Source organism: Pseudocercospora fijiensis (assembly GCF_000340215.1).
Source record: "Pseudocercospora fijiensis CIRAD86 unplaced genomic scaffold MYCFIscaffold_5, whole genome shotgun sequence".
Classification (NCBI taxonomy): Eukaryota; Fungi; Ascomycota; class Dothideomycetes; order Mycosphaerellales; family Mycosphaerellaceae; genus Pseudocercospora; species Pseudocercospora fijiensis.
The window spans coordinates 4,516,694-4,656,783 of NW_006921536.1; the positions used below are offsets into that span (position 1 = coordinate 4,516,694).

The window sequence follows — 140,090 nt, forward strand, 5'->3', positions numbered from 1 at the left end:
TAGGAGTTTAACTCCGCTCTAGTCTATACTATATATAAGAACCTTATAGGTTCTCGCCTAACCCTTGCTATCGGTTATACTAAGCTCTAGCTCGTACGTACCGTAGTAGGTTATCTACTAATCCTTTAACTATTATAAGTATAGGAGGTCTATATTAGTACGAGGCAACTCCTACTCGACTGCGAGCCGCTACTATAGGAGGGTTACCTAGGCGCTAGTATCGAGAGTAACCGCGATCCGCTAGCGGTCTCCTTACGGAGTTTGTACCTCGCTAACTGTTTCGATTACTTCCTCCGATTATACTAGGATAGGCCCTACCGCTATCGAAGAGGCTGCGATAAAGCCTATACTTTTCCCGAGCGGCTAAGCTATTACTTATTAGGGTTGCCGTTCTTTTCTTTATCTTTCTTAGGACAGTCGGGTCGGATGTGTCCTACCTTATTATAGTAGTAGCATCGGATCTCTTTATCCTTACTATTCGCCGTTAGGGCGCGAGGTTTAGAGTCCCTCGATCGATCTTTATTTTTACCCTTATCCCTATCTTCTCTTCTTAGCCTAGACTTTTCCCTAGGCTTAGATTTTTCTTTTAGCTTAGACCTTCCCCGATCTAGGTTCGCCGGCGACGACGCCGGGCGAGAGCGTTAGGGCTTCTTATCCTTCGTAGCTAGGTTCTTCTTAAGCGTAGTCGCTAGGCGATATAGCTCCTCCCGATCCTTAGGGATTATATTGTAGTTTATAACGGCGATGCGTAGTTCGGGCTATAGGCGGGAGAAGTAATAGAAAAGAAGTTAATTAGGAGTATAAGGCTCGATCTGTTCCTCTAGGGTCTCTATATAGAGGAGAAAGTTCCTAGAATTTTAACCCTCGCGCTACTTAGTCTTAGTATACTTCTTATATACGTCGAGTATACGGGCGATCGGGTTATCTAACTCGTCTAGTAGCTAGTCCGTAAACTGTCGCTAAGTGTAGTATTCCCGTAGGAGCTCTAGTAGCTTCTCGTTATAGAGCTACTATTTCTACTATAGTTCCCTAGAGATTCTCTCTAGGAACTATATAGCGTAGGTAATCTTAGACCGATCGGAGTCGTAGGTATACGATGCCTAGAGGAAAGCAATCTCGTACGCTATATACTATTTACAGTGCTCCTTTAGGCTTTTACTCTTATATATCGGAGGGTCCTTAATAGTTCTCTTAGGTAGTAGCCCGTAATCGGTTAAGGAGGCTATCCGCTTACGGCTATTTATATAGGGCCCGCCGGCGGTATATAGTATCGGCGGGGGGCGCGACGAGGATAGAATAGCTTCGGATTCTAAGGTAGTAGACCTCGAAGGGTTAGCCTAGCGGCCTATTTCCTTAGTAAGCTTTTCGTTGTCTTTCTCGAGGCGAGTAAGCTTCTTTAATAGGAGCCTCCGTTACTCTGCCTTTGCGTCCGCAAACCGGGCTACTAGCTGTTCGTCGTCGTCGTCGCTACTTCCCTCTATGCCTATTAGTACGCGAGCGTCGCTTACGAAGTCGTCTTCTTCGACTTCCTTAATCCTAGGCGTCCCTTCTAGGAGGGCTCCGCTTATAGTATCGGCCTACGATTCCCTATCGCGGAGTAGATCCGCCGGCGATTGTTCTTAACTACTCGGCGCTTCCGAGAGTAGAGACGATTCGCCTAAGTCGCTAGTAGGGCCCGTAGGTAGTGTTCTACTATCGCTTAGCTATCGGGTCGCTATACGAGTTATTCTTTTTAGAGGCATATCGGACCGCTACCCTTAGTAGAAAGGCGAGAGGATTATTATATTAGGATATCGTTAGAAGTAAGGGTATATAAGACGAGTATTAGGTTATATAGTAATATAATAGTCTCTATTCGTAATACTAGAATAATCCTAAAGAATCTAAGGAAGGGGAGGGTTGTAGGCCCTTTTTTATCCCTACTAGTAGGGGTAAGCGACGTAGCCTCTATAGGCTTAAGCGACGTAGCCCGCCGGGGGTCCGCCGTCGGACCCCGGTCCGTCGGCTAAAGTTCGGCTCGTCGCAACCTCTAACGAGGAGGACCGATCCTATTAGCTCGATACCGAAATCTTTACAGTTATTACTAGTTACTCGGACTATAGGTCTATCGGTACGGGGATACGGTCGTATAGTCTTACGAACGGGTCCTTTACTAGGTTAGGGGCTAGCTTAAGCTACGCGATCGATATTACCGGATAGAACTTAGCTAATTTCGGTAGCTCTAGTTTATAAGCTAGCTTGCCTATCCTTCTCTTAATCTTAAAAGGGCGTATAGCCTAATTGCTATATTTGCGATAGCTCTAACTATATACGCGATATCCGTAATATAGCCTAAGTATAGTATAGTCTTCTAGCTCGAAGAATATATACTAATACTTAGTATCGTAGCGGTACTTTATATCTACCGCTACGAAGGCTATCGATTCTTTAGCTATATTACGAAATTGCTATCGTAGCGTTACGTAGTCCTTTAGCTACAATTCTCGAAGCCCGATAAAAGCGTCTATATTTAAATCGAATCCGAAAAGCATCTCGTCGGGCGAGACGCTAGTACTCGCATTTTTAACGCTCCTAAGATAGGATATAAGGGAGGGTAGGACGTCTATCTACTACGCGTCCGGATTAGCTATAACGAAATACCGTATAGCGATTTCTACGGTCTAATTTGTGCGTTTAGACTAGCCGTCGGTCTATAGGTAGTACGCTATAGAGGCGAGGATCGATATATCTAGTAGCTTTATTATCGTAGTAAAAAATTTAGATAGCTATTTAGGGTCCCGGTCGCAAATAAATACCTTAGCAACCCGCTAAGATCGTTCTTAGATAGACGTAAGGTATTAGGCTACCTACGTTTCTATAGTCTACTAGCATTTCCCGGGAAGTAGTAAAACTCGCTTAGATTTCTTATAGGTAACTATAAGGAGCGTATTAAAACCTTCGTTAGTAGGCGGGAGTCCTATAATCTAATCTACCGTTTAGACGTTTATAGGAAGTCGATACTTCGAGTCTATTAGGTTAAGCTAGCCGTAGGGCTTATACTAAGTCGATTAGTTCGCCTTATATATATTGTACTAATCGATATATCGCTCTAAATATCGACGACAGTTCCTAATATAGAAACTAGCGTTAGCCCGATCGAGCGTACGCTAGAACCCCGTATAATGCCTTAGGTCGTACGCTATCTTAAAGATCTCGTAAGTAAGGGCGAAAGGAATATACAATCGAGAGTAATATAAAATTAGGTCGACGTAGTAGATAAGGCCGTCTTCCTAAAAGAATCTAATACTATATAAGGACTTTAAGTCTATAGGAACGTCGTCTAGTTTTTTAAGCGCGTTCTATATACTACGAGCGGCCGTATCCTCCGAAGAGCGGAAAGAAGGCGGTTTTAGGAGGTAGCCGGGCGTTGCCTTAGGATAGACCTATAGTGTTTAGCTATTATCTTTCCGCTAGGCGGCTTCGAGGTACGCGGACCTTCGCTTAAGCTCTCTATCTCGCTCGCGCTTTTACCTCCTCCTCGCCTAGCGGTTTAATATTCGATCCGGCTAAGGCTACTATTCCTATATATACGCTATCTTAATAGACTAGAGGACGGAGAGTAAACGTCTCTACGGGCGGTCTTCCTAATAAGCCTATCTTAGCTAAGTCTTAAAGTCGTCGGATAGCGATATAACCGTTTTAATATAATAGCTAGGCTGCCCCCGGAGACTATAGAAAAATACGGGGATCTTATTATAGGCCTAGTATTTATATCTATCGAGTCGCGAAAGAAAACACTTAGTATAGTCGATCCTAGATAGGGATACTATATTAACTAACGCTATAGTAGGAAGAATAGGAACGCTTAGATAGAAGTTAGGAAGGGCTAAGGATCGCGACCTAGGATCTAAGTAAGGGGGTATAGTACCGGTCCTTAGTATAGGCCGATTCTAGGTATTATTCGTATCTCGTCTAGATCTTTCTATAATATATACCTTTTCTACGCTACTCCCGATATCGTTAATAGACGTAGGGTTTCGTAGCATTTCTAATATCGGCGCTCTTACTAATATCGCGGGAATCTCGTCGAGGCTGCTTATATTAAGGTTATATCGATTAGGAGAGCTCGCGCCTTATAATCGGGAGAGTATATCGGGAGCGATATAATTCCTACCTAGCCTATAAATAATATCGAGGTTTATAAACTAGGAAATATATACCGCGGCTTAGATAATTCGGCTATTAAGGCTAGCCGTAGATACTATCGTTACGATCTATATCTTTTTCGCTATCGCCGTAACTATACTATAGTCGGTAACTACGATAGTCTTTAGCGCGGAATCTACTATATAAGAGGCCCTCTTAATTGCCTATACTACCCCGAACAATTCGAGTTCTATAGGCTAGTAGCGGGCTTCGGCTCCGGTAAGTATATAGCTAGCAAATCCTAAGACCTTAAGTCTATTACGCGGGAATTGCTTAGATCTCCGTAACTAGGTAGTACTATTAACGAAATCCGAAACTATATCGTCTTTACGAGTTACTAGTTCGGGCTCCTCGTATTCTATATCTAAGTCTCCGTAGACTTAGTAGTATATTACCTCGATTCCGAATTCCTTAGATATATTAACGTCGATATAGAGGGTAGACTTAGGGTTAAAATACTAAAGAAACCCTCGGTACTCTTCCGACTATATCGACTATATAATTTCCTAAGCGGTATTTATTTCGTTAGTCTATTAGAGGCGCGCGCCCCGTATTTAAGCGTATCGCTTACCTCCTTTCGTTTAGATAGCCTAATAATCCTTTATAGCCGCGACTTTCGCCTATTATAGCGGTAGGGTAATTCTTCCGTAGTATAGTACCGTAGACCTAAGGTAGCCTACTAGTCCGAGATATTGCTTAAGTTGTTCGGCGTTAGTAGGTTTTTCTAATCCTCGTAGTACTACGAGTCGATCCGCCTATATTACGAAGCCTTTTCCGTCTACTTCTCTATCTAGGATTTTTATAGAGAGGAAACCTAAGAACGCCTTTCCTAGTTCTAAGCTAAACCGTATCTTATCTATTTTTTTAAATACGCGATTAAGCAAATCTCGGTAGGACTCTAGGTCTACCGAGCTAAGAACTATATCGTTAATATACCTATTCGCTATATTGCCGAATTCCTATAGGATACGGTCGAGTAGTCTTTATACGTACTATACGCTATTATAGTAACCTATAGTAGCGACTTTTAGATATTCCTATTCCCGCGTAGTATTAATAGTAAATTTCTAGCGATCCTTTTCCGCGACTACGAACTAGTAGAATATAGATCTTATATCTATAATAGAAATATACTTATAGCCGCGTAATTTCGCGATAATATCGTCCTAGAGTAGTAGCGGGTAGGTGTCCTTCTAGGATATACTATTAAGGCCTCGGATATCGATTACTACGCGCGGCTTCCTATACGTAGTACTATCGTCGCGGAAAAGAGTTCTCTAGACTATAAAGACTAGCTATACTAGCGGCGATAGCTTTTTACTATAGGCTATTTTGCCTTAAGTATAAAGCTTATTAAACTGCTTATTTACCTCTATATTATCCTTATCGGATATATAGTAGACCTTACTACTAAACTTCTCGTTTTCCTAGCCCGATTTAAGTAGGAGCTCTAGCTATCTATCTTTAGGAAGATCGATCGTTATACCCCGATCTATCTATAGTTAGAGGTATTTCTCTACGATAGACCTAATGTCTAAGGCTGCCGCGGCATCTAGATTCGCTATATAGATCGTTACTCTAGCCGAGGTTATAATAGTAGCTATCCCCGTATCTACTAAAATCTTCGTAGTATCGGAAAGGTAGTCTAGGTCTATTAAGTCTATCTCGTCGTTTTCGCTAAGTCCGTAAATAGTAGGTTAAGATTTACGGATCCGCCGGAATTATAGGCCTACTCTAGCCTAATCGCGATTTGCGGAGTCTTTAGCTAGAGGCGGAATTAACTAAAGCTAGCCTATAGTATCGCTTTAAAAAACTACTAGGGACCGTAGGTCTATCGATTCGGATATATAGTAGAGCCTATTTATTAGTCGTAGATCTCGTCTAAGAGGCGCGCCGCTAATCTTACGCTCTATCGACCTAGGGTCGGTATCGAACTCGTCGATCTAGTAGAAGTTATCTAGCTATAGTTCCTATAATTTGCCTATACTTCGATATCGCTAAATAATTAAGTCGTTATTATAGCTAAGGTTACGGACCTATACCGCTAGTATCTCTAGTCCGGCTATATAGGCGTATACTACCGCTATATTAGGGAGGCCTAGTAGATTTAGCGCGAAGAGGAAGTCCCTATTTGCGTCCTTTAGGGCGTCGGCTTTATCGATTTGCACCTTAGCTATAACGGCTATACGTAGTAGTACTCTTAGTCTATCTATAGACTTAATATTAGCGCGTAGGAAACGATTAGATTTTAGCGAATAGGCGATCGGTATAAGCGCGCCGTCGTTTCCTATTATCTCGATATATCCCGCGCTCGTATAGATAATAAATCCTACGGGCGTTATAATATCTATCCCGAGGAGTATATTATAGGATAAGTTTAGCATTACCCTTACTAGCTATTTAATATAGGCTAGAGCGGGTAACTAAGAATACCTAGCGAAGATAGGAAAGTATATCGATAAATTAATCTATTACTCGTACTATATACTTCTAGCTAAACTACGGAATTCTAGAGGTTGCTTAAGATACTAAATATCGTCTTGCCCTAGTTATATAGTTAGCTACCCCCGGTCTATTATAGATGCTTTAGTACTAGTATCGAGGCAAACGCGCTTAAAATCCCCTTTCGAAGAAAGGGCGTAGTTCGCTTCGAAGATATCGTAATATCTAAAGATATAAGCTAGGTCTCCTAGAGGGAGTTTTGCTAAGTAGGGTATAATTTGTAATTCCTATTAAGGGCGTTCTCGTATATAATAGACCTATAGTATAAGGTTATTAATAGTACCGAAGGAGCGCTTCCCTATACGAGCCTTCCTATCGTCGATAGAGGAAGAAATCTTCGAGGTACTCGATAAAATCGTATAGTACTACGCCTCTCCCGCTAAGGGCGTAGCCTTAGCTATTTAGGCGATATAGTAGACTTAGGGCTACTCCGTAACTAATATCGTAGCATTCTAAGCATTTAGCGCGTCTAGATTAATTAGGGACCTCCCGATAGTAGTCGCTACGCCCGCTAGGATATCTAGTAGCAAATCTAATATATAGATAGAGCTAGGCGTAGTCTACTATAGAGCGATCGTAGCGGAAGAATCTTCTATAGGAAAAGCTACGCCCGCTAGCGTAGGCGTATAATCCGCTATAGGGGGGCGCGATACTAATATAGACTAGAATATTTAGGCTTAGACATCTATTAATAGACTAGGGGTTGCGGGCTATAGTACTAGAAGTATAGGTATCGATGTTTAGCTAGGCTATCCTACTATAATCGTTATTGCTAGGTATAAAGATATTTACTTATCCGGTAGTAAGCGACCCGGCGACTTCGGGAGTTCCGCTACCGCTAGGGGTTCTAGAATTTCCGGTAGACTTGCGGTTTCATACTAGCTAGTAGTAACTAGTTTTACTTCTAGCTCGAGGAGTTTCCCGGAGCTAGCTTATATAGAATATTCGTACGCTTCCTAGTAGCGTCCTTAGGGTATATATAATCGAGGTAGCTATTAAAAAACTCGTTAGCTAAGCGGAAAACCTCTCCGTATATATTATAACGCGTCTACCGACCTAAGGGTCGCGTCTTATCGTGTTAAGGCTAGGCATTTACCTTAGGTCTACGAACCTACGGCTAGGCGTAGTATACTAGAGTTAACTATAGATTTATAGGAGGAAGAGCTTAGTCTTCTTCTACCTCGATACTACCGATATCTTCGCTAGCTATATACTAATCCTCGGTCTACTCTCTACCCTCGGCCTAGGTAGTATCGTCGTATTCTAGTTCTTAATAGTTAGTCTCCTACCCTAGGTCTACTAAATCGTAGAAGAACGTAGCTTTACTACGAGCCTAGGAATTTACGGGAATGCCTTAGCCTCTTATATTTCCGAAATTCGTCTACTATCTCTAAGGATTCGGATACTATAGGAGACCGCGGGCGTCTACTATTTTCTCGTTTACGCTTACGTTTACGCCCTATAGTCTCTAGCGGCTATAGACCTATAATCTAGGCTAACGGCGTTACTAGAATATATTAGGTTACTACCGATTATAGGGATTGTTATTTCTAAGAAAAGACGAGCGTCTAGTATTAAAACGAGACCTAGACGCGAACCTAGGGTCTACGAACCTACCCTATACCGAATCGCTACGTCGAAGGTTTAACTTACTATTATAGTAGCCGGTAGTAGTGCTGCCTAGAGGATATAACTCTACCTATATCGTATAATAGGCTTATATTATATCGATAAGCGTCTAATACGTCTATAATAGCGTAGGTATATTAAGATCGCTACGTAGCTCTAGTACGATCTTCTAGAAGGTATAGTTAATTTACCCTATAAGAGACTCTATACCGCTTTGCTACGCTAAATATATAACGTTAATAACGAATTCGCTTACGCTCTTTTAAGCCGCGACTTCCTTAATACGATATTATTCCGATTCTAATTCGCGCGCCGCGACTAAGGGGTCTAATCGGAACTGCTTACGTAAGGCCTCCTTCTATCGCTCGATACCTAGGCCGGTTTAAAGGAGCGTACGTCGATCGTTAGTAAGGCCGTAAAGGTACTAAGCTAAGGCGGAGCCCTAAAGGCATCTATATAGTAATAGACGTAGGGTTGCTACTAGATACTCGCCTGCTTAAATAGCTATATCGAGGCGAGTAATAAAAGCAAAAACGTCTCGATAATAGGCCGTATTACTAATATATACAACTAGGCCTTTACCCTTACTCTCCGGAAGGTCCTTATTAAAATACCTAACTTACTTAGGCTTAAACTTATAGGGCGCGACCTCCTAACTAAAGTCCGTAACTAGAGTATAAGGAGGACTAGCGTATAGTAGAGTATATACGTCGGTAGGCTCGAACCTCGGGTCTATAAAGCCGGCCCTATCTTAGGCAGGCCTAGGATTGCCTTTAGCGCTAAGGCCTCTATAGGCGTAGCGTTTAGAGCTAATCTCTAGTACGATACTAGCTCGAGTATTCCGATTCTAATTAGCTAGCTAGTTAGCTCTAGTCGTACCTTAGCTAGTTCGGCTACGTATCGCGTAAAGATTTCTATATCGCTACTGCCCCGGTAGCCTAGAATAGTTATTATTCGGTCGTAGGGCCGCTAAGGCGACATTATTAGACTATATTACCTCTACTAGTTTTCCTACTAATGCCTCTAGCTTATCGTATCTAGTATTGTCGTTATTAGCGCTAGCGGAGGTATTATTATTCCTATTATTCCTAGTATTAGTATTAGTATTAGTAGTAGCGTTGTTATTAGCGGTAACCTCGTCGTTAAAGTGCCTAGTAGACTTAGCATTCCTCCTTCGCCGTCGCTATTCGTCGGTAAGGAACAATTTAGGGATGCTATTCGTATCGATAGTATAGCGCTATTCTAAGGCTGTCGGAGGTAGTGCTCTGCTAGCTTCTATACCCTTATCTCTGCTTTTGTTCTTAGCTCTTATAGCCTCCTTACGGCCTTCGTTAAACGCTTATTAGATTTAGGCCTATATCTCGATCTCGTAAGCCTCGCGCTACTCGTCTAGTACCCTCTATAGACGTATACGATCCGCAGCTCGATTATTATCTGCCTTAGTACGTTGCTCGGCTAGCTACTAAGCTACCTAGGACTTTATTTGTCTAATTTTATCTCGCTATTTAGCGCCGGCTATACCGTTCGCCGGTACTATAGATCCTAGAGCCTACTTACCCGATATATCTTCTCCTTCTAGCTAGGAATCCGGTAGTAAGCTAAGTATCGAACTACTAGATACCGAGATTAATAAGCTCTCGCGAGGCTTAGGAGGCAGGTCGTCTTTATAAAAGGCACCGAAATTCTTAAAAACGTTACCCGTTAGCGGGTTGATTTTAAAAGACTCCCTACGTCTATTAGGCTTAGCTTAGCCTAAGTTCTCGTCCTTAATTAAGCGATAGACGCCCTACTTCTCTAGTCGTAGAGGGATGTAAACCTTACGGCGACGTAGCTAATTCTTACCTACGGCCGGATTCTCGTTAGTAGACTTAAGGTGTTCTACTAGCTACTAAGCGAAGTATAGGCTATCTAACTAGTACGAAGTTAGACGATATACTTGTCGTATAGCAGAAAGCGATAGGGAGTTGTCGTTAACCTACGAACTAATAATCTTAGCGCGTGTCTAAGGTTTAGAAGTCGCGTCTTTATCCGTATCCGGAATACGGGACTATAACCTTAGGCGACGTAGAGGTTTAGCCTCCTCCGGATCCTCGTACTACTCGGTAATAGCGATAACTCTATACCTAAGATCCTTCTCGAATAGCTTGTTTAGATACTACCTTAGTTTCGAGAAGGCTAATAGTATATACGCTATATAAACTAGGTAGTATCTGTCTTCCTTTAGTTCGGGAAGAGTGCAATCCTCCTAGGCTATAGGCGGCGGATCGTTTAGAGATTCCTAGTCCTTTAATGCTATAAGCTTCTATATTAAGACGTAGATGTTATTCGCTAAGAGACGGAATAGGGCACCGTCTTAATATTAACCGTAGGTATAGACGTAGTAGCTACCGTAAGAGTAATCGGAACCTTCTATATCCTTATACCTAAAAAGGGGAAGTTAGGAGGGTTAGGTACCTAGCTCCTACTAACCCGAAATGTCGTTCCTACCCTTAGTAAGTAAGGGTATTAATAGAGGGAGCGTAAAGCGCGCCGCGGCGCTAGGCTAGGTCTATCGTTAATTTCCGTACCGATTCGCTAGTAGGTCTCGTATGTTTTCGTACTAAATTATAGCCTCTTTCTTATAGTATAGCTGCGGCGTTTAATAGTACGGAAAGTAGTATTAGAGTAGTTCGTTAGGACTCTCCTTCGGCGTAAAGGACTTTCGCCTTAGAGAGGGGAATAGTAAACCGTAGTTCGGATAGTCCGTTTAAAGACGGTTAGTGCGTATTTTACGCTAGTACTCGAAGCGAAGCTACTATTTTGTTATACATCGTATATTATAAAGTAGATAATTATTCTAAGTCTATCTAGGCTTAGAGAAGTATATACTATAGGAGGCTAGGGCCTCCTACCTAGCCTATACCTATGCCTGCCTTCGTAACACCTAGCCTCTAAGCGCTAACGTAAGCAAAGGCAGGAGCACTCTACGCGGTAGGGGAGGGGGTTTAGGAGGAACGACTATCCCCCTCCTCCTAAGCGCTAGCGCTTATAAAGATACGATAAGGTATATAGTTATTTACCGATCGGATACGTATAGCAGTCCGTACATTTATATATAAGAAGCCGTACCTTCACTTTTCTAGGATTCTAATCCTAAATTAGTATAGCGCTTGCTTTAAAGAATTACGTTAGGTATAAACAGATAACTCCTTCCCTTTCTACTCCGTACTCCGCTTTTCTATATACGCGTTAACCTCGCCCTTCCTCTTAATACAAACTATAGCTAAGCTATAACGTATTAGATCGCAACGCTTCTTATTATATCGCTTCTTATTGTATTAAGATAGCGGTATATTTAAAGATACTACTTAAGCCGCCTCTAGACAATCGTACCGGTTACGCGCTCTATATACATTTCAACCGCAACCGTAAGATACTCGCTCGAGGGCGTAACTAGCTCGAATAGACTATCCGCGAGTAGTATAAGCTCTTCTATAGCAAGGACTTTGTTAGACGCAATATCCGCCGTATACTAGACTTTATACTTAATAAGCTAGAGTCGCAATTAGCTAGTAAGTTAACGCAACTCGAGGACTAGATCTAGACAGTTAACCTTAGCGACGAGAAGGTATATAACGGGCTTATCTCTACGCTTACTAATACTTACGCGAGCCTCAATTAGGTATAGACTGTTCGTATAATAATACGCGCTCGCTCTATAGCATCTAGCGCTCCGGGTAGCGGCTCTCCTAGCGGCGGTAGACTACTAAAGAAGAACATTCCTACCGATCGTCCTAATCCTAGCGATAATAGCGACAGCGAGGCGGATAATAAGTATAATAGCCTAAAGGATATATGCTCTAATTGCGGTATTTAGAAGAAGTAGCAATGCTTTATAAAGGGAAACAAGAAGCTAAAGACTTGCGATAAGTACCGAGTATCTATAGCCTCGAGTCGTAGTAAGAAGAGAAAGTTAGAGCCGCCGATAGAGACTCCTTTAAAGCGTAGACGTCTAACCTTAACTCTATCGAGCTCTAATACCCCTATCCTAATTTAGTCTTCGCTAGTACTATCTCCTTCTACTAATCCGAGCATTAGTCCTAGTCTAATATCTATACTAAGTAATATTGTTGTCGCTACTACTCCTCGGCTAGACCTATATACTTCCTTAATGCTACCTCCGCCTCGACCTTCGTAGCTTCCGTCGTAAGCGCTAGAATCTTCGATAGGTATAGCCGGTCGTCGTCTATATAGTTAGTATAGTAGTAACGATCCGTAGACTACTACTACCCGTACTATATAGTACGGTATCTCGCGCTCTTATCGTTAGCGCCGTCGTACTAGAGAAGATATTTCGTAAATACTAAGCATTAACGATATATTAGCTAACAATACCGAGCGTATATAGAAGCTACTATAAGACCCGCAACCTAGTAGCGACAACTTTAGTAGCGACTTCGACTTTCTAGATACCTCTAGTACTAGTGTTAGTAGTAATCTAGACCTAGACGAGCGACCCGACGAGCGACTATAGTTTTAGTACGAGATCTGTAACGTGCTACGTGCTATTGTACGTATTACTATACTATATACAAATACTTACTAGTACTATACCGTAGCTAACTTTAAGCGAGAGATGTGGATAAAGTAGTACTAGGTAGGCATTTATAAGACCGAGCGCGTATTGTTTCTTTACGAGTACGATAAAGAGATAGAGTATAAGTATAGCTGTCGACTATGCCGGCCTTCTTAGCCTAGTATATAGGCACCTCGCCGTCGCCGCGAAGGACAAGGTTCTTGTATTATATAAGCCTAGGTAGAGGAGGATAAGTAGTACGATAAGCACTTCCTTAATAGTTAAGAGCTATAGCTTATACTAGATCGCGACAACCTATATACTCTAGTACTATACGATATAGATATAGGCTTAGTAAATAAGTTCTTTAAGAAACTCGATATAGAAAAGATTAAGTACTATTAGAATAAGAATACCTAGAAGGGTTGCAAGGAGCGTTAGTTTAATATAAACTTAGACACTAACCCGGACTCTCCTACCTTTAAGGTATATAAGCGCTGCCGGTCTACGCGAGACTATAACAAGCCTATAGCCTTACCTAATCTTATATCGCACGCTAATAAGATAGATCCTAGACCGTAGCCTACGAATCTCGAGACTAGCGAACTATTACTAGCACTAACAATAATCGAGGAGTTACTTATCGCTTGTATATATATATTCGTCGAAATGCGGTTAATTAAAGGCGCGTAGTAGCGGTATAAGAACAACGTCGTTAATTTCCTCCGAGATGCTAGAAAGCTATAGAGGGAGCTCCCTCTCGTACTAGAGCACCTTAAGATAGTAGTTTTTCGTCCTACAAATAGCAATAGTACGACTAATCGGATATTCGTTATAGACTTTAAGGTGCGGCGTTAGGCAGTAAAGGCACAGTTAGATTATCTTACATAGAACGACCCCGAGTATACTAGTATTGCTATTAACGAGGAACGCCTATCTTAATTGCCTAATAGCTAGGATAGCGAGTCTATTATATATAGGATTAACGTACTAGAAGAGTATAAGGAAGAGGATCTCCCTCTACCGCCTACTAAGTAACTTAATTAGGATTAGCAAGGTTATTCGAGCGTACGTCTAGATACATAGGCTAGCACTTAACCTAATAGTTAACCGGGCACCTAGCAGGAGTAGGACAGCTTAGCTAACTTCCCTTTCGAAGTAGCGCTACTATAAGCATATATTCCTAAAGGTATACGTACCGTATTAAACGAGATTCTTTAGGATTAGGAACTATAGCGGCAATAGAAAGCTAATAAAGCAAACGATCTTGCTATAGCTTAAATAGATGCCTCTTTAGATGCTCTAGCTTAGCAGCACTAGCTTACTATACCTAACTTTGATCTAATACCTCTTAATAAGTTTAATAGTACCTAGAAGCTCTATATACGCGTATTCCCGACGCTAATACCGTAGGGAGTTACGGACTATATCGATCTACGCCCGTAAGAGGTCTTACACGACGACTAGATTAAGTATATAATTAAGTAGGACGACGGCACTAGACCTGTTCGTTATCGATTCGCGAGCTATTCGCGCTTCCGGTATATCGTACTAAATACGCTTATAAGAAAGCAGACACGTAAGAAGGCGGACTATATTATATAGTAGAATCCCGACTTTAAAGAGATTACTATTAATAATCTTCGTAACGCTATCGATAATAACGATAACGATACGAAGCGCCTACTATCTACTATTATACGCTATAGCAACACCCTTCGCGGTATACGTATATACTAGATTGCAAAGACGGCCGAGTTAGAGAATTGTATTAAGGCTTTAGGCTGTCCGTACCTCTTCCTAACATTTAGTACCGCCGATTTACATTAGTAGCATTAATAGAAGCATATGCCTACTATACTAACCGGTACTAAGTACGAGCGTATAAAGACCGCTCGGTAGAACCTTAGAGACAATCTAGCGATTGTAGTATACTATTTCTATCGCTGTTACTAATTCGTTATAGAGCTAGTTAGTAAGAAGTTTAGAGTCGTTGATTACTAGAATCGTTACGAATTCTAGGCTCGTAGTAGCTCCTACAACTATAGACTAGTCTAGCTAAAGGATCGAGAAGGACTGCCTATTCCTTAATCCTTTACTAAGTAGGATCGTACTACTCTAGCTTAATTCTAGTCGAAGCACGTTATAGCTATAAACCTAGATCCTACCCGTATAGGCCCGGTTACTAGTAAGCCTATAGTGCTTTAAATGAAGACATCTAAAGTTAATAGCAGTTAGTATTAGTTAATACTAAATGTGAATCGTGTCTAGCGACATACTTGCGGTTACGAGTACTATTAGCGCAAGAACAAGGACATAGGCTTAGTATCCTACCGCTTCTATTTCCCTCGCGATCTATATAAGACGGGCATTGTTACGAAGGGTCTTAACCCTCGGCATTAGATATATAACGGGCCTCGCAACGATACTCGAATAAATAGCTATAATCGTACAATCTAAGCTACTTAGTTAGGCAACAACGATATCGCTATCTATACTAATAAAGGCACTACCGTCGACTATCTTAGGAAGTACTATACAAAGTAAGAGAAGCGAAGTAAGTCTTTTATTAAGCTTAGAAGAAAGGTGATTCCTAAGATTAATACTGCTAGTACGCGGCTAATAGTATCCTTCTTTACTAAGATACTTAACAAATTGATTAGTAAGCGCGACATATTAGCTTAAGAAGAGATATATATACTTCTCAATCTCCCGCTTACTAACGGTTCTCGGAAGGTGTAGAACTTTAACTATCGGAAGCCCGAAGACTAATCTCGAGCTAAGCGATACGATAAGGAGGTAGGAGAGTTAGTAACCTAGGGCAAGTTACTATTGCTGAAGTATATAGAGCGCTATAGCATCCCTAAGGCGCGATTTGCTAAGTCTTATCTAGTTAACCGGCCTAATCTAATACTGTTCGAATTCCTAACTAAGTAGGACTTTCGTATCTATAAGAAGCGCCCGCGAGCGAAGCTACGAGTTATTAATTAGTACCTAAAGTACAGTAGTGTACCTAATAGGGAGGATAGAACATACTAGGACTAGTACCGCACTAAGATTGCTTTATATTATCCGTTCGATAGCGCTTACCCTTCGCTTAAGACCGGCTATGTCTTTATAGACGATACTAGGGATGCGGACAATCCCCCTATAGCATATACAACGTAGTCTAGTGCCTATAAATAGTACAAAAACAATTACAATCATCCTAATAATTATATAGGCGTAAGTTTGCTAGATCTAACGGCAGACCTGTTCGAGAAAGAATACTACGATCCTAAGCTTAAAGCTTCCGATAAAGCATTACTTACTACTGCCCTACCTTAGTACCGGCCGGTAGAGCGACTTAAAGATCTAAATGCCTTAGGCAACCGACAAATCGATATTAAGTATTAGTAGACTGCTTATATCGGCAAGTATAGTATTCGGGCGGCTAATATTAAGGACTTTTAGAAGGACTACCGCGGCTCAACTACGATAGCATAGCGTATTAGCGTACTAGCAGATCTATAGTAGCGCATTGCTAGCTTAGCTCCTACCTAGAAGCTTTTCTTCGATAAGCTAGTAAACTACTAGACCGCATTCCTTACTAACCTAGGAGATCGTTAGCCTTTCTTGCTTAACGTCGATAGTAAAGCAGGTATTAGAAAGTCCTTTATTATCGATATACTATTATCCGAGCTCGAGCGGCTTATAGACGAGTTTAATCGTAATAAGCAACAATGCGGCGCTAAAGCTCTTATAATGCCTAACCTAATCGTTCGCTTAGCGCTAACTAGGGCCGCTACTAATAGTGTTAAAGGCCGTATAGTACACTCCTTCTTCCGCTTGCTATTAACTATAAAGGAGTATATTCCTCTCGATAGTTAAGCGCTCGATTAGTTCCGATCTATATTAATCGATATAGAGTATATTATTATTAACGAGAAGTTAATGCTAGATCTTACTCTTCTATTCTAGATCGACTCGCGGCTCCGACAAATTAGCTTTATACGAGAAGATAGTAAAGAGATGCTATTTAGAGGGCGTTATATCGTTATTGCTAGCGATTTCTATTAGTTGTTGCCTGTAGGTAGTAGACCTCTCTTCTCGAGATTAGAGGACCTATATACGCTAGAAGACATTACTAGATATAGTCTATACCGGATGTTCGATTAGACTATTTAACTAAACGTAATTTAGCGATAGTAAGGTATAGATGCTACTTCTTATACCTTCCGTAAAGCCCTTAAGGGTCTGCGGAATGCGCTAGGAGGTATAAGTATCGATTACTAGGAGACGCTCGTTACGCGCCTAAAGCCTAATTTACCTTAGGCTAAGCGAGACTAGTTTAAAGATGCCTTATACCTATATCTATATAAGAAGCAGGTTAATGCCTTTAACTAGGACGCAATGCGAGACAATAATATACTAATTCGTATATTAGTTGCTAAGCACTCCGGCATTATATAGGCCGTATAGGCTTCTTATAAGAACGGTAGCAACTTATATCCTCGCCTACCCCTATACGTTAGGGCTCGTATTATAGTTACGCAAAACCTATAGGTAGAAGGAGGAGTTATTAATAGTAGCTTAGGCACCGTACGCGATATTGTTTAGAAGGACAATAGCGATAATTATACCGAGATTATCTAGCGCATTCCGACTATCCTTCTTATATAGCTCGATAAGTACGAAGGTCCGACCCTTAACGATAAGTACGACCCCGATAATACCTATAATATACTAGAGCGTATCGTGCCTATTATGCCTATACGCCGCGAGTAGCTGTATAACTAGCGTTAAGATACGCGCTGTATTCGCACCTAATTTCTAGTTACTATCGCATATGCCGTTATAGTTTATAAATCTTAAGGCATAACCCTAGACTAGGTCGTTCTTAACATTTCGAAGAAGGACTTTACTCCTAGCCTAGTATATATTGCCTGTTCTCGGGCTAGGGCTCTTAGAGACATAATGTTTAAGGAACTATTTAACTTTTATAAGCGCTTTAAGCAAGGCAAAGTTAAGCAATCTATTATTACTTAGTATACTAACTATATACATCGTCGGCCTTAGCGTATACTACTAGTTAGAGATATCCTTTCTTTAGAAGCTCCTAACCTAGCGGAGTAGCCGCCTTCGCGCGATAATATATCTAACCGCAAAGACGTATAGAAGAAGCGTTAAGAACAACTGCGTCGCTAGCAGCAAGTATAGGAGTAAGAGCGTTAGTAGCGGGAGCGAGCGCAATTGTAGAAGGACCTCTAGACTATTGCCCGTACTAAGTAGATATAGAAGATTCTTAAGTAGGATCTATAAATACTATTTAACCTAAATCGGATTGCTCTTAACTTTACGCACGCTCTGCCTTAAGCTTATAATTATCGCTAGCCGCTACTAGAAGGCAGTATTTATATACTATTAGTCTAGACTTTAGTTAGGAAGTTTAAGGAGAAGTTTCCTTAGTAGGTACCTCCGTATACTATTTAACCTCCTCCTTAGTAAGGTAAGCAAGGTTAGCTAGAGTAGGAAGATTAATTTACCTAATAGTAGCAGCCTAGAGGTACTGTCTACCTAGTATATAGTCTGCCTACGTTATAGCTATATATAACTAATCCTATAAATGCAAACTTCTTCCGGCGAGTCGTAGCGAACCGATAGCAAGTATAGTAGGCACGATAGCTATAGCGATAGCAACCTAGCTAGACAAACCCTATTGCTTCTTAGGATTATATTACTCGCTATACGTATGCTTTGTTTTAGCTAGGCGACATTCTTAATATTGCGTAGCTAGCTCGTTGCTTCGTAGATTAGTATCCGTAGTATCGGCTTAATTACGAATTCGAGTATAGACTTACTTTAGTAGAGGGAGTTAGCTCCTACTTTCGTCGTAGTATTAAGGTCTTTGTCTGCTTTAAAGATTATAACACTTAAGAGGAAATAGTATACAAAGCGATAACCGCTTAGGAGGCAGCTATCTATAACAATTAGTAGTAGTAGTAGTAAGATATAATAGGGATATAGGAAGCAATAGCTTTATAGGATATAGAGATAGTAGAAATATAAGGTACTAAGCAAGAAGTAACTTAGTAAGAGGAATATAGTAATAAGGTTAATATAGATAGAACTTGAAGGACTACGCTTTAAGGGACTATACTTTAAATAATAGAGATACGAATGCTTCTTAATAAGCCCTTTTAGCCTAAGTTGCGTAGTAGGTACCAATTATATGCTTCTTAATAAGCCCTTCTAGCCTAAGTTGCGTAGAGGGTACTAATAGCTTGTGCTATCGCTTATTAAGCAAGAGATCGTTATTTCGCGCTCGCCGTTAGGGCTTAGCTCTTCCGCTTCGCTGGACTTATTAGCACTCGCAGGGCTATAAGTATATCCTTGTCTATCTATCACGTGCACTCGGTCGCAGTTTGATTCTTCATGCCCACAAGCCTGATGGGAGGTAGATGTGACGCCCTGTGCTATCAACGACTTCCCATTCCAGAACTTGATCGGCTGCTAACCCGTGAATGCCCTCCGCCTTGCGTATATCCTCCAGCCAGACCAACGCACTCCCCGCCAACGACCACGAGCTCCCGATCATTGGCGGCCTGGTAGGCCTCAAGGCCCTGCACACCCGCGCCCATCTTCATCGCTTTTCCCTTGTAGAATCTGGAGGTACAGAATAGTCGAATATTTTGATCTCCTTGAGGTGATGAGTCCAGAGGGTCAGGGATCCGGCACCAGAGGACTTGCCATTGTAATCGTGTCCGGTGTTGCGAATTACGATCCGTAAGTTTTTCTCACGTGCGAATGCTAGCGTTTTCTGCACATCTTTGGCACAGCTGACGTTCACAGCATAGTCGACATAGGTGCCGATGATGCAATTTGCGTTTTTAGGAGTGAAGAGGTCACAGCTTCGGTTAGCGAAGAAAGGCGCCATGATTGAGGAGGAAGAAGTGTAGCTGCTGTGGTTTAGCGAAGTTCCATCGAGAGGAGTTCTTGCTCTTACTGTGTTTCTGGCAATGTCCATTCGGTCTGAAGTTTCTCACATGCTGTCGCATTGTAGGCCCCGAATGGAGATTCATGGCAAGGTGCTGCTAAGGGTATAGTAGGCACAAGCTTTCCGGCGACGGATGTGTTGAACGCGCTCCAATCTTGTGCTGAAGGCCAGCACGTATCGCCTGGGAAGCAGCGGCATCGCGGTTCGGATGGTGAGGAAGCAAAGATGAGCTGGAAGAGAGATGCGAACAGCATTACCATGGAAGACAAAGTCTTGCACATGCTGAGCATAGCTATCTAGTGTTCTTTCTAAGAGAAATGAAAGTCCGGACGCAGCGGCGGTTCATATGTGTAACTGTGCAGCTCAGAGCTGTTTTCCACGTCGGAGGAATTGTACGAAGCGTACAGTACAACACCATCGTCGAGCCCGTATGCCGAGACACGACATGACTTCGGCGTCTGTCGTAGGCAATTGTAACGGCGCAGGTTCCACGACCTTCGCATCACAGGCATCGCGTTGGTGTTGATGGATGGAGACACATTATCGATAATTCCTATTGGAAAGTGGACTAGGTGCATAAATGCAGAGATCAGCGGTTGCTTGATCTTCCACAATGCTAAAAAGCCTCGTTCTCCATTGATACAGTAGCCAATTCTGAAGCTCCAAATCTACAGACTTATATTATGAGACTTCTCTTCAAGCCTTACCAGCATGTCACCTCCAGGTGCCAGAGCGCCGGTGCCTGGGAATGCCTTCTTAAAGCCCGGGAACTCGCTTGTAGGCTTTCCATCCTCATCAACATAACCTCGAAATCGAACATCGAACCTCAACAGTACCATTGCCAAGGCTCCAATCGCTTCCTGTTTCGCAAAAATTCTTCCGGGACACAAGGTCTTGCCTCCTCCGAAAGGAAAGAATCTGCCCGCAGTTCCACTCATCGAGAAGGTCTGTTTACCAGTTTTTGGATCCGTGGTCAGAAAGCGCTCGGCATCGAAGCAGTATGCGTCTGACTCGCCTACGGCCCAGCTGGGGCTGTGCTGTGAGAGGTAAGAAGGAGCAAAGACCCTGTCGCCTTTATGAAGCTGAGCCAGAAGCTTTCCATCTTCGTCTATGGGTAAGATGAGCTCTTCGGGAAGATCACGGCTGACCAGCAAGTCGGAGTACAGCCGGAGACTTTCGATCCAGATGCTCTGCAGAAGTGGTTGAGTGATGAGCGTCAGCACATCTAGGCTGCCGTCCGGTCCCGTCGACTCTTTGATTTCGTTCAGAACCCTTGGAAGAAGCGATGCTGGAGCTTTGGGATCCAGGATGTGGAACAACATCCAATTCGTTGCAGGGATAACATTTGATGCCAGCCCGAATGTAATTCCAGCATCCAAGCAAGCGCCAGATCGTGGAGAAAGCTGGCGGTTCTTGTAGTCCATCTGACGTGCTCGGCTCAGGCGACTTCCAAAGTATGGCTCCCAAGCAGGTCCCTGGTCAGGATCAACAGGCTGTCCGCCGCACAAACGATGCATTTCTCTGCTCCATTCCTCCAATCTCCTGTATATCTTCTTCCGCCGCTCATCTGCTTCTCGCATCAAGAACCCCGGTTTACCGAAAAACCACTGCAAGAACTCTGCCTCCCAGCGGAAAAAGTCTTGACCGAATGTTGGATACATCTCCAAGAGCTTCTCTCCATGCAAAGCCGTGACACTTGCCGTAAACATACGATCTCTCAACCATTCGAACAGTCCAACTTGGTCCAACTTGACCATCTCCTCAGCATCTGTCTTCAACACATCCTCAAAGACCCGCAAGAATTGCTCTGTGAGCTCATTGACTCGGTCAAAATTCGTCATATACTTGGCATTCAATTCGACTTCGAAATGCTTCCCCGCCTGAGCATTCCGTATCTCACTCATGGGCATATCGAAAACTTTGCTGAAGAGATCCACTTCGATCAGTTCTCGATGAGGCGTTCGTGCTTTGAAAAGCGCCTGGACGGCTGGAGGTGAGTGCACAATGTGGCATCTTTTGCCTCCTATGATTAAAGTCGTCACGCCTACGGATCTGGGATGCCATTTGAAGAGGTTCGTGTAGAATCGGCCGGGGTATGGAGCTACGAAGGAGAGGGTGTTGCCAAGCCATGGGATCCAATATGGGACTTGAGGCGGCTGGACCACCTTGGGACCTGGAGCTGAGGCTTCAAATTGACGGAGAGCGAGGTGGTAGCGAAGCGTTGTCCATATTCTAGTGGTGGCGAGAATGACCGCGGCCACTATGAACGGTGCAAGAGACCATATCAAGCCGGAATTGAGCACCGCAAAGTTCTCGAATATGTCCATGTCGTCGGGGTGACGCTTATCGTGCCAGATTAAGGTTTTGTAGGCCGCGGTTCGTTCAAGCCACGGTATAGCATCTGAACCTCACCCGAGCTGGTAGGTGTATAGTCATGAGCTTTGAGCAATGGAAATCATGGCCAGGTATCTCTTGCGATGGGCAAGCTGGAAGGGTCGCTGTCGTCGAGCAGGTCCCGCGTGGTGGGTCAAGTAAGCGAAATTGACGGAAGTCTATTGATTGTTGCACAAAATTGCATAAGTATCGGCATAAGTATCGGCATAAGTATCGGCATAAATCTCGTTTTCATGTCGTACGTGGTTCTAAGAGAGATGCTTCACATTGAAGGCGTTCTGGTGGCTAGACAGCAGCCCACAGCGAGCATACAGTGGATGAACACTCTACACACAATCTCACAGCCGACTGATAAGCGTGGCATCGACCTTCCCAAATACAGGACATCGCACTTCAATACTAGCGACTTCGATAGCTGCTGAACATTTTGGTAGCTACGCACTTATTCACGCCCATATACACCTGCTAGCCGGGCTATATAAGGCTCATCAGGGCAAGGTGAGCGAATGTGGCTATTGGTACTCTTCCGTTGCAAGAGTTTTGCTATAGGATACTGTACCTGCTACAGCGCCACGATCAGCTAAGTCTTCACAACAACTCAACCACCCCTAAACTACAAGGCTCCTTCACTCTAGAACATGATTTAATCTTGACAGCTTCTCGGATTTGCCTCTTTCTTAAAGCGTCCCCCAAGCGGGATAAATACAGCGTCTTCAAGAATCGCCGCCACTTGCGACACAGGGACGGAGGCAGCGGACGTTGGAGTAACGACGAAGGTGCTTTCCTCGCGGCTCAAATTGAACTCTGGCGCATGTTTCAGCGGATCCTTCGTCTGAAGGATGGAGACGGCTCTCTTAATCAAAATCCTGCGCCCATTATAGAGTTTGAATAATGATTATTCAGTCAGTAGCGCCTATATTCAATATTCTGAATATAGCAACGGCCTGTATTCAGGTGAATATTCAATATTCAGTCTTCCGCGGAGGTTAATTTGTATATAATTAGCAAAAGGAAGGTAAATAGCAAAAAAATAGCAGTAGAACAGTAAAAGAAAAGGGCAATATAAGGAATTAAACCTCAGTCTTCAACTATAGCTAGTTAACGTGCTGTCTACTATACTATATTACTAAAGATTGTCGCCTTCTACCTTATTACAAGGGTAGTGTCTATTAATCTATTATATATATACTTTTACTATAGATACTAAGATAATAATACTATCGGTATTACTATAAGGCGCCTACTATATAGTACTACGTGTCGGTTAAGTCTTCCGGCTTATCGTCGTCTACTAAACTAGATAGTAGCTCTATAATGCTAGCCTTCTGCTACTACTTAGAAGGCTTAAGTACTCGCACTGTCTTACTAAGTTACTATCGAGTTAGCTTCGGTCCTATATAATCGTACGCCTTACGAAGCTAAAGGTGCGCTTACTCTTAGCGGATATAGCAAACGCGGATAATACGTTAATTGCTAGTCGAGAGAGTAAAGGCTAGGCTTACCGCTATACTAGCAATAGCTACTAGTCTAGTAGACTTAACTGTCTATTGTTCTCGATAGGCAGTAGACTAGCGGCGGTATATATAAAGCTATTAAACTCGTTAGTTATAGTATTAATAACGTTAGCTTCTTATTACTACGACTCGAAGCTAGTAAGCTCTATAACTGCGGTTAGCGCTTATTACTAAGCTAACGAGTAGTTAAACTTGTCCTTATATTCTTACTATAGCGACCTCGCTCGTTCGAGTGCTAGCTATAACTAGTCCGCCTTCTTATTACTAGTCTAGCGCTTCTTAAGCTAGGTAAGTCGCTTTAAAGGGTATAGCAATAGTGCTATAACGTAGGCTCTAGACTCGTTAATAAGTCGATAGTATTTGTTAAATAGGAGCTAAGAGATAAGGATTAACTTTGTAATAGCCGGCCTATATTAATAGTGCTAAAGCGACTTCTCGTAATAGTTAATAAGGTATTCTATAGCTTCTTAGAAGCTGTCTAGTATACAGCGATAGCCCTATAACCGTATAGTAACCTCCTTAAAGGGATAAAGGAAGTTACGCGTATATTTAATAACTGTCTAGTCTAAGTCGGAAAGCGCTATATCTTATAGTAAAGGCTCTCGCTCGAATAGCAATTATAGTGTTAGCTTTGCCGTAATAGCTTCTTCTATAAGTAATAGCTAACTATTCTAGCGAGTCTTACTAGGCGTCTTTAGTACGGCGGTAGTAACGGCGGACCTAGCGAGGAATTTAAATATAGCCTATAGAACGTCGTCTTATAGACGGAGTAAAAGGTTATATAGCTTCTAAAGGGCTTCTTATTTAGCAAACGAGGCAACGTTAATATCTAGCTAAGCGGAGATAGATATCGTATCGGTAGTGCCTTCGGCGGTATTGTAAGCGGCTGTTTGCTGTTTAATAAAGGCACGCTCGTTGTTCTTCGCCTTCTTAAATGCTATCTTAGCGGACTCTATAGACTCTAAGAATATAAAGGCTTATATTGCGAGGTTAATAATATATCTAATATAGCGAAGCCTCCGCGACTTCTTAGTCTAGCCGATAACGCCTTAAGAGTAAAGGAAGCGCTTAATCTTACGCATTAAGGTATCGTTAGAGGTAACGTTATCGCTTATAATCTAGCTAATATTATTAACAATATTGTACTGCTTAAAGACGTTAATAAGCAGTTATACGAGCTTAGTACTAGTATAGCGTATAACGATAACCGGTAGGTCGAGAAGTACTTATTATAATCGGCTATTCTTATCGACAAACTAGCAGTTAATAGCTTAGAAGTACTTATAGCTATACTGCGACTTCTACGTATCTATATAGAAGTAAATCGAGCTAATAGTAGTAGCTATTATCTCTATTACTTAATCGCGTATATTATAGAAGTTGCGGAAGACTCGAGACTATAGAGCGGACTTAGCGTATAGAAGGACGTAAGAAGCCTCGGGGTTAATAGCTAGTATTATCCTATAGAAGGCGGTAGAAACTAAGGCGTTAAAGGCGATATAGTACTTAGAGGAGAAGGCGGCGAGTGCGTTACGATATTGCTATATTCTAGTAGCGTTATATAGGATATTACGAGCCCTCGTCTCTTCTATTAATACCTTCCGTAAAGCCTAAGAAGCTATTACTGCCCGAATATCGCCTTAATAGCGGTTCTTGTCCTTATCCTTATCCTTATACTTACTAATAGGCAGAGTGTATCTACGCTATAGGTAATAGTCGCAATTGCTTATAATACCGTACTATTATCCTAAATCTAGCTCGCCTATAACCTTATAGCATAGCTTAAACTTGCAGTACTAAATTATATGTCTATAGTCGTCTATTTGTAGGTCTTCCTATTCGTACGGCCTTCTTAGGTATTGTACTACCTCCGGATCTAGCTCTTTCTACTTCTTTCTCTTTATACTAAGCGCCGGTAGGGGTATAAGAACTCGTAGTATAGATACTGTTAATTGTTGCATAGATTAAGTCGATTACGAGTTAGTAGATAGTATAGCGATTAGGGTCGGATTTAGTACTTCGCCGAGGTCGCTATCGCTTTTATCGCTAGCGCTATTGCTATACTTCCGCTTTCGAGGCTCGTTGTTTTCCCGTTGCGATGCTTAGCTATTTAGCAAATTTTCCTACGCTTTCTATATTAATTTATAGGTAGTACGGAGGTTAACTATAGCGGAGTTTATCGTCGAGGTATAATTATTAGTATAGATTTAAAGAATTTGAGTTTACTAAAGCTATGCGGCCGGAAAGGCCCGTTAGCGGACCGCTCTCGGTTATACTTTCTAGATACGATAATTAGGCTACGTTAAGCCTTATATAACGCAATAGGACCCTAAACAAGCAGCAATAGTATATACAGTACTACGGAAGCAACGAATACCTTCTATAATCTATCTTCTTCCTTTATAATAATACTACTAATATACTCCTTCTTTACCGCTATTGCTACTAAGGCATTACGAGCGCGCTACGTAGCGAGCTCTTCCTTAAACTTATAATCCTCGCCGCTACGTAGTATATATAGGTTATAACTATACAGATCCGTATACCTAAAGTGCCTCGCCCTCTCTTCTACCCTTCGAATCCGATTACAATATACCTCGTACCGATAGTCTACTAGATATACTAGTATATAGTTACCCTCCTTTCGAATATACTTCTCGAAAGCGCTCGCCTTCTTCGCGTAGATATCGAGCTTAGCGTTCTTTACGATTAGTCGGTGCTTAATAGCCTAGTATTCTTTGCTAAGGTCTCGATAAGCCTTGCTAAGGCCTTTAATAGCCTTCTTAGAAGCCCTTATCTTAGCGGACTAGTCTTCGAGTGTTAGGGCTAAAGAGGCTATACGTAATTGGTATATAACTAGGCTAAGTGAAGCTAGGGTCTTAGTGCCTTAGGCAGGGCTTAGCGCTTAGCAATAGGCCAACTTGCCTGCCTTCCTCCCTCTCCTCTTAGATCTCTATCGAATACTACCTATACCTACTACTACCCTATCTACCTGCTAATATACCCTTGTTATATAGTATTCGATCCACCCTTTAAGGGTAGCAGCTAGATAGTCTCTATTTCAAGCTTTTAGCGGTATAGCTACGAATAAGACTAATCTAACTATATTGCGCCCGAAGAACGGGACCTATACGTACTATTCTATCGAAACAACCGTACTAATTATCAAGTAAGGCCTTCTATACGGCCTATTATACTAAGTTAATCGTACTAGACTAATATCTACTAATTCCGCTATATCCGCATCTTAGGGGCTAATAATACATTATTAGTGTTACCCCCTACTATAATAATAGCCGGTTTATTACGAAATAACAACTATGCTGCCGCTAGTAGCGCTAGTAACGACAATGCTAGTGGCACAGTGCCTACTGAAGTGCCTACTAAAGTGCCTACTAGAGCACCTGCTAAAGTGCTACCTACTAAAGAGCCTGCTGCTAGGCCTGCCGAAGAACCTGTAATTCTAGGTGACGACCTAGAGTTGCCTATTAACGACATTCTTAACAATATTGTTAATCGACGATATAGCTAACTAGCCTTTAGCCCTCAACTATTAGGGAGACTTTAAGAAGCTACTTAAAACAGGCTTACTGCCCTACGTTAAGAACAATAGCTAAAGGATAACCTCCTCGAGCTTCGCCGCCTTTAGGAAGACCCTACTACTGCTAAACTAATAGTAGGGCCTTCTTTACTACCCGTTTCAGTCTAAAAGAAGGATGCTAAACTTAAGGACTGTACTGTATTTAATAGCTCTAGTCGGAAGCAATACAATAATCACATTCGTAACTGCGAGCTTAACTAGCGTAATGTACTAAGAGCGCTGCTAGATAACTACTTATTAGTCGTCTACGCTATGCAATATATTAATAGCGACCTAAAACGCACCTAGGATAACCACTTTAACTCCCTTACTAATTAGACCGCTATTTAGTAGCAAACCTATAAGACTATTATACTAGACACCCTTAGAAACCCTATACTAAGGCAATAACATGCTTAGGACCTATACCTTCGAGCTAAATAAAAGACTAATCAATCGGCTCGTTTATTCGAGGCCTATTTAAAGACCCTCGAGGATAACCTTCCGACTAAGACTAATTCTATATAGATCTCGGAAATACGCCTAAAACTTAGATAGGAACTTATCCTCGAATTGGACCGTCGCCGTATGTTCGAACAAGCTAACCTAATATGTATTTAATTTATAGTCGAAGTAGAAACAGCCGAACGAGCTGTCTAGCTCTAATAACGACTAGAATCGAGGATCCGGCTAGTTAGTACTAACCGCGGCAATCGTAGTAGCCGCGGAGGAAATTAAGGTTCCTACTATAATAACAATGCTAATAATAGGAATAGTAATAATAACCGTAGAAGAGGCCGTAGCCGCCGGCTATATAGAGGAGGCCGCGATAGGGGCCGTAGAAGGGGCTCGTATCCCTACAATGCTAACCGCTCGACTAATAATAGTAGTAATAATAGCTACGGTAACAATCTCCCGACCGGATTGAAGTGCTTCAATTGTAATAGCACTAGCTATCTACTAGGCTAATGCGACAAACCTAAGGACTAGGCCCGAATTGACCGTACTTCCGCTAAGTATAGGAAACACCTTTTAGCCGCTAATGCTACCCTAGTCGGCTCTTTTAATTAGTCGAAAAAAGAGTAAGCGCCGCACTAACTGTTAGCCTTATACGGCGTAAGACTATCGACATTGTACTAGCTATAATACGCTCCTACCTTATATAGGATACGAAGGGCACTACCTATTAAACTAAGGTTATACTAGATCTAGGAAATTCAGTTAGTGCCCTTATTAGCTATCGCCTAGCTAAGCAATTAGACCTTCGACAACTGCCGAAGACTAACCTGCTAACCCTTGCTTAGTTTAATAACGCTCGGTACTTAACCTATAGAGCCTACTATATTCCTATAGCTCTAAGGGACGACCTCGGAAATGAACGCCTACTAGACTTTACTGCCTACGTAGTAGATATAGACAACCTATATAGGGGAGCTACTATTGTTATTAGCAACCCTGTTCTTAAGTACTACGCTGTAGCTATAGACCTAGGCCTCTAGAAGTAGCGATTTGGAATCGCTAGGAAAGAGGACATTAAATACATTAATGTTAGCGAGTGTCCTAATGATATTAGGGTCCTGTTTATTAGCAACCTAACCCCCGCCTTAGCTGATCTAACTACCGACCTGCTCGGTAGTAATAACGATAAACTAGTGCCCCCTAATAGCATAGATCCTAAACAACTCGAGCGTATACTAGAACCTATTCGAGAGACCTATATTAATGTGTTTAAATATCACTTGGCATCGACATTGCCTATATTTAAAGAGACGGATTATAAGATTAATATTATAGAGGGTAAAGAGGTTCCTTTTGGCCCCCTCTACAACCTTAGTAAGCGAGAGCTTACTATGTTGCGTAAGTACCTAGAGGAAAACCTAGCTAATAGCCGCATTCGGTATAGTAACAGCCCTGCTAGTGCACTAATCCTATTTGTTCTAAAGAAGGATAGTGGCCTACGGTTATACGTTAATTACCGTAGACTTAATGCTGTTACTATTAAAGACTGCTGTCCACTTCCGCTTATTAATAAGACCCTCGATCGCCTTTCTAGTGCCTACTACTATACTATATTAGACATTAAGGACGCCTATTACCGTATCTGTATTCGTAAGGGCGATAAATAGAAGACAGCCTTCTATACTCGCTATAGCTATTTCGAATACTTAGTTATGCTATTTGGCCTAGCTAATGCCCCTATAACATTCTAGTCCTATATTAATCGAGCCCTATTAGGCCTATTAGACTATCTCTGTATAGTTTACCTAGATAACATCCTAGTTTATACACATTTACCTAATATTGCAGAACACTAGGCCGTAGTACGCAAGGTCCTCGACCGCCTACGAGCCTATAGACTATATTACAAACCTTCTAAATGTACCTTTGCTACTAAAGAGGTGTTATTCCTTAGCTTCCTCGTGTTAACTAAGGGTATTAAGGCTAATCCTAATCGGATTAAAACCATTACTAAATAGCCTGTTCCTACTTCGATTAAGGAACTATAGTCGTTCCTCGGCTTCGCTAATTTCTATCGTCGCTTTATTAAGGGCTATTTACGGCATGTAATGCCCCTAACTAAGCTTACTAAAACCAAGGCTAACCCGTCTAGAGAGTTCAAATAGACTAATAAGACGCAAGCCGCTTTTAACGGTCTAAAGCAACGCTTTACTAAAGTGCCCCTATTGTACTATTTTGTACTAAGCAAGTAGATCCGTATTAAGACTAACGCTTCACAGTTCGCTATATCGGCTATTATATTACAGCAATCAGATAAGGACTATTACTAGTACCTAATTGCCTTCTTTTTACGAAAGATAATCGATATAGAGCGTCGCTACGAGACCTACGAGTAAGAGCTCCTAGCTATTGTCGAGGCCTTTAAACATTAGAGGCACTATCTCGATAGTGTATAGCACACTATTTAGGTCTATATAGACTATAACAACCTCCGTAGCATTACTAAGGTTACTAGGGTTATAGGTCGATAGGCTAGATAGGCCGTCTACCTCGCCGGGTTTGATTTTAATATATTATATCGGCTAGGCGTAAGCAACCCTGCTAATAGCCTATCGAGGCGACCTAATTACGATAGCGAGACTTAGTATATTAATTTATTGTTTCTAACCCTATAGTATAAGATTGCTATAGCCCGTATTATTAATAAGCAAGCGTAGGATAAGCGGACTTCCGGACCCCGCGGCGGCAACAAATACTATAGCAGAGTTGTCGTTCTTCTAGTGCACGTTAAGAAGGACGTAGATCGCTCGAGCTATAATAACTTGATTAAAGATATTACTATCTATAGCGACAGCACTATAGAAGAGGTTATAGTAGTTCCGGCTGCTAGTGCTATTAGATGTATATAATGCGTACCTCGTTCGATAGCACGGGTGCTATTAAATAACCTTATAAATAGGGATAGTTAATCGTTTATAGATAAGCTATTGCGTACTTAGTAGAGGGACGCCTTTGCTGTCGAGCGCATTAATAAGCTTATAAGTAGGCGAACGACTCGATCTAGTAAGAGTAATTAGTCGATCGACGACAAAGGTTATTTAAAGTTCAAGGGCAGATACTATGTCCCCGCTAAATAATCGATCAGATAAGAGCTTTTAAAGAGGCACTATAATAGTAAGCTCGCTAGTTACTATAGTATAGAGAGGTCGTACGAGCTACTATCGCGTATATACTACTAGCTAAATAGTAAACGGCATATAAAGGAGTATATGCAGACCTATATAGTATACTAGCGAGTTAAAGCACTAAAGCACTTACTATTTAGCGAGTTGTCTTTACTTCCTATTCCTAGGAAGCTATTTGCTAAGCTTATAATAGACTTTATTATAGGCCTTCCTCCTACTAAGCGTAGGGGCAGCAAGGATGTGTATAATGCTATCCTTGTTATAGTAGATCGATTTACTAAAGGCGCTCGATACATCCCGGCGCGCAAGGATTGGACTGCTATTAATATAGCAGAGGCGCTATAGACTAATATCTTCTGTACCTATTAGGGAACCCCTAAGGGGATCGTATCCGATCGTGGATCGACACTAACGTCTTACTATTAGAGCGAGATTTGCTTATAGCTAAGACTAAAGCATCGGCTATTAATAGCCTTCTATCTACAGACTAACGGTCAAATAGAGAGGTAGAATGCTACCCTGTAGCAGTACCTGCGCAGTTATATTAACGAGAACCCTAACGACTAGGTTAACCTCCTATAACTAGCTGAATTCGTGTACAATAATAGTGTCTACTTATCGACTAAGGTATTACTATATATAGCTATAATAGGCTAGAACGCTGCTATACTATAAGACCTACTATCGCTCGAGGCCGAGCGTAAGGAAAGGGAAGCGCGTTAAGTACCGGAAACACTAGCGGCAATAGAACGTGTCTAGAAGATACGAGAAATCTATACTAAGATAGCTAAGAAGCTAATAAGGGCTTAAGAGTACTAAAAGGCCTACTACGATAAGCGCTATATACTAATAACCTTCAAACAAGGCGATATAGTTATGCTAAGTACTAAGAACCTCCGTATCCGCAAGCACCTATTACCTAATAGTAAAACAAGGCCTAAGCTCGCACTAAGATATATTGGCCTATTCCGTATTCGAGAAGTTAAGGGCTCTTCCGTATAGGCCTACTAGTTATAGCTTCTACCCTATTACACTATCTATAACACCTTCTATATATCCCTCCTTAAACTATACTACTAGCGTAAAGGCGATAAAGCGCCTACTAAGTTAGAAGAAGTCTTAGCTAATAGTAAAGAGCTGTAGTCTATAGAACGTATCCTAAAGTACCGGACTAGGTAAGGCAAGAAGGAGTATCTACTAAGATAGCAGGGCTATTTACTAGAATAGGACTTATAGGAAGCTGAAGATTCCTTTGAGGATATAACCGAGTTGTTAGATAAGTATTGGACTAGCGCGAAGAATAAGAAGAAGGCTAAGGGCCTATAATGTCGCCTAGGATTAATGCTATCCCTAGGGTGCTATTAGCTAACTAATTAGAGACAAGCAATTGTTAGTAACAAAGGACAATAAGACTACGCTAGGCGCGCTACGACGCGTTAATTAACTAATTGTATACTCTTTTAAGGACTCTACCTCTTTACTAACGCGCCCTATAGGTCCCCTTCTTATTCCTTTATTCTATCGAGGCCTCGAGGCCTAGGCGATCGGCGAGGGCGGCGTCGCGCTTGTAATAGCGCGGCCGGCGCGGCTATATTAGTAACAGTATTGCCGAGTTATTATTAGTTAAAGAAGGAAATTAGAAGAAGGTAAAGTTGGCGCTAAGACGACTAGCGCTGCTATTATTAATATTACTTACTATTGTCGCTGCGCCTATAGACATAACCTTACCTATACTACGAGCCTAAGGTACCTTTAATTAAAACTTTGATTAAAAGCTTTGAGCCTATTAAAGGTTTAATCAAAACTTTAAGGCTAAGTTAAAACTTTAACTAAGTCAAAAGATCGAGCAACTAATAGACTAACTAAGGGCAAAAACTGTAGAGCTAAGCTAGCCGGGGTCGATCTTATAGATAATAGGTTACTCCTCGATCTTTCTAACCCTTTAAGCGAGGCGAACCTTAACTACTGCACTTATAATAGCCTTTACCTATAGAAACTAGACGAGCTGTGTTTTTTCTAAAAAGTAAATAATAGCCCTTATAATAATAAGAACAAACCCTCGGAAGCGGACAACCCTCGGAAGCGGATATTACTAGGTCTTTTAAGAGTAGACGCAAAGAACTCGATACGACATTACTTAGAACGGAGGCAGTGCTATAATACCTCGTACGTCTACCTATTATAGTAGGGAAGACGCGCTCGTATTGTAATTAGTCGAAGGCCTTTAATTCTTGTAGATATATATTACTTTATAGTTTATTATATATAGAGATAGCGCAGTTGGAGTTGTATATTGTATTGTTTAGAGGTAAGGTTTGACATAGTTATATAATTAGGTAGTTAAGTGTTCAATTTAGCGCGGGCTAAGTAGCTTACTAGACTTGCTAAGTTAGCGGCAATAGAGGTCGTAGAATATAGACAGGCTACGAGGGCGCGGCCTTTAGAAGGGAAGCGTATATTAGGGCTAAAGAGGCTATACGTAATTGGTATATAACTAGGCTAAGTGAAGCTAGGGTCTTAGTGCCTTAGATAGGGCTTAGCGCTTAGTAATAGGCTAACTTGCCTGCCTTCCTCCCTCTCCTCTTAGATCTCTATCGAATACTACCTATACCTACTACTACCCTATCTACCTACTAATATACCCTTGTTACATCGAGCTACTATAGTACCTTTAACGTCTTTCTAGGGTTCTACCGAAGCCTCTTAGTAATAGGCTCTTCTTCTAGTATATAGTTACGCTTGATTTTAGGCTTAGTCTTAATAATAGGCTCGACTACTAGCGGCAGTAGTATTATTAGTAGCAGCGGCAATATTAGCAATAACGAGCCTTTAGACTCGGAGTCTAATAACTGCGTACGACTTAGTACTACTATTCTTATAACAATATCAACCTTCTTCTACCTCGATTACTTCTACGTATTTGCCGCCTATCCTCGAAAGTGTATTATATAAAGAAAGAGCCTAAAACACTATAAATTCGAATATCTATATAGGATCTATATACGCCGATGTATTGCCTAGTAAATACTTAATATTTAGTCGTATTCAGTGGATCTATATTCAAATTCATATTCAGATTGAATACTGAATACACTGAATACTGAATAATCATTATTCAAACTCTATGGCGCCCATTCGTCGACTACGTCCTGCACATAGCGTCTGGAGTCAAGCATAGCATGACTCTTAGGGCTTGCCCAAAAGATGCCCGAGGCCGTCCACGTTCTGCCAACGAACGTCAACTGTTGGCAGCCATTCGGACCATGTCTATGCGCACTTCCGAAGGCGAGATGCTGCGAGCTGCTGAGCTTTGTGTCGAATGCGTTCTGAACGTTGCTGGCAACCCGACTGGTCCCAGAAGTGTGGCAATTGCTCCACGATACCCGTAAGCATACGGTCAGCCAAATGCGCCAAGGTCAGTCAATCAAACGCAGGGAAAATGTAGATCTTGGGCAGGCGCCTGGTATACCGTCTTTCAAAGCTTCGGTGGTATCTTCTAAGCCTCCGAGCCCTACGACTGCTGTTTTGTCTAATAGGAGAAGCAGACTTTAACCACTCGGGCAGCGGACGCTACCATTCGCTTCTTGAAAGAGGGTGTACGGTCGTCCGGAATCTGACCCGAGAAGCACGTACTGGACTGCAGATGCGAGGGATCACTCTGGAGCCTTATGATGTATTTGGCTTGATCTCAATACGCATCGCAGCTCTCTTCCTGCGATGTTCATCCACAGTCGCAATGTATGACATGACAGACGTGATTGATTTGACAATATACAGCCAACTCGAACCATGAAACTCAGCCCCCATCCTTTGTCTTTCTGTACTGTAACTTATGTACCTCACATTCCACATGGTGAACACCGCATTCCAACCATCACACGTGGCGTCGTCGGAACAACGATTACGGTACGTCGGCCTCGACGAGCCGCATGATGAGGTGTTTCCGTCCCCACATCGGAAGTGTGGGGAATCCCTGCCAAAGTGAATGAAACACCGCGAAGAATGTGTCCCGCTAAGCGTACTCGCGCATGTGATGATGCACTCCTCTTTCCCAATGGGGTGTCCTCGTGATGGCGTGCTTCCGTTGCGTGCTGCATGGAAATTGAATCTCTCTCAAGCCATGTGCTTTACAATGATGTTACCTCCCAGCAAGGGCTTTGTTGCTTGAAAGCTTGGCGGTAGCAGTTCTGCTTACACTTGAGCTTGAGCTTTCAGGTCCCGAGACTTCTCCTTTCTTTGGAACTTTATTCTACCTTTACGACCTCATCAGGCCTCGAACTGGCTGGCACCTTGATCAGTGACACAACGCGTCTAAGATGGCGAAGCTGAAAGGCACCAGACTGGGCGCTTTCCGCGCCTACTTCTTCGGCTTCTTCGTGTGCACCGCTGGGTTCTTATTCGGGTATGATACGGGAATTGTTGGTAAGTACTGTAGTCAAGCTGAGGCTCGAGACAAACCCTTGCGCTCGCGCTATTGTATGCCAGCGAGAAAGCTTATTCGTAACGGCCGCTGACGAGTTCACGTCTTGGTAGGTGGTGTTCTGACGATGAAGGCGTACAAGAGGGACTTCGGGTACAGCGACAACACGACCGTGTCAGCCGTCATGGTGTCGTTGCAAAATGTTGGCGCTTTCCTGGCCGCCTTGGCCATCTCGCCCGTCTCGGAGCGATATGGACGAAAAACCACCGTTCAAGTTGCCTGCATGGTCTTCTGCATTGGTGTCATCCTTCAAGTCGTCCCGTCGCATTCGCTTGTATGCTTCTACATTGGAAGATTCATCGCGGGACTCGGTCTGGGTGGAGCTACTGCGGTTGTGCCCGCCTATAATGCGGAGCAAGCACCCAAGGAAATTCGAGGACGACTCGGGTCAGGTATGCAGATGATGTTTGCTGCCGGAGTCCTGATCTCGTACTGGATCGATTATGGGACCGTCGCAGATATGAAAGTCTCTTCAGCACAGTGGCAGATTCCTGTGGGTCTGCAAATGGTTCCAGCCGCTGTGCTTGGTCTGGGTCTTATCACTCAGAAAGAAAGCATCAGATGGCTTGCGAAGAAGGGTCGCTATGACGAGGCTTGGGACGCCTTGACATGGATGCGTGCTGATGATGGGCCCGAAGTCAAGGCTGAATTCAACGAGATCAAAACTGGTATCGCTGAAGAGTATCGTGCGAGCGAAGGGTTCAAGAAGCGCGAGCTACTCGAGCCAGCAAACCGATACCGTCTTCTCCTTGCCTTTGGCGTTTTCTTAGGACAGCAATGCACCGGTATGACAGCACTTGCGTACTTCGGACCACAATTCTTCAAACTATTGGTCGGAGCTGGCAACAAGAATCTGCTCATTACGGGTCTCTTCGGCGCCGAGAAATTCATCGCTGTCTCGACGTACATCTTCTTTTGCTCGGAGTGGTGGGGACGCAAGCCCACGTTCTGGATCTCGGCTCTGCTCATGGCTTGTTGCTTCGTCATTGTCACGGTCGTGAACAAGACCACCCCAGCTCCGGTCAACAATCAGACAACGAGCGCTGGCATTGCGACAGTCGCCATGATCTTCATCACCAACTCCATCTATCAGTTCTCGTGGGGTCCACTCCCATGGCCATACGCTGCAGAAGTAAGTCGTTCGGACGGAAGTGATAACCCGATACTTATCCAACACACCATCTAGATCTTCCCCTCCCGAATCCGCGAAATCGGAACCTCAGTCGGCGTCGCTACGCAATGGCTCTTCAACTTCCTCTTCTCGCTCGTAACGCCTTACATGATCGCTGCATGGGGCTCCTACACCTTCCTCTTCTACGCATGCCTGGACATCATCATGGCCATCTTGGTCTTCATATTTCTGAAGGAGACAAAAGGCCGCACGCTGGAAGAGATGGAAACAATCTTCCACTCCAGAGCTGCGTTCGACAACGAGGCGGTGAGGAGGAAGGCGATTGAGAATTTGGGCGGGAGCGATGATCACTTCACGACGGTTGAAGAAGTTCCGCCGAAAGCCGATAGGAGGGACGTCGATCCTTGAGCTGTGTATACAGGAACGGCTTGGTGCTGCGATTGAGAGCAGGTTTTTTGCGCATATTGCGGAAGGAAAGCTGGGACAGTCCGGCTTTGGAAATTCTGTTCATCGACGTTCTATGCGTGCTGAGCCCTCTGCAACAACATCTAGTACCATCTACTTTTTTTTTCATGAGGTGAGTGATCTACTGATTCTCTTTCGCAGCCCCTCAAACTAGCATCTGGACAATGCATATTCATCAGCACGAGCTCCTTTAAAGTCGATATGTTGCTGGACGATTCGCTCAATGGCAGCAGTATGAAGCTTAAAACCATCCAGAGCACAGGTCTCGAACTTCGGTCCGATTCCATGTCCCGATGGCTTATTCCGCTTCATAATACCGACTTGCAATTCCTCATCGAAGGCCCAGCTCTCGTTTGAGCCACTTCCCAGCACCAGCTCCGGCGCGGGATAGCGCGTCACTGACAAAGCGGTAAGAAGGCTTTCCGTCAGATTTTCTCTGATCTTGGCATCTAGTTCCGAAGTGATGTGGTCGCCGACTGCACTCTTCAGCTTGTGCAGTCCCCAGGCTGATCAGGTCTTGCTCCAGTTCGCTCCTACACATTTGCAGATATCGAATTCTGCTATCACATCATATCGTATGGTATGGTATGGTATAAAAAAAGCGGCCATCATCTACCTATAAAGTACATGTCGCACTCAAATTCCGAGTCATACCGAAAAAAAACATCCCCCACAGCGCCCTGCTGTACGCAACAAATCCTCTCCTCTCCTCATCAAAAACTATCCATCTCCTCGCGTTGCCTCAAATACTCCTTAGCCAAAGAATCCCCACCCTTAGCACTGAGACTCATCCAATGATGCGCAACACACATAGTCACGGGATCGCAACGATTGGGATCCTGGTTCTTCCTCCATTTGCCTTCCAACTCCTCCTTGAAAACATCACGAGGTCGAGAGAAGGGGGATATGACGTGTTCCATGAGTTCGGGGTGTGTGAGGTATAAAGTAGCTAATTCGCGTTGGGCCACGATGTCGCCTTCTTTGGCTGCGATTTGGTAGAGGTAGGCGGCGTCAGCCATGCTGTAGCGGGCGATGTCTTCGGCTGATGGGGTGCGACTTGGTGCTGAGAATGTGGCGGAGTCGCGTTGTTGTTGGGCGGTTGATGACGATCGACCGTGGCCGCGGTTGTTGGAGTGGTAGTTGATGATGCTGTCCGCCGTTTCGACCATGATGCCGCGGACTTCGTTTTTGAGGCTGGTGATGGCTACCGCAGCGTTCGTGAAGGCTTTGCCTTGTGACGTTCCTTGTAATGTTGCTGATGGTAGCAGAGCAGCTATGTATTGCAGGTCTCTGAAGATTGTTGAAGGCCGTAGTGAGCTCTTGGAGAAGACGCTGCGGAAGCCGGTCACGCTGGTCTCATTTGTGGATAGCACACTGGCGTCGTTCTCAAGCTGCGCATCTCCAGAAGCGTGGCGCATAAAAGAGGCTGACGGAGACCCACGTGTACCTTGTTCCATCATGTATGGCAGAAGCAGCTTATCGATGTCGTAAATATGCCCCAGCTTTGCTGCCGGGTTCGAGGTGATTGAGAACTTCTGCAGCAGGATCTCGAAAGCAGTCTCGAAGCCAAAGCGAACAAAGGGCGGCTTCAAATTAGACACTGAGTCTGCTGTAGGTGTCTGTGATCCGATGCTTGAGTGCAAAGGATGCAAAGTATGGAAGTGGCGTTCGGTCAGCTCCTTGCCCAGCCCAGACCAGAATGCGTTGTCAGTCTCGCTACCCTCCTTGAAGAGCACTGATGTCAAATCACTCAAAAGAAGGCTCGTTACTCGCTGTCGTAGTCTCTCAATCGCCTGCTGGTCAGGAGTAAACGGGATCGATGTTTGCAGCTTTGATATGAATGTGTCGTGTGCAGCCTGGGTCTGTGAGGATACCACACTGGTTGCGCTAGAAGGAGAGTCGACCTCTGTCATTGCCGGAGACCAGAAAGGCATCGATGACTTGTTCGTCAAGGTGGGGCTGCGAGAATCCAGAAAGTCTCTTGAACTGACGCTTGAAAGAGTATGAGATGTACTGGACAGAGCGTCATTGCTACGCAGTTGGTTGGAGAACGGCAAGTAATGTGGCTGCGTGGTGTTGCTGTGAAATCCAGAAAGTAAAGTAGGCCGCCTCTGGAGTGTCGGTGTCTGACGGCCAGGTCCGTCCCGAGCAAAGAGCGCAGAAGTCCAGATCGGGGAGTTGTCACTAGTGTTGGTGATCTGATCGACGCATTTGCGGATCTCCATGCAAAGCTTGTGCAGACGCTCTTCTCCTCGGCAAAGGTTGTCAATGTTGTTTCGATCCATCCATTGCTGGGTACCTTTAGCCTGGTCGTCACTCAGCTTATTAGATCCGCCATGTTCAGGCTTGGCGCTCAGAATGTCCAGAATTTGAGCCTCGGTCTTGAGGTGGAGATTGGTGGACGGAATCTTCGATGTGCTCCAGTGTCGCAAGGGAGGCGACATTCGTGGTCTTGTTTGCCGCTTGCTCCTTCCCATAACTCGTAGAGCGTTTGCTATCGAGCGCGCTTCATCGTACGCAGCAGAAGTACGGGCGTCTGCAACATACCACATCTTGTCTCGAAGTCGCTCGCAGCTGTCCAAGACGGGTTTGATGTTGCTATTGCGAAGAGCCTGCTGTGTCTGTGTGGATATTGACCACTCCTCGCAAATCCGCTGTAGCTCTGTGCTTTGATCAATAGACTTCTCGGAATTTAGCTTCGCACGTTCAATCACGGTCCGGAGTGCATCCATTCCTCGCTCTTTGAAAGCGAGCGAATGTAATTCCTGGCGCTGTTGGAACCAGCGATGAGCCCCAACAAAATCCGAACGACTCTGGCTATCCTGGATCGCCTGCTCGAAAAGAGCTTCTAACGCCTTCCATGCTGGGGTTGGCTGTGACGAGAATGGCTGCAGCTCGGTGTGAAACTTGTACAGCAGCACCTCAACTGCCTTAACGCAAGATACGAGTTCAGGCGAGACGATGTTAGTCATGCCTGCGGAGTGATCGTCCTTGCGTTGTCGCAAAGATTGGACTTCGGAATATTTCTCATGCATTGGTGTCAGCTTCGGAGTGTCAGTATGCACCTCAAAGACTTCCCAGAACTCCCTTGATGAGGTCACTCGTCTGGTGGCAAATTCTTCAAGCTCGAGTGAAGCTTCACGAACGATGTGCTCATCAGAGATGGTGTCGTCCAAGGCGTCAGCTTCCGTAATGCTGAGGTTTTGCACATCCTGTGAAACAGAGCTCGTGAGCTGAACAGGTTCAAAAGCTTTCTCATGTCGGAAGAGCGAAAAGCCAGAGATTGACGATGCTGACGACTGCAGTCCAGACTTGTGATAGTCGAGATCAGAAGACACTGAAGCGGGACGGCGTTGCGGATAAAGAGCAAATAAAGCGGTCGTGACATCTCTAATCGAGACCGCCATAAAGCTTGCGGAATTCTTCGGCGAGGTACGAGTAGTGGCAGGCATGTTGACAGCACCTAGAGTCAATCCCTGGAACCGCAGCATGATGGCGTTCACTCGAGTTACAGTTTGTGGTGAAATCGAATTGCCGTGTTTCCTGTATCGGGTCAGCGAATGATATGTATACAGCTTGCAAGAATAGCAACCAGGAATATGCGACATCAAAGACAGCCTTTTGCGCGCGCATAGCCGCTTCTCGCAAGATTCGTTGTCGTGCAATCTCAGAAAAGTAGTGGTCAGTCAGTAGACCATGAGCCTGTTACAGTCAGTGAAGTTCTTTGCCCATGACTGGCATCAAGGATTCAGCTTACCTCAGGAAGAGCCAAGAGATCCATGATGAAGGACGAAAACAACCATCGGGTAACGACAAACGCTGGAAAAGCACGCTGATGACCAGGAGAGTCTCGAAGTTGATCGAAAATTGCATGACATAATCTCAATGCTCCAGGTGGTAGGACACTTGGTATACTCTGGTCGCCGAACAAGTCAAGAAGGTTGTCCGCAGCCTGGACATAAAAGGCCTCAGTGCGGGCTTCGTCCTCGGGAGACACCTCGGATCGGCCTTCAACACGTGCCCGGAATGTCTGTTTGCTGGGCTGCTCAAGTAGGAATGCTCCCTTTTGGAGGGTTTGTAGAACCCAATCTTCCAGCCTGTCCTTGCCCGGCCATGGCAGGAGTGAGGACCAAATATCGAGGACATGCGGAACAATTCTCTCGCTGCCTGGTTTCTGCTCCGATACCAGCCTGGCACACACTGTGGCCCAGACATCTGTGATCAAAGGTTCCTCGACCAAGTCCTTCTGGGAGAAGCCACTGGAAGCAAATATCAGAGTTTCCAAGGCGCTTCCGTAAGCATGCGAAGTCAAAAGGTCCACTTGTGCGTCAACAATGAATCCTAAAGGCCTTGACGTTCGCGATATTGACCTTGATGCTGTGCCAAATATGGAATCCGAGGACCTTGCAGTATTCCGCTGCGGAAGGAGGCCTACAAGCTCCTTGTGTGACAATGATGCTAAACGGTCAGCCATAAACGTGCCATCGTGTCTGACTTTACTTAGAAAATCTATGATGGTAGTCCTGGATGATGCCGATAAATTGTCCAGGAACGTGCTTGTAGGCCTCAATTCCCCGGTCGATCCTGGTGCTGCCTCCTGGACCGTGGATGAAGTCGGCCGGAACGCATCATCACAGGCATCTTGGAATGCATGAAGGAGGTTGGCGAAGCTGTTCTTATCTTCGGACTTGATACATTCCGCCAAGGTGTGTTGGACCGAGTGAGCTGCTCTGGACAGACGTGCAGTCTTCGCCGCCGCTATTTGGAGGTAATGGAGGTTTTCTTGGGCCTGGATAGCTCTGCGCTTGTGGTACTTCTGCAGGCGCAGAAGATGGCTGATCTCAGATAGCGGCGCCATGTATCCTGGTTCCTCGGCCTGTTGGTTGGTCTGCCGCGGTGGCGACGGCATACGAATAGATCGCTGTGGCCGTGGCATAAGAGGAGCGGCCATTCCTGCACTTGTCTGCTCGTGAGATGGTGGGTCATCTTGGCCATCCGAGATGGGTTCGAACAGGCACGCTGCTTTGAAGGCCATATCTGGAGGTGGCGGAGGTGAGAGTGATCCTGGCCTTGGCAGAGTGGGAGTGGAAGATGAGAAGAAGAGATATCGCGGCGTGCCATCCAGAGAGGAGATGCCCGGTGTCGAAGACCTCGAGGCATGGTGCGAGCTTAGAGGTTGTACAGCTGCATGACTTTTAGCGTCCGTCACAGATGCCAGCATTGCCAGCACACAGCTGCATATGCTTCGGTGTCTAAGCGGCAAAGGCTATGGTGAGCAGCAAACTACGGGTCAGAGAAAACACGTACAGCAGGCGCGATCCTTTTCACTATCATCTGGTGGCGAGCCAGTGTCAAGCATCGCTTGAGCACCGGCGGGATGGTTGGACAGCAGAAAGTCGGTGGCTTCATTCACTTCATCGCAATTTGGCCGACGACGAGGTCCGGGGACAGGCGCTGCAGCAAGCCGCACGTCGTTCCGACAACACACCGGCGCAGGCGATGCGAACTCCGCGCGTGAGCGTACAGATTCCTGCAGGGTGGACTTCGTAATGCGACGTGATGCGCTGCGTGTGCGTGTGCGTGCAAGCAGGAATATTCAAATCTCGTCTTGTCCGGTGGGCGCAGCGAGGCAAGGCAAACGTCTGTATGGCGGAAGATGACAGGCGCACGCACGAGAGGCTACCATGTCGTTGATGATGAAGACTGGCGGAGCGCACTCGCCTTGTCGCAGGTGTGGGGGCAGGCGCGGCAAGTCTCGAGCATTGCCTTGTGCCGAGAACAGGCCCCAGAATCTCATCAGTGTCTCGTCAATGAGCCGCGGAAGATGCGGTCCAAACAGCATGCATGAATGCTGTCACTTGCCCGCCGTCGTCATTGGGCAGAGCACTCTTGACAACGCAGAGCATCACATGGCGTGGTTGTTTCGCACGAATCAGAGCTGCAGCGGTCTTGGAAGCTGCATGTGGCCAGTGAGACACGCAGTAGAAAAGGTCGCTATGATGCGGCCGGCCAGCTAGCCATTAGCGGCAGTCACAGTTGTCAAAGAATCCCGAAGCCAATTGAGACGACTCGACATCGATTACACGGGGAGAACCGATGGAATGCTGTGCTGCGACAGCGTTGCTAGATCCAAAAGCTGTCGTGGGACCATTTTGCCTCACTACTTGAGACGCACAAAGCTGCTGTTGCCTGTCGTACCCAGCTCATGGGGTGTCGTTGGATCTGGACCTGGGACCTGACGGATTGGGCATCACGTGTAGATCTTCGTGCCCAGCTCTCAAACTTTTCTCAGCTTCAGATTGTGCAGGTCTCATCGTGGCCATATTCTGTGTTTGGGCCTCTTCCCCTTCAGCATCAGCCCGTTCGTGGTCAGTGCCGAGAAAAGCGTCTGGCATGCGAACAGCGCATGAACTTTGAACAACCAGGCTGCAGGGACGATTGCGAGTCATGTCCAGGATTAGCACACAACCCTCAACCCATGAACCTAGAAATGAAGCTCTGTGCTGGCAAAGGTGTCCAATGCGAGGCGCGCGTTATCGCAGATCAGCTCAATGTTCACCGACTGCACCAGTCCCGATGGCCCAATGCCAACGTGAAAGACACTAGCGTGCTGCGGAAGGCGAGTATATCTTGTGGTATTTCTGGCAGTCGTCGAGTTGGCTTGGCATGGAATAACATGCGGTTCCCCGGTGCGAGGAGAAGACGAAGCGAATGGCGGCGGCGATGTGACTATATAAGCTTTGCTCGTGGCAAGCAGTCTGACGTTACTCCGCGCATCTTGTATTTCACTGTGCTGACCATCGAAGACGGTTCACAGTGTCGAAATCCGTGAAGGATCAAGCCTTGTTGGCTTGTCGAATCGAGTCGTGGAGGGAGGTGATGTAGCATTCGCGATGTTTCGGTGCAAGGTGGGTGCAAGAACTCGGCGGATGATACTTGGAATAGTATTCCAAGTGGTGAAGGACGGAGACTTGTTGGCTTGTAGAGAAGATCCATGGCCAGAGGTGATGTTGTTTAACGTTTATCTGGAAGATAGGAAAGAGCTCGACAGACAGCACAACAGGCAAGAGCGAGAGGACCCACCAGGTCATATCGCACTGATCACATCAAGACATACGAACAGCAGAAAGACTCACGCTAACGCTACGATACGATACGTGAAGGGAGAGGGAGATGGTGGAGAGATGTGCATCGGATGAGTGCTGCTTCCATTCATCCATTCCGGTAGCTGACTGGCACAGCACCGACATGAGACTGCGATCTCCATCAAGCTCTGGATCTCGACCAGTTCTATTCCTCCCAAAGCCGCCCAATGCCTCCCAGAACGCCATCCCATATGCATAATCATAACATCATTAAATCCACATGACTGGCAGCAACCCTCACACAGCGATCCCTTGCTGCTCAGCAGCAGCATTCCCGCCTACAGCCTGCAAGTACTGCAAGATAGAACAATCATTACAACTGATCAGTTTCTGCAGATCATTGACCTGCTGCTGCAGCGCATTCACAGCATCAATCGCACCATTCCTCTCGGCCTCAAGTTCCTTAATATACGTCGCCGCAGTAGCAATGATCATAGCTTTCGAAGGTAATCTTGGCGGTAGAGCAGAGTCTTCGACGTCGGGAGAAAATACGTATGCGTTCTTAAGACTGGGGAGGGAGAGTCGGAGGGATTCAATTTGGGTGTTGAGGTTGTCTCGGTAGCGGCGTTCGATGATTGTATGAGGGATTCTGCGGTGTGGTCGGGTTGGTCTTTGCGGGTTGGTGGTTGTGGTTGATGTGGGGACTGTGATTGGGGGTTTATCGTCTGCTGAGGCTTCTGAGTCGCTGCTTGTTGAAACTGCAACCGAGTTGGTGCCTGGTGTTCTTGGGAAGGTTATGCTGGAGTCCGAAGGTGTTCGTGGGAGTGTTGGGCAGACAATGTTGCCGGTCTTGCATTCGTCCGGGATGTTGCCGCTTAAGCATTGGAGAGATGGGAAGCAGTTGACTATTTCCGTTGTTTTTGAGTCCATGTTGTGGTCAAACGGTGAATTTGTGAATCGTTGAGCGATGGTATGAGTGAGATGGATCAATGCTCTGGTTGACTGTCCGCTTGCACGATTGATCTGTTGATTTGTGGTGTACGTATGGTATGAGCCATCTACCTACAAGAGCGAAGGATCGACATATATGTATCCAGACCGTGATATGAAGCCGTGTCGGCAAGCATGGGCAAGTCTCACGATCAGCATCCGGCGGCACTCGGAGCGGGTGCAACAGCCCAGACACAAAAGCGCTCAGGTCCATACGAGGATCATGTTGAGTGGATACAGTGCATCCATCAATCATTGGCTCCAGGTGTCTTAGTCAGTGTAATAATCGATTAAACAGTTGTTCTTGCAATCTCTGGTGGCGTGACCTCACCCCATTCCTCGCAACAAAGCCTGGCGACCTCCGATTCCGATGTCGTCAGCTCTCGGTCTTCTCACCGTCACGCCATGGCGTGAAGCGCATCATCAGCAGTAATGCAGCCTGACGGAGACGTTCGCTATTTCAGGCCATGTTTCGTATTGCAACTTACCACTTTTGCATTTGCGGGTGGTCACAGGATCTATCAGCTTGCCGATGGAACGATGACTGCCTTGAACCTGACCCAGCCGTATCAAGAGATTACGTCGATGAGATCCTCAATGGAACTGCTCCTGGAGTCTCTGTGTCAAGTGAAGAATGTGCTTCTTGCCTGTTAATCGTTGCTGTGAGAAGCAGATGATCTCGGATGAACCATAGCTGGGCTTTTATGCCTCTTTGGTGAATGTATCATACGTAGTGACGGCATGGAGCATGGCAATCTCGTTCTCGGCATTGTGCTGTAATGCTCGGTGCTGGGCGGTGAGGTCAATGCAGATATTGAATTGCTCGAAGGTGTTATGGATCGAATTGCAGATGAAGCTGGAGCATGCCTCCGTGCGTGGTCGAGCAGATCGAGGTCGAAGTAATGTCCTTTCCCGAATCAATCTTCAACCTGTAAAAATTTATGCTTGGCCTCCCTCTACTTCTGCTTCTTATCTGAAACTATCAGTGTAAGTAATCCTGCCATGAGCCTCCTCTTTCAAATGGTCCCGAAGTCGGGCGTGGTGTCAGAGAGATGCGGGCAGATTTGGGACAGGTACACAGAGGTGTGAGTTGTCTCTGCTGCTGTCAATAGTCAAGCCTAGCATATCTGTATCCTGCGCAGATTTGCGCGCGTGTCTTGTGCGAGTTGCCTTGATAGATTCAATGGTGTGGATGTGGCCTCCTGCTCTTGCGCCTCTAAGCTCCGCCTCAAATTCGCCGATACTGATAATGCAGGCCACCATATAGTTCGTCCTCGAAGGTACCTTAATAGTGAATGATGTTCATTGAGGATGCGAAAGACGGAACCAAGCCTAAGCATCAACATCATGACGTGGTATCTCACCACCTCTGCTGAGGAGTTCAAAGCGCTTTCTCGGCGGAGCAACCGAACTCTCTGGCTTTCGCTGCGCTGTAAAGTAGCATCGCCGTGATCGCTGCGATTTGCCGCATTAGTGTTGTTGGTTGCGTGGTCAGAATTGGCACAGGTCTGCTAGAGGGGTGAAGTCTTGGCATCACAGCCAATGTCTGCTGCATCGCAATGGCGAGGTTAACTTCTCATGCTGTGGGTGAAGCTCCCAAATGCAAATCCTGTTTAGAAGCTTTTCCCAGTCCTGCTCCTGTATCAGTACCCTGGATTACTCGCCAGCTTCAAATCCAGTGCAGCTCGCATCGCGAGGTAGGCAGATGAAGTCTCTCAGACTAAGACTCTCATATCGCCGCTTATCCTACCATAATCTATCATCCTAGCATGCACCAAACTGCTCACACAGATTGGAATGCTATCGCTAACTCCTCCATCAATTGGAGATTCAAGTGCAAGACAATGCAGCAACACCCACTCGCGACTAACCCCCAAAGAAGCGCTCATGCAAGGCTTCATAGCGTACAACACCATATGTTATCGTACTCGCTCTTCCTTGAAGTCCTCAGCAAAGCCTGTGCATTCCATTATAATTTGCCTGAATCCTGGCTCATCGACGTGTCAAGTGCTCACTCGTATCAATCTACTGGGCCTTGGCAGCGTTGACCTTGCTCTTGAGAGTGGCAGACGCATCTTCGGCGAAGAAGCGCGCGAAGAGTGGCTGAAGGAGAGAGCGGAAGACAACTTGAGCGCCACTGTTAGGTATCAGCAAAAGCTCGCGGCGCCCAGATATGGCTGATGAGTGTAAAATTGCAGCGCGAGAACAGCAATTCTGCGATAGGTCGCGCATTGTTGCCAGTGCTGAGATTGGAAGCCATGAGCATGGGCAGAACTTACCCAGTCTGTGGGAGAGCCATCCAGAGGACAAGGATGAACTTGAATGTGTAGTAGAATGGGAACCAGTAGACGGCGTTCACGGCAGACTCGACGACAGTCAAGAAAGCGTAGACAACCCAGTACTACAGATAGTGATCAATATCAGGCTGTTACGCATGCCCAGGCATCTACTTACTGTGAGCCACTGAGTGTCGTCGGCCTTGGTGCTGCTGAACAGCGCATCGAGGGAGTAGTATGCCGGAAGGGCGAAACCAGCGGTGTTGACCAAGAACTCGCCGGCAATGTTAAAGAAGACGAGGAAGAAGTAGAGGGCGCCGAGTCCGAGGACTACGTAGACCTTTGGGACGCTGGTCTGCTGCTCGAAGTTGTTGAGGGCTGGGTATTTCGAGAGCTGTGAACATGGTCAATTTGCGATCGAAGACATCGCAGGCATGTAATGTTACCTCCTTGTCGAGCTGTGAGAGGTGGTATTGTGCCCTGGAGACATTATCAGCGCCCGCTCAGCGCCAGCCGCCTGACCGATTATGTTGAGGAGACATACCGCTCCTGGACGGAGCCCGATGCGTTTCCTGAAGACATGGCGGTGTGGAGGGTGGTATGCGCAATGTGCTCTGAAGCTGGCAGCGTGCTTTGCGACTGTGTCCTAGGCAGATGAGGTGCAATTGATGGGTGGCAGTGGTAATTGCAGGTCGTGGAGGAAGCAGAGCAAGCTTGGAAGCACCCTTGGAATTGTGACGTTGCTGGCTTTGTGCGGGAGGGTGGGGACTTACTTGCTGTGCGGATCGCGTATCGTTGAAGATGTGGCTGAGGATCCGTACAGATCACCAGCAAACAGATGGTATTGATGATATTGATGGCGAGAGGGAAGGCACGACTAATACGAGCAATCAATTGGCAGGATCTCTGCAAGTCACTCGTGATTCTCTCAATCACTCGCAAATCATCATCCGCACGCTGTTTCAAGTTGTGAATGCGACTACGGCGGGCTGCAGCGGCAGCTTCGGCAAATTCGCAGCCTCAGGCTTTGCCAAGAGAACAGCTGCATCTCGTTGCCGTCCCGGCGGACTTCTTGTTTTGATGTAATCAACACAGCGAGTTTCATCTGGACTTCCGCCTCTGACCACCTCGCACCGCCGACGACTGCTCCCCCGTCCACCCACCACCACCCGGTAGCAGTAGTGCTAGCCGCGCCGTACTAACCACAGCAATACCCTCGAGTCCGCGTGCGCCGACCTCATCGCCCGCGGCGCAGCCCATCGCCTGGAGTCCTGGACCCGATCTGCAACAACAATCGCAGCCCTACCTAGCATTCCACAGCCTATATGCCGTCTCCTCCTACAGGTATCGCTCTCCACTCTTCCTATACCATACGCTTCCACTGCGAAGACACTCGCGCTTGGGTATCAGCATGAAGTTGGGCGTCGGAGCACCTCGCTGACCAGCCACATCCAGAAGTAGCGAAATCATAACATTGCCTCGACATCAACATCAACAATAGTGTAAACAACCTCGATACATCCATACCTTTACACATGTCGGCTCGCAATAGCCAGCGACCCGAATCACGGGCATCGACCACCAGCGCCACCTCGCATCACAATGGCCCACCGACGCATGATGCAAAGGCTGCCCATCCCGCATATATGACCCACGAGCCCGAGCCTGCTCTTCTACAGTATCAAGCCAGCATGGCACCGCAAGCCATGCCACAATACGAAGCAGCGCAGCCCATACAGCAACCTCCTCATGGCCATCCTCATGCGCAGCCCGTCCAATTTCCCATGCCACCGCAATACACCGCTCATGATTCGCCATATATGCAGCAGGATATGCACTTTCAAGGTCATCATAGGATGGGCTCTGCGCCTATAGCTGCTGCTGCCGATCTTCATGAAGACAAGAGGAGGAAGGGTTCTGCTGTCACTGCGACCAATGACAAGGAACTGCGCGAGATGCTTGCTAAGAACGAGGGTCGTCCGCTGCGAGAAGTTGCCCAGGAAGTCATTCAGAAGGAGCGCACGCCAATGGCCGAGAAGACAAAGCAGCTCTTTGCCATGCTTTGGTGAGGAATTACTCATGAAATACGAATTGCCCTCCTTGCTAACAATTTTCAGGCTTCGAGCTGTGTGCAAACCGGCAAAGACTTCCGTCCCTCGCAACCGAGTCTACTCTCAGTATGCCACCCGCTGTGGTACTGAGAGAGTGGTTCCCCTCAACCCGGCTTCCTTCGGCAAACTGGTACGAGTGATCTTCCCAGGAATTCAGACTCGTCGTTTAGGTGTAAGAGGTGAGAGCAAGTACCACTATGTGGATCTCGCGCTCGAAGATGAGCAACCGAATGGACCTCCCGCATGGCAAGGAAGTCATCTCCAGATGGACAGCCGGCGACGATCGCAATCCTCGAGTACTCAGCAAATCGACTTTAACAACATTCCTCGCTTGCAAGCCGACACCGCCGCATTCCCGACCACCGATGGCGCATTCGATCTTCAATCAGCACTCCCTCCCACGCCCCGAGGTCCAGCATCAAAAGGAAAGTCCTTCCTCTATCCCGAAATTCGTGGCTACGAACGTGGAACGGCGACCGCCATGACATATTCGCACACGCTCCGGTTTCCGTCGAGCAACATCCCAATGTTTACCGAGAACGAACCTGTCAATCTACCACCCATACAACCTCATCTACCAGAGCGTACCGACGTGGACACTGCAGAGGCATTGGCAGCCTTGTACAGAACTCACTGCACTTCACTGATTGACAGCATACGATTTTGCAAAGAGAAACAGTTCTTCCGACTGTACACATCATTCCATGGCACTCTTACTGTTCCTGTACAAAAATTGTTCACACACAAAAATCTGGCACCTTGGATAGAACAGTGCGATCTGGTCATGTACAGGACGATGGTGCGCTTCGTCAGCCGACTGACACTACAAGCAGCACCTGCTGTTGTCATTAATATCTTAAGCAACATATCAACAACCTTACACGGTCACATCGCGAAGACCTTTGCAAATCAGCCTCCACACGTCCTCGACGCCAAGCTTCGACCTGCCACCATTTTCGCTGGCCTTCTGCATCGCCTTATAAGGGTCAACCAGTCGGCCCACGCTGCAGCAAACTTGCTCACCATCGACCAAAACAGAGAGCAAATGTGGCAAGAGTGGTCAACAATGGTCAATCCAAAGCGCGTCATGGAGGCTGAACTCCCCGACTGTGGATACGAAGAAGTTCACAGAATCATGACTACCGAAATGCGAAATCTGCTTGAACCAATCTCGGCACCCAACTTTGAGGATGCATCCTTCTACAACTTCGAGGCTACAAATGGAGACTTTGCGGCATATCTCCAGAACCAGACCGCACCTTCTTCGAGGAACGGTCCTTCCCAGGTGTCGGCAGAGAATGTATTGGATCGATGGTCTGCATTCATCTCATCACTGCCGGCGCGCTTTCCGGATGCGCCGGCTCGGACGATCCTGCACTGCATCTCAGCGATCGGCACGGCATCGATTCGAGACATTACCATCGTCGGCGGTCTTTCATACAGCTACTGGTGGGTGCTGAAGATGTTCGTTGACGAGATGGCATTGTGGCTTGCGGAAATGGGCGGGTTCCTCGAATCTGTCGAAGGAGAGGTCACGCCAAACGGTGGAAACATGTATCAGTCGCCAACACTGGAGAACGGCCAACGCAGTCATAGCGGAAGCCGAATGAGCAGCATGGGCCCTGGCGCATCAGGAAATGGCAACGACGCGGCTCAACAGTCTCTGTTCATGACAGATTCACAACAGCCGAACTCCGCACCTCAGCAGCGCCAGTCGCAAGCTCATGGCCTGCCATTTCAACCTCAACTACAAACAGCTGGCTCAAAGTCCCAGCTCCAGCAGTCCCAAGAGGCTGACATCGACGATAGCGGCATTGTGATGGACGACGACTTCACCAAATTTGCCGTTCCAGGCTCCCATTTCAGCATGGAGGGCTTGGGCACCGCCGGTATGAGCGTCGATCCTCTTTAAGCAGCCACCACGCCTTTAGCATCAAAGAGGCGGAGATTGGCGGCTACGAAGTATACGTATGGAGTATGATAAGGCGGCGGCGGTAGAACGGGACCGCAAAATGGATGCGGGAGTCTTTTTGTGTTTTTGCTTTGTTTATACCACTGGGACGTTTACGGTAGCGAGCGAGAAGGCGCTGTGTTAGTATAATAGGCGCTGGGCGGCGGCGGCGGCAGATTTGGCAGCGCACGAGTATTGTTAGGTCTGGATCTGCCTTGATGTCGAGGTTGGGGAAACACATGCGATGCAGGAAGCGCGCTTAACTTGGGTAGGGTTTTGTCAAACTCCTGGTCTGGGTTGGATTGGATACCACTTTTGCGCGGTGCCGCGTCGCGTTTGTAGATGTCGTTTGAGAAGATGTTACTCTGCGAGACTTTACATTTCCGCTATCTCATTACCCTTATCTATCTTCGGCCATGATCATTGCGAGCAAGCAGAGTCAGTGCTGCAGCACTTACTACAGCCGGCGCGTACTGACTTGCCATCTTTCTCATCACAGCACATCCAAAACCACCATACCATAAAATATAATACAACATCCAGCAAAAACCTCCATGCCACATCCAGCCAGCCAGTTCATTAATCATCGCTCAAATCCTCCTCCCATAGCCAGACACTCATCCCACCATTAATCACACCCACTCTCGCCCCGCCCCTCCCCTCCCCTTCCTTTAGATCTGATCAATCCTTCTCCCCCATCCCAAACTCCCCCATCAAATCCTTCACTCTCACCCCCCTCCCTTCCGCCAACATCCCCAACAATCCCATCCCAATATCTTTAATCTCATTATAAGAATGCAGGAGAGAAATATGTTCTTGAATTCTCCCTTTTGCCGTCTCTAATGCGACCGAGGACTTCTGTTCTGGGGTGTACGAATCTGGGAAACAGTTTAGAAAAGAAGAACGAAATGTTTGGGAGGGTTTGGGTTTGGGTGGTTTTCTTTTTGGGTGGTTGATTGATTGACTTGCCTGGTATTGAGAGGCCGCTTGGAAGGGTTGAGCTGGCGATGAGGAGGGATTTTTCGGATTGCAGGGCTTGGAGGTTGGATTCGAAGACTTTGCGTTTGGAGTTTACGGCGAGGAGGATTATTTTTTCTGGGGTTGCGGGTCTGGGGGTTTCGTCTTTGCTTGAGGAGGTGTTGTTTGAATCGATGGGTTGGGAGTCGATGTCGGGGTTGTGGGTTTTGGTGTTGATGTCTGCTTGGGATTCGATATCGGCTTTGCGTTTTTTGCTGTTGATGTCTGCTTGGGAATCGTTTTGGGATTTGATTGGTGTTGGAGAGCTGGGTAATGGTGCTTCTGAGGATGGGGCCTCGGGTTTGGATTCGGCTTGGGAAGGCATGGTGTTCTTTGGTATCTCGGTAATCGGTGACGGCTTATATTGGAGTGGAGCTTTATTGAATGGTCGACGCGTGGACGTTTGGGAGACGTGTAGCCGGAGGTTTCTCGGGCCGACTGCCGGACAGGGGTCCTTCATTGCTTACCACTTGCGATCGAGAGAGATCAATCCTGCCTCCCAATCTCGGTCTCACGTTTCCAACCTGGCGAGGCGGCATCTCAAGACCAGACAAGCTGCGTCCATCCACGAGCGGCTATAGCCAACGTTCGAACCCAACCCGAGACCAGCCTTGCGACACGATGGCCACCTTCCGAACCAGACCGTCGACAGCGATAGCAGTAGCCACTGCTCTCCTCTACGCAGGCGTAGCATATGCGCATGGAGGACATGACGAGATTCCAGAAGGCGAGGCTATTTCAGCAGCACCGATTGACAGCACATTATGGGCGCACATCCTCATACAGTGCTTTGCCTGGGGTATCCTCTATCCCACAGGAATGGTACTTGGACTTGTACGATCAAGATGGCACGTACCTGTACAAATAGCAGCAACAGCTATTGCGATACCTGGGTACTTCCTTGGGCATGCGCACAAGGGAAGACAGTTTGGTCCCAACGTACACGCCAAGTTTGCGAATATCCTCATGCTCATCATGATTGTGCAGGTTGGAATTGGTATCTACCTGAAGATGCACATTGAAAGAGGATTTCTTGGAATCGTACGCAAGCAGTTGGTTAGAGGACATGGAATTCTGGGTGGTGTCATGCCTGTGGCAATCTGGGTGCAGTTCCTCTTTGGCGGTATTGCATCGCAAGGCTTTTGTCAAGGCGACCACCTCGGACAATGCCTGGCTCATTTCATCATGGGCTCAGCATTCATCGCTTATGGAATTGTCCTGACTATCATGCTATTGAACGGCCAAGCATTCCTTGCGCGAACCAGAAGAAGTCAGGAGTTCTTCGACAGCTTGGTCATTGCTCTGTGGGGATGTGTGAACACTTTCACCGAGCATAGATGGGGACAGCCGTGGGTCAAAAATGATTTGCAGCATACAAGTATGGGCATTATTTGGTGGGCCGCAGGACTGGTTGGTATCTGGCTGTCTCGAGACCGACAAGGACGACCAAAGCGAAACCTTATTCCCGCAATTGTCATCATCTTCACAGGCTGGGCCATGAGTGCACATCCGCAAGATTTAGTGCTCAGCACACATGTGCACTCGATCTTTGGTTACACGCTGATGAGCGCTGGTGGTGCCAGGATCATCGAAATTGCGTTTGTACTCAAGGACCGCAATACACTGGTCGGGCCAGATGGTGGTGATGTTGATGCCGAGATCAGCAGCTTCCAGTACCTGACACCATTCTTCCTTTACGCCTCTGGCTTCCTCTTCATGGGTGCCACAGAGGAGCAAATGAAGCTTCTTTCTGATGCGGGCGTTACCCATGTGGCGTACATCTTGATTCTGTACAGCATCTCGTTCTTACTCTTCCTATGTAAGTTGACGCGTTCCCGCTATTGCGTTCTATGCTGACATAATTCTAGTCGTACTCATGCTACTTCACCTTTACTCATCGTACAGCAATCCAACGACGAAGGGCAAACAAGCAGTGAAACTCGGCGACGAGGAAGTGCCGAGAGCGAATGGACACGCCAGACTTCCAACTGCGACCGACAGACAAGCGGCCGATGCTCAGGAGTTTGAGCTGGAAGGACTCATGAGCGATGATGACGAATCCGCCAACGGGCATCCGAGAGCGCGTTGAGATGTATAGAACGTTATAAGAGAAATTTAATGCGAGAACATTAGTAAACGTATGACAGCTCTTGAGTGCCATGTCGCCGACTCGGGCCTCCCCTTTATAGCGGCTACATGTTCTGGTCCTACTGACAGACTTCGCAGGAATGGCTCAGGAATGACGCTCGCGGAGCAATTCCAAGCACGAAGGCACAGCCTTATCTCCTCCGTGCTTTGCATAGCGCTTGGACTGTGTGTCCGAAGACCAAGATTTGGGCGATACACCGCTACATCTGTGTCACATACTGTGAGCCGCAATGAAGATCAACAAGAGTGAGTGCTCCTGCTGCGATACCAAGACTCCGTGATCTGTTATGACCCGATCCTGGGCGCGTGTTTCGCCAATTTTCATGTGACGAGACCGTAGACCGCATTCTCCTGATCCTGGTGCCAACGATAAGGTCGCTGGTGAGAACAGCACGAGATAACGAGGTGTGCAAGGGCAGCAGACATCTGTCACCAGTCTGGCTCTTGTTTCAAGGTAGCAGAAGTCCATGGGACTCGCGCCTTCCTCGAGTACTGCCGACTTCACTCTGGCAGTAGCCGTGATGGTCACGCGCAGCTAGCGGCAGCAATATTTGAGGCCGTGTGTCATGCTTCAATGCGCTCCCACACCCTCCCAACCACCGACGACGACACCACCACCACCACCACCACCACGGCACCAGCAATCTGCCCATCCTCTTCGGCATAACCGTCTTCCGCGTCTGGCGTGGTGGAAGCAGTCGCTCTGCCGCGCTGCCCTTTCCTGCCATCTGACTCTCGGCATAAGCAACGATTACCGCGGCGGACACAGCGTTCCAGCGACCCAACAGCTTCCACGAAGGCCTACATTGGCCCGTCACGCTAACTACATATAAGGACAGGCGCTTGAGCTTCACAGCAGCTTGCAATCGCTGTCAAGATGGCTGCTTGAACGACGGCAGAACTTCATCCTCTCCTTTCAACCCTCTTTCGCGTACTGGAGACGACTTCATACGCAAAGCATTCAGCCACAAACAGCAGCAAACACACACACTCCTCGCTAGATATCAAGACAAGAGACAGGTCCCGCGACAACAGGCTTCATAGGCACTCTGACGAGATAGACGATTCTGCCCTTTTTGCCACCCCGTGACGACGAGAAAGTTTGCAACGACATGGCTCGACATGACTCCCTACTCAGCAACGGCGAAGATAGCAGACCAAACCCTCGTGCATACATCACGCTCATTACAAGAGCCAATTACCTCGCTGGCGTCGTCATGCTGGCTCATACACTGCGAGAGCAGGGATCAAAGTATCCATTGATCGTGTTGTACACAGCTTCCCTGTCGGCGACTGCAGTCAAGGCTCTTGAACTCGAAGCTGAGCGGTCTGACTTGATTCTCCGCAAGTGCGACTTGCTGATACCACCAGCGCGCCATCAGCTCAACGTCGCCGTCGACCGCTTCACCGACACCTGGACCAAGCTTCGTGTTTTCGAAGCATTCAACGAAGGATTTGAGACCTTGTGTTATCTTGATGCAGATATGATGCTGTTTGGGAGCATGGACGGCGTCTTCGAAGATGCGGCAACGCTTCCACTCAACTTTGTTGCTGCTGTCCACGACTGCGTGTGCAGTCCCGATAAGATGCCATGGACTCCGGCCAGCTACACCAAAGAGAATTGCGCATTGACCCGCCAGACTCATCCGAAAGCTCTTCTCAAGTCACAGACGGTCAAGCCGGAAAGTATCGATACATACCACTTGTTCAACAGCGGCATGTTCGTATTTCATCCACGCAAGGAGCTCTGGAACGATCTGCTTGACTTCTTCACGATGACCGATCTGCTCAGCTCGTTCAAATTCCCCGACCAGGACTTCATGGTACACTTCTTCCGCAATCGATGGATGAGCCTCAGCTGGAAATACAATGCTGTCAAGACTATGGCATACCGCCACCAGAACATCTGGCGCGAAGAAGGCATTGTGTGCTTACACTACATCGTCGACAAGCCTTGGGCGAAGCGCATCGGTCAGGACGGAGTGGCGGGTTTCAAGAAGCAAGACGGAACGACGCATGGCTGGTGGTGGAGCGCGTACGAGAACTGGGTAGGTGTCAATGAGTGGAAAGCAAACTGATGGTGGCGCACATGCTAATTTCCATGCTTTCCCTTTGCAGATGGAAACCCGCCGTGCTCAAGGAGAGTTTGCCGTGGTCGATATCATGGCCAAGCACGTCGCGAACAAGGAGGACGAGCTTGGTGACGAAGAACGGCCTGATATGGGCAGCATCGGTGCCAGAGTGCACGATGTCACCAATCTGTCTCACCTCGGCGGTCGCAATTCCGTCGGCGAGGAGGATGCTTCGGTCAAGGTATCTGTGGCCGAGTTCCGTAAGGCGTGGTGAAGTATGTATCATAAGCATAAGCATTATTGCACGAGCTGGTCTCGGTGCGTGCGGTGGGGCTCTGGTGGACGTGGAAGTGTCATGTATTATAGTCAAGCCCAGAGTGCAGAGCGCGGTCATTGAATCGACCAGCGGACTTCTGCCATGAAAGCGCGATTATAATCAGTAGCAGTATGTACGATTGCAGTGGAAGCAAGGCCGAAGCACCATCTGGATATGTCACGTCACGGGAAGTGGCTCGTTGGTGTTGGTAGAGGTGTACAGACGTGCGGTCTGTTTGGTTGATACATGGTGAGGGCACGCAAGGATGGAAACCGATTATTCTAGCGCGTCTTGGCACTCTCATCCCTGCTCGACGGTGCCATTGTTTCGCGCTTGAACGACTAGCCCAACCGAAGCCACAGCACTCCACCACTCCAAGCACTGCTTGACCGCATCTCGTGACATTGCTGGGGTGAGATGCGATGAGATGGCGAGGTCGTGAGACACGGCCATCGCAAACAGCAGGCGGGCATGCGAGCAAACATGGCCGGCCAGCGCAGAGGCACACACGTGATCCACACAAACAAAGCAGTCCTTTGCCGCCATGATTACGCCAAACGGTGCGACGTGCATCACGCCGCTTGGCTTGGTCTCTTTGTGGTGGATTGCATGTCATGCCATGCCCAGACTGCAGCGCTGCGTGTGCCAGGGCCGGCCACGCCTTCCATTCCATCCCTTTCCTCGCCTCTCCGCGCGCGCCACGTGCGTACTGTCCCCTTCGCTCTTGCCTTACCTGACCTTCCCCTCCCTCCGCTGCATAAGACTCACGGCAGCTCCCTCTCCCTGCCTGTGGCCTTTCCTCCTCCCACGCGAAAGGCCGCTGCTCTGCCTTGGGTAATTGATGGAAAAAGCTCCTGCGTCCTCGTCCACCGTCCATGTCGGCTCTGAACAGCACTCGACGGCACCGCATGGCCCGGGAGGCCTGCCCGCTGCAGACGACAGCGGGAATGTCGACGATCCGCCGCCTATACCGAGCGCGGGCTCGTCCAGCAGGGAGTCTGTTCTCTTGAACGGCAAAGCCTGCGACGGAGCTCGCGATACCAAAACAACAAACTCGATCGTATCCATTGATGATATCGATATCACCAGCATCCACCATCACGCCCATACCCTGACCCACGCCTCCGTGGCAAGCCTCGTGGCGACCGATGTGCAGTGCGTTCTTTGACTTCCTGATCCGCATGATGCACGATACTGACCGTGTCCTAGAAACGGTCTCACGCACGCTGAAGTAAATAGGCGTCGTGAGAAGTATGGCCTGAATAGACTGGAGGCGTCGGATGGTGTCATCTGGTGGAGCATTCTGATACGCCAAGTCTCCAACAGTCTGACCATTGTCCTGGCCATTGCCATGGTCTTGAGCTATGCAACCATGGATTGGATCGAAGGTGGAGTCATCAATGCCGTCATCCTCTTGAACATCGTAGTCGGCTTCTTCCAAGACTACCGAGCCGAGCAGACTATTGCTTCGCTCCTAGCTCTTTCTGCTCCAGACTGCAGAGCCATCCGCGACGGGGGAAGTTTGCACACCATCAAGGCCGAGGAGCTGGTCCCAGGAGATCTGGTTCAGCTCGCGGTTGGTGACAAGGTGCCCGCCGATGTTCGTCTTCTAAACACCATCAACTTCGCCAGCGATGAAGGAATGCTCACGGGCGAATCGAAGCCCGCCTCGAAAGACGCCGACTTCATTTCCGCCGTCAAAGATGACTCGCCTGGTGACCGACAGAACATGGCCTTTTCTGCCACCACGGTCACTCGTGGACGAGCCATGGGCATCGTTGTAGGGACCGGAATGAATACGGTCATCGGTGAGATTGCTCAATCTTTGAAAGGCGAGAAAGACGAAAAGGACCTCCTGCGGCCCTGGTATTCGCGTGCGGGAAGCCGTGCATTGCACGCGCTGAAAGGTGCTCTTGGACTTCTCGGTACTCCACTTCAAGTCAAGCTTTCATGGTTTGCCTTATTCCTATTTGCCCTGGCCATCCTTCTCGCTATCATTGTCTTCTCTGCCAATGTCTGGGACATCGATGATGAGACCCTGATCTATGGGATCTGCGTTGCCGTAGCTGTGATCCCCGAGTCACTCATTGCAGTGCTGACCATTACCATGGCAGTGGGATCCAAAGCTATGGCGAAGGGTAACGTTATTGTCAGGAAGATGGGCGCCCTCGAGGCTATTGGAGGTGTCACGAACATCTGCTCTGACAAGACAGGTACCCTTACCCAGGGCAAAATGCTTGCGCGTAAGGCCTGGCTCGCAAGCGGCAGGACTATTCAGGTGGAGGATGCACAGCATCCATTTGATCCGACCGTAGGCGTCTTACAGCTAGAAGGCGGCAAGCTGCAGTCGGCGCAAGATTTGGTCGACGATCTTGAGCTTCGAACCTTCTTCCACGTAGCTGCGCTGTGCAATGTCTCCACCGTTGCGGAACCCAAAGACGATGAACCGCACTGGACAGCTACTGGCGAGCCGACCGAAATAGCTCTGCATGTCATGGCCATGCGCTGCGAAAGTGGTAAGGTGGACACGCTCTCGAGGCATGGTCTCCGACTCGTGACCGAGCATTCATTTGACAGTGAGATCAAGCGCATGACAGCGATTTACGAAGACGCCTCATCTGGTGCGAAGATCTGTTACACGAAAGGAGCGACCGAAGTCCTCCTGCCTCTGATGAATGTCAACGAGGCGACCGCAAAAGACATTCTGGCTCAGGCTGATGCCATGGCTACGGAAGGTCTCAGAGTGCTGTGTCTCGCTCATCGGAGACTGCCTCAGGATCTGAACGACACATGCGGTGACCGTGACCTCATGGAGCAGAATCTGGAGTTCATAGGACTGGTTGGCATCTACGATCCTCCACGACTGGAATCGGCCGGCGCCATCAAGCGTTGTCAAGCTGCTGGAATTACCGTCCATATGTTGACTGGAGATCATCTGAAGACTGCAACGACCATTGCTCGCGAAATTGGTATTCTTGCACCAGAAGTGGCCGGAAGCTCTTCGCCGAATGCTGTCATGACGGCTTCGGAATTCGACAAGCTGTCAGAAGCGCAGATGGATGCTATGAATACTTTGCCTCTGGTCATCGCACGCTGCAGCCCAGCAACTAAGCTCAGCATGCTTCACGCTCTGAAGCGTAGAGGCAAATACTGCGTCATGACAGGAGACGGAGTCAATGACTCCCCCGCTCTGAAAGGCGCAGATGTCGGCGTGGCTATGGGCATCAACGGCAGCGATGTGAGCAAAGAGGCTGCGGACATGGTTCTCACGGACGACAACTTTGCTTCGATCGTGTCAGCTATCCGTGAAGGTCGTCGACTTTTCGACAACATCCGGAAATTCCTTCTTCATCTTCTGATCAGCAATATCGCCCAAGTCATCCTCCTTCTCATCGGACTGGCCTTCAAGGATCGGAACGGCGTCTCTACTTTTCCCCTCTCACCACTCGAAATCCTCTTCGCCAACCTGGTCAGTTCGTCCTTCCTCGCCATCGGCCTAGGTCTCGAAGAAGCCTCCTCAGACGTCATGATCCGTCCACCGCACTCCCTCAAAGCTGGAGTTTTCACCTGGGAGCTGATTATCGACAAATTCATCTATGGAACCTGCATGGGTGGTCTCTGCCTCGCATCCTTCTGCATCGTCGCTTACGGCGTAGGAGACGGCGATCTCGGTGACGATTGCAACCACAACTACAACTCGACTTGCGACCTCCCCTATCGCGCCCGAGGCACAGCATACAGCATCCTGACCGTCCTGCTCTCCGTCATGGCATGGGAAGCCAAACATCTCGACCTCAGCTTGTTCAACATGTACCCTTTGGAACCCGGACCGCGAGCCCACCTGATGAAACTCTTTTACGCCATCACCAAGAACAAATTTCTGTTCTACGCCGTCATGGCGGGACTTCTCACTCCTTTTCCTATCATCTACATCCCGGTCATCAACCGCGTCGTTTTCAGGCATTTGCCTTTGACTTGGGAATGGGGCCTTGTGTTTGGAAGTATTGTTTGCTTTGTTGCGGCTGTGGAAAGCTGGAAAGGTATCAAGCGGAGACGTAGGGCTCAGAAGCTTCGGAGGACGAACGCCCGCTCTGGTGACGAGAAGCAGGAACAGCGGGCTTCTGTCTAGGAGTGGATCTTTCTCTGCTGGAGTGGGAGGTTGAAGCAGGAGCAGGAGCAGGAGCATCCAACATGCTTCTTCGGCGTCCTCGTATGAATTTGGGAACGTTTTTTTTTTTCGATTCTGGTGCTTGACGTGCTGTCACGCTCGTTTTGGGTTTTCTTTGGAGGAAGGAATTTTTATGGAAATTTTTTTGGATTGACGGTTGAGTCATGCTCCTGGCGAATGTTGGTTGAGCGAAATGATCGCAGATAGTGGAATGTGAGGCGCTTTCAACAGCGTGGTGACTGGTGAGGTACTACACTTTTCCCGCTCATCGTTGTTGCCTTGAGTGTCTAAGGTAGAGCAGAGATTTGTCGGCCGGCAGTTCTGAAGAGATATGTGTTTCTGTGCATGTGAAAAAGGTTGCGAGCGGGATGACTGTATGACATCAAATTGTGTGCGCGTGAGCGTTGAAGTGAGCGGTCGTACCTCGCATTCTGAGCAGCGCGCATCGCCCTCGCTTTTCCCCTTCGTGTACGTTCTTCAACAGACTGCAATGTGCTGGCCCTTTGCCGACGTCTGGCTTGAAAGTCCGCCTCCGCCTCCAAGACCTCGTCGTAAAACGAGAGTCCTTCACAAGCACACGATTTCGAGGCCTCGAGCACAGACGCATGCGACTCACACCGTAAGTTTGTTCTTTTCATTTGCCTTGAGCTTCGACCTCACAACCTCACTTCATTTCGCGCACTCGCCCCACCTCTTGTCGCATGCATCGCCACTCGCACATCCAACGTCGCATCAGACGAGACCTTCCTCTTCCACCACCACCATCTGCACAACTTCCACACCACCGATCCAAAGCCAACATGTCTGCCGCCGGTGATGAAGACTACGAGCATTGGCCATCCACCGACCAGCACAGTCGCCAGACCACCGCCGCACCATCCCTCGGCTACGACACCCACAACGGCCTTCACTTCCACAGCTATATGCCAGCCAAGACCAACTCACCCTCACCATCCGAAGCCCCACCCAAGGAGCCATCCCCACAGCCCCCAGTCATCAACTACCCACAACCAGTCTACTACGCTCACCCCCCACACATCCCAACTTACCCACAACCACAGTACTACTCTCACCCCCTCTACACCGTCCCGCAAGGCTACTACCAACCACCCTACCCACCAGCTGCCCCACCAGCCCCAGCGCCAGAGCCCAACATGCACTTCCCAAGCGGCCCCAACTCCCACGTCTACATCCCATCCTCCGCCCCCGACAAGTCTGGCGGCGACGTCCCCACCCCTGGCGCCACCAACGCCTGGCTCGGCCGCACCACCGCCCAAGTCGAGGAAGACAACATGAAAATCGCCAAGGCCGAGGGTGCTTACGATAAGCGGAAGATGGCGCCTGTGGATCTCAAGGATGATCAGATGTGTTGGGTTGTGGAGGTTGATGGGAGTCATAGTTTGCGGTGAGTTGGAAAAAATATCTGTGGATAAGGTGTTTTTGGGGGGGGGGGGGGGGAAGTGTTTTTTTTTAACTGATTGATGAATAGGATGTTCCGGGATATTAGGGATATGGGTGGAGAGTGGAAGGAGGATCCACGGTATAAGGGGGCGTTTTATTTTGTGAGGGAGGTGGAGGTGGAGGAGAAGAAGAAGAAGAAATAGATTGGGTCTTTTTTTCTGACCATCTGTTCTTCGAACACTCATGCTATAGGAAAGGGAAGGAATGGTGGGTTTGAAGTTGGAGAGTTCTGCGAGAAGGCTACGTTGGTTGGCCTGGAATCCTTGTTTGTTTTTTCTTTTACTTTACGATCAGCGATGGATGGAATCGATGGAGACTGCGACTGCCTGGAAGCAGTTAAATAGGTGAGCCTGAGCTACGAGAATGGCTTGGCTTGCTTTTTACTACGATGCGATGCGATGAGTAAACCAAAAAAAAAGAAGTCTTGAGGATTTTATATTCTCCTCTCTTAATTATAGATATTCGCGTGAGGTGTAGTGTTGAGATTCGCTACGGCGGGTTATATATATCCCGCGGGAAGGTTTACAGTAAAACACCCTCGACTGACGTCACACTTCTTCATCACCCAATGTTCGACTGCCTACCTCTTCTCATCCTCACTCCCAATCTTCATCCTCACCTTCTTCCACATCACCACACACGCCCTCCTCAAAATCAAACCAATCATCTACCCTTTCACCCTCCACATCACCACCACTAACACCCCCCCTCCCTCCCAACCGCCCCAACCATGTCCTGGTTCCAAAAACCCTTCACCCTCCCCCCTCACTCCCGCGGCTCCTACCTAATCACCGACACCATCCTCTCCTCCCTCCCCGAGATCAAATCCTACAAAATCGGCCTCCTGCATTTGTTCATTCAACACACCTCCTGCGGGCTTTCGTTGAACGAGAACTGGGACGAGGATGTGCGGCAAGATATGAGTGATGCGTTGGATCGCATCGTGCCGCGGAAACAGGGCTTGTATAGACATGATTGTGAGGGACCGGATGATATGCCGGCGCATGTCAAAAGTGCGTTGGTGGGGGCTAGTGTTACGGTGCCGATTTGTGAGGGGAGGGTGGGTTTGGGGACTTGGTGAGTTTTTTTGGTTTTTTTTGACTCTCCCAATCCCTGGTTTTTTTTTCTTTTTTAAGAATTTTGGGTTGGGGAGGTTTTTTTGGCTGATGTGATGTGAGGGGGATTTAGGCAGGGGATTTGGTATTTGGAGTTTAGGGATCGGGTGCATGAGAGGAAGGTTGTGGCTACGATTCAGGGGGAAAGGTATGAGAAGTGACTGGGCGCGCGGACGGTATGAAGATGAGGTTGTGAAGTGTTTTTGATGATGAGACGATCAAGGATGACATGACAGGAAGAAGAGTTTCGCTGCGACTGGATTGTGGTATCCTGACTGCGGCGACTGAGAACTGTATTGCACTCCTAGGACCGTTGAATTTGGACTCACGAAGGCCTTCAATCTCCTCGCTTCAGCTCATAATTCTGGATTCTTACAGCAGTCGTCTTTCCCTTTCTGCGACCACTTTGCTTGCCCGTGCTGCTGCAGTGGAGTCGCTTCGCGCGGCATTCGCCAATGGTCCGTAATGTTCAGGTAGATGAACCAACCTCGCAGATCCGGTGGCCACTCATCGAAGCAACACGCCGACTTGAGCCGTTACCAAGACGTATCGACCTTCTGCTACAACTCAGACATCATCAGATCTCCACTCGTGACAGCCATGCTCGATCAATCGAACCAACAGCTGGTCGACCTCGTGCAATCCCTCAGCGTGGTACGGGCCATGTCCCGCTTCTGCCCTGAAATACCAGCGTTCCGCCACGTGAATCATAGGTCCCAGGGTCAACTCCTTCAGGCCGCCTTTGCGCAAGAGCCTGCAGACACCCTTCCACGAGCCTTCCACCAGCCAGATGTGTTCTAGTCGCAGAACTTTAAGGCGCGGGAGGAGCTTGATGAGTACATTCTCGCACAATTGCCACTCCGTGCCACCCATGCAAAGTAAAGAGATCGATGAGATGTTGGTGGCAAGAAGAGCTGCAGCTAGAGGTCCCACGAAGCCCGGCCTCAGACGATCGAGACCAAGCCGTTCGAGTCTGGAGCATTTGCCAATGGTTTGACATAGCTCTTCATCTTCTCCGAAACAATATGCGAATCCCAGCGCCAACGAACGAACATGCGCCCAAGCTGGCTCACACAGTGTCTGATCTAAGTATACTTCTTCAGGGAAAGTCTCGCATTGGTTGTGGCAGAAGTTCAGAGAGTGGGCTTCAAGTTTGCTCAGCGCGAGATCTCGATTGACCATGTTGAAGATGCTGCCCGCGTTTTGCGCTTCCAGATCACCCTTCTTCAGGTGTGGGCCAAGCGTCCTGAGCAACAGCGCCATGCCAAAGATACCCTGTGATCGAGCCATCTTGATGACGGTTTCCTTGTAGCCGCATTCTTCTGGCTCAATTCTGAACCAGTTCCGTGAACTTACTTTGATGCTCCGGCATGCATCGAGCCTCTGGAAGTTCTGGAAGATGTCCACGAGCTTGAGGCCATCGATCAGGGTCAGACTATCTATCTGGGTGAAGAGGCGAGATTTGACAGCGATGCTGCGTCCATCGTTACCGGCGCGCCTGTTTCTGTGGACGGCGATCAGCTCGAGTTCGCGCACATGGCGAGCCAACGGACTGGTGCTGATCTGTCGGAGGATCGCGATTGACTCCGGTGTGAAGACATGGGCTCTGCGACGGAAGAATCGCTCGACGAAGATATCGTGTGAGTTCTTGGCCAGCGTGCGGCAGACTTGACGTGTTGCAATTATGCTGGCGTTGTCAAGGTAGCTAGCGACCTCGACATGCATCTCTGCCGGAAGGCTGTCGAGGGTCGCCATCGTGTCCGACAATGAGACTCGAGGTGGCGCGGTCTCGATGTCTTTGGTGTTGTAGGTGTGTATCGCGAAGGAAAGCGCGTCTGAAAAAAAGGCCTGTGACGACGGCCCGCGCGTTCACATGCAATCATTTCATTCCTCGCCAATCACAACTGCCGTTTCAGAACACCACCACATCTTTGCAACAAGCAACGACCTTTGAGTCATTCGATGAATTCTTCATTAAGACACACACGGCAAGGCCTCGATACATGCCTTCTTGATTGAGCAATCGCTACAAGAAGTCCTTCGCCTCCTTCTCAACATCCAAATCATCCAGTGGTGGACGACACAAATCATCAGCTTCACGATCCATCCTCATGCCAGTCAACGAGGCCTCATTTCATCCCCGTCGAAGGAAATTCCGGCAAACTTCACTCCCGTCAAAGTTCACGAGAAAAAGCCACATGCATCGAACCCGCTCCGGCAGAAGTTCTAAAAAGTATTCAGTGAGCCCAAGTTCCGTGGTCCTCATCCCGGACACATGATTACGATTCCCATGAAAGGAGGATAACCGATGGAATCCAGATTGTGGTGGTTGTAGCGAGAATCTGAGTAGCGCAGACTTGGCTTAAACCTCAATACACTACACTTCCTCTACAAGTCGTCCTGCCATCTCTCTGCTCCCATCCCTAAGGCAAACCTCGGCGCCATGCTGCGTTGCTCGTCCTCAGGTCTCGAGAATCTGCTGCTAGCCCTCCCCATGCCCCCCCCCAAAAAAATCTTCAAACATGGGCGCCAAATCCTCACCAACGCCCAAAGAAAATATGCCGAGTATTCTCAAAAATCAGTCCCATCTTGCGTCTCCTTCATGCCAATAAAACGTGCCAGCCAGACTCATGTAAAGCAGGCGGCCGCCACGATCAGTTGCGAATGCAGTATGGTGGTTTGGGAGTCGCCACGTGGCGTAAATATTCACCGGAATGTCATTCTGTGCGACAAGCAGGTCACTGGCACTGAAGGATTGCAATTGAGGGAACTCGTCGTGAATCCAACGTAGCAAAGGTGGCCATTCATAGCCAGATCCTAGGGCAATGTTCGTGAAATGCAGAGCCTCGAGGGAATGCTTGTAGCGAGAGAGCAGTGCTATGATGTCTGCTTCTGTGGCGTGGGAATCGGTTAAGGCGAAGCGCTTGATGTTCGAAGCACCAATCTCCCGGGCGAAAAATCGATTGAGACTCCTCGTGTATCTTCGTTGCCACCCATGCTTATTGAGAGTTCTTCGAGATGGGTGGCGCATCGGAGCATCTCGATTTTCTCCCCAGCCACGCGGGTTTTCTGTAAACCCACGTCGCGATTTCTTCAGCTGACGAAATATCTGCCATACACGGTCGATTTCTTCCGGGATTTCGAGGTGATGGAATGGGAGGAAGGAATCTTGTAGAACGTCGCTGCTTCTGAAGCCGAGATCGAGGGTGTCGATTGTGTGGTGAGATCGCGCGAGAGCTAGCAGTAAAGATTCTACTGCCTCGTCGATCGTTCCAGCGCAAATGTCGCCTGTTTCCGCCCAGGGTTTGTTTGATACTCTGCAGGAATGCTTTGACACCGAAGACGCCACCGCGTGATTCCTGCATCTTCTTCTCCACGTGGATTCTTCGCGCGTTGATTGGCAGTGCTGGAGGCTCGTGCATCCAGAGATTGGCCGTCACTTTGATGTCTTTCGCCACACCGAGTTGCTTGAAAGCCTTCAAGGCCTGATAGAGAAGACTATAGTCGTATCGCTGCCGTCTCATCTGCTCTGCTCGGTACCGGCGCTCTGCCTCCGCCGTCGCTGCGAGATGAACTCCTGTCCGAGACTCGATATCTTCTTCAAAGGCCTCGTCCTGATTATCAATATCGACCACTACCAGCTCAACATGCTTGATGTGTCGCGCAAACACAGCCTTCCTACTGATGTCGCGCAATGCTTCGAGTCCATGCACGGTGTAAAGGTGACTGCGGCGCTGGAAGAACCGTTCAGCGAATAGATCTGTGCAATTGGCCGCTAACGTTCGAGAAGTGGCGCGAAGTGCGCGCATGTCTTGACCTTCCCCGAGTAGTTCTGCAATTTCGACTTGCAGTTCGGCGGGCAGCGCTGCCAGATTTGGTTCTGATTCCATGGTGACGGTATGGTGATGGCGGGAGTGAGCTCGAAGGGAAGGTTTGTCAAAATCCAACTGGAGGTGTCAGTCGCAGATTGGGAAAGCTAGATTCGGTAAGATATCGGAATGGTGAGTGAATGTGCCGGACGGCCGGGGCCGCCTAGCAAGAACTTTCCTCAGCCCACAGGCTGCGCATTGAGACGGGTCGCGATGTTCAGATCAACGCCCTGCCTCTTTTAGAAGAGATAGCCTTCTCCAAAAGTGCGGTCGTACTCGTAGATGGGATCCTCTTCCTCCTGCTCTATTGCTGCCATCTCGGCCGGGTCTTCATAGAACTCCATAAACAAATCTGGGAGTTCACTGGTACGCAACCCGTAACACCAGGAATTTCTTCCACCGCAATCATATGTCAAGCTGTACGTGTCCTCCAATAACTCTTTCAAAAGCGCCAGCAAGTGGTCTGACATCCTCCTCCCGAAACAAATCCAATTCGAACCTGCCGTTCACGACCGGAATCTTCCAATAGATCTCGCCATCGAAGTATGAGCTGGCATCGTATTGCTCAACCTCGACCATTGTTGGAAGGATGATCTCTAGGTTCTTCACGCGATCCAACAGGCTGTCCGCAGGCTTTGAATGTGGTGCTTTGATGCTTCGGAAAAGTCGCAAAGAATGGAGATATGGTGAGTGGGAATACCGGTGCCTTTCAATGGCAGGGAGCAATTTGTCGAAGAAGGCCGCTTCGAAGGTTCCAAATGGCTCACGTAGTCTTATTCAAATTGCCGTCTTCGTCTCGTTGTAATTCCTTAGTCTTCCTCGCCTTCGTTCTCGCCCTCCTCGCCACTCTCATCGCTGTCCCACTCGGTCTCCGAAGGCAGGCCTCCATGCCACTCATACCCACCAACATCTTCAAACAACTCACGAATATTGCGGACATCGTCAGAGACAAGCCGGAATCGCATACCATCGTAGTCACGCTTTTCGAGAAATGCGGCTAATCGATTTTGCATCACGACATCCGCTCGGATTTTTGTAGCATCGTCGAGATCATCATCGCCCAGCTCATCAACCACGCCGAAGTCGCCCTCTTTGATCTCTAGCATACCAGTCATCCGCAAATTCATGTTGCCGGGAGATATGAGCAGAGTCCAATCAGCTCCCCAACGGCGGCCCATCTGGTCACCAGTAACTGGATCATCCGCGAAATAGTCGAATATAATATGCCTCGTCATTTGAATGTTGCAAACCTCATCCAGAACAGATTGCGGCGCAAGCTCGAGGAAGCGGCGTTCGATTTCGCTTAGTTTCGGACGAGGCGTGAATTTAAAGGTGAGCAGGTCATAGAATACTGACAAAGATTCCTTGCGGACGAGTCGCGAAGGAGTGGTAATAGGTGGCTGCGTTTTGGGAATGTCCGGCGACCAGTCGAATGGTTTGAATTTCGCTTGAAGATCATGGAAGTAGAACTCGTAGATGTTCACACGCAGCTCCGGGGGCAAGTCCATAAATCTATTGAAGGTAGAATTGTCATCTGCATCCTGAAGATGTTGCCCCAATAACTTCTTGCGCTGGCGTTTATTCTTGCCTTCGAGCTCTGGGAGCGGTAGCAGGCCTCGACTGGTGCAGAAATTTCTCAATTCGTCGATATCGCATTTCTGATAATCTGAGAAACCACATTGGTTCCGTATGTGAATGTCTGTGAGTGTGGCCTTGTTGGAACTCTTGACATAAGACATCCCTTGGGAGTCAAGAGATGCTTTCAACTCCGCGACGGAGCCTGGGACTTTCAGATGCCAATAGTTGCGTGGGTCGATGGGACGACTGGAGCTTAGTCTTTTGATCTTCATGATGCTGTTCAGTCTTTTCTTGGCGATTTCGGGTGCCGTTCAGTCTGCCGAAGTGGTGGAGTCAACATTCGCTACATGTGATCAGCATGAACAAGGACAAAGACCTGCGTGGAACCCGATCCGGCGATGCCAAGACCGGCTCATTCCAGATCTGAAAGCCAGACACGGTGGCCCCATTTCATTGGAGCTACCTACGCAGAAATGATTTATGCACGGCGTCCTTTCCCTGCCCGTGGGAATTGAAGAGGGAGCTTCAATCGCGCCATCCGAGTCGCAGCTGCCTGTGCCTTGGTCATCTCTCTTCGCGTGCGCTCAGCTTCAGTGACAGGTCCTACGCGAGCACCCAGTTCCAGGAAGTAATGGCCAAGAGCGCTAAGTTCGAGCTTCGTGTCTTCTTTCAGGAGCCAGATATCGACTTCCATGTTGTCAATGAATAGGGCAAGAGCGCAGATGTGAGTGTACCTGGGAGGATATGTTAGCGACAGTCGCTCCAAATTTGAATCTGCACACTGCACTGCTGTCTGCGATGCGGCTGGCACGGCCGTGAGACGCTTGTGGGGTCACTTACAGATTATCCATCTGCCACTTGCCAAGCTCTTGACCAGTCTCATTCGTGAATCGCCGCCGCACAGAGTCCACGAGCTGTTCTGGCCACCGCGATGGAGGCAGGCGCTTCTGCAATATCTCCTTCTTTGGCACCTTCTTGCCAGCCCTCCCGGCGTTCGACAGCACGTTGTGAAATTCGAGAAGCAGCGCAAGATACTTCAAAGCTTTCAGCTTGCGAGGATCGTCTGCAACGAACTTGAGCCGCGTCGCCGGATACTGAATGCCCTTGAACTCGACTGATTCTCCTGCTTTTGCCTTGTCCTGCCAATCCTTGATTTTGATGTACTGTTGAGCGTCTCCTACCAGCGCTTCGAAAGTGTAGACCTGCTCTGGATGTTCTGCCTCGAGATTGGGTCGCGGGATCGGCTTCGCAGCAAGGAGCGCGTCCGCAGTCTCCTTCTCGGAAGCTTTCGATGCAGCACCAGCTGTTGTCTCGCCGATCGATTCTAGTATGGCGCTCTCTACATCCGTGATCTTGCCCTTGCCCTTGCGATCCCCTATTATCGCATTTTCTGTCTTGGCCGCAATTGCCTTCTTTGCTTTCTTGGTACCAAATTCGCTTCCCAAGGCTTCACGCTGCTTGGCATAGCTCAGTCGCTCCTTCTCAGCTTCGTCCAACTCATATATCTCAGAGCGAAGCGTGCTCGTCAGTGTCAAATGGTGGGCTTCTGCGACCTCGAGGATATTGGAGGCGGGATCAAACACGCAGACATAATGCTTCAAACCGTCCTCGCCGAGGGTGGGCGTTGCAGTATAGTCGAGCTTTGGGTGTTGCGACGAATGTAGAAGTAAATCGTGCGTACTCGGCTTGACGGGCGCATTGACGTGTATTGGCGATCTCGGTTTGGAGTAGGCCTTGAAAGGCACCTGAGGGGTCTTCACGCCTGGCGCAGTGAGAAGCACTGGGTGAGCGCCTGTTTCGCCGTCGAGGTGGATGAGTTTGATCTTGTCGCCAGCGATGCGCTTATTTGGTCGATCGACACCGTTCGACTGTCGCTTCCGCTTCTTGGCTTCTATGTCTGCCATCGTCGTTGGAGAGTCTTAAAATGAACACGACCACTTGATGTCTTCGATTTCATGGAGCTGTTGCAGTCGCAGTCAAAATTTCCAGGCGAGCTACCGAACAGGGTAGTGCGATAGAGTTCACGCTACCACTAGGGAGGCCCATACATACCAGAGGCTCAATGCGGGGTTTCTTATACTTCTCACCGCTATTCCTACCTAATTCTTCGTGTTTAACCTTCTACGACTCGTACTATACTCGCTATCGACTCGTAGAATGCCTCTACGTATCGATTTATCGCTATAGAAGGCTTAGATAATATCTTAAGTCTACGGCGGTACTATACGAGAAGCAATCGTATAGTACCTTATATAAGAGACCGGTTGTTAGATATCTCTTAATATACTTAAACGAAGGCTTAAAAAGTAGAACATTAATTATAGCTACTCTACTTACTATTACTAAGTTAACGATATTAAGGCACTAAAGATCCGGGTCGTATATACCTTCTACGTTCTACGGTTAACTAATAAAGAGGCGGTTCGAGTACTATAGGCGGATAGGTTTAAGATTAGCTAGCGGAGGTATTAACGGATACGTTAAGAGCTTAGATTAAAGAAGGCATTATTAATAGATAGATAGATAGAAGCGGAAGAATAGATAGTAGAGGTCTTATAGGAAGAGCTCGAGAAGTCTATAGTAGAGTCCTTTAGCCGACGGTACCTATATACCTATATTAGGTCTAAATATAACATTATTAGTAGAGATCGGCTATATCGTATAGCTTCCTTACTAAATCCTAAAGGGTTGCGAGTCCGCCGCGAGCGGGCGCGAGAGCACTATAGAGCGATTATTATACCCGGCCCTAGTTACGCAATATTAATAGATACTTACTATAAATTCGAGCATTAGGGGATATAGATCTACGTAGCGATTAATATTTACTCGCGTTACATTGTCTAAATCTATATAGGCATTACTAGCCGGACAGCTATCTCTATACTAGCTTAATACCTTACAACGATCCGGAATAGTAGTATAATGCTACAGATTATTCGATTAGACCGTAGGGTAGAGACGATTCTAGCTGCGGATGCTTACTATAAGACTCGCCTTACGACTCGTAGTAACCCGGAATAACCGCTAGCCTTCGAGGACTGCTTCAAATATAGTACGAGTAAGATAAACTAGCGGATTAAGGCATAGTAGCGTTAGCAAGCACTTATACTAAATAGCTAGAGGGGCTATTTCTACGAGTTACTACGCGAGTTACTATACGATGCTAAACTGCTAGCGGATCGGATTGCCTTCCTTGCAATCTATATACTAATTATACGTTATAAAGTCCTCGAATTTGTTTACCTCTAGAATAGCTATCGTATCCGGAAGCAGGCTAATCGACTATACGTTATACTAGGTATTCCGCATATTCTATACTATTATCTAGAGCTTAGCGGGCATTCTTATTAAGGTATTCCTATACCTAACGGCGCACTTAATAATATAGAGCAAGACCTTTAAGGATTCGGTATATATTAGATTCTATAGTACAGACTCGCTATAGACTCGCTAATAGACTCGCTAATTCCTAGATCTTAAAGCCTACCTACCCGAGGCTACGCTTTCTTAGTATAAGATAGTATTATAGATTCATAGCTTCTCGTATCTAGTAAGTAGTAGCGAGAATAGCGATAATGTAGAGCGCCTTTACCGCTCTACCTACTTGCTTCTTCGAGGGCTAGCTAGGGAGTATATAGCTATAGGGTTAGAGCCGGAACTAATAGAGTTAGATAAGCTATTAGCAGTACGTAGTTAGTTAGCGGCGGCTCGGAATTAGGAAGCTAGGTTAATTGAGTTTGCAAATAATATATACTAATCTCCGATCTACAAGCCGGCCGCGAGTATATAGCGAGTCGCTTTTTCTAGTTCGATTTTATCTATAACCTTCTTAAACCTCTACTATTTCTACCTCTATTTATCTAACAATGCCTACTAATTAGGGCACCTATTGCACTAAATTAGGCGTCGACTATGCAAAGATATATAGTAAATACCGATACTGTTTACAATGCGGCCTTCTTAATCCCGATCTACTAAGCGAGCAATTTGTTCGCGAGTAATTAGTAGCCGCCGCTGCGAGTAGCTCCGCGAGTACGGTACGAGGCTTTAATGCGTTCCCCTTTATACCTAAGGCGGCTAATACTACACGCAATGCTGCTAGTTAGTTTTACAAGCTAACAACTCGAATACTAAATGCTAGATCTCGGAGCCTCTCGTAACGTCTACTAATATCTGCTTTAGCTTTAGCTTTAGCTTTATTAGACCTTAAAGTATAGGCATACTATTGCCGCTATTTGATCTATACTTAGTATATAGAAGTTAAGCTTACGAGTACAACTAAGATATAGTTCTATAGTGAACCTAACCTATATACTACTGTTACGGATGCCTAGTCTAACTAAGAATTCCTTAAAGCCGAGATAACGTTTATAGACTAGATTGTCGACCGGATTAACGCCTACGAGCTACTAGATAGTAGTATCGATCGGACCTAGGACTATTATAACTACTTCCTCTATATAGACTTTAATAAAGCAACTAATTAACTAGAGAAGCTAGCAAGCAAGGCGCTTCGATTACTTAGATAGGCTTTAACGGTCTACAAACTAGCAACAAAGTTATTATTAGTCTACGAGATTAAGCTCTATATCTAGACTAAGTAGGAGAAGTAGCAACAACAAAAGCGGAAACATTAGTTAAGTACTATTACTACGAGTACTAGTACGAGTAATATAGCGAGTTAGCAAAAGGTAGTTAATAGTATTAAGATTAAGAAAGAAAAGCTATAGACTAAGAAGGTTATTAATACGAATTAGCCGCCTAAGATAATTAACTTAAGCGGCGATGCTACCGCGAGTGTACCGCGAGGTACGCCTACTCCGAAAGGGTCGCGCGAATCGAAGGATTAGTAACCTACTAATAGATAGGCTGCTAATAGCGGTAGATAGGCTAATAGCGGTAGATAGGCTAATAGCGGTAGATAGGCTAATAGCGGTAGATAGGCTAATAGCGGTAGATAGGCTAATAGCGGCGGATAGGCTAATAGACAGGCTAAGAATACAAAGCGCAGTTAACGACTAAAGAAGAAGAGATAGAATAGTAGACTCGTAGTAGACTCGTAGTAGACTCGCACTTCTTTTACTATCTCTAAAACCTTTAACTTAAATGTTACGATATAACACCATTGTATATACGATAGCAGGCAGCGGTCACTATCGACCGCTGCGGTCGCTATTGCTACTAATAGTAGGACTATTATGTAGATAGCTTGCCTCGCGGCACCTTAGAGAAATTATTAACTTTTGCACCGTACAACCGTTACGATACCTTCGTACTATAACTGTGTGCCTAGCAACTTAGTAGCTTCGCTTAACACTTAGTTAGCTTCTATACTAACTACTAGTCCTCTATCCGAATCGACCCCGGTCGTTACGGCTACGACGAGAATTAACGCGATTAGCTACGGGTCCTACCGATCTTCCGCCGATTACTACGATTTAACTCCTACCCGTTACGACGGTACCTATTCGATTTACTACCCTTCCGCACTATATCCTACCGACGCGCGAGCGCCTTATTAGCGATCCTATTAGTACCCCGAGGAGACAGTAGTAGTAGTTTCTACCTTTAGTAGCAAGTGCCTACTATACCTAGGTCTAGGGGTAGCTGCTTTCCCTAGGAGGACCTGCCCGATAAGCTACGCTCCTCTACCTTTAGTCGGTTCTCCGTTATTGTCCTCCGTTTAGAGACTATCTCGCCTCTACCCTCTTACTAATAGTTTACCTGCTTGCCGTAGCTCCTTCGGACTCGCTTCTAACTCCGGTAGAAGCCTCGAAATTAGCTAAGCTAGTGGTTTAACCGCTGCCCTAGTACTACAATCTCGGATTGCCAGATATAGAGCCCTATATCCTACGTATCTGTTCCTATATTTAGAACTACGTCGATTATAGCGAGAACTTCGCGACCTAGCTTAGGGCAAAGTACGGCCGAATCGACTTGCTTGCCTTATACGTTCTACATTATTACCCGCTCGTAGGAAATCCGCCGCCTCTATAGACTAAAATCGAGGAGCTCTACCTAGACGCCCTTAACGGTTACAACTTCCTAGGATAGTAGGTAGTAGATAAAGGAATCCTAACTAAATCGGTTAAGGAGCTTAAAGCCGCGCTCCTAACGGTGCGCGATTTACGCTATTACCGTTAATTCTACCCGGAGATCTATCTACCGCCTGCGGCAGAGTAGCGCCTACTAGCCCGACTGCCTTAAGTCCTACCGCGGCCTACGGTTTCGCCTATTACTACGGTAGAAACAACCGTGCCGCCGGAATAGCGTCCCGGTTCGCCTAATAGCTCGCTTAAATCGGTTTTCTTACGGAGGCTACTTAAGCTACGATACCCGGCGGACGAGAATCCTTAGAAGCTAAAGGGGCCTCTACCTAAGACTTCCCCTAAGGAACCGTTAACCGGGCCTTCCGATCTGTCGACGTCGCCGTTCTAGGACATCGGTCGCGGCTAATTGCCTCTAATAAACGACGGCCTCGCCGACCCGTAGGCTAACGAGCCGCGTAGTCGTTTCTAATATTGTATCCCGGTAGACGCTTTATAGACAACCGAGGAGATCGATAGGGCGAACATCGCTATATAGCAAAACCGTTAGCGTCGTAATTATCTTCGCGAATTAGCTAGACGGAGAGGAGTCTATCTTAACGAAGTTGTATTAGACTTTCTAATAGAATAGGCGATTTTACCGCTATCGGCTACGCGTAAGCTAAGTCCGCCCTAGCCGAACCTAGGTTAATACGATTACTAGTAGAGGGCAGACGCATATATAAATGCCCGTAGGTATAGCCGCTTGCGTCGGGGCGGGTTTGCGCTAAGCGATCCGCCTAGCAATCCGCCTAGTAATCCTCTTAGCAATCTACCTAGAAATCCTCCCGACGATCCTCTACTACCGCTACCTAGTAACTTCGATCTAGGTAATTCCTCTCGTAAGCCGACGTAGGGTTAGCCTTTGCCCTTTCCGCTATTAGACTTATAGGGTCTACTACGGAAAGGCAAGAAGTAACGCCGGAAACACTATCGGTATAGGGATAATCCGAGTAAGGATAGATCTTTATCTAATAGTAAGGATTCGGACGACTCCGATTAATCCTCGTCGGATAACGACAGCTCCTTAGATAGTAGTTATTATAGATACGCCCGCCGTCGCAGATACCGTTAGCATTATCGAGACTACGTCGCGGAAGCGCTAGTTTCTAAAGCGAGTTATGTCTAGGGGCACTACGCCCGCCCCTAGCGGCTACGGTTCGATCTAGCGTATCTCGGATTCTTCGATCCTCTGCTTAGCGTTACGGATTACGGCGAGGGAGACTACGCCTTAGTCGGGAACAAGATAATATACCGTTCGGTATATGCTTTTATCGAAGCGGCTAAGGATTATACTTATATCGTAGGGCAAGAGACGGTTCGTCTTAACTTCTCCCTTTGCTTTCGAGGGGTAGCGCTTAGTTAGTATTATAGTTACCTTTCTAGCCGTAACCGAGTAAAGCTCCGCGGCGGACACGGTCTAAAGCGCTAGGAACGTTGTCTTAGTAAGAAATAGAAGGTCCCTCCGATAAAGGCGATAGATCTCCTCGATAAGCAACGCTACGACCGGTAGGATATCGCTTTAGGGCGTTTAGTAACGGACTTTATTGTTAAGACGGTACGACTCGCTAAGGATACCGGCGTGCGGAAATCGAACCGGCTCTTAGAAGCTTACCGTCGAATGGACCCGCGCCTCTAATTAAATATAGACGAGCTAAATTGTCGTATAAAGGTCGATAAGTAGGTTACGCACTACGAGAAGCAGGCACTAATCTAGGAGTATATACTTTCGTCCTCGTCTAATCGTCGCTTAGACGCTACGACTAGGAACAATAGCCGCGCTAGTAAGGCTGCCTAGTAGAACCGATACGAAGGGAACGCCTCTTATACCCTAGCGAGCTTCGCTTTAGTAAGAGCGTCCCCTAACTACCGGAACCGCGATGTCGACCGACCGAACCTACTACGCCTTACTAACGCCTATTAGTAGAATCGCCTGCCTAACGCCCCTTAGTAGAATCGCCTGCCGCCGGCAGGAAATAGTAAAGGACCGCCGAAGGGTAGTAGCCCTGCCTTCCTCCCGAAAGACCTAAAGCGAGTCGATTCGCGCCTATTTAATCGATAGGATAGAAAGCGCAACGATCGAGCTCGTAAGTAGGCTAACTTTGCCGATAATAGTAAGAGAGTAGGCGATACCGTAAATAATACTAACTAAGCCGACGACGGCTATCGGGAGGATAGCTAGGAGGATAATAGGAGAACCGACGCAGATAATTATAGCTATTTTAGTAACGCCGGAGAAGACGCCGACTACTTTACCGACCCTTACGACTCCGATCCGGGCTTAGGAGCTTACTTTGCGGGCGTAGGCGATCGCTCGCTATTAGCGTTAAACTCGGTACTATAGGCTAAAGCGTCCCTACTAGCGGCGATTTAACTATTTGCCTCTACAAAGTACGCTTATAAGGTCTATAGGCGGCGATTCAAGTTAGGCAACCTTCTATACTAGTATGTTCGTAAGGAGTATATAGGGGCGACGACGCCTTCTACTATTATCGAACGCGTATCGGCAAACCTAGAAGTAATTTAGTCGAAGGCGCCTCTATTAGCTTAGCAAGGTTACGTATTCCGGAATTAGTAATATATAACTTTCCCCCTTCGGTTGTTACTATCCGGTACATCTATATAGGTCTGCCTAGATACCGGCTATACGCTTACTATTGCGGAAAAAGACTTCGTTTTAAGCTATCGCCCGGACGTAGAGATACGTAAGCTACGCGAACCGATCGAAATCGGCGGTATCGCCGGCGCGCATTACTCCGGGGAATACGTCGTATTAGATATATTTGTCCCGGTAGCGAAGACGGACGGTGCAGTCTCCCTAGTGCGAATAACTCGTAAGGTTTACCTAGTTCTTAAACTAAAGGCAAAAATCCTAGTCGGTATAGATACGATTACTCTAAAGGGAATAAAGATCGATGTTCCCGTACGGACGGTTACCGTAGCTAGTTAGGACAACGCCCGCTTTAAAGTAGCTGTTAAGCGTAAGAAAGGGAAGTCGGTTTAGCGCCCTATAAGGCTAGCGGAGGATGTAACATTAGCGCCGCGTACGGTCGCCCTCGCGCTAGTTAAGTACGGTAGTAACCTCCCTAAGGGCCGGGATTTCATTCTTAACGCCGGTTTCTTAGTCTAGCTAACTAGTAATATATAGGGATTGTCGTTATAAGCTCCGCCTTTAGTAACGGCGTATAATTAGGTCGTAGACGCTAATTTTTCTTATATATACATTCGTAACGATGCGACTACTCTAGTAACGATTCGAGCCGGATAGCTACTCGGTTCGTTAAGTAATAGGACTATTGCTAGGGCCTACTATATCGACGTAGCCGACTACGGACTAGTAGGATTGAGTCCTAACGCTTTTACGGCTACGCGGGATATGCTAAATACATAGCGGGAATACCAGCACGCGTTAGGCGTAACGATCTATAGTAACGATGACTAAGCAGACTAAATTACTATAGCAGTCGAGCGGTACCCGGAGCTCTTTACTAATCGCTAGACGGTCGTTAATATTCCCGAGCACGATTACATGCCTATCCTAACCGTGCTAAATTACCTAGATCTGTTGCCGCCCCTCTATATAATTAACCTAGGCAAGAGGGATCGTAAAGTAGTAGACAAGATGTGTAACGACCTATACCGCTAGGGGAAGATATAGTACATAACCGAGCCTACGCCTTTCGGCTTCCTAGTATTTGTCGTATAGAAGCGCGTTACTAACAGTAAAGGTAGTATAGTTAATAAGCTACGGGCGGTAGTCGATATACGCGCCTTAAATAAGGTAACGATCCCCGACAGCTATTAGATACCGCTTTAGGCGGACCTCTTTGCACAGTTAGTAGGGTGCTAGTATATTAGTACTATAGACTGCCTAACTTTCTTCTACTAATAGGGCGTAAAGCCGGAGGATCGTTATAAATTAACGATTAATACTTATCGTAGCTAGGAATAGTATAAGGTCGCTATTATAGGATATTCGAACAGTGTCCAATTCGTATAGCGGAAGCTAGATCAGATCCTTCGCGACTGTCGCAGCTTTACGCGGGCTTATATCGACGATATCGTAGTGTTTTCGAAGACGTTGCCTAAGCATCTCGATTATCTAGAAGCGGTCTTCTAGAGATTAGACGCCGTAAGGATTAGCATTAGTCCGAAGAAGACTTTCTTAGGCTTCCCCTTTGCGACCCTTTTAGGTTAGTACGTTAGCGGTCTCGGTCTAGCTACGAGTAAAGAGAAAATCGCAGCGATTACCTCACTTTAGTTCCCGGAGAACGTATAGAAGCTAGAGCATTATCTCGGTCTAACCAATTAGTTGCGGCAATATATCCTATACTACGCGCAGATAGCGGCGCCTCTATAGGCGGAGAAAACACGCTTATTAAAAGGGGCGCTAGTTACCGGCAATAGTCGTCGCCGGCACGTCGCCGTAACGACGCTAGGTAAGAACGATTAGTACCGTAACGAGCTAGTTAAAGCGTTTCGCTTATTACAATCGATGTTCTACGAGCCCTCCTTCCTATACTATTTCGACCCTAACCGTCGCTTATACGCTAATATAGATTCCTTAAAAGAGTTTAGCTATAGCGCGGTGCTCTACTATATCGATAGGGACCTAGACCCTATTCTATCTAAGGGAAAGGCGTAGTTGTTTCCTTACTACAAGGTTTAGCCTATTTTGTTCTTAAGCTAAGGCCTAACTTAGGCAGAGACACAATATTAGCCGATAGAGCTCGAATACTCGGGAATCGTATAGATAGTAAAGAAGGTAGGCTATTTAATATATGCTTTATCGAGGCCGACGACTATCTTTATAGACTACTATGCCGCGGTCGGTCTTACTAACTCGGTGTCGATAACTACGACTACCGATATAGGCAAGTAGAACCTAAAGTTAGTAAGGGCATCGATGTTCCTTTCCTAATATCGAGTTAATATAGTTTACCGCCCTAGGCGGATACACCTAGTTCTAGACGCCCTTAGTCGACTTCTAGGGGATACGGAGTCGCCTAAGTTAATACCGGACGAGGAGAACTTAGACCCGCTCTCTTACTATGCCGACGTAACGCCCTCTTCGGCCGATCTAGAGGAAGTAGCCTACTTCTATACGATGTTAGTAGAGCTAGATCCGGATTTCCGACGTCGGTTAAACCGAGCGTACGATAACGACGAACATTAGTCTAGGGTTTTACGACTAGTTCGATAAGCGCAGGCGCGGAATGCTTTAGAGTGTCTCTATTCGGAGGGAGCTAATATACCTTCGGTAACGAAAACGCTAGTTCGATATAAGGGTAGTAAAAACCCGGACCTATTCGTAGGTAATAAGTTTAATAGTCCGCTAAGTATTCGATTCTTCGAGAGGGACGGCCTCTTATATTTCTGTAACTAATCTTTAGGGCGCGAGCGGCTCTATATCTCTCGAGCCTTAATAGGCGAGATCTTCGAGTAGGCTTACGATAACCGTTGCTACTAAGGCTTTTAGCGCGTCTTCGACCGCATTTAAGCTTCCTTCTTTATATATCGACTTGCTCGCTACCTCCGCCTCTATTTAGATTATTGTTACTAGTGTCTCCTTTTGCGCATCCCCCGATACGCTCCTTACGGCGAACTTTACCCGATCTAGAATGCGGAGGGCCTATACTATACTATAACGATAGATCTCGTAACCGCCTTACCGGTTACGACCGATAGATTTAATACACTATATACGATTACTTATAAGACGTCTAAGCGGGTAGTAGTCGTCCTAGGCAAAGAGGACTAGAAGGCCTACGACTAGGGTATCGCTCTAATCGATAGGCTTTACTTAATAGATATAAGTATACCGGTAGTGCTTATCGCTAATCGTAATCCTCGCTAGCTAAGCGACTTCTTTAAGGGCGTTTTCTCGCGCCTACGTACGAAGCTAGCTACGTCTACGGCCTACTACCCTTAAACCGATAGTCAATCCGAGCGAACTAACTAAACGGTCGAGACGGCGATTCGTTACTAGTTAGCGGATTATCCTAGCGAGGATTAGACGACGTTTATCCTATAGCTATAGGCTACGCTTAATAACTCCCGTAATACGACTACCGGTTAGTCGCCGAACGAGGTTACTACGGGCGTAAGGACGAATCTCGACTCGCTCGATACACTATACGACTATCCGTATAATAGGGCGGTAGCGCGTAGCCGTATCTAGAAAGAAGTCTAGGACGCGATTGCTTAGGCGAACGTAAAAATAAAAGAACGGTATAATAGTAAGTATAAGCCTCTATTCCTTAAGCTAGGTAACCGTATTATGCTTCGCCTATACCGTAGTTACGAAGTGCTAGGTTAGTCGTACAAGTTTAGCTACTATTTTAAAGAGCCTTTTACGGTTCTCGAGAAGGTCGGACAACTAGCCTACCGTCTCGAGTTGCCGCTATTAATGCGTATCTATCCGGTAATATCGGTTTCGCAATTAGAAAAAGCTCCTAAAGACCTAGACCCTTTTAAGAGAACTGTTAATTACGAGCCCCCGCCCGTCGTAGCTAAGGACGGTCTAGGTTCTAGCGACGAGGGCGACTCTTACGAAATCGAGCGCTTTCTCGGGCGACGGACCGTCGTCCGAAGAGGCTAGCCCGTTCTCTAATACCTAGTAAAGTAGAAAGGGTATAGGAGCGCCTATAATGTATAGTATAATATCGACGACTTAACGGGCACGGACGATCTACGTAAAATCTACGATAACGTATACCCTCTAGAGGAGGCACCGCTATCCCGTACCCTCCGTAGGGTAGTAAAGCGGACGAGAGCTCGCTAGCCTTTTTTAGAAGTTGCTAGCTCCGCCGACAAAGGCGAGGCCGGATAATCCCTCGCGGTTCGTCGTAAATCGATACAACTCCGCGGCGCGACTCCTCCTTCGGAGTTGTAATCCGCCTAGGCGTACCCTTATATCGTTATCGTAACTACGTTACTTAGGCAACCGTTATACGTAGACGCGGGCTATCCCTTATTTAGCATCGATCTTTCCGGACGATAAGAGAGCTTTCTATTAATTACCGACGACGAATAGGAACGGCCCTTAAGCGCGATAACTGCGTCCGTCGCGGGGAACGTAAAGCAGTAGCTTTTTAGCAAAAATTTCTATAGCACCGATCGCGATATAAGCGCCTAAACGTTATATTATTCGAGGCGGAGTTATAGCGCGCGTCTCGCCCGCACCGTAAGGCCGATACGCTCGACCTCCTCTAAGGAGCGATAGCTAAGAAACATCGTAGAAGCGAGGATCGAGACCCTTAGGACACCGCGATAGGGAATAGTAAGATTAACGCTCCTCGCGGGGAACCGCTACTATTAGACGGTCTAGGATCGGCCGGACAGTCCTTATTTATTACCGGCTCGACGTCTACGCCTAAGCTAGAGACTAAGGCAAGTAATAAGGATATAGTATTAGACACTACGGTTAGGAATTATACGGCCGCGCCTAAGCTAGAGGACCTAACGGACGAGGCGAATGTAGTATTAGACACTACGGTCGAGAGTCGTACGGCCGCGCCGGAGCTAGAGAATATAACGGACAAGGAGGATACGGTATTAGACGAAACGGTCGAGAATCGCATAGCCGCGCTAGAGCCTAGGGCTATAACGAGTAGAGAGGATGCAGCCTCGGACACCCCGATCGAGATTCCTACGCTCGCGGCTAAGCTTAAGAATATAACGAACAGAAAGGATGTAGCGCCTAGCGCTACGGTCGAGATACGTACGGCTACGCCTAAGCTAGAGGATATAGAGAACTCGATAAAGGATTCGGTAGGTAGAGAAGACGTAATAGCGGATTAGATCGGCGAGTATCGTAGAGAGATAGATAACGCTACGCTTAATCCGTAACAAACGCGACTAGAGGAATATAGTATTAACCTAGCGTAGACGTTAGAGAGCTTTACGATCCTCGCTACGGCGGAAGGCAATCTTCGATAGACCTTTCGTAAGGCGCTATCGCTTATTTCTACTAACGGCAGTTTAAGCACCGGCGAGGTTTAGGCGGTATTAAGCTACGCTACTAAGAATAGATATATACGGCCTTTCCTAATGTTTACCGAGGACGGATTAGATATAGAATTGTACTACGCATTAACGGACTCCGGCCGACAACTATTGTAGCGATACGTACCGTTGTTCTTAGGCCGTAGTCGCATTAACGATACGCTAATAGCGAGCTTGGTACCGTTACCCCTAGCTAATAATATAGACGGATCCGATTTCGACTTACTCGAGGTAATAGCTCGCCCGTAATCGTAGGGGACGCTAGGTAGCGAGTTTAGAACTATATAGCGTTAGACTATTGCTAGCCTATCGATAGTGCTTCCGAATCTAGACTGTCTGCTCTCTAATATTAGACGATTTTCCTTTCTAAAATATTGCGTACCGGCGGTTATCGCGGTAGTTAATCTAGATTACGTTTTCGATAGGAAGTCGTTTATATAGGCGGTTACGGCGCTTACTACGAAGAAGAAATAGTTAGCGGAGCTAGCGAAGGCGTTACTAGGCGAGGGCCGATAGACGGGTCGAGCGCTCTATAAGGCTATAGCCGACTACTTTATCGATAACGACGACCCCCCGCCGCACTATTTAGGTAAATAGGAGTTTGTTTAGAAGGGTAAAGCGTTATAGGTCGAGATCCTAGAGGCCGAGAAGCTATAGGACATCGTACCGGGCTTCTTTGCCCTTTACCGAGACGCCGCTGCCTACGCGTCTAGTAGCCCGGCTAACGGTACGGAAAGCGGCCCGATTGATCCCGTTAGCGCGCAGCCTCTTAATGCGCCTTCGGCTTTAGAATCGGCACTACCGTCGATAATACCTATAAATCGACTAGCTTTACTAGAACTACTATCTCCGCTAGCGCGTATACTTCCTAATTTACTACTACTATAGGCACTCGCCTTCCTAACGTAGGCGCCGAGTAACGGCTCGCTACAAGCGCCCGCACTAGCTCCTCCTAAGCTCCTAGCTACTCCGATTAAGTCGGTTTTTAAGGAACCTCCGGTCCTATCCCCTAAGGAACTCAAGTTCGAGCGGTAGCGGCTTCGAGGCTAGCGCGCGCGCTAGACTTTAATTAATAAGCGTCTCCTTCGCGCTAACGAGACGCCCGAGCAAGCTACAATCCGGTAGTACGTAGAGTACGAGGACTATAATAAGAAAGTCGATGCGCTAATCGCCGCTAATCCTATAGAGCGTAACAAGAACAGAGACGTACGCTTTATCTAGGCCGCGAAGCTCGTACGCAACGCGTACGCTAAGGACGCTAATAGTCGGCTGCCTAATCTTTTTCGCCTACGCCTACGTAAGCGAATAGTCGAACACTATTTAGTAAGGCTTTAGTATTACCTATATTATCTGTACCTTATAGCTAGCGATCGGCGCTTCTAGATTCTACGCGAATTGCATTAGTATATAGGCAAGCTAGTTACCGATTTTAAAAACCTACTCTTTACGCAACCGTACTCCTTTTAAATCGTAAACGACGATCTCGCCCGTAAATACTCTATCTTTAGGACCGACCTCTACTCGGACGGTTACGATACGTAGTAGGAGATTTACGCGATACGCTTTAGCGAGTACGTAGCGCTTATAACGGCGGGCGAATTAAAGGAGCTTCCTAACCTAGCTAACCTCGATACGAATTTTCTACTAACTATTACTTTCTACTACGCGAAGTTGCAGTACCGACTTCTAGCAAATATTACCCGCTTACGCGAGAACTTCCTAGGCTTAAGTACCTATACTAGCGACTTACGATTCTAGCTAGCGCTATCTCTAATCCGCAATAGAGCCGTCGGTCTTATAGTACGCGCTATCTTGCACTTCCTATAGACGGTCGACCTCGTATAAGAGTAGTTCTACCGCTTCGTCCTAAAAGAACATCGCGATAGTATTATAGTAGGCGGTTACCCGGTCCTATATAAGCGTAGCGAGAACGGTAAGGACGTATCCTACCGTAACTACGGTAAGGAATACCTAAAGACGGGCAAGCGACCTGTTAGCGAACACGTCGGAGCGACGAAGTATTATAAGATCGACCTAACTACCTACGGCGAAGTCTAATTCTTATAGATAGTAGCTACCGGACGACTCTCGATAGTGCGCCTACCTCTACTAGACTCCTAGCTTAAGGATTATACAGTTTAGCTACTACTAATCGGCATAGAACTTAGTGCCTAGTCGGCTATATAGCTTTATAAGTAGTACGAGTCGTCCCTTAATTCTAGTAGTCTGCCCTACCTATACCGTCGCAACCTAGGTCGCCTAGCTATTACCTAGGACGTCGTCGCTTATACCTAGCGGTATATTACGGTCCGCAACGTATACACGCTTCGCGGCGAGGGCTACACCTCCGCCCTCTATACTAATAAGGCGCTTGCGGACACTAAGGCTACTAATACGTCGCGTACGGAATAGTACGCTTAGCTTACTAGTAGCGGTCGCTACTAGAACGGTACCTATGTAGCTAATAAGGGCAAAGGTATGCCTCTACTACTCCTTAACCGTTAGTGCCTAGTAGACTTCGGCCTAGTCTGCTAGCTAACATAGATCGATCCGGTATACGCCTTATCTACCTTTATCGCCTATATTTAGGCGCTTAAGGACGGCGCTATCCCTAATAGATTGCAGCCCGTACTAACGCTACAGTTCTACAATTTGCCGCGTACGGCCGCTACCGATCTAGTCTTCGATCCTTTAGGCGTCTAGGAGCGTATTATATAGGGCAATACTATTTTCAAGTACGATAAGATAGTAACGAATGAGAATTACTAGTAGTATAATATCGACTATACTTAGGATCCTATAGGCGCATTCCTAGTGCCGTTACCCGACTACTCGCTAGACGAGACCGACCTTACCGACGCGTACCTATTCGGTAAAATTATCCCTCTAGAGCTCGCGACTCGGGCTAAGCCGGTTGCCCCGCTAACTAAGGCGATCTAGCTAAATTCCTCGCGCGTATTACTATCGACTAAGTTAAACACTCGCTAGAAGCTAACCGCTAGCCCTTTCTTAGCGCCTCGCCTACCGTCGAAGATGCCGCCGCCGTCTAACCTATTCTCTATGCCTATAAAGGCTCTAGTCGCGGCTTAGCTACTACCGCCTAACAATACGGTTGCGTAGCTGTAGCATAAGCTCCTATCGCTTCCGACACGCTTGCTACCTCTGCCCGCCCTATAAGAAAACACTATAGGCGCGTATAGATAGTACTAATATAATGCGACGGCAATTAGTATACGTACGCTTAACTTATAAGCGCTCTACTATATGCGCTAGTCCGAGTTAGTAGCAACCGAGGTATACTAGCTTTAGTAGATACTAGCTAAGGCACAGATCCGCGAAGCTACTAAGCGCTAGATAGCCTAGTAGTATCGTCTTTCCGCTACGGTCTTAAAGGAGTCCCTTACGCTATCGCTAACCTATCTCTACTACGATTTCTTGCGCGTCGCGCCGCAATAGGCAATCCCTATACTATACCTAATTAACGAGGACGCTTTTAAGCTACTCGGCGGCGTATAAGGCAATACTACTAAAGATAAGATCGCGAAGCTTAACGTATAGATAGCCGACTACTTCAAGCTATACGGTGCTATACGCGATACCGATACGCTACTATTACTAGGTACCGATTTCCCTAATATCCCTATCGATTAGTTAGATCGCGCTACTGCTATAGCGGACGCAGTTAATACCTCGCTATCCGATAACAAGACTATAAAGACCGTCGCGCCTTAGCCGTAGCTAAAGGCGGTTTAGACTATACTAACTAGCTTACGCGACGCTCTTCGTAACCGTCGTAATAAGTAAGTATAAAACCGACGTAGTTATTACTAGAGAGATACGATTCTGTACCTAGCATTACCGTTCTAGTATACTGTTTAGGCTTAGCCTTTATGCGACGCTATTACGCTCTTTTGCCTTAAACCTTCCTACGGTGCGGCCTATTAAGGACCTTTGTTTTAGGATACTATAGACAGTGCCGACCTTTTTTATAGGGGGGGAGGCTATTACGATATAATACTATTGCATATACGATAGCAGGCAGCGGTCACTATCGACCGCTGCGGTCGCTATTGCTATTAATAGTAGGACTATTATATAGATAGCTTGCCTCGCGGCACCTTAGAGAAATTATTAACTTTTGCACCGTATAACCGTTACGATACCTTCGTACTATAACCGTGTGCCTAGCATTAAACATCTTCTACTAGCAGCTCGCGAGTCGTATTTAGCTATAGCTCCTTCTAAATAGTATATACATCGCGAGACTTAATAATAGCCTTATTCTTAAGCTATTTAAACTACGAGAGGCAATATCCTTCTAACTTATCGAACCTAGCTTCTAGTATCTTAATCTTTGCCTCTAGTTTAGTATTCTTTGCCTCTATAGCCTCGACTCGCGCCTATATCGCGGCTAGCTCGCTATTTCTATCGTCTTCTTTAACCTCTAAACTAGTAGTATAGTTAGACTTGCCCTTATACTTATAATAAGCGTAGACTCGCTCGCTCTTAGTATTAAGTATACAATACTTAAAGTTATTAGAGCGTATATAGTAGTAGCATAGCGCTAGTGCAAGCTTGCTAGAGTCCGTTTCTATAATAATTCTAGTAGCCTTATATTTCCGCAGTCTGTTTAATACTACCTTCTTCTTATCTAGTATCGCTATCTAATCGAGTAGCTCTTACTATATCTACGCGCTATAATACTAGAAATCGTAGGTATTTATAGTCGTAGGGCGTCGAAGTCTAGAGCGAGTTAGTAGCGAGTCTATAGCGATACGCCTCGCGACTTACGATAAATATTCTCCTCCTCCTACTAGTAAGTACGCTACTAAAGCTAAAGCTAATACTAAAGCTAATGCTAATACTAATACTAAAGCTAATGCTACTAAAGCTGCGCTAAGAATAAGGTCGCGCGGAATACTAGTTATAGCGGCTACTACTATCGGTGTCGCTATCGGTATTAGTATCGCTAGAAGAAGAACATTGCGAGGTAAGGCGCGGAAGTAGTATAGCGAGTCTAAGTAAGGTTTATCGCGACAATAGGCATAGTAAGGTTAGCGAGGAAGGTACAGGAAGAATAGGAAGCGACAATAGGCTTAAGTGAAGCCATTGAGCCTCTGGTATGTATAGAGCTCCGTCTACCACGAGCTTAATTGCGGTGGGAAGGTACGTCAGAACGTGCATTTGTCCCACGCGCTGCATGTGAACAAAACCTGTTTGGGTGGAGTTCAGGAGGAATAGCCACCGCATGGTTCTTGGTGTCTCGCGTTAAGTATTGAGCGTTTCTATTTCCCGTCGACATTTGAGCCCCGTACCTACCTTCACCACGGCTTCCTCTACCGCGTCTGGTAGAGCTTCTCCCAATCCTCGAAAGCTACAAGTACGAAACTCCGGCCATCCCAATCGATCCGATATAATACGCGAGATCTCGAGATCTCCGAATAGGGCCGTAATGACGGACCAGCTGAAGAACGGAGTCTCAGGCGTGCAAGAAGAAGCTCAAGATGCGACCAAAGGAACTCCTGTATCAGGCGTTCAGGAGAAGATAAAAGCTGGAACCGATGGTGTGCTCAGCACGCTTGATAAATGGGGAGGATGGATAGCAGGGAAGGGCAAAAGCATCATTGATGGCATCTTTCCTCCCGAAAAGCGAGCTGCCTTCTTGGCCAAGCTGCAGGACTTCATGCTCAGGAACCCGAAGCTCTCTGTATGGCATCCTCTCGCCATGGGCGTCAAGCCACTGACATAGATATCTAGGCTTTCTTGGGAATGAACCTCGCTCTTACTGGCATACCGCTCGGGCTTTTCGTGCTTTTCAGCTTGTCAGTCTTCATCTTCGCTCTGGTTGTGGCACTCGTGGTTGGCCTGCTGGTCGCTGTCCTCTTCACAGTCTTTATGGTCGGCGTGGCTCTGATTGTCGTGTTCCCCACGGTCATGTTCACGACTGGTGCTGCCTGCTTCCTCTTTCTGTGGGGTCTTGGAGGGTATTATATTCTCAAATGGGCTAATGGGGAAGGCGGAGGTGAGCCGAAGCAGGCGCCCGAAGGACAGTCCATTGGCGATCAGTTGAACAATCTCACTGGCGGACGTCTTGGGGGCTTTATGGAAGGCGCACGGTCGCAGAATGCGAAGAAGGGCATCGAAGGATACAATGATCGCTACACGAAGCCGGCAAACCAGGACTCGAAAGGCGAGAAAGGTTCGACTGCGTCTACGACAGGCTCAGATGCTCAGAAGCATGTGAGTGTTGCCTTGTCCGAGACGACGAATGCTGCTGGCGGAGTTCACAAGACAGCTACTAATGCTACCGACACAGTGAGCAACGCCAATACTGGTGTAGCGTACGCCAAGGGAGGCTTAAAAGGCACAACGGGGCTCCCTATCCCTTGATGGGACCGATCATTCAATGATTTGCATGGGACATGGCGTCGATTCAAATAATGCAGCATGGCCTTGACGAGCGCGGCGTTTCGCGGGACCAAGGTCGCCTGCGGTGGGAAAAGGTCTGCTCGTATCGTCCAACGGTACGAGTCTATACGCATGTATAAACCTGACGAGTGCACAGTCTCTTCGAAGAATCATTCCATTCATGGTGCATCATGCAAAATGCCTCGGAACGCCACGCTAAGTGTCAAAGCCCTTCTTTTCATGTCCAAATCACGACTGTGCCCGAGGACCATCATGACTAGTCTCTCGGATTTTTCTCAAGCGTAAACTACCAGCATCACGATTCCGATCATGATCGCTGCGCTGTCGGTTCTGTTTCCGCTTATCCCTTTCGTCTGCCTCACGCATCTCCTGCCCTGCCAGTTCAAGCTCAGTCATATCTTCTTTCCGCTTCGATCCTACCAATTGTGGATTTGCGTGTTGAGCAGCCCAGTCTCTTGTTCGTTGTTCAGTGGTAGTCTCCGCTGTGCCGACGTTGAGTCCTTTTGGCTGTTCTCGAGAGTCGGGTGGCATGTTTGTAGCTGGTTGTGATGTTTTCGTGTTGAGCGGCGCAACGCCGTCGACTTGGGTATCGTCGTCTGCAACTGCTGTTTCGTTCTCTGCGCCGCCTCGTGTGTTCTTCTTTCTAGGCCACATTGATGGGAGGACGATCTGCTGGAAGCGAGGCTCTACCACTCGGTCGTCAAACCATTGGTGTATTCTGCTTTCGACGAGTTGTGCGATCTTTGGCACGTCTTGTAGCCTGCTGCGTGACCCAACTAGTGAATGCACACTTAGATCTAGTCGATAGTCGTCGAGGAATGTGAATGTCAAAGTCGTTGGACTTCTTCCTGTCGGATTGAGAGGGTGGCCCTCGTTCTTCGCTGGCTGCCCCGATGGCGTACGGTGTATGCCGCCAGTAGCTTCATGTTCCTTCAAATCATCCATCGGACTGCTTACATCCGGTCCATCAGTGTGCACGGGATTCGGCTGCGAACTAGGCGAAAAGGATAGACTCAGCGTCCCACTGAATCGCACCACACTCACTGCCAAAGCCACCGGCAGCACCATAACGAAAGGTTTCGGATAATTCAACACCAGCTTGGTCTCAATGCCCAACGTCACCACATCGCTGAGATCGACATCCATCCTCGCCTGAAGTCTCTCGCCTCGTTGACCTGTAAGTTCCTTGAGCGGAGTGCCATTCTCATCAACAGGAATGACACGGCAATTGCTGAAAATGGGAAATTCTTCGCCCAGACTTATCTCTGTGACCTTGATCTCGTCTATAAAGTCCGGCTTACTCGACCCATTGAGGACTTGTGTCAAGCTTCCCAACACAGCTTCATCCTCCTGCGCATCTGCACGAAGCTGAGCTATGGTCTGGGCGACAAGCACATTGAACCAATCCAGACTTTCTGGCTGGTGTCCGCGCACGTTGTAATATGTCTTTTCCAATATTTTTTGCACAGTCAGACCTCCTTCTAGTCTTGGTTTGAGGATTGCCGGCATGGATTGGCGAGGCTTGAGGGCTGTCGACAAGGCTCTTGGGCGTGTGTGGGAGAGTGTTCGTTGGCGGCGGGCTGCCGCTCTGGAAGAGGCTCGCTCATCTGCTGAGGGCGCTTCTCCGAAGATGAAGAACTTGACGAACATAAACAGGATCAGGGCTAGAATCAATTGGCCAACCAAGAACCCGCTTGCGAAAGAGGCAGAGCTATAGCCAGAACTTGGTGGATATCCATACTGCGCTGCATGTTGCGATTCTGCACTCCGCACGTCAGTTCTGGTAGGTGAATGCCAATTGCTCGAAGACCGCACGTACGCTGATATGCCTGCTGCTTAGCTTTCGACATCGCGCTGACGCAGCTACCAGCGCTTCGTGCTCCCTTGTCGTGTGTTTGGGTGTCTTGACGATGACGAGGTGAAGTTGTTTTTGAGGTTGATGATTTAGCGCGATTGATTGAGCTCCATCAAAATTTGACTACACGCGTCCGATGACGCGCATGGCTTTGAGACTTCTGCACTTGGTCTTCGTCCTTGCTATCTGTATTGCCAACAATGAGATGACCCGAATCATAGCCGGCGGGCTGTAAGCGTAGGATAACATATCGATGTCCGGCAAGCGGCTGATTGATGCCGCGCGACTTGCTGGAGTAGGTCTAAATGTGGTCAAGAACCACTTCAAGATCCGCCAGGAGCAATGGCAGCTTTTGACGAAGACCTCGTCTGTTGCTAGAGCCGTGAAGAATCAGACGGATAGAGTGACTGTGACTGCGGCGGCTGCAGTTGAATTAGCCAAGAGAGTCAATGAGACTGGGCCGCAATGGAGGGAGGATGGAGCAGAATATATGCGACGGCAAGGGAGAGCAGCTGCTAAAGAGGTGAACAACTTGAGGAACGATGCGGCAACAATGGCGAAAGATGCAGGTTTCGAGCAGGCTGCGGAAACATTGAGAAGTGCAGGTTCTCATCAAGCAGACAGCCGAGATCAGAATTCAGGCGACGATGGCACGTTGGCAAGTCTCAGAAAGCGAGAGCTCCAGCGTCAAGCAGAAGCACAAATACCTGCTCAAGCAGCAGATACACAGGTGGCAGGTAGCGGGCACGACACATTCAACGAGCGTTCAGAACATACATCGCCTGAGCTGTCATCATTGCCGCGAACCAAATTGCCAAAGCATGCAGAGAAGGCGTCAGATGCGGGCGAAAGCCTGCAAGATAAGAAGTTGAACCAGGATACATATCCTGTCCCCAGTGAAGGCGATGAACAGCTGCCGGAAGGTGTCAATATAAACGCTTTCCACAGCCCGAGAGTGTCGAGAATGGTGGGCGCCAATGGGCCCCAAATGCAAAACCCCTTCGCTGCGCGGAAGAAGCTACCACCGAAACCGCTAAAGGAAATGGAGGAGGCTAGCAAGCGATGGGAGGAAGAGAGGAGGGCAAAGGCGCAGCAGGGTGTTGAAGCTATGGAGGCTAATGCGCAGACTGTTGAGGCTCCGCAGCCATCTTCTGCAACCACAGCAGCGAAAGCCACGACTGAGCCGCTTAGCTCGAGGTCGACAGATGCTGAAACTCAAGACCTTGCAGCTGAGATTGCGCAGGCCCAAAATGCAGCTGTTGAAGAACAGCCTGCAAGCAAGCCATACGAGATGCACGAGTCGCGCGTACCTGCAACACGCTTTGGCCGAATATGGCAATACGGCGGGCTCGCGACAAGCATGGCCTTTGGAGCTGTGGGCGAAAGCTTTCGTCGCATGACAGGAGGCACTGGTACAGGAAGCCTAATGCTCAGCGAGGGCAACATGAATCGACTTGTAGCAAAGCTCAGCCGTATGCGTGGCGCAGCTTTGAAGCTCGGCCAGATGATGTCCTTTCAAGACTCCAAAATCCTGCCTCCGACCATCAATGCTGTGCTGCAAAGGGTACAGGATAGCGCCGACTACATGCCATCGTCGCAGCGAGACAACGTCCTGAGCAGGAACCTTGGCTCAGAATGGCGAGAACTGTTTTCTAATTTTGAGGACAAGCCTTTCGCTGCCGCTTCTATTGGTCAAGTTCACAAGGCCACGCTGAAGAGTAATGGCAAAGATGTGGCTGTCAAGGTGCAGTATCCTGGTGTTCGGAACAGCATCGATTCTGATCTGAATAATCTGTCCCTCCTCTTGACTGCATCTCAGCTACTGCCAAAAGGTCTGTTCCTTGATAAGACCATCGCCAACGCTAGAACAGAGCTTGGCTGGGAATGTGACTACGAGCGCGAAGCCGCAGCTTGTAAGAAGTTCAAAACGGAGCTCTTGTCCGATGAACAAGATATCTTCGTCGTACCAGAGATCTATGATGAAGCTTGTGGTGACGATGTTCTCACAGCAGAGTTCATGCACGGTACTGCAGTGACCAAGATCCGTGATCTCAGTCAGCCAGAGCGCGACTGGATTGGGACGAACATTCTTCGCCTCTGCTTACGAGAATTAATGGAGTTCAAGTACATGCAGACCGACCCGAACTGGACCAACTTCCTCTACAACCGGAGAACAATGAAGCTCGAACTTCTAGATTTCGGTGCCTCGCGCGCCTTTCCCGACAAGTTCGTTGAGCCATATGTCGAGCTCCTCATTGCCGCTTCAGGCAACGATCGTGAGGCATGCCGTGATCTGTCAATCCAGCTAGGCTACCTCACAGGACACGAAAGCCCTGGCATGCTCAGAGCGCATGTCGATAGCATCCTGACTCTAGCAGAGCCTTTCGTGGAAAGTGCTCCAGAAGTGTACGATTTTGAAGGTCAAACTGTCACAGATCGAGTACGGAATAACATCGGTCTGATGTTACGAGAACGACTCGCGCCGCCTCCCGAAGAGACCTATTCGCTGCATCGCAAGCTTTCCGGGGCGTTTCTGCTTTGCGCGAGACTGAAGAGTAAAGTTCGTGCACGAGACATGTTTGCTCAAGCGAGGGATGTGTGGAGAGGTCGTGCGAAGAATGTCAAGATGGACTGAAATCATCGTTACGATGCTGATAGAAGTACAGATAGATATCCATGTAGAGCACGAACGCGGAAAATGTCATCGCTCAGTCGACATGAATGTCATACGTGAGCGCATACCTCCTGGGTCTCAGCTTCTTCGGTCTTGGGTAGCTGTAGCTCCTTGCCTTCAAGTCTCCCGGCACCCTCTTCTGGTTCGCTGGCCACACCTATTGTACCGTAATGCCTCCGATCTCTCCACGCCGAAACTTCTCCCCTTCTCCCTTTCCGCCAGAGTACTCGATCAAGAATACAAGCCGCAGCAAGACACCCAGAACCAGCCAAGAAAACCCAACCAAGCCGCGCAAGAACATCCCGCACGTCACGCTTCCCCAGCACCTGTACCTCAACTCGGTAATCCTGATCAATCCTCAAAACCCAGACCCAAAAACAAACCTCAGTCAAGCAGAATGCGAGAGCAGGGAATAATATCCTTTCCCGTTCCCTCAACCCCACAATTATCCAAGCACACTCCATCAACCACGCCGCAAAGAAAGCTAGGACGTATCTCAGACTCCAAAGACTTCCTAGCCAGCCACCAATAATCGGCGTGTCGTCTTCGGCCACGGATATTGAGCCGAGAATTGCACAGATATGCATGAAGAGTAGCAAGCTGAAAGTTTTGTTTTGGTCGATTTCGCGCATGGGTTGGTGATAGTTGGCGATGAGAAGTTTGGTGATGAGAATTGTGGTTATGAGGATTGGGAGGAGGGAGATGTCGGCGAGGGCCATGGTGGAACAGTCTCGGTGGTTGGAAGTTGGAGGCTGTTGAGGTTTTTGTTGTTCTGGTGAAGGTTCTGGCACTTTTATCGCCGGCAACGTATTCTATGTCGTACACGGCACACCGGTTTGAATCACATGCAGCATACACTGAAGGGTTGTGGCGCACATGCTCAAGTGAGGGCTGTGAATAGGTCTCTGCTGCCTTCGATGTGAGGTCAAGTACATCGGAGAGCGCAAGGTATGACTCCGTCGAGTGACAACAGCTAGGGTCGCTGTCTCAAACACAGTAGGCTGGTCTCAGCCTTTGCTTTGAGAGCCGGCAGCTTTTCCTTTTGAGACACAGGCTGATCCTCCTACCCTTCACTTTCAGCTACATGTGCGGCGAGGTTGTCCCTTCTCCATCAGGAGCTGAGGCAATAAGGATCCACTGATCACTCGTATATTGACGAGCTCGATGTGCAGTGATTGCTGGTTCAGCCTCTAGGATGTACGAGACCACAATACTTGAAGAGGGCTTTCTTGGACTTCCTGGACCTAGAAAAGCCAGCTTTCACTGATTAAGAGGCCTGCAGCTGTGCATATAGACCGCACAGAATCACGAATTCTGTACATCCCAGCCGTGGCAGAAAACAGCAATACAAGCCTGACCTTTTACCATGACCTTCGTCCTCACCCAACTACCCTGGCATCCTCAACCTCGCAACCATAATCACGATCTCCGCTACTTACTACCTCTTGGATAACCACCTCGGGCCATACCGGATCCATCCTCATGTCGTCCGCCACGACCAATCATCCTTCGCCGCGTCCAATTGTGTCTCGCTTACCTCTTGACAATGGCTTTCATAGCGACTGGCAAGATCAACAGCTTTCCTAAAACTATGTTGGTCAGTATCCAAGGTGCTATGATCGCTGAAGCTCTTGTGATCTTTGTGGTTGGACTGATTGAGGTGACGAGATGGGCGACGGATTTGGTGTTGGGGCTGCAACTCGGTTATGAGTGGGATTTATATGGTCGGGTGTAAGGATGAAAGGAAGAAGCTGGGATTGATATCTTTATGGTTGATGGGACAGAAATGCACGATTGTGGTAGGTGAAAGCCAACATACTCCTATCTCGACTCAAACGACATCGCACATATCGCTGAGAAACGTGCAAGGAGCTGCTGGAATAGCCTGATAGACGTGACCATAAGGGTCACAAAGTCTTGTACGTTTCTCTTTATGCTATGGATGCAAGATGATCATCAAAGATGAGAAAATCGAAGCAATCAGACACATTCTCTGCACATCTTCGTACAGAGACCATTATTTCGAGCAATTTGCGGTCCAGAAAAAATCAAATGCCATTAAAGACAGCTGAGAGTCCTTTACACAGAGGAGAACACATAACTGGGTGCTGTACGCATCATCATAGACGGTCGGGTTGAGTCAGGCTGTGATGAGCTTGGTAGATGTGTTCTCTTCGAAACGTGCTTAAAAACGTGCGACACTTTTTCAGAGTCTCCTGATGACTCCACCAGAGATTCCACGTCCCAGTTTGCACATTTGTGAGGAAGGTGTCACAAGATCTCGTAACCCTTGGAGCGAAAGCCACTCGCAGCTTGAAGAGATCACCGAATCAAGTATAGATGTCCCCATAACGTGCGAAAGGTATTCAGATCGATGAAATGTACGAATAAGAAGTGTTTCACCGACCTTTGCACGTTTCCCGCCTCTCTGCACAAGTCCACCACTAACAAGGCTGAGCAACCAACACTAGAATGCCAAGATCGGCACATCCTGAAAGATTCGTTTCGAAAACGTGCAAACCGCTTCTAACAGCTCTTTAAATACACAGAGAACGCACAGTTTGAGGTCTGCACGTTTCTTAGTACTATACATAAGTCTGCCTTTGACGAGGCTGAACAGCCAGTCAGGCTCCAGCCAGCCCGGACTAGCCGAGATCTACATATCTTCGACAAATTGTGCAAGAAACGTGTAAGCGGCGACTTACGGACTCGAAGAACCACAAAAAAGCATTGAAGAAAGTTACGCACGTTCTTGCGGAGGTGTTGTCGAACGATCGCTATCCGCAAGGCTGAGCAGCCGGTGCGGGTGTGCCAAGAGTACTCAACGAAACCATGATCATTATGTGCATGAGATACTCGGAGCTCTTTCAATCATCATTGAGAGCCCATCTACAAACTTTTGTACGTTTCTGGAGCATCGCGGCTGCGTCACCGTTGATCCAGGGCCGACGCTTGTTTGTCCGTATGTAGCCCAAGGCCGCGAGGACTTCGTGCATAAAGTTCCAAAAAAAAACGTGCAGAAGGCACTGGAAAAGAGGATTGAGTGAAATAAAAAAACCTCTGCCCTAGCTTGTGCACATTTCCAAGCAACTTTGACCTCAAAGTATTGACCGCAGACCGACATCTGTGCGTTTTTCTGTAAACATTGCGAGAATTGCGTACGCCGATCTCAGAATCGTGCAAGTGATGATCCTCTCGTGGAAAAAAAAAGGTTTAGAAAGCTTTTCCCTAGCTCCTGCACGTTTCTTTGCCGAGTTCATGTCAGTATCGATTGAAGACTGAGCTCGAACCAACACTGTGAGAGCTCCCGATTCTAAGCCGAAACGTGCGAACGGCAATCTATGACCGTGGATAGGATGAAAGAAAGCTCTTGTTGGACCACTGCACGTTTTGTGTGCGTATACGAGCTACCGAATGGTTAGGTGTGCTCTCAGACCTGAGGTGAGAACAAGTGCTTCGAGAACTGCCACCACATGGGCCGAAACGTGCATAATGTGGTGAACCGAGTCTATTGGACTCAATGCAGGCTGTATGCAACGTTTTGCACGTTTCGGAGCTGAGATCGTTGCGGTGCAGCTATCTGATCAGGCTGACATCGGAGCAAAGCTTTCCTGAATCTCGGCAGATATGTGTATCATGGTCCAAATCATCAGTTACGTATCCAAGAAACGTGTGAGACCTAGAATCTTCCAAAGCCGGAAGCTTGATAGCTCATCAAGAACTGAGATCGCGAAGAGTCGTGGTGGTGGACACGAACGTAAGAAGTGGTTGGGCGAGGAGACATTCTGGGTCATGAATGCAATAGTATCTTGTGCTATTTATGTAGCACGCTCGTAGCAATGGGTATCTCGATATCGCTCGCTGGAAAAAGATCAACCTGGCTCTTCATCTAAACATCCTCTTGCCGCCTCCACCAATCCTAGGCGCAGCAATATCTCTACCATCGACACCAAACATGCTGATGCCAGTGAAACCTACGTTCCCTCCGGCTCGCGACTTCTTGTACCTCCTCAGAGCCTCGCGCAAGTGGTCTGGGAGGAGTGGTCCTCGATCACATTCTTCGATGTACTTGGAAAGGCCCCAAGCACCAGGCTGAACCTGACCAAAGTCGTCTGGTAGATCATCCAAATCAAGTTCACCCTTATGCGGCTTCTTCTTAGGTGTACTGTCCTTCAGAGTAGACTGCGAGCCGTTCGTCAGGGTAGGAGTCGACTGACTGCCATTTGGCTTTGCGCTGCCTGCGCTGTCGGGTGATTCTTGCAGAGCGGGTTTGGCATCTGCGGGAGAAGACTCGCCATTGGGCGTCGCATTGCCCTTTGAAGGCGCCGTATTTCCATTTTGCGATGGCTTGCTCTGATCCGCGTCCTTTTCTTCTTCCGGCCCTTGGTTATCCTCGTCTTCATCTTCGCTTTCGGGCTGCATCAGCCTTAGTCGTTTGTAAGCTAGCTGTTCTCCACCATCGGGTCTTGTCGGATTCGCAGCCATCCATTCTGCTTGTGCTTCTCGGGCTCCTTCGATCAGCATGCCAGCGAACATCTTGGTGTACGCTCCGACCACTGTGACCACATTCTGGGGCACACTTTGCGATAGCGTAGCATTGACCAGCTTCCTCACATCCGCCGTACGTAGTTTCACTCGACTATATGCATCATAGCGATTTTGGTGTCCGGTCGGCACGGCTTCTCTGAAGAGGTACTTGCGCTGGTTCTCGCGATCGATCTCGGCGGGATCCATGGTGAAGGCGTCTCCCCTCGCGCCAAGCCCTCCATCTTCTTCATCCTCGTCATCATCCTCGTCAGCCTCGCCTGTGACAACAGAAGGCGCGCCTGCTGTTGGAGTTCGTCCTTTCCGGCCCTCCTCGCCATTCACCAAACTCACTGAGCCAGTTCGCGCCTGTCCGGGTCCGCCTTTTCGACCTCGCCCCCTTGTGCCCTTGTCTCCCCGCTTACGCTTCTTTCCGGCGGAAGCAGCTTCTCCTACTGGACCACTAATCGCTGAAGTGATCTCGCTATCGCTGAAGTCGTCCAGTCCTTCGTCGCTAGTTGCGCCGGGCGAATACTGAGCTAAGGTGCGGTCTTCTGCCAGTTGATGCTGCGCTTCGAGGCTGTCTGGCGGCGGAAATGACGTCTGCCTAAGAGGGTGCGCCGAGCCGGGCGCTGTAGATGGTGCCAACGACGACTTCCTAGGCTTCATGGGAAGGGCGAGTGCTGGTCGCTGGCGGGGTAGTGCGAGCGGTGACGGACCTGGCGGAGACCCGCCGCCTTGGTATGGTGGCGACGCCATCTTTGTGGTTGCTGAAGATGGTCGCGCGAGTCCGTATGCTCTTGTACAGGCCCAGGGAGATTGCGCAAGTGAACATCGAACATCGAGCTCGATCGTCACATGCAGTGCCAAGGCTCGGCTAAACCTTCCGGCAAAAGCGCGTCACCCATCCGCGACTCCTCTGGAACACAACTCAACTTTCGTTTCTCAGGATCATCCATCTTTTGTTGAATTGGTCTCGGAGGCATACTAGACCTATCGTATTGCCGGAAGAGACAGCAGGGTGGTCTTGGCTTCAATGCTGACGAATCATGCATCCAACATAGGGCATGCTCGATCATTCTCGTATGGGTATGACGTACGACAGGAATTAGAATACCAGGGCATACAATACACTTACCCAAAGTAATCTTGAAACGCACAACAGTATGCTTGCCCAAATGATGTGATGGCTCTGAGCTTTCTCAGCCGTATCAGCCGTATGGTTTAGCTGGCCTGCATGTACTCGGAGGATCCGTTTCCGGAGCTCCCATGCTGATTGTCCCGAGAGCAATATGTACTGTATCCTCAATCATGGCCGACTATAGCGGAATCCCTAAAGGAGCTACTCTCCAGCCTACGCCCTTCGTAGCCAAGGTTTCGGAGGAGAAATTACAGCTATGCAAGGATCTCATTCGATTGTCTCCAGTCGGGCCGGAAACATATTCTAATACCATCACTGATCGTTCAGATGGCATGCGTAGAGACTGGCTCGCCAATGCCAAAAAGATCTGGGAGACTAACTACGATTGGCGAAAGACCGAAGCAAGAATCAATGCCTTTCCGAACTTCTCCGTCACCATTCCGGACGAAGATGGTGATGACATTGATCTACATTTCATAGCTCTCTTTTCGCGGAAACAAGACGCTGTGCCAATCTCGATGAGTCACGGCTGGCCCGGTAGCTTCCTCGAATTCTTCCCGCTGCTGGATGTTTTAACAGAGAAGTACTCTCTAGAAGACCTGCCTTTCTATATAGTCGTGCCAAGTCTTCCTAGTTACACATACAGTAGCGTCCTAACAACGAAAGAGTATACTGTTCTAAAAGTAGCTACCCTCTTCGACAAGCTAATACGTAGGCTTAGTTTCGCTAGCTATATCGCTTATAGTAGAGATATAGGCAGTAGTATCACTTTTGTACAAGGCCTAGCTAGTGCTACATATAAGGCTATATATATTAATAACATCTTTATAGCCCCGCTAGACGACGCCGATAAGCTGCCCTTAGACGAGGTAGAAGCTATAGCGAAAGCGCGCGCCGATAAGAGCAATCTAACTTGTTTCTTATATACTAGCGAGTATATAATACGCCTAGGGACAATTAGTCTCGCTCTTTAAAGCAGTCCTCTTACTCTCTTGTCTTAGATCGGCGAGAAATATCTCGAATAGACTAATAAGGATCCCCCTCTCTAAGTAAGTATAGATTATCTTAATAAATAATAGGAGCGACGTAGAGCTAATTATATCTATAGTATATTCTCGATATAGTAACGCTTTACTATACTACGATTTAGCGGGATAGCGGACGGCGGTAATCCCTACTAGCGCGGCGCTAGCTAATTTCGGTTATAGCCGCAATATACTAGAAGCTTCTTAGCCGTTCCTACTACTTCCTACTATTTCTAGGATTTAACTACTTAAGTACCGTTTTCTGCCCGTATAACGGTTACTACTAGCGCCTCGCTTATTACTAAACTAGCTACTAATCTAATAAACCAACTAACTAAATTCGACTATTTAGCTAATTAAAATGCTGTACCTCGCTACGCTACGTACGCTACGACGTTATACTAACTACTTAGAACGTATAGCCGTTTATACTATAGCTAGATATAGCTTAGATAACTAAACAATCTGCACTAATACTAGGATCCGGATGCTAACTATTCGTCGAATTCTAGAAAGACTAATTATACTACCTCGCTTACGTAGCCGTAGTAATAGCGTACTCGGTATACTAGTCCGAAAACGGCTAGCCGAGGCTTGTTTAGCTAATCGCGATTAAAGAAGGAAGAAATAGTATAAGGTAGCATATAAGCTTAGTATTTACGAGTTGTCCTACGTTATTAATCGCTTAATAACGTAGGAGGGGCTCGGCCGCTTCCGACCCCTATATACCCTAGAAACGTTCTCCGTAATCCGAGAGAAGCGAGTTACGTAGTATCGCCGATTCCTTAAGACTAATTAGCTAAGAACGATTTATACTAATAAGGTTAGTCTTCGGCTTATTTTTCCGAGAACGTAGGTTACGCGGCGAGCTAATAATATCGACGATCGAAGCTACCCTAACGCAATCGAGCCGTAGAAGCCGAAAGCCGTAACCCTATATTTCTAAGAGTCTATCTCGGCTTTTAGCATTAGATCCCTAATTAAGCTACCTAAGGACGAAATATAGACTAGCTAATACTATCGCGAGAATATCCTACCTTCGGTTATACTATTTCGCTTAGCGCTTAAAATAGAATAGGGCGGCTCCTTCTTATTAGTCGAAGATAACGCGCTATATTATAGGGCGGGGCTAACCGTTAAAGCATATACAAATATAGGGACTAATCGTATAGCGCTACTATCCTATTCGCCGGAGCTAAACCTAATCGAGAACGTATAGAGCTATTAGAAGGATCGGATTAGTAAGCGGATACTGTAACTAGGTATAGTTACCGAGCTCTAAGATACGGCTAAGGAAGAGTAGCGTAGAATTTTAAGGAGTTACCTTTAAAATTTGTTTAACTCTATACGGAAGTATTATAAAATAATTATCGCTCGTAGTAGTTACCTAATCGAGTATTAGCTAGCTTTATTTCGCCTCTTAATCAAATTTAGTTAGCGCCGCGCTAGTAGGGATTACCGCCGTCCGCTATCTCGCTAAATCGTAGTATAGTTAACGGAGACTATAGCGCGCTATATCTATCCGTATCGTCGTTATAAAAACTTTTTTTCCGATCCTCGATAGGATCCTCGCGATCGAAATTTCGGGACGGGCCGTCCCGAAATTCGAGGCCTAGGAACGTAGAGGACGCGGGGCAAGTAGCCGCAAGTTAGAGCCCGACTACTACCGTACCTACTCCGTATACTACTACTACGAGGAGGTATTTCGGGATATTGCGTACTAATATAGGTTAAATTTAGCGGTTTAGTAGGTTTTTTTTATAAATAAATTTTTTTCGTTAAGGTTTCGTTAAATACAGCCGATATTTCGTTAAGGTTTCTTTCAAAAGCCGACGCTTAATAAGCAGAACTTTGAAAAAAAGTACACTCGAAACACTCGAGATTCTTTTCTAGATTCTAAGATAACTACTAGGTATTATAACTTCAAAATTTATAATACTCTTATTAGTATATAGAACTTTAAGTTCTATTTTTTAGATTTCTAAAAATAGTAAAGTGTAGCTTAGAAAAGCTAAAATACTATATTGCTTATTTCTGTTCCCTAGTTTAGTTTCGTAGAAAATCTATAAATTTTATATTTTTTTATAATAATATACTAAAAATAGAGTACCTTTCTACTATATTACTAAGCTATAAACCTGCTAGAAAAAAAGATAAATTAGAAGTAAAATGTCTAGAAAAGCGATTTTCTTTCTTTTATATCTTTTTATCTAGAAGGTTTACGGCTTAGTAATATATAACAAAAATGTTCTATTTTTAGTATAGTATTAGGTAAAAGTCTAACTTTTATAAGTTACCTATTTATCGTTCTAGGGTAGCTTAGGATCGCTCGGGATCGCTCGCGATCGCTCGCGATCGCTAGGATCGATAGGATCGTCGCGATCGGAAAAGAAGTTTTCGTAACGGTGTATTCTAGGATCTAAACTAGAGGAAAAGTTTTAAGCCTCTAGTAACTAAACCGTTTAGCTATAGCTTCTTCCCTTACGATATTTCGCCGACTCCTCGATCCTAGGCCGAGAAGTCGATAAAACTTACGTAATATATTAGACACGAGAATAGTAGCTACTTTCTAGTACGTGTAATGTTTACCGTAAAAGAGACTAGTACTAATTTCTCCTATAGGGCATTAAAAAGCCGAAGGAGCTACTAGACGATATCGAAGCATTTATAAAGATATTAGACTAATACTTTACAGCTTTAAAGTTCAAACGCTTAAATACAGGCAGATAGACATAATCAAAATTTCTAACTTGTTATTTGTAACTGCGGTTTACTAACGATATAGCGACGACGAGCTATACGATTTCTTAGCACCGATAAGCGTCCCCTACTCTTTACGCGGCTTCGGCGCTAGCTAACCTTTTACCTTTAACATTGTTATTAGTATAAAAGACTACCCTATGTCTGTCCTTTGCCTTTAACTACTTAAGAGAAGCGTAGGTATATCGAGGAGATAGGGAGCATAGTCGAAAACGACGCTTTAGATAAGCCGCAATAGCTTATAACTACTAAGAAGAAACGGCAAATACAACGAGACCTAATAAAGCCTTTTATAGGACTTAGTATAAAAGCGGAGCCTATCGTTAATGTTAATAATATCTAGCAATTAGCTTAGATGCTTAGCGAGGGCAAGGTTAAAGCCTACAATATTTGCTAAGTATATATTAAGAAGTAAGATCGAACCTATAGGAGAGCTATACTAGGCGAAAGGTTAGCTAATATATAAATAGAGCTATAGCAGCTTATAAAAAGGTATAAAGAGTCCGGATAGAGACTTTTAGCATTCGATTAGTATAACTAACTAGGCTAGACAAATTGCTTTATAGGTTCGCTACTCGTATACAAGCTAGGGATGTAATACTAATAGATTAGAAATTTTGTTCGACCGTGCTTTAAAACGAGTAGAAGAGCTAGACGCCTACTATTTATAGCATAGCACAACTATAGGTCCTCTCTATAGTCTAGTTATAACTCTTAAAGACTAGTTCGATATTAAAGGCTACGACTTAACTCTAGGATATATCGGTAGAGCGTTTAAACCTACTAGCGATAATGCTTTACTAGTTAAGATCCTCGAGAGACAAGGAGCTATCTTTATTATAAAGACAAATCTGCCTTAGAGCATTATAGTATATATTCTTTCCTTCGAGGAGAAGTACTTACTAAACTGTATATAGTAGTAGTACGAGACCGAGAACCTACTTTTTAGGCTTACTACTAATCTAATAGACGCGAAACTTATACCTAGTAGATCGACTAGTAGTAAAGGAGCCTTGCTTACTAAACACGGTTCGCTCTTAGGATAGGGCACTAATATTAGAGGGAGTATACGAATTCCGTCTTATATAATAGGTCTGTATAGGCTTAAACTAAGCGTAAGTTACGGAATTAATCTATATACGCTTCTAATAACTCGGTAGTCTAGACGACTTCCTTACGATAGAGTTTAGGTCTCTACTTCTAGTTAAGAGTATATACTATTAGTCGTCGGTCCTCTCGCGCGCTCCCTTTCCTTACTCGAATTTGTAACAAAGCTCGTAATAGGTACTAAGCCTTAGAACAACGACCCGACCTATTATAGGCTTCCGTAGAGATAGGACGTATACGATTACGTTAGATCTCGGCCGCTTGTTATTAGTCTTCTCCTAGATAATAGCAATGTCCGAGTCTATCCTTCGATCGAGCGAGTAGTAAAGCAGGTCGCTACTAAGCTTAAAGCTAATAGCTATATTATTATTCCTTAGAATAGTAAAGGCTATAGCGAATGCATATAAGTTATAGATCTATTCTATATAGCCGATAGAGGAGAAGACATTAAGAACGATATTAGAAAAGAAGGCGAGCTATTCTTACCGTACGTCGAAGCACTTATTAATCGAGCCCTAGCAATTAGCGTATATAAATATTAGGCCCTAAATCGTCGCAAGCGCGTAGCACAAAAGTTCTACCTAGAGAAATAGGACCGGATTCGTAACCCTAAGACTTTACGCAAAGTTAATATCCTGCTTATACCGACTATAATATATCCTACGGTACCGTACCGTACCTATAAGTAGTATATAGAGCGTAATTCGTATCTTAAGCTTCGAGCCTATACTAACACGTTCTCTTTTTTTAGGGTTAGATACACAAAGGTTTAGAACCTGCTTAACTATACTATACTTGTACTGCTAGCAAGCTACGTTAATAAGTATATCGATCCTGCTCGAAGCAATACTTAAGTTTTATTATATTAGCCGCGAAACGAAGTCGATAGACATAATTAGAGTTTTTATAATCCTAAGACGATACATAGACTTCTAATTAGTATACAGATTGTTAGATAGCGGTTAGAGGAAGAGAAGGTATTAGGTGCTACTATAATCGTTAAAGAGCTTATCCGAAGATAGATTAGGGTTTATTAGAAGGGTTCTAGGGTATCTAGCATCGTACTAACCTTTTGTTTCGTAGGTTATAAGCGGATGCGAAGAGCAAGAATCGGAAGATATAGTTGTATATATAATAGACGCGTATAGATGCTAAATGTCGCGCCTTATAAGCTAATAGAGACTAGCTTTGTTTAATAACCGCACCCTTATTCGTTAAGTTATAGACGGAGCTCTATACATACTAGATTATTAATAGAGGTTTAGCTTTACTTTAGTCTATTATCGCTTCCTATTATTGCGCCTTCCTTACTATATCGCAAACTTTACTTAGACTCGCTATAACTTCGCGCCTAGACTCGCTATATTGTTCTTCCTATACCCTTATCGATAGCAATAGCGACTGCGATAGCGATAGCGATAGCGATAGCGATAGTAGCGTTACTACTACTACTACCGTTTCGAGCTATAACTAGTATTTCGCGCGACCTTATTCTTATAGCTGCTATAGGTGCTTTAGTACCCGATTTAGTACCTATATTACTAGTAGGAGGACTATATTTATCGTAAGCTAAGAGGCGCATCGCTATAGACTCGCTACTAACTCGCTCTAGCCTTCGACGTCCTATAACTACAAATACGAAAGATTTCTAGTACTATAGCGAGCAGATATAGTAAGACCTCCTCGACGATACCGCAAATCTATAAAAGAAGAAGATAGCATTAAATAGACTGCGTAAATACTCGGCTACGGGTATTATTATAGAGACTAAGCAAAGAAAGCTAGCACTATCGCTATATTACTTCTATACTCGCTACGATAACGGCTATAAGTGTCGCGTACTAGATATCGAAGGAGAGAGAGTCTACGCTTATTACAAGTATTAGGGCAAGAGTAGCTATACTACTAGCGAGATTAAGGTTAAAGAAGAGGATAGAAATAGCGAGCTAGCCGCGATATAGGCGCGAGTCGAGGCTATAGAGGCAAAGAATACTATATTAGAGGCAAAGAATACTATATTAGAGGCAAAGATTAAGGTATTAGAAGCTAAGTTCGATAAGTTAGAAGGATATTGCCTCTCGTAGTTTAAATAGCTTAAGAATAAGGCTATTATTAAGTCTAAGGATATATATACGATATAGAAGGAGCTATAGCTAAATAGCGATCGCGAGCTACTAGTAGATAATGTTTAAGGAGCGAGTCTATAGCGAGTTCTATAGCGAGTCTACTACGAGTCTACTACGAGTCTATATTTCTATTTCCTTTCTTCTTCGATCGTATCTCTATAGACAATAGATTAACTAGCTTCTAAGTACGCTTTAGCTTCTAACTCTTCTGTCCGCTCTAGCTATCTTACTAGCTATCTTACTAACTATGTTGCTAGCTATGTTGCTAGCTATAAGAAGGGTATATTAGCAGGTAGATAGGGTAGTAGTAGGTATAGGTAGTATTCGATAAGGAGCTAGGAGGAGAGGGAGGAAGGTAGGCAAGTTAGCCTATTACTAAGCGCCAAGCCCTGCCTAAGGCACTAAGACCCTAGCTTTACTTAGCCTAGTCACATGCTAATTACGTATAGCCTCTTTAGCCCTAATACACGCTTCCCTTCTAAAGGCCGCGCCCTCGTAGCTAGTCTTTATTCTAGTCTTAACCTCTATTACTACTAACTTAGCAAGTCTAATAAGCCGCTTAGTCCGCGCTAAATTGAACGTATAACTACCGATTATATAACTATGTCAAACCTAGTAGATAGGGTAGTAGTAGGTATAGGTAGTATTCGATAAGGAGCTAGGAGGAGAGGGAGGAAGGTAGGTAAGTTAGCCTATTGCTAAGCGCCAAGCCCTGCCTAAGGCACTAAGACCCTAGCTTTACTTAGCCTAGTTACATACTAATTACGTATAGCCTCTTTAGCCCTAATACACGCTTCCCTTCTAAAGGCCGCGCCCTCGTAGCTAGTCTTTGTTCTAGTCTTAACCTCTATTACTACTAACTTAGTAGGTCTAATAAGCCGCTTAGTCCGCGCTAAATTAAACGTATAACTACCGATTATATAACTATATCAAACCTCACCTTCTAACACAATGTCTAACTCTAACTACGCTATTCTTATATATAATAAGGTAATATATAACTATAAGAATTAAGGACTATCGACTAATTATAATACGAGCGCGTCTTCCCTACTATAATAGGTAGACGTACGAGGTATTATAGCCCTGCCTCCGTTCTAAGTAATATCGTACCGAGTTCTTTGCGTCTACTCTTAAAAGACCTAGTAATGTCCGCTTCCGAGGGTTGTTCTTGTTATTACGAGGGCTATTATTTACTATCGTAGTTTCACTAGCCCTAATTAGTTAGGTTTAGTAGCCTTTAATTGTTAATCTTATCTTATCTTTCAAAAAATACAGCTCGTCTAGTTTCTATAAGTAAAGGCTATTATAAGTGTAGTAGTAGAGATTCGCCTCGCCTAAAGGGTTAGATAGATCGAGGAGTAACCTATTGTCCGCAAGATCGATCCCGGCTAGCTTAGCTCTATAGTTTTGCCCTTAGTTAGTCTATTAGTCGCTTAATCTTTTAGGCGGCTTAAAGTTTTAATTAAAGTTTTAATTAAGGTGCCTTAGGCTCGTAGTATAGGTAAGGTTATGTCTATAGGTATAGTAATAGTAGCAAGTAATGTTAATAATAGCGGCGCTAGTCGTCTTAGCGCTAACTTTACCTTGCTTCTAATTTCCTTCTTTAACTAATAACAACTTAGCAATACTATTACTAGTATCGCTATATCCTTCCTTTCTTAAATAGTAACACACTCCGTAATACCGTTACTAATATAGTCGCGCCGGCCGCGCTATTATAAGCGCGACGCTATCCTCGCCGATCGCCTAGGCCTTAAGGCCTTAATAGAATAAAGGAATAAGAGTGTGAGAAGGGTATGTTAGTAGGTAGATAGGGTAGTAGTAGGTACGAGTAGTATTCGATAAGGAGCTAGAAGGAGAGGGAGGAAGGCAGGCAAGTTAGCCTACTACTAAGCGCCAAGCCCTGCCTAAGGCATCGAGACCCTAGCTTTACTCGAGCCCGGTTATATGCCAATTACGTGTAACCTCTTTAGTCCTAACACACGCTTCCCTTCTAAAGGCCGCGCCCTCGTAGCCGGTCTTTGTTCTAGCCTTAACCTCTATTACTACTAACTTAGCAGGTCTAATAAGCCGCTTAGTCCGCGCTAAATCGAACGTATAACTACCGATTATATAACTATATCAAACTTTACCTTTAAACAATACAATGTACAACTCTAACTACGCTATCTCTATATACAATAAACTATAAAGTAATATATATCTATAAGAATTAAGGGCTATCGACTAATTACAATACGAGCGCGTCTTCCCTACTATAATAGGTAGACGTACGAGGTATTATAGCACTGCCTCCGTTCTAAGTAATGTCGTACGAGTTCTTTGCGTCTACTCTAATAGACCTAGAAATGTCCGCTCCGAGGGTTTGTCCGTTCCGAGGGTTGTTCTTATTATTACGAGGGCTATTATTTACTATCGTAGTTTCGCTAGCCTAAATTAGTTAGGTTTAGTAGCCTTCAAGTGTTAACTAATTATATCTTTTTAAAAAACTCAGTTCTTCTAGTTTCTATAGGTAAAGGCTATTATAAGTATAGTAGTAGAGGTTCGCCTTGCTTAAAGGGTCGGAAAGATCGAGGAGTAACCTATTGTCCGCAAGATCGACCCTAGCTAGCTTAGCTCTATAGTTTTGCCCTTAGTTAGTCTATTAGTCGCTCAATCTTTTAACTTAGTCAAAGTTTTAACTTGGCCTTAAAGTTTTGATTAAACCTTTAATAGGCTTAAGGCTTTAATTAAAGTTTTAATTAAGGGTGCCTTAGGCTCGTAGTATAGGTAAGGTTGTATCTATAGGCGTAGCGACAACAGCAAGTAATATTAATAATAGCAGCGCTAGTCGTCTTAGCGCTAACTTTACCTTGCTTTCGATTTCTTTCTTCGACTAATAATATACTCGGTAATACTATTACTAATATAGCTATGTCCTTCCTTTCTCAAATAGTAACACACTCTGCAACACCGTTACTAATATAGCCGCGCCGGCCGCGCCGTTACAAGCGCGACGCCGTCCTTGCCGACCGCCTAGGCCCCGAGGCCTCGATAGAATAAAGGAGTAAGAGGGGGACCTGTAGGGCGCGTTAGTAAAGAGGTAGATTCCTTAGAAGAGTATACGATTAATTAATTAACGCGTCGTAGTGCGCTTGTTAACACTCGGTACGCGTTTACTATAGTAGTATAGTCTTATTGTCTCTTGTTACTAATAATTGCTTGCCTCTAATTAGTTAGCTAATAGCACCCCGGGGGTAGCATTAATCCTAGGCCTTAATAGTAACATTATAAGCTTTTAGCCTTCTTCTTATTCTTTACGCTAGTCTAATACTTATCTAACAACTCGGTTATGTCCTTAAAGGAACCTTTAGCTTCCTATAAGTCCTATTCTAGTAAATAGCCTTGCTATCTTAGTAGGTACTCCTTCTTGCCTTTCCTAGTCCGGTGCTACAAGATACGTTCTATAGACTACAGCTCTTCCCTATCCGCTAGTATGTCTTCGTGTTTAGTAGGTGCTTTATCCCCCTCGCGTAGGTAATATAGCTTAAGGAGGGATATATAGAAGGTATTATAGATAGTATAATAGGGAGGAAGCTACAACTAATAGGCCTATGCGGAGGAGCCCTTAACTTCTCGAATGCGGAATAGGCTAATGTATCTTAGTGCGAGCTTGGGCCTTGTTTTGCCGTTAGGTAATAGGTGCTTGCGGATGCGGAGGTTCTTAGTACTTAGCATAACTATATCGCCTTGTTTAAAGGTTATCGGCGTATAGTGCTTGTCGTAGTAGGTCTTTTAGTACTCTTAAGCCTTTGTTAACTTCTCGGCTATCTTAGTATAGATTTCTCGCATCTTCTAGACACGTTCTATTACCGCTAGTGTCTCTAGTACTTAACGCGCTTCTCTTTCCTTACGCTCGGCCTCGAGCGAGGTAAATAGATCTTATAGCAACGCGGCGTTTTGACCTATTATAGCTATATATAGTGAAACCTTAGTTAATAAGTGTACACTATTGTTGTATACGAATTCTATAGGCTATAGGAGATTGACCCAATCCTTAGGATTCTCGTTAATGTAACTGCGCAGGTACTGCTATAGGGTGGCATTCTGCCTCTCTGTTTAACCGTTAGTCTATAGATAGAAGGCTATTAATAGCCGATGCTTTAGTCTTAGCTATAAGCATATTTCGCTCTAATAGTGCGATATAAATGTCGTGCCCCTATCGGAGACTATCCCCTTAGGGGTTCCCTAATAGGTGCAGAAGATATTAGTCTATAGCGCCTCTACTATATTAATAGCAGTCCAATCCTTGCGCGCCGGGATGTATCGAGCGCCTTTAGTAAATCGATCTACTACAACAAGGATAGCATTATACACATCCTTGCTACCCCTACGCTTAGTAGGAGGAAGGCCTATAATAAAGTCTATTGTAAGCTTAGTAAATAGTTTCCTAGGAATAGGAAGTAAAGACAACTCGCTAAATAGTAAGTACTTTGGTGCTTTAACTCGCTAGTATACTATATAGGTCTGCATATACTCCTTTATATGCCGCTTACTATTTAGCTAGTAGTATATACGCGATAGTAACTCGTGCGACCTCTCTGTACTATAGTAACTAGCGAGCTTACTATTATAGTGCCTCTTTAAAAGCTCTTGTCTAATCGATTGTTTAGCGGGGACATAATACCTGCCCTTAAACTTTAAGTAACCTTTGTCGTCGATCGACTAATTATTATTACTCTTGCCGGATCGAGTTACCCGCCTACTTATAAGCTTATTAATGCGCTCGATAGCAAAGGCGTCCCTCTACTAAGTACGCAATAGCTTATCTATAAACGATTAACCATCCCCGTTTGCAAGGTCATTTAATAGTACCCGTACTATCGAACGAGGTACGCATTATATACATCTAATAGTACTAGCAGCCGGAACTACTACAACCTCTTCTATAGTGCTATCGCTATAGATAGCAATATCTTTAATCGAGTTATTATAGCTCGAGCGATCTACGTCCTTCTTAACGTATACTAGAAGAACGACAACTCTGCTATAGTATTTGTTGCCGCCGCGGGGTCCGGAGGTCCGCTTATCCTACGTTTGCTTATTAATAATACGGGCTATAGCAATCTTATACTATAGGGTTAGAAACAAAGAATTGATATGTTAGGTCTCGCTATCGTAATTAGGTCGCCTCGATAGGCTATTAGCAGGGTTGCTTACGCCTAGCCGATATAATATATTAAAATCAAATCCGGCGAGGTAGATAGCCTATCTAGCCTGTCGACCTATAACCCTAGTAACCTTAGTAATGCTACGGAGGTTGTTATGGTCTGTATAGACCTAAATAGTGTGCTATGCACTATCGAGATAGTGCCTCTAATACTTAAAGGCCTCGATAATAGCTAGGAGCTCTTACTCGTAGGTCTCGTAGCGACGCTCTATATCGATTATCTTTCGTAAAAAGAAGGCAATCGGGTACTAGTAATGGTCCTTATCTAATTGCTATAATATAATAGCCGATATAGCGAACTGTAAAGCGTTAGTCTCAATACGGATCTGCTTGCTTAGTACAAAATAGTGCAGCAAGGGGACATTAGTAAAGCGTTGCTTTAGGCCGTTAAAAGCGGCTTGCGCCCTATTAGTCTATTTGAACTCCCTAGTTAGGTTAGCCTTAGTTTTAGTAAGCTCAGTTAGGGGCATTACATACCGTAAATAGCCCTTAATAAAGCGGCGGTAGAAATTAGCGAAGCCGAGGAACGATTGAAGTTCCTTAATAGACGTAGGAACAGGCTATTTAGTAATGGTTTTAATCCGATTAGGATTAGCCTTAACACCCTTAGTTGAAATAAGGAAGCCAAGGAACGATACCTCTTTAGTAGCGAAGGTGCATTTAGAAGGTTTGCAATATAGTCTATAGGCTCGTAGGCGGTCGAGGACCTTACGTACTACGGCCTAGTGTTCTGCAATATTAGGTAAATGTGTGTAAACTAGGATGTTATCTAGGTAAACTATACAGAGATAGTCTAATAGGCCCGAAAGGGCCCGATTAATATAGGACTAGAATGTAGCAGGGGCATTAGCTAGCCTAAATAGCATAACTAAGTACTCGAAATAGCTATAACGAGTGCGAAAGGCTATCTTCTATTTATCGCCCTTATAGATACAGATACGATAGTACGCATCCTTAATGTCTAGTATAGTATAGAAGTAGGCGCTAGAAAGGCGATCGAGGGTCTCGTTAATAAGCGGAAGTAGATAGCGGTCTTTAATAGTAACAGCATTAAGCCCTCGGTAATTAATATATAAACGCAGGCCGCTATCCTTCTTTAGTACGAACAGGATAGGTATACTAGTAGGGCTGTTGCTATATCGAATTCGACTATTAGCTAGGTTTTCCTCTAGGTACTTACGTAGTATAGCAAGCTCTCGTTTACTAAGGTTGTAGAGGGGGCTAAAAGGAACCTCTATACCCTCTATAATGTTAATCTTATAGTCTGTCTCTTTAAATATAGGCAATGTCGATACTAAGTGGTATTTGAATACATTAATGTAGGTCTCTCGGATAGGCTCTAGTATACGAGCAAGCTAATTAGGATTATTAGGGGGCACAGGTTCATCGTTATTACTACCGAGCAGGTCGGCAGTCGGATCGGCTAAGGCGGAGGCTAGTGTTAGGTTGCTAATAAATAGGACCCTAATATCGTTAGGGCACTCGCTAACATTAATATGTTTAATGTCCTCTTTCCTAGCGATTCTAAATCGCTACTTCTAGAGGCCTAGGTCTATAGCTACAGCGTAGTACTTAAGAATAGGGTTGCTAATAACAATATCGGATAGGAGGCTGTCTATATCTACTGCGTAGGCAGTGAAGTCTAATAAGCGCTCATTTCCGAGGTCGTCCTTTAGTGCTATAGGAATATAGTAGGCCCTATAGGTTAAGTACCGAGCGTCATTAAACTAAGCAAGGGTTGGTAGGTTAGTCTTCGGCAGTTATCGAAGGTCTAATTGCTTGGCTAGGCGATAGCTAATAAGGGCACTAACTGAATTTCCTAGATCTAGTATAACCTTAGTTTAATAGGTAGTACCCTTCGTGTCCTATATAAGGTAGGAGCGTATTATAGCTAGTACAATGTCGATAGTCTTACGCCGTATAAGGCTAATAGTTAGTGCGGCGCTTACTCTTTTTTCGACTAATTAAAAGAGCCGACTAGGGTAGCATTAGCGGCTAAAAGGTATTTCCTATACTTAGCGGAAGCACGGTCAATTCGGGCCTAGTCCTTAGGTTTGTCGCATTGGCCTAGTAGATAGCTAGTGCTATTACAATTGAAGCACTTTAATCCGGTCGGGAGATTGTTGCCGTAGCTATTATTGCTGCTATTATTAGTCGAGCGGTTAGTATTATAGGGATACGAGCCCCTTCTACGGCCCCTATCGCGGCCTCCTCTATATAGCCGGCGGCTACGGCCTCTTCTACGATCGTTACTGTTCCTATTGTTAGCATTGTTGTCCTAGTAGGAACCTTAGTTTCCTCCGCGGCTACGGTTGCTACGGTTAGTACTAGCTAGCCGGATCCTCGATTCTAGTCGTTATTAGAGCTAAATAGCCCGTTCGGCTGTTTCTACTTCGACTATAAATTAAATGCGTATTAGATTAGCTTGTTCGAATATACGGCGACGGTCCAATTCGAGGATAAGCTCCTATCTAAGTTTTAGGCGTATCTCGGAGATCTATATAGAATTAGTCTTAGGCGGAAGGTCGTCTTTAAGGGTTTTTAAATAGGCCTCGAATAAGCGGGCCGATTAATTAGTCTTTTGCTTAGCTCGAAGGTACTAATCCTAAGCATGTTGTTGCCTTAGTATAGGGTTTCTAAGGGTGTCTAGCATAATAGTTTTGTAGGTCTGCTACTAAATAGCGGTCTAATCGTTAAGGGAGTTAAAATGGTTATCCTATGTACGCTTTAGGTCGCTATTAATATACTACATAGCGTGTACGACTAAGGAATAGTCGTCTAGCAGCGCTCTTAGTGCGTTGCGCTAGTTAAGTTTATAGTTACGAATGTAGTCGTTGTACTGCTTTCGACTAGAGCTATTAAATACGGTACAGTCCTTGAGTTTAGCATCCTTCTTTTAGATAGGTAGTAAAGAAGGTCCTGCTATTAGCTTAGCAGTGGTTGTTAGAGATTCCTAGAGGCGGCGAATCTCGAGAAGATTATCCTTTAGCTGTTGTTCTTAACGCAAGGCAGTAAGCCTGCTTTAGGTAGCTTCTTAAAGTCTCGCTACTAGTTAGGGACTAAAGGCTAGCTAGCTATATCGACGGTTAACAATATTATTAAGAATGTCGTCGATAGGCAATTCTAGGTCGTTACCTAGAATTGTAGGTTCTTCTTTAGCAGGTCCTATAATAGGCTCTTCGGTAGGAGGCACTTTAGTAGGTACTTTAGCGGGAACTGTGCTACTAGCGTTGTTATTGCTAGCGCTGCTAGCGGTAGCACGGTTGTTATTTCGTAATAAACCGGCTATTGTAAGGGGCGATACTAATAATATATTATTAGCCCCTAAGATACGGATATAGCGGAATTAGTAGGTATCGGCTTAGTATACTTAACTTAGTGTAATAGGCCGTGTAGAAGGCCTTGCTTGATAATTGGTACGGTTGTTTCGATAGAATAGTACGTGTAGGTCCCGTTCTTCGGGCGCAATATAGTTAGATTAGTCTTGTTCGTAGCTATACCGCTAAAAGCTTGAAATAAGGACTATCTAGCTACTACCCTTAAAGGGTAGATCGAATACTATATAAGAAGGGTATGTTAGTAGGTAGATAGGGTAGTAGTAGGTACGAGTAGTATTCGATAAGGAGCTAGAAGGAGAGGGAGGAAGGTAGGCAAGTTGGCCTACTGCTAAGCGCTAAGCCCTGCCTAAGGCATCGAGACCCTAGCTTTACTCGAGCCCGGTTACATACCAATTACGTATAACCTCTTTAGTCCTAACAAAGAGGGGGCGTTAAAGAAGGGTCTTATAGGGGCGCTAGTAAAGAGGTAGCGTTAACACTTAGTACGCATTTACTATAGTAGTATAGTCTTATTGTCCCTTGCTAACAATTGTCTTACCTCTAATTAGTTAGCTAATAGCACCCTAGGGGTAGCATTGTTCCTAGCCTTAGTAACATTACGAGCTTTTAGCCTTCTTCTTATTCTTTACGCTAGTCTAATACTTATCTAACAACTTAGTTATGTCTTTAAAAGAGGCTTTAGCTTCCTACGAGTCCTATTTAGGTAAATAGCCTTGCTATCTTAGGAGGTACTCCTTCTTGCCTTGTCTAATCCGATGCTTTAGGATACGTTCTATAGACTATAGCTTTTCGCTATTAGCTAGTATATCCTCGGATTTAGTAGGTACTTCATCCCCTTCGCGTAGGTAGTACGGCTTAAGGAGGGATATATAGAAGGTGTTATAGATAGTGTAATAAGGTAGAAGCTACAACTAATAGGCCTGTATGCCCTTAGTCTCTCGGATACGGAATAGGCTAATATATCTTAGTGCGAGCTTAGGCCTTGTTTTGCTATTAGGTAATAGGTGTTTGCGGATACGGAGGTTCTTAGTGCTTAGTATAACTAGGTCGCCTTGCTTAAAGGTTATTAGCGTATAGTGTTTGTTATAATAGGTCTTCTAATAGGCCTAGGCCTTCGCTAGTTTATTAGCTATCTTAGCGTAAATTTCTCGCATCCTTTAAACCCTCTTAATAGCCGCTAGTGTCTTAGGTATTAGTACTTAATACTCTTCCCTTTCCTTACGCTCGGCCTCGAGCGATAAGGGGTCTTGTAGTATAGTAGCGTTCTAGCCTATTATAGCGAAATAAGGTAACACCTTAGTAGATAAGTAGATACTATTGTTATATACGAATTCTATAGGCTATAGGAGATTGACCTAATCCTTAGGGTTCTCGTTAATATAACTACGTAGGTACTGCTATAGGGTAGCATTCTGTCTCTCTGTTTAACCGTTAGTCTATAGATAGAAGGCTATTAATAGCCGATGCTTCAGTCTTAGCTGTAGGCATATTTCGCTCTAATAGTGCGATATAAATATCGAGCCCCTATCGGAGACTATCCCCTTAGGGGTTCCCTAATAGGTATAGAAGATGTTAGTCTATAGCGCCTCTACTATATTAATAGCCGTCCAATCCTTACGCGCCGGTAAAGGACGGAAACTAATACTACTACTACTACTTATAGCAATAGTATAGGCTACCGAGGGTAACATAACCTATAGCAATATAGGTAGCTATATTTAGCAAGATAGGATAACGAGACTGTCGCTTAGGCTAATAACTAGAGCCCTACAATATAGGCATTATAGAAGTGTGACATAAACAATATGCTATACGAGGTTAATAATCTGTCTACTCTATAGAAGGAGGCCTCTTATATAGGCTTAAAACTAGCCTATAGGTATAGGGCCGGTTACTAGCTAATATCCCTCCCTTTCTTCGTATCTAACTAGATACGCTTTATATTACGCGCTTAAAACAAACATGTATGCATCCTTAGCGCTCTTAGCTAAGGCTATTTTTAGAACTCCGTAATAATACCCCCGGGGTAGTATTTATCCTAGATACTATAATTATATAAAAACAACTTCCTAAGCAACACTATATAGACTTACTGTTGCTTTAACGCGCCGTAATCCTTACTAGCAATAACCTTATCTGCTAGTCGGCTCTCGAAATCTCCTCCGCATACGTTAAAGCTATTAGCACCGAAGTACTATCCCTTATAGAGAGCTTAATTAACGAGGAGGTTAGTAGCCTTTTCCGTCGTAGCATTCTCCTTATCGTATAGATATTCCTTAAGTCCTTCGTTATTAAGCTAGAGGATCTGTTTAACTTCGTTCTAAACAACGTAACTTAACTAAGGAATCCTACTAACTAGGGCGTCGGAGATATAGCCGAGGCCTTCGACTAAGATAGCTATAGGGAAAGCGAATAGTACGAAGGAGTTAGAGGCTAGGAGGGCGGTTAGATTGCGGTACGCTTTAGCAACCTAAGAGACTATTAAGTTCTCGTAGCCCTTAACCTTAGTGCCGTTAATAACGCGAGAGTAGCCTAGGTTAATTAATATACGGTTACTCTTAGTCTTTAGATTACTATATAGCAGGTATAGTATCTAAATAGAGACCTCGCACTCCTTTAGAGGATTAAGGATCTACTCCGCTTTACGTCCCTTACTATTAGGCTAACTATCGAATATATAGTCGAGGTCGTCGTCGGTAAGGTACTTATTAGTAAGCTTGCCGATCTTGCTTAGTAGGACTAGGCTACGAGCCTTAAGCTTCTTAACCTAGTTCGTAAAGACCTCGGGTTAATATATACCTTCGATAATAGTAGAGTAGCTAGTCTTATCCTTAGATATAAGGCAGACCTTAATACGTAGGTAACTAGTACCCTCGCTAGCTACGAGCTTAACTATATCTTGTCCGAGACGAGTAGACTCCTTAGAAGGATAGTTTTTATAAGTACCGCTAACCTTAAAGAACTTAGTAGGCTTAGGGACGGAGATAAGCTCGTATATATAATTAGGTCGAAGGGCGATAGCTAAGAGCTATAGGGTAGGGTACTAGCGGACGATTTAGTTGCTTACACTATAAGTTTAAAGAGTATTACGGCCTTCTTACTTAGACTTAGGCATTGTATATATATACTAAAGGTATATTTCAAACTCCTCCTATATTAGATCGATAAGGAAAGGAAGATATACTCTACGAGGCTCTTATAACTAACTAAAGACTTAAGGGAAGATAGCATTTCTAGTCTAGCGAAAGCGGTCGAAGGAGGTGCCTTAGCTAAGGATGCCGGTAACGAACTTGCTCTAGCGATCCGTTAGCGTAAGGGCGCGAGTAATAGTACTAGTAGGGTTAAACGCGTAGAGTCCTAGAGATGTCGGGGCGGCAATAGGGCGTCTAGGAAACTAGTTAGTATAGGCCTAATTAGCCTTAAAGGTAGCGAAGGCATCTTAATTAGCGACATTACGTCTAATCTTTAATAGGCGGCTAATAAGGACACTCGTCTTAGCACTAGTATAGAGACTATACGCCTTAGCGGCCTTCTTAATATAGCTAGCATATATAGTAAACGGATCTTCGCCTAGCTTACTAAGGTCGTCGTACTACTAATAGATAGATAGGGCGACAGATGCTTTGCCTATATCGGCCTTATAAACTATATCGATCTCGGTAATAAGATATACGACAGAGTTACCCTTATAGGAACTATAGATATTCTTAGTTAATAGCATCGGCGAGAGGCCTCTATACCTACGCTTACTAAAGGAACCTTCGGAGGAAATACTATCTTCTAGTAGCGTATCTAGTATATTAACATCCGAGTTACTATAGTTAGTACTAGAAGGTATAGTAGACTTCTTAGCGGCCTTCTAGAATGCCTAGCGAGCCTACAACGCCTTCTAACGCGCTACTTCTACCTTAGCGCGCTTATTTTAAACTTCTTAAGGGACCTTATAGTTACGGGTCGAGCGGCGATCTTATACCTGTATCTCTATAGCGAGCGCTAGACTAGCAGCCGTATCGGCTTCCGTCTTAAGGCGAAGGACCTTACGTTCGAGAACATCTACGATAGGAGCCTCTTAACCCTTAATAATAAAACCTATACTATTAATATAATAGCTCTTCTCTTTTAGTAGATCTTTAGTAGACTAGGCGTTAAGATCTACCTCGGTAATAGCGTCCTTATGCCGCTTCTAGTAGGCTATCGTAAAGTCGTTAAGTGCGAAGGTTAAGTTAACTAATTGCTTACCGTACTTCTTACTAGTAGTAGAGACTCGATAGATTATAGTATAGGAAAGGTGCTTTACGCCCTCGCGACGGACTAGATACTTATTAACGAACGACGTAACCTACTTAGTACGCTCTTATCTATCGTAGGCGAAGTTAATAAGGCTCTTTAAGAGACTACTCGGACCTCCCTACTACTCGAAGGCTTAATTGAGGTTCGTAAAGCGTATACGAATTATAGTGCCCGCTATCTCGAGACTATAGACGATAGGAAAGGCTTAATAAAGCTCTATATCCTAAAGAACGTCTCGCTTAAAGATGCGCTTACTAATGTCCTAGTACAAGTTGTTTATACCGTACGATACTAAGATAGTAGCCTTCTTAATGTTTCGATCGATAACGCGTAGTAAGGTACGAGCGGTCTTAATCTTCTTTTAGGGGTCGTCGATAGCGGTAACGATCTAGAAACAGTGCTCGAGGCTAGTTGCGGCGACTAAGGCGCTATCGGAGGGGGCTTCGATCGGGACTAGTACGCCTAGGCTTAGGGCTAGTAGGTTGCTACTACTACTAGCGCCTAGCGGATTTAGAGTACTAGAAGATATCTTAGTCGACCGGAGCGGAAAGGAGTTAGTAACGAGTTTGCAAAAACGTTCGTAGCTTGTTAATAATAATTAAAGGTTTTAAATAGAAGAAGAGGGAGGGGGTAAGCGGTAGTAAGTTAGTTAGTATTTAGGTAGAAGAAAGAGCTTAGAAAGCTCGCCTTAAATAGGGTACAAAAGTAGCGTAGTCCGTATATTCCGGTAAAGCAAACGGATAACAAGAATAACGACTATATATAGACCCTAAAAAGTAAAGCTATATACGAGACTCCTTTATTAGTAGGGCAGGCTAAAGTTTAACAATCGATCTAGCTAATTGCTAGTAGCGACTACGCGCCTTTATTAACCTCTAGCTTTCGTAGATTCTCGCGCACTCGAAATGTAACTAGTTAGTTCGAGCACCTAGTAGTAATCTATAGTAGTAAGGCTAGCGGGACTAATAACACCCCTAGGGTAGTATTAGCTTTTCTCTAGAGATGCTCGGTAACTAGGAGCAAATCGCCTAGGCCTAGCGTAGCTTATATTAGCCTATAGCACTATCGTTATAGATGTAGCATTACCTTTTATAGCAGTAGGCATATAAACGTAGCCTATACGTTCTTCTTTCTTCTAGATACTAAGCTTAGCGGCCTAAGGTCCCTATTCTTAGAGGCTATAGGCCTAGGTTGCTATGTCTATCTAAGAGCTAGGAAGGGGGAGGGATCCTCCCTTTCTTAGTATCCTACTGTTAGGACTAAAGAGGTTATACGTAATTGGTATGTAACCGGGCTCGAGTGAAGCTAGGGTCTCGATGCCTTAGGCAGGGCTTAGCGCTTAGTAGTAGGCTAACTTGCCTGCCTTCCTCCCTCTCCTTCTAGCTCCTTATCGAATACTACTCGTATCTACTACCACCCTATCTACCTACTAACATACCCTTCTTATATAGTATTCGATCTACCCTTTAAGGGCAGTAGCTAGATAGTCCTTATTTTAAGCTTTTAGCGGTATAGCTACGAACAAGACTAATCTAACTATATTGCGCCCTAAGAACGGGACCTACACGTACTATTCTATCGAAACAACCGTACCAATTATCAAGCAAGGCCTTCTATACGGCCTATTATACTAAGTTAATCGCACTAGACTAATACCTACTAATTCCGCTATATCCGCATCTTAGGGGCTAATAATACATTATTAGTGTCACCCCCTATTATAATAGCCGGCTTATTACGAAACAACAACCGTGCTGCCGCTAGTAGCGCTAGCAACGACAATACTAGTAGCATAGTGCCTACTAAAGTGCCTACTAGAGCACCTACTAAAGTGCCTCCTACTAAAGAGCCTACTATAGGACCTACTAAAGAAGAACCTGCAGTTCTAGGTAACGACCTAGAATTGCCTATCGACGACATTCTTAACAATATTGTTAACCGTCGATATAGCTAGCTAGCCTTTAGTCCCTAACTAGTAGCGAGACTTTAGGAAGCTACCTAAAACAGGCTTACTGCCTTACGTTAAGAACAATAGCTAAAAGATAATCTCCTCGAGATTCGCCGTCTATAGGAAGCCCTAACAACTACTACTAAGCCGATAGTAGGGCCTTCCTTACTACCCGTCCCTGTCTAAAAGAAGGATACTAAGCTTAAGGACTGTACCGTATTTAACGGCTCTAGTCGCAAACAATACAATAATTATATACGCGATTGTAAGCTCAACTAACGAAATGCGCCGAGGGCTCTTCTAGATGACTACTTACTAGTCGTCTATGCTATGTAATACATTAATAGAGACCCAAAACGCACCTAGGATAACCATTTCGACTCCCTTACTAATTAGACCGCTGTTTAGTGGCAGACCTATAAGACTATTATGCTAGACACCCTTAGAAACCCTATACTAAGGCAATAACATGCTTAGGACTAGTACCTTCGAGCTAAACAAAAGACTGATTAATCGGCTCGTTTATTTAAGGCCTATTTAAAGACCCTCGAGGACGATCTCCCGGCTAAGACTAATTCTATATAGATCTCTAAGATACGCCTAAAACTTAGGTAGGAGCTTATCCTTAAATTGGACCGCCGTCGTGTGTTCGAATAGGCTAATCTAACGCGCATTCAATTCATAGTCGAAGTAGAAACAGCCGAACGGGCTGTTTAGCTCTAATAACGACTAGAATCGAGGATCCGACTAGCTAGTACTAACCGCGGCAATCGTAGTAGCCGCGGAGGAAACTAAGGTTCCTACTATAACAACAATGCTGACAATAGGAACAGTAACGACCGTAGAAGAGGCCGTAGCCGACGGCTATATAGAGGAGGCCGCGACAGGGGCCGTAGAAGGGGCTCGTATCCCTATAATACTAACCGCTCTGCTAACAATAATAACAGCTACGGCAGTCTACTAACCGGGTTGAAGTGCTTCAACTATAACAGTACTAGCTATCTACTAGGCTAATGCGACAAACCTAAGGATTAGGCCCGAATCGACCGTACTACCGCTAAGTACCGTAAGCACCTTTTAGCCGCTAATGCTACCCCTATCGGTCCTTCGAAAAAAGAGTAAGCGCCGCACTAACTGTTAGCCTTGTACGGCGTAAGACTATCGACATTGTACTAGCTATTATACGTACCTGTCTCGTATCGGACTCGTATAGCAACAATTATAGAACTAAGGTTACGCTAGACCTAGGAAATTCAGTTAGTGCCCTTATTAGCTATCGCCTAGCTAAGCAATTAGACCTTCGACAACTGCCTAGGACTAACCTGCTAACCCTTGCTTGGTTTAATAACGCTCGGCACTTAACCTACGGAGCCTACTATGTCTATATAGCTCTAAAGGACGACCTCGGAAATAAACGCCTACTAAACTTCACTACCTACGCGGTAGATATAGACAGCCTCCTATCCGACATTGTTATTAGCAACCCTGTTCTTAAGTACTATACTGTAGTTATAGACTTAGGCAGTTAACAATAGCGATTTAGAATCGCTAGGAAAGAGGACATTAAATACATCGATATTAGCGAGTGTCCTAATAATATTAGGGTCCTGTTTATTAGCAACCTAACTCCCGCCTTAGCTAATCCAACTGCCGACCTGCTCGGTAGTAATAACGATAAACTAGTGCCCCCTAATAGCATAGATCCTAAACAGCTTAAGCGTATACTAGAACCTATTCGAGAGACCTACATTAATGTGTTCAAACACCACTTAGCATCGATATTGCCTATATTTAAAGAGACGGATTATAAGATTAATATTATAGAGGGTAAAGAGGTCCCTTTTAGACCCCTCTACAACCTTAGTAAACGAGAGCTCGCTATATTACGTAAGTACCTAGAGGAAAACCTAGCTAACGGTCGCATTCGGTATAGTAACAGCCCTGCTAGTGCACTAATCCTGTTTGTTCTAAAGAAGGATAGTAGCCTACGGTTATGCGTCGATTACCGTAGACTTAATGCTATTACTATTAAAGACCGCTATCTACTTCCGCTTATTAATAAGACCCTCGATCGCCTTTCTAGCGCTTACTACTACACTATACTAGACATTAAGGATGCGTACTATCGTATCCGCATTCGTAAGGGCGACGAATAGAAAACAGCCTTCCGTACTCGCTATAGCTATTTCGAATACTTAGTTATACTATTCGGCTTAGCTAATGCCCCTACAATATTCTAGTCCTACATTAATCGGGCCCTTTTAGGTCTATTAGACTATCTCTGTATAGTCTACCTAGATAACATTCTAGTTTATATACATTTACCTAATATTATAGAACACTAGGCCGTAGTGCGCAAGGTCCTCGACCGTCTACGAGCCTATAGACTATATTGCAAACCTTCTAAATACACCTTTGCTTCTAAGGAGGTGTTATTCCTTAGCTTTCTCATTTCAACCGAGGGTGTTAAGGCTAATCCTAATCGAATTAAGACTATTACTGAATGGCTAATACCTACTAGCATTAAAGAGCTTTAATTATTCCTAGGTTTTACTAACTTCTACCGTCGATTTATCGAAGGTTACTCGCGGCACGTAATGCTACTAACGGAACTCACTAAAACCAAGGCCAATCCATTTAGAGAGTTCAAATAGACTAATAGGGCACAAGCCGCTTTTAACGGTCTAAAGTAGCGCTTTACTAAAGTCCCCTTATTACACTATTTCGTACTAAACAAGCAGATCCGAATTGAGACTAACGCTTTATAGTTCGCTATATCGGCTATTATGTCCTAGCAATTAGATAATAACTATTACTAGCACCCGATTGCCTTCTTCTCGAGGAAGATAATCGATACTAAGCGTCGCTACGAGACCTACGAGCAAGAGCTCTTAGCTATTGTCGAGGCCTTCAAGCATTAGAGGCATTACCTCGATAGGGCCTAATATACGATACAGGTCTATATAGACTATAACAACCTCCGTAGCATTACTAAGGTTACTAGAGTTATAGGTCGACAGGCTAGATAGGCCGTCTACCTCGCTAGGTTTAATTTTAATATATTATATCGGCTAGGCGTAAGCAACCCTACTAATAGCCTATCGAGGCGACCTAATTACGACAGCGGGACTTAGTAATCTATTAATTTATTGTTTCCAACCCTGTAGCATAAGATTGCTATAGCCTGTATTATTAATAAGCACGCGTAGGATAAGCGGCTTACCGGACTCCGCGACGGCTTGAAGTATATTAATGCTCTTACTATATTAACAGTGCGTGTTAAGGCAAGGGCTAAGGACATAGATAGGAGAAGTTATAATAACTCCCTAGTCGACATCGCAATATATAGTAACGGCGATAGCACTAATGTAGTTAATCCGGCTACTAGTGCTATTAGATGCATATAATACGTACCTCGTTTAATAGCGAGGGTGCTATTAAATGACCTTGCAAATAGGGATAGTTAATCGTTTATAGATAAGCTATTACAGGCTTAGCAGAGGGACGCCTTTGCTACTAAACGTATAGACAAGCTTGTAAGTAGGCGAAAGACTCGATCTAGTAAGAGTAACAATTAGTCGATCGATAACAAAGGTTATTTAAAGTTTAAGGGCAGATACTATATCCCCGCTAAATATTCGATCCGATAAGAACTTCTCAAGCGACACTATAATAGTAAGCTTGCCGGTTACTATAGCATAGAGAGGTCGCACGAGCTACTATCGCGCATATACTACTAGCTAAATAGTAAGCGGGACATAAAGGACTACGTAAACACGTATGCCGTATATTAACGAGTTAAGGCACTAAAGCATTAGCCTTTTGGCGAGTTATCCTTATTGCCAATCCCTTACAAGCTATTTGTAGAGCTTATAATAGATTTTATTATAGGTCTTCCCCCTACTAAGCGAAGAGGAAGCAAAGACATCTTTAACGCTATCCTAGTCGTTGTAGACCGGTTTACTAAGGGCGCTCGATACATCCCGGCGCGCAAGGATTGGACTGCTATTAATATAGTAGAGGCGCTATAGACTGACATCTTCTATACCTATTAGGGGACCCCTAAAGGGATAGTCTCTAACCGAGGCTCGATATTTATATCGCACTATTAGAGCGAAATATGCCTATAGCTAAGACTAAAGCATCGGCTATTAACAGCCTTCTATCTATAGACTAACGGTTAAACAGAGAGACAGAATGCTACCCTATAGCAGTACCTGCGTAGTTACATTAACGAGAATCCTAAGGATTGGGTCAATCTCCTATAGCCTATAGAATTCGTATATAACAATAGTATATACTTATTAACTAAGGTTTCACTATATATAGCTATAATAGGTCAAAACGCCGCGTTGCTACAAGATCTATTTAGCTCGCTCGAGGCCGAGCGTAAGGAAAGGGAAGCGTATTAAGTACCAACACCTAAGACACTAGCGGCTATTAAGAGGGTTCAAAAGATGCGAGAGATTTACGCTAAGATAGCTAACAAACTAGCGAAGGCCTAGGCCTATTAGAAGGCCTATTACGACAAATACTATACACCGATGACCTTTAAGCAAGGCGACATAGTTATGCTAAGCACTAAGAACCTCCGCATCCGTAAGCACCTATCCCCTAATAGCAAAATAAGGCCTAAGCTCGCACTAAGATACATTAGTCTATTCCGCATTCGAGAAGTTAAGGGCTCCTCCGTATAGGCCTATCAGTTGTGGCTTCCTCCTTATTACACTATCTATAACACCTTCTACATCTCCCTCCTTAAACTATACTACTACCGCGGAGACTCTAATAAAGGAGCCCCTACTAAACACGAAGACATACTAGCGGATAGTAAAGAGCTGTAGTCTATAGAACGTATTCTAAAGCACCGGACTAGGCAAGGCAAAAAGGAGTACCTGTTAAGATAGTAAGGCTATTTACCTAAATAGGACTTATAGGAAGCTAAAGGTTCCTTTAAGGACATAACCGAGTTGTTAGATAAGTATTAGACTAGCGTAAAGAACAAGAAGAAGGCTAAAAGCTTATAATGTCACTATTAAGGCCTAGGACTAATGCTACCCCCGGGGTGCTATTAGCTAACTAATTAGGAGCAAGCAATTGTTAGCAATAAAGGACAATAAGACTATACTACTATAGAATCTACCTCTTTACTAGCGCACCTCACTAGCGTACCCTATAAGACCCTTCTCTTAGCGCCCCCTTTTATTCTTTTATTCTGTCGAAGCCCTAAAGCCTAAGCGATCGACAAGGGCGATACGCGCGCGCGCGTACGAATAACGGTAATAAAGATAATAGCGTCGCGCTACGAGCTAGCGAAGGACGGCGCGGCCGGCGCGACTATATTAGTAACAGTGTTGCGGAGTATGTTGCTATTAAGAAAGGACACAGCTATATTAGTAACGGTGTTACCGAGTTGTTATTAGTTAAAGAAGGAAATTAAAACAAGGTAAAGTTAGCGCTAAGACGACTAGCGCCGCTATTATTAACATTACTTGCTATTGTCGCTGCGCCTATAGATACAACCTTACCTATACTACGAGCCTAAGGCACCTTTAATTAAAACTTTGATTAAAACTTTAAGCCGCCTAAAAGGTTGAGCGACTAGTAGACTAACTGAGGGCAAAACTATAGAGCTAAGCTAGCCGGGGTCGATCTTGCGGACAATAGGTTACTCCTCGATCTATCTAACCCTTTAAGCGAGGCGAACCTCTACTACTGCACTTACAATAGCCTTTACCTATAGAAACTAGAAGAACTGAGTTTTTTAAAAAGATATAATTAGTTAACACTTAAAGGCTGCTAAACCTAACCAATTTAGGCTAGCGAAACTACGATAGTAAATAATAGCCCTTATAACAATAAGAACAACCCTCGGAACGGACAAACCCTCGGAGCGGACATTTCTAGGTCTGTTAGAGTAGACGCAAAGAACTCGTACGACATTACTTAGAACGGAGGCAGTGCTACAATACCTCGTACGTCTACCTATTACAGTAGGGAAGACGCGCTTATATTATAATTAGTCGAAGGCCTTCAATTCTTATAGATATATATTACTTTATAGTTTATTATATATAGAGATAGCGTAGTTAGAGTTGTATATTGTGTTGTTTAGAGGTAAAGTTTAATATAGTTATATAATCGGTAGTTGTACGTTCGATTTAGCGCGGACTAAGCGACTTATTAGACCTACTAAGTTAGTAGCAATAGAGGTTGAGGCTAGAACAAAGACCGGCTACGAGGGCGCGGCCTTTAGAAGGGAAGCGTATGTTAGGACTAAAGAGGTTATACGTAATTGGCATGTAACCGGGCTCGAGTAAAGCTAGGGTCTCGATGCCTTAGGCAGGGCTTAGCGCTTAGTAGTAGGCCAACTTGCCTGCCTTCCTCCCTCTCCTTCTAGCTCCTTATCGAATACTACTCGTATCTACTACTACCCTATCTACCTACTAACATACCCTTCTTATACCTACGTAGCTAATACTAATTAGGGTAGGAACAATCCTCTCTAGCGGAGTATCTTATTATCGTTACTACCTAAGGGCGGTTGCTAGAGACTAGGAAACTAGAGGGAAGTAGTCCTAGAAGGGCGGGAGGTTAGGTTCGGCTAGCTTCCGAATACTACCTCTAGGGTATTATTCGGAAGTTATTCCTCGTATAGTTCTTTCTAAGGAAAAACAAAAAGAGTAAAGCTATAGCAACATTAATCGAAGGCAAAAGAGTAAAACAACCGACAAGGTAAAAGTAAAAGAGGGTAATAACCGAGAGCATTAATATTAGTAGGAACAGGTAGTAAGGACTAAAGCTATAGGGCGGCACTATATTAATAGCGCGGAGAATAGTTAATAGAGGTAAGGAAAGCAACGTAGTAGAGGTAGGAAAGGATATACGATTATTTAGTCTCGGGGTCGTCTAGCTATAATTCTAGGCGGTCTTTATCGCTAGACTAGTTAGGTTCCTCGGAGTTAGAGTTAGATAGCTAGAAGTCTAGTTTACTATCGGAATTAATATCGGAAATGCTCTATATATAGTTAACCCGTATATAACCCTCCCTTTGTTCTTAAGCTATTCCTAATAGCTTACTAAGACGAATCTAGGGATAGGTATAGTTCTTAGGCAGAATAGGATCTATAATAGCGGTAGAATCCTCCTTTCGATAGGTATCTAAGGACGGTAGAGGGTCTATAGAGGCACTAACCTCCTCCTCGGTCGGCGGAGGGTAGGTAGGTTCGCGTAACTTAACGATCTTCTTTAGATTAGCCCGAGGGTAAGTGTGCTTTAAGGTAGCACTATCTAGCTCCTAAAGAAGGTATACGGAACCCGAGTAAAGGACCTCCTTTACTCTATAAGGACCCTTCTACTTAAAGGCTAGCTTATAGGAGTAACTATACTCTAGTTCGGATCGGTATAGAAGGACTATATCGCTAACCTTTAGAGGTTCCTAATTAATAGCATTATAGTTATTAAAATACTGCTTAGCCTCTTCCCGAAGCCGACGTTGTCGCGTTACGGAAACTTTTTTACCGATCGCGACGATCCTATCGATAGGATCGCTTAGGATCCTTAGGATCCTTAGGATCGCACGTTAAAGATCTTGTCTAATAGGATCGTCGCGATCTAGAAATTCTAGCAAATCTGTTCGTAGTAAGAATTTTATTCTTTACCGTCCGACTCGTATATCGAGTCGGGCTCGAGTCGTCGTATATGCTAGTACTAGTATTTGAATTACATTTTCTATCGGATCTGTACATTATACGATTATTGCTTCTACTAACATTTAACGTTTATACGCATACTCGGGTAATTACTAGCATTTGTATACGTCTACTATATACACTAAGTTAGTACCGACTTAGCGACCGACTCGTATAGTATTAATAGATTTCGTTATATTATATAGGGCATCTATTTATTACGGTTAATAAGAATGTATTCTATTCGTCCTCTACGGCTATATTAAAGCGATATACCTCTACCTTCTTTCGTTTGTTTCCTTTCGACTTCTTCTTCTCTTTTACTATATATCTCCTAATTCTTCGATCCTACGTCTCCTCGTTAAATGCTATCTCCTTAACTTTGCCGCCGTCCGCCTCTATATCCGCCTACTATATCTACTCCCCCTCTTCTAGCTCTAATACATCCCTAACGCGATCACTTACCGCCGCGAATGAAGTCTTGTCTGTTATATAAGACTAGTCGGAATACCTACTATTCTTATAGTAATTAGCGCGCAATCCTTCCCTATTGCTATTACCGCGGTGTATCTATACCTTTAGTATTTATTGTCTTCGGTTCTATTATATTCTATTGTCTTGGTTATACTTGTGCCGTTGCCTCCCCGTACCGAAGCAAACGGATTAGTAGCCCCCGTCGGCTCCTAATCTGTCGCTTAGAAACTGCTCTGTAGTATAGGCAGTCTAATATCGTTTTTCTTAGGTAGGGCCTCCGCCTCCGCTAACCTATCTATCGCATTGTCGCCGGCTTTGAGTTGTTTACTTAATTGTTGCCCGGTAGACGCTTTAGGACCTGTCGATTATATTAGTAGGTAAGAGAAACACGGCGCTCGTAGACTACTCTTACTATAGCGCTCGATCGATCCGCCTTTATCGTCGGAATCTAAAACGACGTCGATTGCTACAAGTATATCGATATCGTTACGTACGCTCTCGAAGTTATTTATTAATAATTTAGGGGTATCCTATGCTCTACCTATATACCGTACGTATATCTTCTACGCTTTCGATAACCGAAGGTTACGAGTAGCTTAATCCGTCGCATTCTACGTAGTTATCCGATCTAGGAACGGCTAGTATATTAACTTATAATCTAGGGCTAGCTAGATCGCTTTACCTCTAACTTTAGTTAAATGCGACTCTATCGACTATCCGGTTAGTATTCTACTGAGTACCGTAGCGGTAGACAATATTATAAAAGGGGTGACTTTATAGTAGTACTGTTTAATATATGTCTTCTAGCCTCGCCGATCCTGCTAGAGTAGTATACCCGCTAGACATTTGTATATAAGCTTACTAAGGTAGCGCGCAGCATATGTCGACCGTTAGCTATTATCTAGTAACTATACTATTTTAGAGAGGGTCTTACTAGTTTCTCGTCGTAGCACTCGAAGATTTAGTTATCGAGCATCCTCTTAGTATATACTATCCTTTTTAGAGTGTCGGTTATTGCGATCGGTACTTAGTTTATTAAGGTTAATCGGATATAGGTATTAATATAGCCTCGCTCCTTTCGTATAGCTTCTCGTAACTATTCTAATATTAGTCTCGATACTATTATATCGGGATCTCTACCGACTGCTTAGACTACGTCTCTCGACGGTATATAGCTACCCGGCTATAGCGCTATTATACGTAAAGCTAGTAATCGATCGTAGTTTTTACTATATACCTCCTTAATTGTTTCGTCTACCTATACTAGGGTTTAGGTAGTAGGAAACATCGTCTTATATCCTCGGGCCCTAGTTAACGTAATAGCGAATAGTTTACGACGCGTCTCGTTATATAAGATTTGCTCCCTTGCTTCGAGTAAGCCCTTCTTTCGATTTAAACGTTCTTTACTAGAAGTCGTTAAGCCTTTGTCTCGCTTCTTACGTCGTTTTAATAGCTTTGCATCGTCGCTCTAATCTGCCCTATCGTCGCCGTACTTCCGTTTTAGCCTTACCGGATCTTTACTATTCTTGCCCTTGTGCTAGTTACGTTAGTCCTCTGTTACCGTACTCTAGTATACGTTACCTTTATAAATTTCGATCTAATGCTAGTCGCTATATATAAACGAGTATCCTCCCCGTTTTCTTCTCCGAATCTAGTATCCCTATCCGACTCTATCGAGTTAGATAACGACTTAGTTCTATATTTATCTTCTTCGTAGTTGCGACCTATCCTAAGTATACTACAACGAGTAGTAGTATTGTTGCGAATCTAACGTAGTATGTATTAGACTGTACGCGTCTTCGTACTTGTTTACCTTACGAAAAGGGGGGTATTAAATTGCGGTTTCATCGTCTGCTCCTATATAGACTGCCCGAGTCGCTATCTATAATCGCTTATTAGTCCTATCGGATATGCCCCGCTAACGCTAAAGCATAATCGTAGCCTATAAACTGTTCGCTATTTTCGTACCTTGTCGACGCTAGCCCGATTCGGTCGCGAGTCGGATTCGGGAACTATTAATCTAGCGCTATTATTAGTCTAGCGGTAATTATTACAGTCTATGCCGACGGCATATAGCAACACTATCGATATTATACTAAAGCAATCGGCGTATTTAGACTATTTATTCCTCGCTCGGTCGCTACTACGGTATATATAGATATATATTCTTTATCGGTAAATTAATCGGCGTTAGCTAATCCGCTAGGTCGAACACATACCTTCGAAGCCGCCTCGCAGTATTACGGGTTAGTTAGAACTATCTCTATCGGCGTGTTTAGCCAATTCGAGGTTAATAATACTATAGAGGCCCTATACTCGATAGATGCAATTCTAACTAGATTAGCTAGAGGCATGCAATCTACCCTAGCACGACGACTGCTAGTCGTAGCCGATTTAGCCTTTCCTTAACTATCGCGCTACCCCGAGTCCGCTATCGCTATAGCGCGATTAGGGTGCTTAAATATAGGCCGAGATTAAATAGATAAAGGAAGAGATCGCGGCGCTTAAGACTACTATACGTAATATACTTACTATATATTAGCATATATCTAAGATTAAAGCGTAGTACTTATCGTAGTCGGGGCATCTTGCCTTCCGTTTGATAAATAGATTAGTACCTATTACTATTAGAGTAGGACTTCTATATCGGACTTAGTAAAATTAATTATTTATCTTGCTTTTCTACGTTTACATTTACGCTCGTTCTGCCTCCTTAATTTGCCTATAGATTGCAAATCGCAGCTACAGGCCTCTACCTAATATATCGGATAGACTAGCTCTCTACTGTCGCTCGTTATTAATTCAAACGTGTCTATATTAGTCGCTTATCTAATATAAGGCGTCGACGCCGGCTTCGAAACCACAATCTACCCGCAGTATCTTAACTAATCGTTCGAGGTCTATATTATCGACTCCTACTAACGCGCGGCCTCTAACTATAGGCTAGCGATAATCGAGTTTATATAGTCGATATATAGGTTTTACCTTCCCGTTCTGCTCTTATACTATAACTATGCTTTACTATACATTATTTAGTACGCGGTACGGCGGCACCGCTCTAGATCCTTCTAGTATCGCTAGTCTAGTATCCGTAGATATAGCAATTTCCGCGCAATCGCTAGTATCGCCGACTCTACGCGTTGTTACGCGCACCGTTTTTCGTCTCGTCCGTCGGCGATAATTAGAACAAATCTTGTATACTAGGTACCTAAACGCAGTCTGTCCCTCTACCGTACGGATCTGCTTTACTGCCTTAGGGAACTCTTCTTCGTATTTCTCGTCTATTAATACTAGGTCGCATAGGTAACCTTGCGTCCTTCGGCGTTCCGGTAATAATAGTAATCGGAACGTACTACTAATCTAACTAGACTCCTAAATTGACCTCTCGACGCTAGCGTAAAATGCGTAGTATATCGACGGCGATAGGCTAAGGCCGCGGGTAATACCGCCTATTAAATATTAATCGCGAGGTAGTTAAGTACGTAGCATTCTCGAAGGCGGTAGTTGTATATATAGCGTAGTAGAAAGTCGACGTTAGTTAGTAGTAGAAACTAGAACTACTCTAGTCGCGGGGTTTGCTAATACCGACTCGGGCCCTAATTCGGTATCGAATCGGGTGCTAAGCCTACTAGGCAACTTCTATATCCTCTATTACTAACTTCGGTAGCGGGTTCGGCAAATTACGTTATCTATTATCTCGCTTCTTAACCTTACGCCTAGTGTATTATATTGCCGCGGATTCATATACGGTCGTTTATTCGGCCTCCTACTAAGACTACTACTCTAGTGTACGATCTATAGAATATTTCGATCGTTTTATGCCTTTGTTTGCTACTCGTTGTAGCTAAACACATGCCTTTTTACCGCCGATAGAGTTAGTAGCATCTATAGAAAACATGCTATTTTAATCGTTAGCTCGAACTATCTATATACCCTACTCTCGGGTCCTAAGACTAACCGCCTTACTAGCCTATACCTTCGTACTATAGCGGGTCTAGTCTACTCGCTATCGTATAATAATTGTTAGTTACTATAAGGACATAGATCGGTTAATTTAGCTATATTGCGTAGCTTATAAGCACTCGCGTCTCGCGCCGGCGATCGCAGTCGTAACTCTGCTATAGATAGGCTTATATTTACATTACTAACTTTCGATTACTTATTACGTAGTACTATGTTTACTGCGACTTGTTAGTCCTGTATCTAGAACCGTCTATCGTATAGGGGTTTACACTATAACGATTATCTGTAGCCTTATTACTTCGGTCACTAGTTGCGTAACTGAACTATTATATACTTAAGCGCTAGATGCCTCACTTCGTCGATTTATTAGCTAGTTAGGCCCGACTCGCTAACCGACCTGGTTACGAGGCAGGCATTTAAGGTCGTTACCTTTCCTTATTACTGCCTTCTTTAATATTTACTATTAACTCGTACTAATATACCTGTTCTATATATATATACCCCCTTACCCTCCCTATCGTATATATAGTATATTATTTCCTTCGCTAATGCCCTATTCTAACTCGTATATAGGCCGCACTATATAACTTAGCCGTCGTGCTCGACTAGCGTTAAGCTAGTATATATAGACACTCGTTGCATAACGCAACTCTAACGGCTCGCGTTAGGGTCGGCGGGTATAAGTAGCTCTCCGCTCCTATTCTTACTTCCGCCGACCCTAACGTATAGCGAATTTTACTAACTCTATTAGTTTATCTGCTACTCTCGGATAGTATACGTCGTTGTCGATCTATAGTCCCTAACCTCTATTATATAAGTATTACTAATTAGTATAACCTGTTATATGCTAATACTATATACTAGTTACAAACTCGTCGCCTACTACCTTTGCCGAGATAGTAGTCTCTACGAATGTCGAGGACTAGCTAAAGGACAACGAGCTACTAATTAAAGCCTTAAATAGCGGTAAAGACGTCCCTAAATATGTTATACTAAACCTATATAGCATCGACAAGCCTCTTCTTACGTTAGTAATAAAAAGGCTCCTTCCGCATCTAGAGAAACATTTTTTATTTAACTAGTTAAAGGGGAAGTAGAGTCGCTAGCCCGTTAAGGGGCATTATAAGGAGGAGAAAGCTATAGTATACGCTATTGCTAGCAACCTCAACTATCCTACTAAACCTAGACGTGCGCTATTAATACCCGAATAGTACTTTAAAGATCCTAAATAGGCTCCGAAGTAGTACGTTAGGGGAATGCTTCCGTAGGACAATGCAAATAGTCCGAATAATGAAATTTAGAGGTCTATAGTCCACTTAGTATACCGCCTTATATAGAAGGTTATAAGGGACAAGTTTACCCTACCGGCCGGTAATAATGCTAAAGAGGAAGACGTATCCGAGAGCGAGACTAATAGATCCCGACAAACTACGCCCTCTATACCTAAGCGTAGAGCAAGTTCTACCTCTACTAGTAAGACTAGCAGAGCCGGTCGGGTATTTAAGAGAATAACGCTAGGAGATTCGCACGGTAGTAAGGATACTAATCTAGTAATGTCCGACGCGCTACGCCCTATTAAGCCGGACCGGGCTAAGATTACGTTATAGTTTAGTATTATCGACTAGCGGTCACCTTTAACGGCAGACTACGACGTGTTTAGCCTAAATTAGTCTATCCTACAATCGAAGACTTCTAATAATATTAGTGTAAAGGATTTGTTACGGCTCTAGCTCGTACGAGAGTTATTGCTATCGCCCGAATAGTAGAAGTACGAATTCTTCGCAGTAATCGATCTAGCTCGCGGCCCTAAAGGTCTTTCTAAATGTAAGACTAATCCGATATTCCACTCCCTAGCTATAGAGATATATAATAGCTTAGATACTAGGATTTCTACTAGACTCGATTTCCTCGTCGGCAAAAATATAACAGACTATACTAGGATACCTTCTATATATCGTCGACCGTCCCTACTTAAGGCTTCTAGAACTATCGACCTAGCTTAGTACGGTGCTTCTATAGCCGGTAATCCTGCCGAAATCAATGTCGGTTAGGGTCCGTAGTCGCCTACGAAATCGGCTATTAAGCAAGCTAAGGACGACCGACTCGCTCGTAAGGATCGCGCTAATCGCGAGCGCTATAAACAGCTTATCGCGGATAGATTCCGGAGGATATATAAAGAGTAGGAGGCAGCTCGGTAGGCAGCCGCGCGAAAAGCTATAGCCGACGTCGCCGCGGATACAATAGCGATTTAGTAGGCTATCGATAAGGCAGTTAAGGAGGTGCTCCGCGACAACGGTTATAATAGGAACACTGCTTTACTTCTAGTCGCCCTCGACGATTCAGTTCGAACGGCCGTCCGTTCCGTATAGCCCGATACGATAGAGTATACGGTAAAGACCTATATTGCTTCTACTCTACCTAAGATATAGCACGCTTTAAATAGACTAGCACTATCCCTAGTACAACCTCCGGCGTAGACAAATGCTAGTAACAATACTAAGGATAATAGAAAAATTAATCCGAGTAAAGCCGATAATGCTAATAGTAAGAAGGCCGGAGATATAATCGACTCGAAGCGAGATCGAATTCGCTAGAAATAGATCGAGTCGTTACCGAGTTAGATCGTATCGCTACTAGATCCGAATAAGCCTAAACTCGCCGTACGACTACCGGGTACGCAAGTAGAAGTCTAAGCCGACCCTCTGCCGATCTAGACGTTAGTAGATTTTGTCGATTAGATCTCGTCGGCGATACCTAGCTAGTCGATAGATTTAGATATAGAAACCGACGTCGAGAAGCAGTTATCTAGTAACGTATACTCCTATCTCGACGCTAAGAACTTTAAGTTAATATACGATTTTAGACTACTCGATCCCTCTTAGACTTCGCCGCGTATAGGCGTTATTCCGCCTAATTAGAGATCGACTCGTCCGTTAAAGTCTTACTAATTCTATATAATTACCTAGACGCTTCTAGCTTCCGTTGCTAGCGCGGACTTCTATATCGGCGGTATAGACGTAGGTATAGGCAAGACGGTATATGCGTTAGGGTACGTCGCTATAACCTCGATATAGTAGAGGGTATAGAGTAATAGCGGGCTATTAACTGCTAACGCCTATCCCTTTCGGCTATCTAATTCGTCGGTTAACCTAGGACTTCGGCTAAATAAGAAAATTGCGTTCGATCCGTAGGTATTAGCTAGCGGTATAAAGCCGGTTATCCGCCCTAGCGTTTACGTTGTCTGTATTCCGAAGCAGCTAGCCGAAAACTAGATATATAAGATCGACAACTTTATACTACCCGGAGCTATATTCGTGTGTCTTATAAAAGACTCTAGTAAGCTAACGAAAGATAAGAGACGTAACAGAGCTAGTCCGTAGAACTATAACTAGATCGTATATATCGAAGACGTTCTTTATCTCGATTATATAGCGCTCCCGACTCGGCTAGAACTAGAACAGGTATTCGGTACAAAGGTTATAGATAAGTAGTAGTTTAAAAAAGGCGTCCCGGTACGCTTATTACTTAAACACAAGGATATAGAAGTACCCCCTTGTTTATAGTACTATAAATAGATCGTCCTTACTACCTCGACTATAATATCTAACGTACTAGATTTTATAACGTACGAACGAGCTAAGAAATAGAAGTCCTAGACATAGTCGGAGAAATCTAATTCGAAACCGCCGCCACTTCGTATACTAGCTACGACTATTATCGTCGACGAGTTTTATATTACTAAGACATATAGCGCTAAAGAGTGGACTGCCGTCGCTAGTCTTATAGGCTATCCTTTCGTTCTCGGCCTAAGTAGTACCCCCTTTAGTAAACTATCTAATTTAGCTATTATCGTAACTGCCTCGGTATAGAGACACGTTAATGCCTACGATACAAAGGGGTACCTCTGCCCTGTTTAGTCGCCTTCTATAGTACGGTTTGATTTCGTCGACTAATCGCTATCGACTAAAGAGACGCGCGATATAGAACGTAACTTCTAGTTTAGCGATAATAGTAATATCTCCGACTCGGCTAGGTACATTAGCAATTAGGTTTCTAAGTACTTACAATCCGAATACTCTAACGCGATAGTAGGTCGAACAGAACTAAGTATTATAGATAAAGATACTCGGGCGCTAGACAAGTTTCGCCCTTAGTTACTAACGAAAATAGTTCGCCTTAAGAAGACGCTAATATAGCAACCTATATCTAATGCTCCGCGCGTACCGGCTGTCGATTGTCTACTATATTCCTATTTTAACATCGGCTTGCAATTTAAATCTATAGAAGATCTAGTACTAAGCGAGTAAGTCGAAGAATAGAAGGCAGCGGAAGATGCTAAATTTATGTACGTGTCTAAGATAATGTAGGTCTTTACTATATTTCTATCGCTACTTCTCGCACTACGGGGGGGCGATACGGACTTAATTAAGGAACTTAGTACTTTTATACTGTAGGACATTAAAAACATACTTCCTAGGATACGCGACTACGGTCTATCGGATCCCTACCTCTAGGACTATATGCTAACACTATATAACGAGCCGGTTATAGTGTCGCTACGGCATATTATCCGAATTAAGCGCAGTAAGCAGCGCTAGTACGGGCATAGAAGTAAGATTGTGCTAGCTAGCTTTAAGCCGTAGAATGTCTTCGTTTTAGACTTAGTATATATCTATCTGCCCCCCCCCCCCCTATCTACTAAGCATACAAGACTAACATTTTTGTAGTATCTTTAGTAGCTAGCTATATAGAAAAAAGACTCCGAGTATTACGATAACATCCTAAGTACTAGCAATATAGCATATAGAATCCTTATCGATACTTAGAGTAGCTAGACCGATACTACTAGGGCCGACCTTATTAAAGAGTTCGTATCTACGAGGAACAAGGTAAATAGATACAGCGACGAGAAGTAGCTTATAGTAGCATATACAAGCTAGATTACAACTAGCATAAACCTCCCCCCTACGGATACCGTTATTATTATCGACAATTACTAGACTCCGGAGGCTAACATTCAAATAGGTAGAAGAGTATCTCGCGCGGCCGGCGTTTAGAGGGCAGATTTTACGGAGTCGTACCGATTTGTAATAGTATCGGTTGTAATTATATAGGCAGTATAGGTTACAAGCAGACAGGTACGAGCTTAGGATATATAACAATCGCTCGGCTTCGAGAAGGAAAAAAAGAGGAAAAAGGGTAAAGCATAATAGGATATAGCTATAGCGTACGTCGGCGCTAGTATTACAAGCGGGGGAAGTAGTATATAGAGTCGACGTCGATATAGCAGATACGCTATAAAATATTAATATAAGTAAAGCAAGCCTAACGTTGTGTTTATCCGCGCCTAATATTAATAACTACTACTATAGGTACAAATTAGCGATGCGACTTAATAACCGACTTAGGGTACGAGTCGGCAAGCCTATATATTAGGAAGCGACCTAGACTACCGCTCTGCCCTTTAAATTAGCGATGCGACTCGATAACCGACTAGCTATCCGACTTAGTCCGGCTTAGGTTGCTAATCGGCAAACCGACGCATTAGGAAGCTACCTAACCTACCGCCCTACCCTTCCTATCCCCTCTTACTATATATCCGTATAGCATGTTTCCCTATGTTCCGTTACTACCTTCTTTACGCATCGAGCATAATGTTATTATATGCCTGTTGTTTTCGTAATAGAAACGCAACCTTTTTACGCAATTGCTCTAACTCTAGTGCTAACCGCTCTACCTCGTCTTATAGTTCTTTATTCGTCTTCTATCGTATAAATAGCGGCGGTCTATTCTTACGGATATATAGCGCTACCCTGCCCGAGATTCGAATGCTTCGTTTAATCTATCTAACCGGGTTCTCTACGTTAGGAAAGGCTAACTAGCTACTACGTTTGTCGACTCGATTAAGTGCTAACGACTTAACCGCGTACTGCGATTCTTAACTATCCTTTACCTTATCTATATTATCGAAGTTCCCTATCGTTCTAGTGTTAAGTAGAACATGCATAGTATAGACCCTAGGCTAAGAAATCGAATATAGTCGACTAGGTTATATAGTATAGGCGATCGGTTAAACAACCCCGCAACCGTAGCTAGAGCGATTAGCAACTAGCGCGCTAGCTAGAACTATACTTAGCGCTACGACACTATTTACTACATAGCGCTACTATTATACGTACGGAGCTAGACTATAGCCGGCGATAAGGAGTATCGCGAGGAGGACGCTA

At 45.6% G+C, this 140,090-nt stretch overlaps 22 protein-coding genes across 22 annotated transcripts; 12 read left to right on the plus strand and 10 right to left on the minus strand.

The window, feature by feature from the left end:
* Positions 1–11,691: 11,691 nt before the first annotated feature.
* Positions 11,692–22,437, minus strand: MYCFIDRAFT_175896 (uncharacterized protein; the record flags this gene model as incomplete). The annotated part of the gene is made up of 9 exons (XM_007929552.1): positions 11,692–11,700; positions 19,259–19,326; positions 19,353–19,595; positions 19,652–19,855; positions 19,897–20,139; positions 20,179–20,501; positions 20,538–22,189; positions 22,239–22,345; positions 22,416–22,437. 9 exons carry the CDS (start codon positions 22,435–22,437, stop codon positions 11,692–11,694), a joined length of 2,871 nt encoding a protein of 956 aa, XP_007927743.1.
* A 37-nt stretch (positions 22,438–22,474) lies between these two features.
* MYCFIDRAFT_175897 (uncharacterized protein) lies at positions 22,475–23,133 on the plus strand (the record flags this gene model as incomplete). The annotated part of the gene is made up of 3 exons (XM_007929553.1): positions 22,475–22,598; positions 22,645–22,778; positions 22,810–23,133. 3 exons carry the CDS (start codon positions 22,475–22,477, stop codon positions 23,131–23,133), a joined length of 582 nt encoding a protein of 193 aa, XP_007927744.1.
* Positions 23,134–34,721: 11,588 nt separating this feature from the next.
* On the plus strand, positions 34,722–36,999 carry MYCFIDRAFT_203991 (uncharacterized protein; the record flags this gene model as incomplete). The annotated part of the gene is made up of 3 exons (XM_007929554.1): positions 34,722–35,401; positions 35,513–36,591; positions 36,646–36,999. The coding sequence occupies exons 1-3, from the start codon at positions 35,296–35,298 to the stop codon at positions 36,997–36,999; spliced, it is 1,539 nt and encodes a 512-aa protein (XP_007927745.1). The 5' UTR covers positions 34,722–35,295.
* Positions 37,000–37,603: 604 nt separating this feature from the next.
* Positions 37,604–39,044, minus strand: MYCFIDRAFT_211603 (uncharacterized protein). Its single transcript, XM_007929555.1, has one exon. The coding sequence runs from the start codon at positions 38,988–38,990 to the stop codon at positions 37,770–37,772; it is 1,221 nt and encodes a 406-aa protein (XP_007927746.1). The 5' UTR covers positions 38,991–39,044; the 3' UTR covers positions 37,604–37,769.
* A 3,280-nt stretch (positions 39,045–42,324) lies between these two features.
* Positions 42,325–45,217, plus strand: MYCFIDRAFT_208096 (uncharacterized protein; the record flags this gene model as incomplete). The annotated part of the gene is made up of 11 exons (XM_007929556.1): positions 42,325–42,526; positions 42,553–42,593; positions 42,644–42,787; positions 42,834–43,025; positions 43,070–43,162; positions 43,193–43,872; positions 43,898–43,932; positions 43,965–44,012; positions 44,042–44,060; positions 44,120–44,213; positions 44,257–45,217. The coding sequence occupies 11 exons, from the start codon at positions 42,325–42,327 to the stop codon at positions 44,398–44,400; spliced, it is 1,692 nt and encodes a 563-aa protein (XP_007927747.1). The 3' UTR covers positions 44,401–45,217.
* On the minus strand, positions 44,232–45,218 carry MYCFIDRAFT_211604 (uncharacterized protein). The gene has a single exon (XM_007929557.1). The coding sequence runs from the start codon at positions 45,069–45,071 to the stop codon at positions 44,439–44,441; it is 633 nt and encodes a 210-aa protein (XP_007927748.1). The 5' UTR covers positions 45,072–45,218; the 3' UTR covers positions 44,232–44,438.
* A 1,434-nt stretch (positions 45,219–46,652) lies between these two features.
* On the minus strand, positions 46,653–48,112 carry MYCFIDRAFT_211605 (uncharacterized protein). Its single transcript, XM_007929558.1, has 6 exons — positions 47,952–48,112; positions 47,854–47,887; positions 47,586–47,801; positions 47,411–47,532; positions 47,147–47,268; positions 46,653–47,088 (listed from the first exon to the last, which is right to left on the minus strand). Exons 1-5 carry the CDS (start codon positions 47,987–47,989, stop codon positions 47,157–47,159), a joined length of 522 nt encoding a protein of 173 aa, XP_007927749.1. The 5' UTR covers positions 47,990–48,112; the 3' UTR covers positions 46,653–47,088; positions 47,147–47,156.
* Positions 48,113–49,320: 1,208 nt separating this feature from the next.
* MYCFIDRAFT_10959 (uncharacterized protein) lies at positions 49,321–51,034 on the plus strand (the record flags this gene model as incomplete). The annotated part of the gene is made up of 2 exons (XM_007928714.1): positions 49,321–49,472; positions 49,525–51,034. Coding segments are annotated over 2 exons (1,662 nt in total), but the record flags the coding sequence as incomplete, so codon positions are not given.
* A 1,116-nt stretch (positions 51,035–52,150) lies between these two features.
* Positions 52,151–52,303, minus strand: MYCFIDRAFT_40568 (uncharacterized protein; the record flags this gene model as incomplete). The annotated part of the gene is made up of 1 exon (XM_007928813.1): positions 52,151–52,303. A coding segment is annotated over one exon (153 nt), but the record flags the coding sequence as incomplete, so codon positions are not given.
* A 697-nt stretch (positions 52,304–53,000) lies between these two features.
* On the plus strand, positions 53,001–54,626 carry MYCFIDRAFT_52675 (uncharacterized protein). Its single transcript, XM_007928860.1, has 2 exons — positions 53,001–54,305; positions 54,355–54,626. Exons 1-2 carry the CDS (start codon positions 53,108–53,110, stop codon positions 54,573–54,575), a joined length of 1,419 nt encoding a protein of 472 aa, XP_007927051.1. The 5' UTR covers positions 53,001–53,107; the 3' UTR covers positions 54,576–54,626.
* A 1,120-nt stretch (positions 54,627–55,746) lies between these two features.
* Positions 55,747–56,712, plus strand: MYCFIDRAFT_40475 (glycosyltransferase family 8 protein; the record flags this gene model as incomplete). Its single annotated transcript, XM_007928810.1, has 1 exon — positions 55,747–56,712. The coding sequence occupies one exon, from the start codon at positions 55,747–55,749 to the stop codon at positions 56,710–56,712; it is 966 nt and encodes a 321-aa protein (XP_007927001.1).
* A 984-nt stretch (positions 56,713–57,696) lies between these two features.
* On the plus strand, positions 57,697–61,506 carry MYCFIDRAFT_59513 (uncharacterized protein). Its single transcript, XM_007928896.1, has 2 exons — positions 57,697–58,177; positions 58,232–61,506. Exons 1-2 carry the CDS (start codon positions 57,864–57,866, stop codon positions 61,149–61,151), a joined length of 3,234 nt encoding a protein of 1,077 aa, XP_007927087.1. The 5' UTR covers positions 57,697–57,863; the 3' UTR covers positions 61,152–61,506.
* Positions 61,507–63,266: 1,760 nt separating this feature from the next.
* MYCFIDRAFT_154899 (uncharacterized protein) lies at positions 63,267–64,353 on the plus strand. Its single transcript, XM_007929560.1, has 2 exons — positions 63,267–63,728; positions 63,840–64,353. The coding sequence occupies exons 1-2, from the start codon at positions 63,382–63,384 to the stop codon at positions 63,925–63,927; spliced, it is 435 nt and encodes a 144-aa protein (XP_007927751.1). The 5' UTR covers positions 63,267–63,381; the 3' UTR covers positions 63,928–64,353.
* MYCFIDRAFT_175908 (uncharacterized protein) lies at positions 64,334–69,485 on the minus strand (the record flags this gene model as incomplete). The annotated part of the gene is made up of 18 exons (XM_007929561.1): positions 64,334–65,601; positions 65,640–65,656; positions 65,691–65,735; positions 65,770–65,792; positions 65,823–65,894; positions 65,931–66,108; positions 66,159–66,280; positions 66,308–66,336; positions 66,382–66,393; positions 66,419–67,054; positions 67,083–67,526; positions 67,547–67,685; positions 67,715–67,798; positions 67,824–67,869; positions 67,912–68,106; positions 68,135–68,341; positions 68,403–68,424; positions 68,483–69,485. The coding sequence occupies 18 exons, from the start codon at positions 69,483–69,485 to the stop codon at positions 64,334–64,336; spliced, it is 4,542 nt and encodes a 1,513-aa protein (XP_007927752.1).
* A 230-nt stretch (positions 69,486–69,715) lies between these two features.
* MYCFIDRAFT_98785 (uncharacterized protein) lies at positions 69,716–71,102 on the minus strand (the record flags this gene model as incomplete). The annotated part of the gene is made up of 2 exons (XM_007929562.1): positions 69,716–69,947; positions 70,054–71,102. Coding segments are annotated over 2 exons (1,281 nt in total), but the record flags the coding sequence as incomplete, so codon positions are not given.
* Positions 71,103–88,758: 17,656 nt separating this feature from the next.
* On the plus strand, positions 88,759–89,696 carry MYCFIDRAFT_82295 (uncharacterized protein; the record flags this gene model as incomplete). The annotated part of the gene is made up of 2 exons (XM_007929499.1): positions 88,759–89,013; positions 89,064–89,696. The coding sequence occupies 2 exons, from the start codon at positions 88,759–88,761 to the stop codon at positions 89,694–89,696; spliced, it is 888 nt and encodes a 295-aa protein (XP_007927690.1).
* A 645-nt stretch (positions 89,697–90,341) lies between these two features.
* MYCFIDRAFT_98992 (uncharacterized protein) lies at positions 90,342–91,463 on the minus strand (the record flags this gene model as incomplete). Its single annotated transcript, XM_007929563.1, has 2 exons — positions 90,342–90,616; positions 90,731–91,463. Coding segments are annotated over 2 exons (1,008 nt in total), but the record flags the coding sequence as incomplete, so codon positions are not given.
* A 380-nt stretch (positions 91,464–91,843) lies between these two features.
* On the plus strand, positions 91,844–94,225 carry MYCFIDRAFT_40595 (uncharacterized protein; the record flags this gene model as incomplete). The annotated part of the gene is made up of 3 exons (XM_007928815.1): positions 91,844–92,159; positions 92,268–92,687; positions 92,811–94,225. 3 exons carry the CDS (start codon positions 91,844–91,846, stop codon positions 94,223–94,225), a joined length of 2,151 nt encoding a protein of 716 aa, XP_007927006.1.
* Positions 94,226–94,298: 73 nt separating this feature from the next.
* On the minus strand, positions 94,299–95,770 carry MYCFIDRAFT_175913 (uncharacterized protein; the record flags this gene model as incomplete). The annotated part of the gene is made up of 11 exons (XM_007929565.1): positions 94,299–94,421; positions 94,454–94,490; positions 94,523–95,054; positions 95,095–95,218; positions 95,258–95,303; positions 95,332–95,367; positions 95,403–95,442; positions 95,474–95,502; positions 95,529–95,546; positions 95,574–95,664; positions 95,722–95,770. The coding sequence occupies 11 exons, from the start codon at positions 95,768–95,770 to the stop codon at positions 94,299–94,301; spliced, it is 1,125 nt and encodes a 374-aa protein (XP_007927756.1).
* A 40-nt stretch (positions 95,771–95,810) lies between these two features.
* On the plus strand, positions 95,811–97,406 carry MYCFIDRAFT_175914 (uncharacterized protein; the record flags this gene model as incomplete). Its single annotated transcript, XM_007929566.1, has 14 exons — positions 95,811–95,974; positions 96,009–96,126; positions 96,149–96,178; positions 96,214–96,300; positions 96,329–96,369; positions 96,405–96,429; positions 96,475–96,617; positions 96,657–96,700; positions 96,736–96,777; positions 96,814–96,940; positions 96,993–97,024; positions 97,059–97,107; positions 97,149–97,307; positions 97,352–97,406. 14 exons carry the CDS (start codon positions 95,811–95,813, stop codon positions 97,404–97,406), a joined length of 1,116 nt encoding a protein of 371 aa, XP_007927757.1.
* A 652-nt stretch (positions 97,407–98,058) lies between these two features.
* Positions 98,059–98,823, minus strand: MYCFIDRAFT_211609 (uncharacterized protein). Its single transcript, XM_007929567.1, has one exon. The coding sequence runs from the start codon at positions 98,798–98,800 to the stop codon at positions 98,150–98,152; it is 651 nt and encodes a 216-aa protein (XP_007927758.1). The 5' UTR covers positions 98,801–98,823; the 3' UTR covers positions 98,059–98,149.
* Positions 98,824–100,099: 1,276 nt separating this feature from the next.
* MYCFIDRAFT_40367 (uncharacterized protein) lies at positions 100,100–100,903 on the plus strand (the record flags this gene model as incomplete). The annotated part of the gene is made up of 1 exon (XM_007928804.1): positions 100,100–100,903. The coding sequence occupies one exon, from the start codon at positions 100,100–100,102 to the stop codon at positions 100,901–100,903; it is 804 nt and encodes a 267-aa protein (XP_007926995.1).
* Between the last annotated feature and the right edge of the window lie 39,187 nt (positions 100,904–140,090).

Coding starts and splice junctions, on each gene's coding strand:
- MYCFIDRAFT_211603 (XM_007929555.1), bottom strand. CDS start 38,990: ATGCCTTTCTGGTCTCCGGCAATGACAGAGGTCGACTCTCCTTCTAGC.
- MYCFIDRAFT_211604 (XM_007929557.1), bottom strand. CDS start 45,071: ATGGACTCAAAAACAACGGAAATAGTCAACTGCTTCCCATCTCTCCAA.
- MYCFIDRAFT_211605 (XM_007929558.1), bottom strand. CDS start 47,989: ATGTCTTCAGGAAACGCATCGGGCTCCGTCCAGGAGCG. Junction 47,888..47,951: donor TCGGGCTCCGTCCAGGAGCG/GTATGTCTCCTC, acceptor TAATGTCTCCAG/GGCACAATACCACCTCTCAC. Junction 47,802..47,853: donor TCTCACAGCTCGACAAGGAG/GTAACATTACAT, acceptor CCATGTTCACAG/CTCTCGAAATACCCAGCCCT.
- MYCFIDRAFT_52675 (XM_007928860.1), top strand. CDS start 53,108: ATGGCCACCTTCCGAACCAGACCGTCGACAGCGATAGCAGTAGCCACT. Junction 54,306..54,354: donor CTCGTTCTTACTCTTCCTAT/GTAAGTTGACGC, acceptor ACATAATTCTAG/TCGTACTCATGCTACTTCAC.
- MYCFIDRAFT_59513 (XM_007928896.1), top strand. CDS start 57,864: ATGGAAAAAGCTCCTGCGTCCTCGTCCACCGTCCATGTCGGCTCTGAA. Junction 58,178..58,231: donor CTCGTGGCGACCGATGTGCA/GTGCGTTCTTTG, acceptor ACCGTGTCCTAG/AAACGGTCTCACGCACGCTG.
- MYCFIDRAFT_154899 (XM_007929560.1), top strand. CDS start 63,382: ATGTCCTGGTTCCAAAAACCCTTCACCCTCCCCCCTCACTCCCGCGGC. Junction 63,729..63,839: donor AGGGTGGGTTTGGGGACTTG/GTGAGTTTTTTT, acceptor AGGGGGATTTAG/GCAGGGGATTTGGTATTTGG.
- MYCFIDRAFT_211609 (XM_007929567.1), bottom strand. CDS start 98,800: ATGTTCGCTGGCATGCTGATCGAAGGAGCCCGAGAAGCACAAGCAGAA.